At 47.3% G+C, this 135,511-nt stretch overlaps 23 protein-coding genes; 15 read left to right on the plus strand and 8 right to left on the minus strand.

Annotated features, from left to right (window-relative positions):
* Positions 1–1,520: 1,520 nt before the first annotated feature.
* On the plus strand, positions 1,521–2,679 carry GSTUM_00003768001 (uncharacterized protein). XM_002837525.2 has 3 exons: positions 1,521–2,154; positions 2,211–2,342; positions 2,397–2,679. Exons 1-3 carry the CDS (start codon positions 1,630–1,632, stop codon positions 2,523–2,525), a joined length of 786 nt encoding a protein of 261 aa, XP_002837571.1. The 5' UTR covers positions 1,521–1,629; the 3' UTR covers positions 2,526–2,679.
* A 1,140-nt stretch (positions 2,680–3,819) lies between these two features.
* GSTUM_00003770001 (uncharacterized protein) lies at positions 3,820–5,182 on the plus strand (the record flags this gene model as incomplete). XM_002837526.2 has 7 exons in its annotated part: positions 3,820–3,907; positions 3,957–4,081; positions 4,137–4,337; positions 4,399–4,491; positions 4,545–4,719; positions 4,778–4,837; positions 4,887–5,182. 7 exons carry the CDS (start codon positions 3,820–3,822, stop codon positions 4,985–4,987), a joined length of 843 nt encoding a protein of 280 aa, XP_002837572.1. The 3' UTR covers positions 4,988–5,182.
* A 4,887-nt stretch (positions 5,183–10,069) lies between these two features.
* Positions 10,070–12,928, plus strand: GSTUM_00003772001 (uncharacterized protein; the record flags this gene model as incomplete). XM_002837527.2 has 3 exons in its annotated part: positions 10,070–10,319; positions 10,385–10,506; positions 10,558–12,928. 3 exons carry the CDS (start codon positions 10,070–10,072, stop codon positions 12,031–12,033), a joined length of 1,848 nt encoding a protein of 615 aa, XP_002837573.1. The 3' UTR covers positions 12,034–12,928.
* Positions 12,929–24,932: 12,004 nt separating this feature from the next.
* GSTUM_00003773001 (uncharacterized protein) lies at positions 24,933–25,828 on the plus strand (the record flags this gene model as incomplete). The annotated part of the gene is made up of 2 exons (XM_002837528.1): positions 24,933–25,423; positions 25,498–25,828. 2 exons carry the CDS (start codon positions 24,933–24,935, stop codon positions 25,826–25,828), a joined length of 822 nt encoding a protein of 273 aa, XP_002837574.1.
* A 652-nt stretch (positions 25,829–26,480) lies between these two features.
* Positions 26,481–30,148, minus strand: GSTUM_00003774001 (uncharacterized protein). XM_002837529.2 has 12 exons: positions 29,768–30,148; positions 28,937–29,711; positions 28,848–28,874; positions 28,727–28,796; positions 28,578–28,677; positions 28,463–28,525; positions 28,384–28,407; positions 28,106–28,328; positions 27,514–28,049; positions 27,008–27,451; positions 26,870–26,951; positions 26,481–26,819 (listed from the first exon to the last, which is right to left on the minus strand). The coding sequence occupies exons 2-12, from the start codon at positions 29,002–29,004 to the stop codon at positions 26,801–26,803; spliced, it is 1,656 nt and encodes a 551-aa protein (XP_002837575.1). The 5' UTR covers positions 29,005–29,711; positions 29,768–30,148; the 3' UTR covers positions 26,481–26,800.
* A 6,675-nt stretch (positions 30,149–36,823) lies between these two features.
* Positions 36,824–41,158, plus strand: GSTUM_00003775001 (uncharacterized protein). XM_002837530.2 has 10 exons: positions 36,824–37,229; positions 37,593–37,824; positions 38,091–38,919; positions 38,974–39,093; positions 39,155–39,274; positions 39,328–39,430; positions 39,482–39,690; positions 39,747–40,242; positions 40,300–40,946; positions 41,013–41,158. Exons 2-10 carry the CDS (start codon positions 37,739–37,741, stop codon positions 41,022–41,024), a joined length of 2,622 nt encoding a protein of 873 aa, XP_002837576.1. The 5' UTR covers positions 36,824–37,229; positions 37,593–37,738; the 3' UTR covers positions 41,025–41,158.
* On the plus strand, positions 41,158–41,701 carry GSTUM_00003776001 (uncharacterized protein; the record flags this gene model as incomplete). XM_002837531.2 has 1 exon in its annotated part: positions 41,158–41,701. One exon carries the CDS (start codon positions 41,158–41,160, stop codon positions 41,659–41,661), a length of 504 nt encoding a protein of 167 aa, XP_002837577.1. The 3' UTR covers positions 41,662–41,701.
* A 45-nt stretch (positions 41,702–41,746) lies between these two features.
* Positions 41,747–45,555, minus strand: GSTUM_00003777001 (uncharacterized protein). XM_002837532.2 has 4 exons: positions 44,661–45,555; positions 43,920–44,525; positions 43,052–43,861; positions 41,747–42,999 (listed from the first exon to the last, which is right to left on the minus strand). The coding sequence occupies exons 1-4, from the start codon at positions 44,928–44,930 to the stop codon at positions 42,142–42,144; spliced, it is 2,544 nt and encodes an 847-aa protein (XP_002837578.1). The 5' UTR covers positions 44,931–45,555; the 3' UTR covers positions 41,747–42,141.
* Positions 45,556–46,510: 955 nt separating this feature from the next.
* Positions 46,511–48,026, plus strand: GSTUM_00003778001 (uncharacterized protein). XM_002837533.2 has 3 exons: positions 46,511–47,437; positions 47,490–47,665; positions 47,739–48,026. The coding sequence occupies exons 1-3, from the start codon at positions 47,249–47,251 to the stop codon at positions 47,878–47,880; spliced, it is 507 nt and encodes a 168-aa protein (XP_002837579.1). The 5' UTR covers positions 46,511–47,248; the 3' UTR covers positions 47,881–48,026.
* Positions 48,027–55,001: 6,975 nt separating this feature from the next.
* GSTUM_00003779001 (uncharacterized protein) lies at positions 55,002–58,071 on the plus strand. XM_002837534.2 has 3 exons: positions 55,002–56,025; positions 56,115–56,520; positions 56,608–58,071. The coding sequence occupies exons 1-3, from the start codon at positions 55,955–55,957 to the stop codon at positions 57,184–57,186; spliced, it is 1,056 nt and encodes a 351-aa protein (XP_002837580.1). The 5' UTR covers positions 55,002–55,954; the 3' UTR covers positions 57,187–58,071.
* Positions 58,072–58,468: 397 nt separating this feature from the next.
* On the minus strand, positions 58,469–59,558 carry GSTUM_00003780001 (uncharacterized protein; the record flags this gene model as incomplete). Its single annotated transcript, XM_002837535.1, has 2 exons — positions 58,469–58,630; positions 58,689–59,558. The coding sequence occupies 2 exons, from the start codon at positions 59,556–59,558 to the stop codon at positions 58,469–58,471; spliced, it is 1,032 nt and encodes a 343-aa protein (XP_002837581.1).
* Positions 59,559–63,094: 3,536 nt separating this feature from the next.
* Positions 63,095–64,638, minus strand: GSTUM_00003781001 (uncharacterized protein). XM_002837536.2 has 1 exon: positions 63,095–64,638. Exon 1 carries the CDS (start codon positions 64,280–64,282, stop codon positions 63,665–63,667), a length of 618 nt encoding a protein of 205 aa, XP_002837582.1. The 5' UTR covers positions 64,283–64,638; the 3' UTR covers positions 63,095–63,664.
* Positions 64,639–66,611: 1,973 nt separating this feature from the next.
* GSTUM_00003782001 (uncharacterized protein) lies at positions 66,612–72,027 on the plus strand. XM_002837537.2 has 11 exons: positions 66,612–66,923; positions 67,030–67,371; positions 67,451–68,294; positions 68,361–68,544; positions 68,604–68,680; positions 68,732–68,959; positions 69,015–69,499; positions 69,581–69,829; positions 69,885–70,244; positions 70,301–71,443; positions 71,492–72,027. The coding sequence occupies exons 1-11, from the start codon at positions 66,781–66,783 to the stop codon at positions 71,949–71,951; spliced, it is 4,515 nt and encodes a 1,504-aa protein (XP_002837583.1). The 5' UTR covers positions 66,612–66,780; the 3' UTR covers positions 71,952–72,027.
* A 2,175-nt stretch (positions 72,028–74,202) lies between these two features.
* On the minus strand, positions 74,203–75,555 carry GSTUM_00003783001 (uncharacterized protein). XM_002837538.2 has 6 exons: positions 75,153–75,555; positions 75,067–75,094; positions 74,788–74,995; positions 74,702–74,731; positions 74,570–74,648; positions 74,203–74,517 (listed from the first exon to the last, which is right to left on the minus strand). The coding sequence occupies exons 1-6, from the start codon at positions 75,452–75,454 to the stop codon at positions 74,466–74,468; spliced, it is 699 nt and encodes a 232-aa protein (XP_002837584.1). The 5' UTR covers positions 75,455–75,555; the 3' UTR covers positions 74,203–74,465.
* Positions 75,556–76,006: 451 nt separating this feature from the next.
* Positions 76,007–77,133, plus strand: GSTUM_00003784001 (uncharacterized protein). XM_002837539.2 has 6 exons: positions 76,007–76,282; positions 76,344–76,361; positions 76,420–76,500; positions 76,549–76,597; positions 76,651–76,689; positions 76,749–77,133. Exons 1-6 carry the CDS (start codon positions 76,055–76,057, stop codon positions 76,754–76,756), a joined length of 423 nt encoding a protein of 140 aa, XP_002837585.1. The 5' UTR covers positions 76,007–76,054; the 3' UTR covers positions 76,757–77,133.
* Positions 77,134–77,768: 635 nt separating this feature from the next.
* On the plus strand, positions 77,769–79,709 carry GSTUM_00003785001 (uncharacterized protein). XM_002837540.2 has 5 exons: positions 77,769–78,303; positions 78,386–78,486; positions 78,584–78,830; positions 78,895–79,385; positions 79,439–79,709. Exons 1-5 carry the CDS (start codon positions 78,141–78,143, stop codon positions 79,487–79,489), a joined length of 1,053 nt encoding a protein of 350 aa, XP_002837586.1. The 5' UTR covers positions 77,769–78,140; the 3' UTR covers positions 79,490–79,709.
* A 2,719-nt stretch (positions 79,710–82,428) lies between these two features.
* On the plus strand, positions 82,429–85,592 carry GSTUM_00003786001 (uncharacterized protein; the record flags this gene model as incomplete). The annotated part of the gene is made up of 5 exons (XM_002837541.1): positions 82,429–83,554; positions 83,614–83,702; positions 83,808–84,158; positions 84,231–85,060; positions 85,181–85,592. 5 exons carry the CDS (start codon positions 82,429–82,431, stop codon positions 85,590–85,592), a joined length of 2,808 nt encoding a protein of 935 aa, XP_002837587.1.
* Positions 85,593–88,845: 3,253 nt separating this feature from the next.
* Positions 88,846–88,973, minus strand: GSTUM_00003789001 (uncharacterized protein; the record flags this gene model as incomplete). Its single annotated transcript, XM_002837542.1, has 2 exons — positions 88,846–88,869; positions 88,899–88,973. The coding sequence occupies 2 exons, from the start codon at positions 88,971–88,973 to the stop codon at positions 88,846–88,848; spliced, it is 99 nt and encodes a 32-aa protein (XP_002837588.1).
* Positions 88,974–102,805: 13,832 nt separating this feature from the next.
* On the plus strand, positions 102,806–104,667 carry GSTUM_00003793001 (uncharacterized protein; the record flags this gene model as incomplete). XM_002837543.2 has 5 exons in its annotated part: positions 102,806–103,418; positions 103,610–103,676; positions 103,738–104,065; positions 104,117–104,310; positions 104,436–104,667. The coding sequence occupies exons 1-5, from the start codon at positions 102,908–102,910 to the stop codon at positions 104,665–104,667; spliced, it is 1,332 nt and encodes a 443-aa protein (XP_002837589.1). The 5' UTR covers positions 102,806–102,907.
* A 3,997-nt stretch (positions 104,668–108,664) lies between these two features.
* Positions 108,665–111,155, minus strand: GSTUM_00003795001 (uncharacterized protein). XM_002837544.2 has 5 exons: positions 110,782–111,155; positions 110,671–110,710; positions 110,290–110,473; positions 110,067–110,234; positions 108,665–109,993 (listed from the first exon to the last, which is right to left on the minus strand). The coding sequence occupies exons 1-5, from the start codon at positions 110,897–110,899 to the stop codon at positions 108,893–108,895; spliced, it is 1,611 nt and encodes a 536-aa protein (XP_002837590.1). The 5' UTR covers positions 110,900–111,155; the 3' UTR covers positions 108,665–108,892.
* Positions 111,156–111,414: 259 nt separating this feature from the next.
* Positions 111,415–112,584, plus strand: GSTUM_00003796001 (uncharacterized protein; the record flags this gene model as incomplete). XM_002837545.2 has 3 exons in its annotated part: positions 111,415–111,645; positions 111,728–111,969; positions 112,024–112,584. The coding sequence occupies exons 1-3, from the start codon at positions 111,477–111,479 to the stop codon at positions 112,582–112,584; spliced, it is 972 nt and encodes a 323-aa protein (XP_002837591.1). The 5' UTR covers positions 111,415–111,476.
* Positions 112,585–112,733: 149 nt separating this feature from the next.
* Positions 112,734–114,048, minus strand: GSTUM_00003797001 (uncharacterized protein; the record flags this gene model as incomplete). XM_002837546.2 has 6 exons in its annotated part: positions 112,734–112,850; positions 112,911–113,199; positions 113,254–113,503; positions 113,564–113,622; positions 113,679–113,791; positions 113,862–114,048. The coding sequence occupies 6 exons, from the start codon at positions 114,046–114,048 to the stop codon at positions 112,825–112,827; spliced, it is 924 nt and encodes a 307-aa protein (XP_002837592.1). The 3' UTR covers positions 112,734–112,824.
* Positions 114,049–115,104: 1,056 nt separating this feature from the next.
* Positions 115,105–117,227, plus strand: GSTUM_00003798001 (uncharacterized protein). XM_002837547.2 has 5 exons: positions 115,105–115,505; positions 115,595–115,923; positions 115,978–116,133; positions 116,187–116,510; positions 116,566–117,227. Exons 2-5 carry the CDS (start codon positions 115,676–115,678, stop codon positions 116,615–116,617), a joined length of 780 nt encoding a protein of 259 aa, XP_002837593.1. The 5' UTR covers positions 115,105–115,505; positions 115,595–115,675; the 3' UTR covers positions 116,618–117,227.
* Positions 117,228–135,511: the final 18,284 nt, after the last annotated feature.

The following is a 135,511-nucleotide window of genomic DNA, read 5'->3' on the forward strand; positions in this document are numbered from 1 at the left end:
TCGAGCCGTCCCATGTTCAACGTATAGAATAGTTCATGATGCTATACAAGTACCCGTAGTTATCACTGTATTACCTCGCCACTTATTTCGTTCTTTTCAAAGAATATTTTTCCACCCGTTTCACTCTCCCGGATGTTTCGTCGTCCAGTATGGTCCACTCAGGGCTTCGACTCAGGGCTTCGACCACCCGGGACAACTGGGTGCGGCTATATGATGCTATCGGTTCTTGTCACAAAATTGAAAGTATGAGTGATTTTGGGCGGAATCGACAAGAACACCAGAACCTGCATCATCCAAGCAAACTCTTACGAGCACGAGTACGAGCGCGAGTACGAGTGCGAGTACGTCCCGCTAACCCACCTCACTGGGAGACAGGGGATGCGGTGGCACCGGTATCATATATCAGGAAGTTAGGTAGAGACAGAAGACTGGAGACTTCACCAAACGGTTTTTCATCTCCAGAACTGCTTACCACGTCGACAGTTAACCATACTTCCCCCCCCCCATACAGTGAAATCCCAACAAACTGTGATACCACGCACCCCCACATAACGCGCGGCTGGTAGCCCACCAGCGCCCATTTCCAAAAACCCACAATGATTCATATATCTCAACTATAGTACACCCCAGCTACTCGAGTAATCTGGACCGATTTGTTATAAGTTTATGCGCACGAGGCCCTGTGGTGATTGAAAACCCAGTTTTCGGCTCGGTTTGTTGGGATCCTGACTTCCGCCAATAGAATGCGAGTGCGACATCGTGATGCTAGGTCAGCAGTCAAATTGGCGTTGATCATGACTTGAGGCACGTGATTCCAGAATGCTGCCGCCTAACCTCCCCTAGACTAACCCCCGAACCCAGCCTCTCCCGCCGCAAATCCTCGAACCAGACACAAATTCCCTCCTGGGACGAAATTGTCAACTGGCGGCTCTTTTTAGCCCGCCACTCTCATCAACCATGTGTGCCGTGACGGGGCCCACCGGGCATTGCATGGGAACGCTCCATTCCCCCGCAAAACGCGGGGATAAGGCTACGGTTTCGAGGGTTTTAGCCCAAGGAAAACTTCAACCTGATACAATAGGGGAATGTTCAAGGAGGCGGCAGAGACGGGAGATGAATGGCTTCCCTCGCACTACCAGAAAGCGGGGACCAATCTAGATGCTCTGGCCTGCAATGGCCTGGGGCCTCCAGCTACTCGAGTAGATACGGGCGTCTTGGGACGGTGGTATTGTTGGTGGATTGTTCCGGGGTCGGCATCGGTGCGGAGCATCGGAAGCAAAGGATGATATCATACTCAACCAACACCATACCAAAAAGCGAATAACTTAGCGTTTAAGTTCTTAGCCGTCGATTGGCATGTTGTCTAAGAAGCACCAAGGCTTAGTAGCGGTAGTGAACTACCGGTACTGTAGAATAGAGAAGACCAAAGTGCAAAACACGAGTGATAAAACGTGAATTGAATTATGTAACCCTACACATAGCCTAGAGAGACCTAGACATCAGGACTGAACCAGCTGCGTAACACTCGTCTGCCATCCGATTCCATCACCACCGCAACCATCATCAAACTCTATCCACAATAATCTCCACCCTTCAAATTCCGTCTCAAAGTCGAATCAGAGAATAGCCATGGCCGACAAAGAGCTAAAAGCCCTCCATCAGGGCCTTATTAACACCGTCAACAAAGGTGACTACGCTTCTGCCTCCAGAGGCCTATCGAGCCTCAAGATTGCTCTCCTCCAACGCAACGCTCTAATTCCATCCCCAACAACACCACTGGCAACTCTCCTGCACGCCCGCGATATCCTGGAAATTGGTGCGCTCACAAGCATACATCAAACCGACGACGCGGCGTTCAGTAGATACTACTCGCAGCTCCAACCCTTCTACGAGGATCCCCGACTATCTACTCCAAAGACAGCCAGCATGAACCGCAGCAAGATTACCGGCCTCCATCTCCTCCTTTTATTAAGCCGCAACGATATCGCGGATTTCCACACTACACTGGAAAACTTAGAGGCTCCGGAGGATGATCCATTTATCAAGCACCCGATCATGTTGGAGAGATGGTTGATGGAGGGCAGCTATGATAAGGTTTGGAATGCGACCAAGAGTTCTCAGGTCCCGTCGGAGGAGTACGCACATTTTTCACAGGTAGGATCTGTTTTGATGGATAGAGGGCGGACAGGGTGCATTGCTGATAGGTGTAGGTCCTTGTTGGTACAATCCGGAATGAAATTGCGAGTTGTTGGGAGAAGGCTTATGCTTCGCTACCAATATCCAATGCAAAGAATTTAATCTTCCTTGATTCTGAGGGAGCTGTTATTCAGTTTGCAAAGGAGGTAGGATTGTCGCTCATTCTCGGCGATTGGGGCCGGAGCTAATAGCTGTTGCAGAAACGTTGGGAGGTTAAGGATGGACGGGTCTACTTTCCCGTAGAAGAGACCGAAAAGGAGGCGCTCGCGAGCGGGACTATCATCGAGAACTCTATCGGGTACGCTCACGAGCTTGAAACAATTGTGTAACGGCATCTTTACCTTGGAGTTGCGTTGTGTAATTCTATTCATAAACGACATCAGGGAGGTGGTAAAAATGAGCATTACGATACCTCCTATAGAGACCAGATACATAGTCGTTTGTCATAAAAGCTACATGAGATAATTGTGTTTGGCCTCGTCCCGTGCACATGGCTCCCGTAATTCATGCTTTCGTGCTCCTCAAACTTCCCAACAATGCTCGGCTTGCTCTCGTCTCGCACAGAGACAGCTCTGGCGCCAGCATGCATACAACTTGCTAACACGGAGTCCTCACTGCGCATTTGGAGCCTCCAGACCCCGCCACTCAAATTAGTATCACTTTTAACCCTCCTCGTCCTTGCATCGAAGATCCTGAACCGTTCATCGTACGAACCGGTCAAGAAAGTCCCGTCGCCTCTATCCAGTATGGCTGTGACACCAGCCTGATGTGTTTTCCTATCCCTCCATAACTGCGTCCCAGTCTCCAAGTTATACAAACATATTGCTGAATCATCCCCACCGGAATACAACCCCTCCCCATCAGTTGTGAATTCGCACGTCCATGCCTCGAGTTCGTGCGGTGAGAATTGGTATGTGATTTCTTTGGATTCAAGTGAAAAGATGCCCACTTCACCATTAGATAAAGTAAAAGCTAGGCACTGTGCTGTAGGAGAAAAGTTAACGGATAGGAGTAGAATGGATGCATCGAAGAGGATGTGATGAGCAGATAGGGTTATGGTGCCGTTGGAGATGTAGTAGAATGACAGTGTTCCATTAGATTGAGCGACAGCTAGAACTTCTGGTGAATGCGGCGAGAATTTTATGTCTAGAATTGCATGTGTTTGTTGAGATGCCACAAGGTTTCTAGGCTACTTTATCAGTAGGAAGGAAAGTGAGGAGATAGGGGTAAGCATTACAGTTGTCCATCCTGATCCATTCGATAGAGCAACAAACTCCCGGTTTTCTTTGCCTCAATTGACCCAGCATCTTCATTAAGGAGATAGGTCCCAACGACAACACACCTCTCATCCTGGGGGACAAACAACACACACGAAGGGGGCAGAGAAGTAAAGGTTGTGAATAAACTCTTGATTGACGACATCAGGGAAGTTTCAATTGGCGGGGGGTGGGGCTTGGCGGTGAGTGAGTGGGGGAAAGAAAGGGGATCGCCTTGAGGCTCAAGGATTAAGTGAAGCGAGCCAAAAACTGGCAAACAAGTTAACTCGCATTTACGAGTACCCGTGATTGTATCACGCCCCAACCATTCGCCCGCTTCCCTTCTCGTTTTGTCCATCAATCAGTCATGAATTTCATAGCCCCCTTAACGAACGTGTTCCGCTACACCGCGCCCCGCATAGCTATTCCCCGAGGCGTGGGAAAGCTGAGTACAAGTACATTACCTTGGACCCCCACTGTCCTGAATATTGCTGACAGGTTCAGAGGGACCAGGGTGCGCTGGCTCGTTTTCCACCAGCTCCCGAGCCTGGTCCGAGAAGGTTGCAACTGAGGGTGAGACAGAGAGGCTTGCCGATGAGGTTGAGGGCGAGAATTTGATTTGTTGGCAGGTATCACTCTCTTCAGAACCCCCTTTTGGGAACAACTGCAACTTATATTTCGCAGGATGGTGAAGACGTGGAGGATTTCTTGACCAGGTGTGCGCCGTCGAGAATGAACGGCAAGTCGCGGATAGCTATCAAAAATCCTTGGGACATTGAGCGCTCTGAAGGGAATGTCGAGTCTGCTCTCAAGATGCTTGAAACGCCGCTCCTGGAGGCTATCAGTGACTGGAATACCATTGTGGCTGATGACACCCTTAACAAGGTGATATTTACCGTTACCTTTCCTCTTGTTGACCGACTAATCCGATGCTTCCTGGCGGTAGTCGGCCAAATCTCTCAAAAAAATCGAACATCGTGAAAATTTGAAGGATTTGATACTCACGACAGCAGCTCAAAACGAGGTTGTCAGTGGGAAGGTTCGTTCTTCTATCCTGTTGATGGTTCTGAAAGCTTTCTAATTGGTTGGCAGTGGATCATACATGCAGGGTCAAATACAGTCGATTTTCAATGGTCTAGAATTGCTACCGGGACTTACGACGGGTTGTTGGGCACCAAAGCAGAGGTTTTGGGAAACAATGGAATGGGGATCCAAGTTATATTTGTTTTCACCCCAGACTTTAGGGATCTGAAAGATGTAAAAAGAGGTGAGTTTGTGGGCTTTTTTGTTGGATAACTCAGTGCCTGTGTGACTAACGTGAAAAGTTCTTGATGGGGTTCAGAAAGCTCTCCAATGGAAGCCTAGGTCTATTGCCTATAAGCCATGTGAGAAGCTCCCTGAGTGATCAACTTTAAGTTGCTAATTCGGAATTAGTGATATACTCTCTTCTAAAAATAACTACTGAGAACCCCTACCATCTAAGGCCGGCGATATTCACTTCAAGGGAACTTGAGGAAACAGAGACCGAGGAATAGAGGCATAAAATAGTGGCGGTAGTAGAGATTCGCTGGGTGAATTGATCAATAATCGGGGTGCTTATGTGTACTTTTAACGTTACTCTGAGTTCAGCGGGATATCAGATAGCTTGAAGGCCTCGTCAGCTCTTAAGTTTGATATGTACTGAATTTGTGTTGAGCTCTCATTCAAGAGACATGTTCTCAGCCATCTCATCTTCCACCCTCGCGTCACGCTCATATTGAATTTATTTCCGCTCATTGCCGGCACAGCCTTCATCTACCGATATGCCTCCAAAGAAAGAAAAGAAAGAGCAGGTCACTGGCGATCAAGGTCATCTTCTCCCTTCCCCGTAACCACGTCAAAGAGGAACCAATCACCCCATTGTTACACTACTGACAGTAGACGTTGTGGCAGCCAGCAGCCTCGTGCTCGAATATCTTCGCCAACAAAACCGGCCCTATTCCGCTATTGGTGGGTGCTGTATTAGTTAAGAGTTGCATTTACATAAAGAAGACTGATCATTTGTCTCTCTAGAAATCAGTGCGAACCTTCATAATGCTGTTACCAAACGTTCGTTGCCACCCCCCCCCCTCTCTTAAGATGGGGCAAAGCAGACATGTGCATACGGATTCTCAGAGCTAATTCGATTTACCGATTAATAGCCGCTGCTACAAAGATTCTCAAGGAGCTGGATGAGAGGGGAGAGATTGAGGGGAGAGCTTCAGGGAAGCAAGTTGTCTATCATATCATTCAGGTCCGCCCACCAGTCCCGAACCTGGAGATCACTGACGATCTAACGATTATCGGCTTGAAGGATCCGAAGGACCTTGCAAGCCCTGAAGAGCTCAAGGTCATGGACATGGAAACTGAGGGTATGAAATATTTAATTTTACCTGTTTGAGTATTTTGGTTGGCTAATGTGCGAGCCACGCCAGCTGTCAAACAAGAAATCGGGGGTCTGAAGGCTGAGCTTAGAGCTCTCCAGTCCACCCTGAATACACTCAAAGCTGCTCCGACCACTGCTTCTCTACTTGAGACTGTTGCCTTGCTTGAGGCCGAAATCCGAAACTCTCAAGTCCGGTTGGAACCACTTCGCTCAAGTGCTGTTAAGCCCGTTTCCGCGGAGGAGAAGGCTACTATTTCCGCCGAACACACCAGGCTTCAGAAGATACTCAAAGAGAGGAAGAAGCAGTTCAAGGAGTTCTGGGACGCCATCTGTGATGGCTGCGTCGACATCAATCCTAGTGACCTATGGGTAAGTGATCACGCTGCCCCTCTTTTCTTTTGGGCAGGCTTGTTATCCCCCTTGTTGAACTTGTTCTTCTCGGCCTCTAAATGCTGTAAGGCATCATATCCATCTGGCCTCTCTCTCCCTCTCCCTCTCTTTTTTTTTTCGTCAAAATATCTTGATATTTTTGGACCTGTCGATATTGTTCGGAGCTGCAGACAGGAGGTGACCTTGTGTGAGTCATTGGTCTGCAGTTGATGAGAGTGTGTATGCCATGAATTCTTTTTTTTTTTTGCTACTCAGTCTCCCAGAAGAATGTTCCACCTTCCCTAGACATGTCATGTTCATCCTACTCAATTGGGAAGATTCAGTTTGAACTTGGGATGATTCTTTCCTTGTCGCACGGCTATGATCTTCTGTTGCGGGAGCACTTCAGTACGAGTACCTGCACGCTTGCACATACAGAGACTAATCCTGGGCTTTTTTTTTACTAAAAGGAGCGCTTGGGGTTGGAAGAAGATCCTTGAAGATGTATAAAACGCCATGAACAAAATCGCGGAGGCTTAAACCGACTATAGAAAGGTTCGGTTCGATTCGTATGATATGTAATACAGTATTGTTGGAATCTTATTTCGTCAACGACTGCTTGTGTCATGACAAGAACGGTATGGGCAAATTAAATGTCTTTGGGCAAGAAGGAAAAGAATATAAAAAAAGTGGTAGACCTAGGTAGGGTAGGGTGCGGTAGATGCGAAGGGATTCAAAAGTGGTACTTTTTGTGGCACGGGGAGGAAGCATCCGAAACATGGGGAAGTTGGTGGTCGCGGGGGTTGGTGGTCCAATGGCTCGCGGGTGGTACTAGTACTCAAGCGGAAGTGATGGGTGAGGACCGCATTTGCTTTTTCCCTCTGCTGCATCTGGCGGGTTACCGTAGCGATGTTCCATTATCAAGCCCCGTTTATGTCCGCTCCCGCACATGGAACATTGATTACAGAGAGGGGTCAGCTGAACACGAGGTGCGAGGACATATATGCATATCGATGTCCGCGTAGCTGTGGGCCGCGAAGAGGGGGACTTCAGATGACAAGGGATTTTTTGTTCGTGCTAAGACTCCCATAAAAGTAGTCTAAGTTGATAATCATCATAGCAACGAAGCAGTGGACTACCGGTATGGAACCTGTTCTTCTCACCTTCTCGCACCGTATCCGCCGGTAATAACAGTAGTGTACTGTACTCGTACTTGTAACGTTGTTTTCTTTCTTCAGAATATGAGACCACGGTTATACGATAGTGGTAATGCAGGCAGCTGTACGAGTAGAGTACTAGTACTTTTTCCCCACCCTGATAGTACTTGTAGTGATACTGTAATGGGACTAAGTTTCAGACGACCAAATATGGACCTGCCGTCTTCTCTATCTGGCATCATCTCCAGAACTGGAGCTCAATATTTGGGGGGTTGGCGCGGCAATATACAAAGGTACCGGTACAAGGGGTAATATTTGGGTTCCATAATAATAATAATAATAATAATAATAATTTTATTATACTGTACTTGTAATAATTAAGTTTGGTTTAAAACAGTGTGGATTCAGATTCATGCTCACCATATTCGAATGCTCGCCAAACGCACTGGAACATGAGTAGAGAAATATACACTTTACTTGCACAGTACTAGTACATACAGTGCCTGATAGGGATGTGTGATTGGGAAGGGGAAGTTTCGCCGGTCCCTATGACCCCGCAATATAAGTACTTGTAGGATTGGAAGACACGCTAGCAACGCGTTCAACACCCTTAGCGACGAATAATCATCTGCTGCACTTTTCATGTCGTCTGGGTGAGGTGGGGAGGTGAGAGGTGGGAGGGGGCTTGGTTGGCAGACAGACTAATGCGGCATGCCATGGTCATCTCGGCCTTTCGACGGAATGGTCATCTGTATGATCCCGATGTGCGGTACTCGTATGTGCTCTTTGGGGAGATGGAGAAAAAAGAAAAGGGGAGGACAGAAAAGAAAAGAAAAGAAAAAAGAATAAAAAATTAAATGAGATGAGATGAAGTTCAGACGAAAGCTGTATCCCCACGTTCAGAAGGTTTGTTCCGGAAATTCCATCCCTGAGACGGCGGTATGGAACTTTCTGCCAACCCATTAGGTTTTTTGTCCCATTTTCTTTCTGCTTGTTCACTCCTCTATGAAGCACCGTAGCTCTCTCTATTGTGCTGTGGGGGACCTTTATTTTTTCTATCTATCGTGAGCTTGTGATGTTTGACATCCTTGCTGCGCTGGCACTTTGGTAAAACTTGCCGGGTCCCGTATCTGCGGGTTTTGTGAAATCCAAGTTATGGTCGATCTATGGTTCCTTGGAGCCAGAAACCTGTGCTTCCGTGACGGGTTTGTCCTATGATGTCGAAGATCTAAGAAGCATCTAGCGTTTGACATGTTTCCATATTGACCGTCACCGTGGAGTTGGACGTCCCTGCTGGCGCCCTTGTTAAGCAGAAGAACAGCTGTTTACTTTTCCAAATGGAGTATGATGCTCGAGTGAACCAGCCTCTTGGTCCGACCTATTGGAGTGTCAGCCGACGAAACGAACTGCAGTATTCATTGGGAACTTCTACTGAGGGGATCTTGGCCGTTTGGTCGTAATTCTCCTACTGGTGCTTTGGTCCCAGGATGGATATTTGGCGAACCTCTTTTCCTCTCTTCTCTTCTCTTCCTCCTTCTTTCTCATTCTTGTCCTCTTCTCCCCAATAACTATTGATTTTACCCCCCCCTCCCCCTTTTCTGACGAGTTCAACTAAGCCACCGCCAGAAAGAGACGCCTTGCGAAAGCTGTCTGGTGCTCGTGAGGTGTTTGTGAGTGTGTCTAAGACCTATCATCTCTTAAGTTAGTCCTCTTGGTCATCCGCACAATAAAACCTCGCTCTACTACCTACCAGCTCTTTCTTGAACTTTCTCTTTCTTGATCCCTCTGTCATTCCGCATAGTAATTTTATTGGGGTTCTGTACTTCCATCCTTTTTTATTTTACTTCGTGACTTTCTCTAGCTCCAGACCCCCTCACAGAAAATTTCCCATCACATACAACAGCCATTTATCCAACCTCGCCAGGTTGATGAGGGAATAGCTCGTAAGAGTGTTTCTTCGAGATTTGGGGTTTTTTTTCTCTCTTCCGGTTTGGTCTGGTTGGGGTCGGGAGTTGTCACGATCTGTGCGGCAAGATTTCGGATTGGTTGGTGGTTTCTTACATTACAGTTTTCCCGAGAGAGCCCTGCGCTGTTCCTATTCTGGGGTTTCACCCCTCATCGGATTTCCCCCTCCTCGAACGTTCAGGCTTGGACAGGCCCCTGCCCCACCAATCCTCCGTGCCCTACAGAGAAGACAATTGACTGGTTGTCCATCCGCCCGCCTGTCAGTAGTCAGTTCTGTTCCTGAGCACACATCCTGAGCCCTTCCTACTCGTCCATCGGCTAGCCTTAGTTTTCTCTTGTGCTTCCAGCCAACTGACAAATAGGGAAGAGAAGGGGAGGAAAAAAAAAAAAACCTTTCTCTCTCTTTCTTTCCATCTTTTTTTCCGTGACCCCAAAACCTTAAATCTACCATCTGGAGGTTAAATACGGAAAGATAAAATACACAGTCATAACAGGGAGACATTCTCTTTGACCGATCGTCGAGGGCTATTACAGCCTCCCTCTCTCTCGAATAGAACCGGAACCACCATACCTCACAGCCGGGAACTACACCGCCGATTTGATCCAATCGTAATCCAATGGCTGCGACTCCCTTCGTCCCCCAGGAGCAGCAACCTCAACCCCAACAACAGCCTCTTCTTCCACATCCGAAACCGATGAGTACCCCTCCAGAACAACCCAACATGTACAACTCGGGTAGCAGCAATCCATCCGGATCCAATTCCCAGGGTCATTCTCGTCCTGGTAGTGGTCGGCGAAGTATCTCGGCCTCGCAGCCCCTCTCTGGACAACTACCTCCGACTCAAAATGGTAATGCCGTTGCGGGTACCGCATCGACACCGGTCCCGCAGTCGCACGCTCAGCCTCCTGGCATCCCAATAGGTCCTAACATGCCGACTTTTGACGCTTCAAGAAGCCCTCCTAGCAGCAAAAGTACTGTCCCTGAGTGTTGTCGGTCGTTACAATAAGGTTTCATCATGGCTGACCTTGTGAAATAGACCTGAACCACGTGCCTTGCAAATTTTTCAGGCAAGGGACCTGTCAGGCTGGAAAAGCTTGTCCGTTTTCCCATAGTATGGATCCAACGTCAGATCAAGCGCCCTGCAAATATTTCTCAAAGGTACCGGCCTTTTTTCTTGCCACGAGAGGGGTCACTAATTGGTTTTGACAGGGCAACTGCAAGTTTGGAGTCAAATGTGCACTCGCTCATATCCTTCCGGACGGCCGTCGTATAAATCGCCCAACGTACAGCAGTAGTAGCCATCTCCAGTTCGGGCGCGTAGACACTGGTCTTACAAACCAGAGGTCCGCTCTGCATAATTCTTTACTCCAAGCCAATATGTTGCCTCCCAATGCCCCGAACCATTCATTTAGCAGTCAAGACGACTTCCCCGGTCTTACTAGTCACCCTGGCGGTCCTGACCCAAATCTCACTACGTCAATTTTGGATTCTAGATATGGATCTCCGCGAGATGATGGCACTTTACCGATGTCACCCCTTGCCTCGTCCCAGCGAACTCTTGGACCTCTGGATGCAACACTTCCGGCTTCCTTTGATAGGCATGAGTATTCGAAGTTCGCTAGATTTGGTCCTTATGCATCTTCTGTTCCAAGTAAGTTTGGCATGGAGTCTCCTCCGCCATCATTACCTGGTAATACACGCCCGGCAGCGCTTCAGTCTCTCTACGCGTCTGCATATGGAGGAAATGCAGAGGAGGATAATAATCCAGGCGCGGATTTGTCTCATTCCCCCCGCGCTAATACAGAGGATTCACTGGGTCCTAGAGCAATGCATTCCTCGCGCTCCCTTAGCCGCATGAAAAGTTTATCATCTAGCTACGCCAGATCGGAAAATATGGAGAGGATGTTGGGTGAATTTACCCGTGAGCGGTCGCCGATAGACCCAACCGTTGACGGGAATTTTGCATTTGAGGAGGATTTTGTTCCGAGCAGCCTCCAGGAGCTTCTTACCCCGGCTGAGCGTAACAGGAGGCTTTCCAGGACGGATGAGGAAGGTGTTTCAAACTTCCGTCATAGCCTCACGGCCCCCGGCACACCCGGGGACTCTATGAACGTGATTGGGTCTCCACCTCGCCCTTCCTCTGGATGGGGACCTATTGTGACGAGAAATAAGCGCGATGAGGACCATGCTCCGACATCCGGTGTCGGGCATGTTGGTTCCCCTCTCAGAAACTCCTATCAGCAAGGGGGCGAACCGAGTCCGACTTTTCGCCCGCTCGGCAGGCCGGTTTCCGGGGATGTATCTCCATTCCCTGGATCTCCTAACCGCACAAGCTCCGGTATCTCGGCGCTCACCCAAACACTTCAGCGTGCCCGCCTCTCTTCTGGGAGTGGCCCTTATGGCCCCGGAGAAGCGCCAACCCTATCGAAGGCTCTCGGCTCTAACGGTAAACAAATGGAGCGCGTAATTTCTAACCCCCAGTCTAACAACGGCAAAACTGTTGCTTCCATTGACGAGGAGTCTGACACTCAATTCCCAATGGAAGAAGAGGAATACTCAACCTCTCCTCGCTTAGCCATTAGCTTCGGCAGCCTTGGCGCCATTGGGCGCGGGTCAGGTTTGGGCCTCCGCGTTAGTGAGCAGCAATGGGAGAGCTTTGGCACGGGTACGAAAAAATTTCATTGAACTAATATGACGTAGGTTCGGTGTTTATGAACATTTTCTATTTTTGTGTTTCTTTCCTGTTTTATGGATGTCATTCCTATTTCCCAAAACAAAAAGTAACATTGATTTTTTACATCGTTTATTTTATTCTCTCCTCTACTCCCTCCCTTTCTCGTTCCTTCCTTGTGAGACAGAATTCGAATACCCTGGCATATTTTTCAAAATCCTGGTGAAATGATATATTCCGTGAATGGGGATTATGGTGTCTATTTCAGCCGAGTCGTTTTGCGCGGGAGATTAAGGTCTTTCTCATTTGCTATTACAGAAAAATCGGGGCATTTAAAAATTTTGTGTTTTTCTGGTTGGAGTTATTGCTTGTTTGAATTTTTATGTTTTCTCTATTTCAGCCTGGAACATGTAATTCAGTCTCTTTTGTGCTGATACAACGAGCACTGCCTGCACGATGGATGGTTTAGTAGGGTGGAAGGTAGTGTACTGTACATGCGAGATAGAGAAAAGATTGGGAAATATAAGGGTGCGGGATGGGAAAGCGGAAACAAAGGGAATGGATGGCAGGGGGGGGGGTTACGCTGTTCACGTCTAACCACATTTATATCCTCTTTGTTCACTATATTTCACTTTATATTTTCACCGGTTGGTTAATGCAAGGGTTAGAAAATATTTCCTTTTCTCGGAGTTCCTTATTATGTTCTGTGTAGGGCGCCGGGCGATGGATAGCGGTATAGTGCTGCACTTTATTGTGCGGCAGTGTACTAATACTGCTATTGGCATATTACACAGCAAAATATTGATGTTCATAACGTACGAAGGGTAAAACAGAAAGCGGAAAAAGGAAAAGAGAAAGGAGCGTGCACCCAAAGGAGTAACACAAACAATCTAGCAACATTGAACTGTATGAGGAAAAAGTAAAAGGTCTTTTTTTCTTCTAAATTGCGGCCGAAGGAGAGTGATAGAGGAACTGGGGTATCATTACCCACCCGAGTGATACTATATGAACATCCGTTTCGACAAGTTTATCCGCCAACAGCCTCCTCAACCGGAACCCCAAAACCGGTGGAATCTACGAGTAATTCTGCCAACTAGGCTCCTTCCTGCACTTCATATTTTCCCCGACAAAGGCCGGTTCCAGCAAGCCGTCCATGGTGAGCTCGTTCTTGTAGAAGACACTTAGGATTTCGTGTAGTGGGCGATGGAAGTATTACTGTTATCGAAAAATAATATAACATTATATATATGTTATTGCCTTCTATGAGAATGGGGGGGGGGATTACTTGAGTTTTCGGTTGGCCGGGAAGGGCTTCGCCTTTTGTGGGCGGAATGGATAGGTACCTATTCGCGTTTATACAGGGATCCGATACGCCCGATTGCGGGGTCCTCGGCTACCGAGATGTGTCTGTGTGTGCCGGAGGAGTTGAACGCTGGGTGCATTATCGTTATCATGCTGCGGCGCTGCGGGTTTGTATCTGTGAGTTAGCTAGCGAGTCGGGAGGTGGGGAGGTGGAGGGCGAGGGGAGAGATGCCGGCCGTTGCGCTTGAGTAGGCGGGGGAGATCGACAACGAGATGATGGCGAACGACAAGATAAGAATATTGTACCAACCTAGAACTGTGCTGAGGATTCTCAAAAGGTACTTGGCTGGCCTTGTTGTGAAGGTAGACTAAGGTTTCAAAAGGCAAGATAATTGGATTGACACCTACTTGAAATGTTTGCGACCACTATCTGTTTCATTTGTGATAGATCACCTAATTGTACTCCCCCGGCTCACCTGCCAGACTGTGGTCAAGTCCAGTGATTCCAAGGGTCTCAGAATCGCTGTAGAAACATACTGGACTCTAGTGTCAGGTTGCTCCGAGCATGTATCTCCAGCTGTAGGACAAGAGCATCCATCCTTTGGGAAAGACTACCATCTAAGAGGCTGACGACAGGTCTCTGTAGTCCTCTACAGATTGGTAACTCCCAGACGGTACCTGCAGTGCCTACCTGCTACATGTGGGTCCCGGGGTGGGGTCCGTGAAGCATTAACCTAGGTTGGTCACAAAACATCATTGAGTATGATATACCGAATTGGTGTCAGCATTGTTTGAAGATTTAGGATTAGGACCATGCTGAGTCGCTTTACCATTCTTTCCGATAATTATCCTTGTATTCATGTGTTTTCCAGCTCATCAAACAATCCCACTCCTGTATAGAGGTGAATATACCGACATTCAGACATTGGCCTTGTACACTTTGCAACTAGCAACTTCCCCCTCGAGACCTCGAGGGGAGAGAAAAGTCAAAATAAAAATTGTCTGAGGGGCCCACCGGATTGAAGTTCGCGGTATCATGCCCGGCTGGCTGGCTATATCCTACTATACCCTGTCCTCAATGTGAAACATCGGCAAGCTTATGATATGATACCATACGACAACTTACTCGCCCTCATCCCTCGTACTGTATCATACAGGACAACCCCATGCAACTTACCCCCTCCCCCTCCCGACTCCTTCTCCCCACGCACAGAAAATGACGCCAAAATCACTAAACCCTCTCAAGATTCGGTAACCTCGGAAACCAATTCCGTTTCAGCATTTGTTATGCCTCAATATTTTTCCCCCAACCCTGCCCAGTACCTGTACAGGGGTTGACAAGAAGTCGGGAAGTTCCGGACGAGTGAGGGGTTATGCATTTGTGGTCTTGGAGCTGCTGATATTGTCGGAGGGGAGTTATTGGTGCAGGTGAGATTGAAGGTTGCCCTATGAGTTGATGGTGGTATGATAGATTTAATTGTGGGTTTCGGATCAGGTCAGTACGGGAGGGGAGACTTGAAGTTTTGTTGAAGGGGATAAGGGATTTACATTTCGGGCAGGGTGAAGGGTTGCCACGACTAAGCTTTCCTCTCTCTTTCCCCCACCGCGAACCTCTCAATATGACCTGTCGCCGTCATCATGTATCACTCGTGAAGGCCTTCCAGTGGCACGATGACGATATGTCGGGGTCATCTCGGGCTCAGCAAAATTGGAACGGGGTAAAGATAGCCTTGCATCGGCACGGCACAGTACAATGGTGGGTTTTGGGAAAATAAGGAGTCGACGCTTGACAATTGTATCTATTTTACTCCGGAGGGGGGGGAGTAGGTATGATATATATGCAGCCGCATCCTCGGAAACACTTTGCTAACTTTCTTATCACTCAGTATGGCTAAACAAATTCCGACAGGCTCACAACACCCCTCGAGGGATATCCGAAAAGTTACTGGTAGTCTATCTAAAATGCTCCTGCTGTGTTGGTAGGTGCATGATACAAGGAAGGGTATGAGGAATATACAACGCAGCTGTACCCGTATCTAAACTCGCTTCCTTTCATTATCCGATGCAATAAAATCTCGCAAATATATACCAAACACATCTAGCCTACTCTCCCGTATGTATAAATGACGCCCATACCAGGGGATACCTCCAATCTGCTCCTCTGCATAATACATCGCATAGTTAGCCCTTATTAGGGACACCCTTCTCAAGGGCACCCTTCTCCCCGCTAGAAAGTGCCTCGAGGCAAACCCCAAGAAGCGAGCGCGCAAACTTGACTCTTCGATGGCCAGAGCGTGCACCAGGCCCACTAACTGAATCTCCTCGCGGTGTGTATGGCTTCGCCAGCGTGCGTCTCACTGGATCATGCACCGTCGAGCTAACGGATAAATAGGAAATCTATACGCTCTGGATACAGAGAGCTTGTTCCTTTTGTAGTTCTCACTGAAGAGATCTGAATGGCTGTCCGCGAGGTCTGGAGGGTTGGAAAATCCTGAAATTTCGGCAGGGCTGAGAGGACCTTTTGAGTGCTGGGTCGGTCCATGTGTGTCACTTCGGGGCCCTTCGCGGCTCCCACAATTTCCCTGGCTTCGTCGTAGGTTTTTGGCATTGAACTGTTTCCTGGAGCTCCCTTCATGACTGCGACTGCTATGGGATGTGAGGGGAGATGCCTTGGAGACCGTTCTCCTTGATTTGGATGTAGAATGGAATTGCCCGGCTGATTGATAATGTTATGTGTCCGGTTGGGTGGAGGTGGAGGAATGCCATGCCCGGTGGACCTACTTCTAGCCGCCATACATGTGGTACGTATATCTTTGTGTAACCACATCGGATGTTTGGAGAGCTGCCCGGGCGATTTATAACTGGCTCGGCAGCTGCGTTCCATTACTAGTCGAGATACGGCGGTGTCAAACTAAGGCATGTCCTTTCTCATCCTGGGGCCGCTGGATGTCGGTGGAATCCTTGCTCAGTCGTACCGAACCCCGCAATACAGTATTTGGATAAGATTCCGAGGAACACCATACCCCCCTCGATCCCCCTACCGAGGGGTCTCTGGATACCCTAATTGATTAATCTTCCCTTTCACGGCGCTAGAAATACTGGCAATGATTCTCCTGCGATATGTACGTACTCCGGTAACAATCAAGCCGACTTTAGCCGGGTGTGCCTTCCCCAGCGGTGGCATAGTACCGGTACTCGGGTAACGATGTACAAGATGAGAAGGCGCAATATCGCGGACCCCGCGCAGCGATTATCCGACAAGCCTTGCAAAAGTTCCGGTTGTTCTTCAGTCAATGATATTGCTCGCTCAAGGCCACACGATTCCCCTTCCAACTGGCAGAGAAATAGCAGCTTCTATGAAACTTCGATCAAAGTGAATAGTCGACGGTGGATGTTTTCGGCCGAAATCTCTAACACGGAGGATTCCCCCCCACATATCGATTGCATGGTGAAGGCCCTCCGGGATTTCCTTGAGCATCATTCTGCTAAAGCGGCTGCTTATGGATCCGGGTCCTGTGACTATTGACGCCATGTCCTCGTGGACCCTTTCACAAAGTTTTCGGGTGCCCCTGGTTCTAGTTTCTTGCTTCAGTTCGTTGAAGTATATGCATGGTATTATTGCAGGGTCTCTTGGTACCCCGCTAGGCGGTAGGCCCAGAGGTGTTCGCGAAGAAGATCCACACTGATCTGAGTTGTTCCTTCGCTGGTGCCTATGAGCGAAAAACAAACAGGGAGGGGCTGGGAAGGCTGGCGAACACCCAAATGGAAGTTATGATACGTACTTATTGCATGAAATGAAGACATTTGTAATGAAGTGGGGGGTGCTAAAATATCCCAGTTGAGCTCGGGCCGCCATCACTGGTCATCACTCGTGAAGGGGCTTAGGGCTTGGACTAATCCACTCTTGAAGACTCGTTTTGTGTCAACTATGATACCGGTAGTTGAACGAAAGCCCCCTCCCCTTGGGGTAGCCTTAGATACTGCGGCGTGCTTTCTTTCTTTCCTGTGTTTTTATTGATGGGTCTTAATGATATGACCACTAGTCTAACCCCTCAAGAAAAATTGAAGCGACTTTACCCACCAGAAGAAGCGCGCAGTGCTGAACATGCTACGCCCTTCTACGGCACTAGCTCGCCTCATGGGCCAGAATATGCACCGCCTAGTATGCAAGGGATACATAATTCTCCCCCCCCCTTCGAAATCAATGTTTCCGGATCTTTAGGCTACCTTTTTCAGTTCCCTCTTTGGCGTTGTAAAGATGGCTGTAAGGTTTAAAACCCACTCTATCTCTACAACTTTGCCTCAGGATAATATTGTTATGAGCGCCTTGATTTCATGAAACCCTTGCTCCTAGAGGGCAGTGATGTCTATCTTGGAAGCCATATACTGTAAATGTACTATTATTATTTCTTTATGAGGACGTTTCATATTATTTAGCTTGGGTTCGAATTTGTTCAAGTTATGATACCGTCATCGTTTGTACTTATATGATACGTATGTGGATACTGGCGTCATGTCCGTCATCACCCATCGTAACAAGCCTTCCCTCCATCCTCGAGAAGAAGACAAAATATATATTCGATTTCTGTCCTTTCTCTAATTCCAGGGAACACCCAACCCATTCTATTCCTGCCGGGTTTACTATTTTTGAACAGCCATAGTATAGTATTCAAGAAATCTCTTTCGCCCACATCAGACAGCTATTTATCTAGTCTTGCGCCCACAGCTTGTCGTCAAATTTGCACACCCCCACCACCAAACTCCCGAAAAACGAACATTCACCTTGACTCCAACCACAATCACCAATCATCAACTCCATAAGCGAGAACCACGACTAACAAACATATCGAAATGCCCGCTGAAACCGAAACTCCCAGCACTGTCGTTAAAATGCTAGTCACAATGCTCTTCAGTATAATGTTATTCATGACTAACATAATTCCCACATCCATGATCGGATACCTCACAGCCCTCCTTCATCAAGGGGTATTCCCAGAAATGCTCATCCCATACCGCATTAATATCCTCCTCTGGTTTAGTATCATCATCACCTGTTCCAGTTACGTGAAACCTTATTACGCTATGCTCACCAAGCTCTTCATGTCTGTGGGCGCAAGTTTTGCTACGCGGGAACCTACCTACGAATCATTAGCGCTTAGTGAGCAAGAAATGTCAAGAATAGGGAGCTTGCCTGGCCCTTTTACTCCCACGGAATCGGAGCCAGAAACCCCAGGTACCTCAGCAAGGGATACTAATAGCTCCCCACTGGCTAGAATAACAGCTTCACATACCACGCCACCGAACAAGTCATGCGCCCCTGGCCTCACTATGAAGGAAGCTCCGACTTCATCTGGAGAGCCTCCACCCTCCTCCCCGGGCACACTCTCGGAAGCAACTAAGACAAAATATCACTCTTCCGACTCTAAAGAGAGATTACCCGGAGGTAAATCTCCACGGGGTGGGAGGAGTGTAGATAGGGATTCTCCGTATGCTGAAGCCCCACCAGCACCAGTACCAACATTTCGTCGCTCCCTCAGGTGGCATTCCGGAGGAAAGTATCTAGACGGGACACCCATCCCTCCAAGGCTCAAACTGAACACATATACAGTGGAACCACCAACTACTCCCAAGAAAGCTACTGCCCCTTCCCAAGAAGAAGAAACAAATACCACGTCTCCAGAGAAGAAGGAAAGAGTCCAGAGAGAAGAACTAGATATCAGTGGCCAGCTCTCTCTCGAAAGTAACCTATCACTTCCCTTCACACCATCGCAGGATACTCTCGGCAAGAAAATTGCCCTAAGAGAAACGGGTCCTCACTTACAAGAGCCTCTCACACCACCACCCTCACCATCACCCCGACCAGCCCGCCGCCAGCTACCACACCAATGTTCGGAACAACTCACCTTCCCGCAGAACCAGAACAACGTAAGCAGTCCTGCTTCGACCTCCAATACTGACAAAGGTACGCCCCTCGAAGATGAAGATACAATCATGCAAGAGGCTTCCTCGTTAGGCTCTAGATACATTTCTAACGCTATGGATAGCTGGGGCACCACACGAGAGCCTGCCAACAAGGAAGGAATGGTGATTGCGGTAAGCACAAGTTGGAGTAATGACCGGAAAGCAAGCCTTTACGGCGGAGATGATTTGGACGGGGTATCGGAGGAGGATGTCATCCGAATTACGAACTTGTTGGCCACTGCACTGTCGGAGGTCTGCGAGAGGAAGTTGGCTCTAGTAGCACTTTAGACAGAAGTCGGTTTAGACAGCAGCGTGGGTTTTACAGTTATGGTGGTGGGTCCCTATGACGCTAGACCTCTCCTTTGTATTACCAAGTGTTTGGCTAACCCCCCGTATCGTATCCGAAGGCGTGAAACTCAGTGGGGAGGTGGACACGTGACGGCCCTAACCCACCAATTCGCTATCTCGTATAGACTAATACTGTTGCACTCTAAGGATGCATCTTCCTACAGAGAGCCACTATTACAAGTTATACTGAAATAGATGTACAATAGCTTATATAATATTATAAATATTTTTAAGTATAGGGTTGGCCTTCTTTCACAGTGTACAAGTAGCATAGTATTCTATTTGTTTATGTTACCATTTATTCAAAATTTTAATAACTTTAAATTCTATGTTAATTATTACTCATATATTACATTATTGTGACAAAAGTAACCATCACTTGCTCTTTTTAGACACCAAAAGTGGTCGTTCTTACAACAATATAACAATGCCATGTCAACATCAATTAATTCTATATTAATTTCACTGGCAGGTACCAGACCCTGGAATAGACTTCACAATACCCCAATTTCAGTGAAATCAGATGTGTCTTGCATTATTAGTTAGGGGCTCCCTGAGCCTCTCTTGCTTGTGGAATGGCCATTTCACAACTAATTGCAGTTATAAAGACATGGATTAAATCCCTAGGTTACCGGCTACTCAGAGCCATATTTTGGTAATAATTGGTATTGAGGTTCTCAAATCGGTGAGAATTTAGTTGGGGGTTAAATTTCTCTAATTTCAGTGTTTTCAGTGGTACAGTACTTGACCTGACCGATGACAACTTATGTCCAAAAACCATACAAGTGCTCGAGCATTCGAGTTTTTACGGCACTTAATTGAATCACATGCCGCATAAACCTACCGCATTACCACTCATGTTGAATATTATCTTTTGCTGCCAAACTCCTCCTTCATCTCTTACACATAGCCCCCATATATCATTTTCTCATAACCAGTCACTCAGCAGAAGTGTTTGTAAAACTGGTCTCAGATGACTAAGCTGCCTCGCCAAAATGCTACCTTTCAATGAAGTGTTAAGCTGATCGTGACCGTTCACTCCATCGCGACCATGACCATTCACAAATCTACAACCACTGAAGCCTCCTTTACCTAATTAATTAATTTATTAATTTCCTCTACCTTTTTTACCAATGGTTAAGTGTTCTGGAAATACGAAGTATGCCGCAAAAAAAAGACCCCCACCTAAAACCACCCAGAGAGAAATGAGCCTTGCAGAGAAGGATATGATAATCACCTTTTTCTGCTGCCTCCGGAACATTGCCTTGGTGGCTTAAATTATTAGACGCCCATGGACAACAGTTAAGAGCTTTCTTGTCTGGGCATGTGAACGCCAATCTCTTGAAAATCTCTCTTGCCCCAGTCACACCCCCATTTTGAGTAGTCAACAGCATCACACAATTATACAAGCAACCAAGTCCAATCGGAAAATGACCAGATGTACTTTCAGAGATCGCTATATACCCGGTTTTTCTCTTGATACTGGTAACTCTTTATGCTATCCAGAGTGACTAGATATGATTGCCTACTAAATTTGCCTGCATAGTGGACTGAGTACTCAGAGAAGCAAACATTAAAAAATGGATAGCCAAGCCAAGGCCTAGGCTAAAGCCTGATCATATGGCTAAGAGATTGAGATGGGCTACAGCTCATAGGGACTGGACAGCTGAGGATTTTGAAAGAGTGATTTGGAGTGATGAGTACAGTATGGAGAAATCCAAGGATCCAAAGCAACAATGGATATTCAGAGAACCTGCAGAGAAGTGGTTAGCTGATTGTGTACACCCAAAAGAGAAGGATAAGGGAATCCCGCTTATAGTTTAGGGGTGCTTTTGAGGTAAAAGAAAAGGTCTATTAGTTTCTATTACTCAAACTATTCATAAGACCAGGTATGTTAGACTTTTGAGAAGATATCTTTTTCCTGTTATTCATCAAATGATTTCCTTTGATATACAACTTGAAGATGTTCTTTTTTAGCAAGATAATGCTCCTGTTCACAAGGCATATAGTGTTATAGATTGGTTGGAGAGAAATAGTATTGAGGTTGTGGACCACCCCTCTTATTCCCCTGATTTAAATCCTATTGAACATGTATGGGTTGAGCTTAAAAAGCGATTGCACCAGCAGTATCCAAGGATTGCAGATACTCCAGGAGGAAAAGAGGCTGTTAAGAGAAGACTTGCACATGTATTACCATTGGTTTGGGAGACAATTCCGGAGGAGTTTTTTGAGAAGTTGTGGAAATCAATGCCTGATAGTGTGGCTGCAGTTTTAGAAGCAAGGGGAGGTTATACAAAATATTAGCTAGTTTAATGTATGACAGGTCAATTGACCGTTGAACGTTAAGAGATGCCAGTGGTTGTTGATCGTGAACTTGAACTCGCGCACGTACATGCCCATTGACAACCCCACTGGCACTGCCCTACTATATGGCGCAATGTCACAAATATGACTTAGCATGGAAAAGGTTTTCACGTGACACATGGTTATGAGTCACAGGTATGTTATTGTTTTGTGCATATAACTCATTCGGGTTATATGATTTGTTATGTGTGGGATTTGTGATGCTTTCGCACATGGCTCAAATATGAGTCATGGGACATGCGCCTGACGAGTATGCCTTGCGGGTGTGCCTTGCGGGTAAGCCTTGCGCATATGATTAATGTTTTGCACATGACCTCATTATGAGGTCATGGGTTTCATGCATATGACTCAGTCGAGTCATATGACTTGTTTATTGTTTTATGATTGGTTTATGAGTTTTGCACATGACCTCGCTATAAGGTCATGGGTTTTGAGCATGTGATCACTTTGGTCACATGACTAGTTTGTTATGATTTGGTTTTGCGCATGTGACCACTTTAGGTCACATGATTAAAGGCGGGAAGAACACTATATAAGGAGGCCGATGCGGCCGAGGAAGATAGGTTCTTCACGCTTTGTTCTAAGTACTTTTCCTACTTATTACTTTAACGAATATAAAACACCTTTACGATCTTTATCTTTATTGCAATATTATCGTTACGCTAGGAAGCGCTCGTCATGAAGACGAGTTAGAGAAAGCTTACGATAGGCGTTTCCGGTAGAAGACAAAGGTCTTGTACTATCGGTAACGTCGGCAGAGACCTAAAGCTATCGTGAGACAAAGAAAGAAAAAGACAGAAACGATAAGTATCGTTCCCCGTCGCCAAGAACTAATTATCTAGAAAGGGATCGTTACACGTAACTGCAATTAAACATTGTCTCAAATCACGAACACTTCTGCTGAGTGACTGTAGAGCTTCATTCCTTTTCCTAATATGGCAGTTTTCATTTGGTCTTGACCACTGGAGCGGCTAAATCATATAATATGATAGGTTGAGTATCTTAATATGATGCACGCTCCGTCGCTCCTATTTTCCTCCCACATAGTTTGGCAACACCACGTCAACTATCGTGGGCCCCCCCTGACTCCCCTCTGCCCCCTCGATGGTTCCTGCCTAGGGGCACAGTTAACTCTTCTATTCTCTCCCGCTTTGGCCTTGCTTGTCTCTTGTCTGCTTGATGGAGGAGTTATCTGGGCTTGCCCAGTAGTCCTGTCCTGCTAATAGGGGCTCACTTAGCTTTGGCACGGTCAGCTTCCTCTCTTCGCTTCTGGATGGCGCTGGCAGTGGTGGACGTCCTTCTCCCCACTTGCATGATCTCCATTGGGGAACGTCTCGGCTAGTAACTTCGGAGTCTGTCTCGCGGTGAGATTTGACCATACCCTCCTAGTCGCTTGGTCCAAGTTTGGTTGCCTTCCTCACCTCACCCTTCCACCTTCCTACTGCCGGTGGGATCCCTTCCACTAAGTGACGCTATCTCTCGGAGAACAAGGGACTACATGAGAGACACGGTAATACGTCAGTTCGGTCTACGGTTGGGTTTGCACTGGAGCCTTTGGCCCTACCTCCACTTTCCACTTTGGTCGTGTCGGCTCGCACCCTACTGCCTTCCCTCCTTGGCTGGTACCCTACTACCTCCCCCCTCTGCCGCGTGGTGTTCCGGGGTTTCGGCCTGCTGCCTGCCCATAGTCGATCTTTGGCTGGCATCCTACTGCTGGGCGGCATCCCCTCTGCCAAACATCCATTCCTTGGACCTGGCACCGTGGCCTCTGTTCTCGATTGGCAGGCCATGGTATTGCACTACTTCTGTGGCTTAGCTGGTTGGGGGCGCTCGGCCTTAGGGCTCGTCGCCAGCCGCCCACTTCGGGGGCGGTTCTTTAGAAACGGCAAATTTGGTGGTACGTTGAGCAGTTGTTATTTTCCTTTGTGGCCCTTATGGGTCTAGTAGTTTACGGGATAGAGTTTTTCCTTATGCTTTCCTGCCTAGCTTGTTTGATTTCCTTCCTGGTGGCTACGTGTAGTTAGTGGGTGGGGTTTTCTTTTGGGCGAGGAATCTTCTTGGGCTTTTGGTTGGCTTCTAGGCGAGACCCTTTCACGTTCAAGTCGTGAGGCCTGCTGGCTGGGCACCTGAGTTGATCGCCCTTGGAGTGTGTGCAGTTGGGCCCATACCAGAGTGTCTTGGAGGTACGGGTTTTCTCTTGGTCCGGGGTGGAGGGGTTTTCTTAACGCCATAGCTAGCGCTGCATGCGATATTCTTGTACCTTAAACAAGTAACTAAATGATTATAAAAAAATAAAAATAAAAAATATCTTAATATGATGATACTCTCTGGAATTGAGGAGTATTCCAGTGTGGGTGCAATGATGCGTTGAGAGCAGAAGACGAAAAACAGGTTTCATCATCATATAATGGATGAGATCGCTGCTATTCTCTATACGTTCGCGTATTAGGCCTTTCCCTTTTGTTCCCCTCTCCAAGAGTTATTCAAGTTCATACGATACCAAAATACTGTGCTGTACGGTACTAGGTTTCTCTTCCAGTATGATATATATATATATATATCTGCGCTTATTATACAACAGCTCAAATCCTAATCTCAGCCCGAGTGACCCACTGTGACAATGACCCGATCAACTGTGATATCGTAAAAAAGTTAGTACGACCCGACATCTAACATCTTCAAATCCAACCAGATGCGCTGTCAACGCGCACCGACCCGTCAAATGAGATGCAGCTCCCCCTCATTCTCCCATCTACGAGTAAAATTACGATACCGACCCCGAGTACTCCACTCACAATGCCGACTGCTCGTAAAATGATCCACACCCTTGCAGCTAAGCTATACAAATACTTGTACCAGCCCAGCCCACCTCCCACTCCGTCCATCTCCCTTCCCCACCCTCCTAGTCTTCAAAGTCCGAAGAAAAAGGGGCAGGGGAATGGCAGACTTCTACGCGGGCTACATCTCTGGCGCCATCGGAATCCTCCTCGGCTCGCCTCTAGACATCCTAAAAGTCCACCTACAATCCCGCTCCACTACTACCACCACCACCTCCTCCTCCTCCCCCTCGCTATTCCCAACAGCGACAAGTTATGTCCGCGGTACCGCCGCTCCGCTTCTCGGCTACGGCTGCCTAAACGCGATCCTATTCCACACCTACAACCGCACCCTCTCCCTCCTTTCAACTCCGCAACAACAGCAACAGCAGCAATCATCGCTAGCGATGATATGGACCGCCGGCGCCGTCAGCGGTGCCGTATCGTTCGTGCTTAGCGCGCCGGTGGAATTGGTCAAGGTCCGGGCGCAAACGCGCCCTGGCGAGAACAGCTATGAAGTCGCGCGTGGGGTTGTCAAGAGGGAGGGGGTTAGGGGGTTGTATTTGGGAGGGGGGGTTACGGGGGTCAGGGATTCGGCAGGTTATGGATTTTAGTGTGTTATTCTCTCTCTCTGTGTGTGTGGTCGCTGCCCGGGTATATGGCTAAATGGCTGATATGGGGGTGCAGTTTCTGGGCGTATGAGTATATGAAGCGCCTGCTGCGATATGAGGAAGCAGCTGGAGGAGGGGGTGGGGAGGGCCAGCGGGCGGCCAGTATGAAGACACTGCTTGCGGGCGGTGTGGCGGGGTGTGTCAGTTGGCTGTCAGTGTACCCGCTCGATGTCATCAAGACCCGGGTGCAGGCGCAGGGCGAGCGCGAGGGGTTATTGGGCAACAGGAGGCTCGGCACTTGGGAGTGCGCGAAGAGCGCTTATGCTGGGGGTGGGGGGAGGGTGTTTTTCAACGGGCTGGGTGTTTGTATGGCTAGGGCTTTTTTGGTGCGTCCCCTATTGGTATGATGGCGGTGATGGGTTTCGATGAGTGAGGGCTAATGATTGCTTTGTTTTGCTGCTGGTAGGTTAGCGCTGTTCAGGTATGTGATTTGATTCGATTTTGTCCGAATATGATATCAATATCATGATACGCGCCGCCTTCCCGAGGATTAAAATGGATGAACTAACAATGGTATTCGTAGTGGGCTGTTTATGAATGGGTCTCTGAGAGGTTGAAATAGCCATTAGAGTCTGTGCTGCTAGACGATAGAAGTAGAATGGTTAATGCATAACCCTCCCGCATTGCCAGGATGCTACTCGTAAAGTTCTCATGAAATCCATCATCTCCATCGGCCCTGGGGGGATTGGCGTTTTCCTGACACAGGGCAAGATCAGGCCTCAGGACGTGTTGGATTTCATTAACCGGTATGATATTCGCAACTCCACTAACTTGTCAAACCCAAAACCCATCCTGGGCTGACGGGTTGATTCCCGCGGATAATCTGGTAACGGTAGTGGGTTTCACCAGATTTTACGGTAGGTTATGATAAAACTCAGAACCGTTTCACAAAAGACCGGTAGGCAGCATGTCCTAAACTATCCCTTTGATCACACCACACGCAAAACCACGAGCCCAACACCTTTTATTAGTAACTAGGAAATCATAATCAAACACATCTTACAGGATTAGAAGAGTATTATCATATAATACAGAAAAACAACATACTGGAATATGAATACCATTTGGTAGACGCAGCCTAAAGCACAGCTATCCCTCCGCTCCAACGCAAGAGAGCAACGTTCAACTCCCCTTGGCCCGTTCCATCCAAAGCAAAATAGGAGCAATATATATATGTAATAGGATATCATTGAATGGAAAAATCGAAAAACCCAATCATCTACGGGGTAAAACCTACCCCACACTCCCCAAGGACCAAAACACCGAAATCCAGTGCGACTAGAACTGTTGATAGCACAACACGACCCCCCTTTCTTCCATTAAAAATTCTCCTTGCCCCTATAAATTGATTAGTCAGGTTCACGGAGAGTAGAGGGGGAATGCCGCACCAAACAAATGAAAACCCTGGCTCGGAATACTGATTGCACTTTACGTGCAATGTAGACCCAAGTGGTTTGGGTCCACAGAAGACTAAAAACGGCAGTTAGCACGTATAACTTAAAGGAATTAGAATGGAGGAAACATACAAACTCCGACTTCTGCGGGCTTGTGGATCGCTCGGATGCTCTTGAATACAGTATCCCAGTTAGGTCTTCCAAAGTTTGTAGGCGCTCGAAGGCCTGTGATAGCATCCTTCTCAGCGTTCGCATCGTTAATCATAATATTGGTGGCGTCATCAGGCTTAATCTTGGCCGTAAGGTAGGTGTGAATTTCGATTAGGTGACCAATATCCTGGGCCTCGATAGCCAGAAGCAAAGACCGGAACCATTCGAAGGAGCCGAAATCACGGCAAATCCAGAAGAAGTACACTTTATGGAGTCTCGTCTTCTTTTGAGGATAGTTACTCCTGTACCAGATACTCTTCAAGATAGAAGCGAAAGGCGTGACACCAATACCAGCACCAACGAGCACAGAGACTTCGTATTTGAAAACATCCTCAGACGCCGATCCAAATGGTCCATCAATGTAAACTACAGGTAATGTATTAGTAATGTTCTTCCATGCTCCTCTCTAAGGTTTCCAAGAATCGTACCCCTGGGCAAGACTCTACGAATAGCAGGGTCGACATCTTCCTTGGTATTCTTGTCCACACCAATAACCCTAGACTCTCTCCTTTTAGACTTTTCGGCCCTGCCACCCTTCTTATCGATATCACATCCCAACGTCTTTCCCAATGCCTTGGTGAAGTTTCCAACCATGCGGACATGAACAGATATGTAGTCCTCCTCGGGAGCACTGGTGAGTGTGAAAGGGTGATATTGCCAGATGGAAACCTCGGGGCAGCAAAGGAAGATGTATTGCCCAGCCTTGGCCTTTGTGTGTTCCTTCTTGATCTGAATCTCTACCACGTTGCTCGGATGCTCAATAACTTTGCTGATATAGGTCTTATGTTTTCCACGAATCTCCCTCTTAATCCTTTCACCGAGGTACAAGAGACCCCCAAACACCCAAAACTTCCAGAAAACGCCGATACCGTCACAGAATGGTGGGCGATCCGGCTTGATCATACAGAAGGCACCATGGAACGACCAGAACAAGAAGAAAACGAGGAACAAATGGTGAGAATACCTATCAGCTGATCAGCAAAATCATGTCCTATAGTTCCTCATCCGTATTCGACGTACCAAAAGCGCTCAAAGTTTGCCCTGCGAGGTTTGTCCATAGCAGTAACAGCCATAATCATCAAGCAGATCAGCATAATATACCCAGTCCAACCCGGGCCAGAAACAAAGTTAGCTCGTAGCCACCCAACGAAACCGAGCTTCTCTTTAATGGCAAGCTGCGCGAAGTTGTTCCAATGGGCAATTGTGTGTAGCCAAGAGAAGAAAACGATGGACCACGCAGTCACTATTGTAAATGTCAGTAAATCACCCCCAACAATAATCTCTATCGATGAACTCACTCTTATGGAAAGTTATATTTTTGTCTACGAACAAGTCAGCCAGTGCCCGATATTCGAATTAAACTCATGAAAAGCGTACCGAATTGGATGATCCCATTGAGCGCAGTCTGGCGAGCCATAGAAATTAAGTTACGGCACACAGCTATCCCTCCAATCAGTATCCATTTCCAACACATTCACCGCAAGGTACATACGTAGCAGGATAAGAGCGACATCGACATGAAGCACGAGAGCTGCAGACCTCGCTATTGGCAGGGTAACACCAAAAACAGCCCTGGGACCGACGAGATTGTCCTACAAATATTTAGCGCCACATCCTTTTGCCCCCTAGCAGAACTCAGACCTTCAACGTGTAATGCAAGAAGCCAAAGCCAAATACAAGCAAATGTAATAGCACGAAGATAGCGACAAAACTAGAAAGCTGTTAGCATTGTCGTAAGAGAAGAAACGAGATAAAAGCGGACATTCGCCGGTATCCTTCGTTCACCATCCTAGACCCGAAGTTAGCTCCTAAACACCTCCAACAAACACCACCAGGGTCCGAAGCACATACCACCGGTCAATCTTCTGTTTCATAGTAAACCGCTTGTTCTCGTTGCGGGTAACATCTGGAGAGCTCATCTTGGCTGCAAGAGCCGGCCACCGAGACCGCTCCGACTGCGTCCCCGAACGCTGAAAGTTATTCATGGCTATCGCCTCTTCCCGCAGTTTGGGTGGAATTTTGGCGATGGTGCGATCAACGCGCAGGTGTCGGTCTAGAAATCGTTCGTATTCTGGTTATACCTGTCGTGTTCAGGGCCAGCCGAACCGTGAAATAGGATCCAGCAAGTCGAGAGGAAGTTTTCCGCAAGGACCGAGTATTGTTTGCCCGAAACGCTCTGCGTAAATCTGGGGAGATGACGAGCTTGCGTAAGATTTAGTGGTATATGCTGCGAGTACCTGAAGTGGAAAGTGCGGTAGTAGATCCAGCACCACTATTGCAAATGAGAGAATGTAAAAAAAAAAAAAATGTTAATTATGTGCAACAGGACAGTTGCCTATGCGGAAGGAAATGGGCGAGAAGGAGTGAAAGGAAAAGTGGGACAAAGAGGATGGAGAAGAAAGGGAGGGGAGGGGGCGATACTAAGGGGGTAAGACAAAAGAAGGGAGCTGAAAGAGTCGATGGGAGGGCTCGGGAAGACAGGGCAGCGGGTGAGTACTCGAGTATACTAGTACTCTCGGCTGGGTATGCACAGCAAACAGCAGCAGAAGCGTGATATTCCCAAAGAAAAGTTATTTCCCTTACAGTACCGCTCTCTCTCTCTCTCTCTTTCTCTCTTTCTCCGTGTCTTCCGCTTAGTATTCTTCTCGATTCAACCAATCTTGGTGCAGACCTGGAGCCGACGGGGACCATCGTCCAACTTTTCTATCATTCCATCTTACGAAAGGGTAAAAATCGCCTGATCATCGCTCGTAATCATCAGTCAGGAGTCCTGGCCACATTTGAAGCTCAGCGGCATCAACCCATCCCTGGTGATGCTAAGCTTCCTCTCTCTCGCCCCAGCTTCCCCTAATGCACCACTTCCCCCAGCGGTACCGTATCTTGTTCCCCAACAGCGCCTGGGAAGAACACCGTGCTGGTACTCATCGAATGAAATGTCTTTTCACGGGTAAGTTCCCTGTTCAAAGTCATCCTTCCTCCTACAGAATCAGAGACTGAACAATTGGATCCAGGATAATCGAATCAATTGAGACTGGCTTGGGTCAGCTGCGACTATGATGGCGGTTAAGGGGCATTTGGGAAAACCTACACTTGTGCCTATCGGAGTTTCACAGGGGTTGCTACGAAACGCCAACTTCCAAGGTTCCAAACCCTTTTTCCCATCATACCAAGCTGCTACCGGTAAGTCACAGTTTGATACTCGAGTAAATAGCCCTACCACAGATAACGGGATTCTGCACAATCCCACACCCAATGCTGCAGTCGCATCTCGAACCCATCTCAAACGGCCGAACGCTTAATCAATTCACCACGAAAGAAGACAACATCAAACCCGCAAAATCGTCCGGGGAGCCCCATAAATTAACCCCGTCGCACGAGTAGAAATAAAATCTCCCTCCTTCTCTCTCCCTCCCCAGAATTATTTAACCGCAATGCTACTTACTACCCAAGTTCTGCACTGCACACTACAAACTACGAGTACTCGAGTACGCCCTCTACGGCAACTTTCGGTACGAGTACCTACTTAGGGTGCTAGAGGATAAGAAGGGTACATGTAGGTTTGTCACCCTTGATCGTAACATGAGCAACTCGCCAATTATAGTAAAAGCCAAGAGCTTAGTTATCTTAGAAGCCACAGGACATATAGAAATTACTGGTAACATAATAATAATATTATTATTATGGGGGTTTATAATAGTTGTGGCTTGCGTGTGGGAATGAAATCCAGGCCCCATTGGACGCGCCATCGTTTGAAGAAACCGCACTTTTTCCCATAAATACCGGTAATAATATTATTAAATTCGCGTTTGCCACGCGCTCTTTCCCTTTCCCCTCTTTGCCAAACAAGGCCTCAATGATAGTGTGAACAGGGGCGACGAAGCCACCCTTCTCACCTTCTCGCACCACACAGTCCACACTCGAGTACGAGTACAGTACCTGCCGTATTATTCAAGCTGGCGATTGTCGTTTTTTCTTGCACTTTCCCCCCATCATAATAATTTACGGGCCACCGTAGTTCTTACCAAGGCTTTCGGCACTCTCACGACGAAAACCCTTGTGTAACTTTCCCATCTCGAAACCCTGAGTCGATCAATCCAGGCACAAGCAGTGTGCATGCTTGCACCCGGCTGGCACCGCACTCGCACCAGTACTGGAGCACTGACTTCCGCCCATCATTACACGCGTTCGAGTAACCCCCATGCGAACCGTGGCAAGCCCCAAAACATCAGGAGCTTCAGCGCTGTTACGAGCATCCCCTAGGCCACCTCTATCGTAGCGCGGGAAAAATGTTCGAGTACGGTACAAGTACCGACACGGTATACATGCACTAGTATGTGCGTCTCAAAAGGGATCGTTTCCAGATGCGGGTATACGTACAAGTACCGACATACAGTACCAGCGACTATCGAGAGCACAATAGCACAATCAAAGGGTAAAAAAATGGATTGTGTTCACTCCTCGCGAAACTTGCTTCTCCCGTGTGCGCTGTGCTGAGCTTCAGTCGGAGGGCCTCGTGCCGCCCTTCCGAAGGCAAACCGGGCTCCCAGGGCCTGCCGCGCCGGCACGGTACCCGTACAAGTACGATACTTGACCACAGCATTGACATGGCAAGCTCCTCTTCCGCTATTTTCCTGACCCCGCTCTTCACCTTCCTGTTTTGAAAGGTGGTGGTGGTTGTCAATACCACACACTACCACCTCACAATCCCCTCTCCGGGCTGAACTTTGAAAGCTTCATAAGCCTGGATATCAAACCTCATCATGGGGCTAAACGAGATTTTCACCCCCTCTGTTGTTAGACTTTGGTCCCTCTGCCAGATTGTGGTTCCTGTCCTCCCCCTCCCTCCATGATGGCCATCTCGGCTAAGCTGTGTGAGGTTGCAAATACTCTTCCACCCCTCTGGGTTCTTTTACTCGGTCAGGTTTGCTTCTTTACCAATGTCTGGGTTACTCAGCAATGTGTGGTTGGTATTGCACTGCTTCCGGTCATGCATCTGTCTGACTAGCCATAAACGATCACTCCACAGGAGGCCAGCATGTCCAGGTCAGTTGCCTTCATCACACGAAAAGAATGCATTATTGTTCTCCCCTATATTCCTAACTGCTAGTCATGGCTGGACCGGTTGAAAAATGGGGAATGTGGTTTATCAAGGTAGTTTCCTTTATTGAGTTTCCTTTGTGTTTCCTTTCTCAAGAGAATACGGTATGGGTTTTCTTGTTGGCTCCTGCCGGTCCTGTTTTGTGCTTTTTTTGTTTTATGCAGAAGGAGCTTTCATGGGGGTGGATGTGCGGTTGGCCCCATACCAGAGGGACTTGGGCTGGTTTGTTTTCCCCTAGGCCTGTGAATGAGGTTTTTGACCAGCATGTCTAAGGATGAAATCGGGGGTGTGGGGCAGTTATTGCAGAGGTGCCCTTATATCTAGGATCCATGCTTTAGCCAGGCTGTGCTCTTATAGTGGAGGTTTGCACCTTTAAGCAAATAGATTCTAGGATTTAACAAAAAAAAAAAAAAACCACAGCATTGACATGGGACATACCGGTATTGAGTGTTCCCCGTGCGTTCTTGTGGTGTTTTGGCGTCATTCACATGAAGCTTTACCCGTGTGATCCCGTTCATGGACCAATGCTTCAGTACTGAACTGGTGCTTAAAAATGTCAATTGGCTACGCTCTGCCCTCGAGACGAAGAACCCAGTATTGGTGCCGTTTCCCACACACCGTCAACCATCACTACAAGTAGCCCTCCCAGGTTGGGCATCCCACGTGCCCGTCCAACTTCCTCCCCATCCCGTCCCCCACCCCCACCCGCCAGCCCGGTCCCGAGGAGAAGAAACGAAATTAGAGGTAATTCCACACTCTAACGTCCCCGCTAGGAGCTCGGAAATCGGCACCGAAGGCTGATGCATATAGTAAATTAGTACACAAAACCCGTAGGGCATGACAGGGGAAAGCGAGAGGATTGGCAAAAATCTGATAAGCTCTAAGTTAGCAGTATGGGAATTTCTAGCGATACGTCTCGGGGCCCCAATTATTCCTACCGTTCTAGGCTCCCGGACACCACCGCTATGTAGTGAAACGGCATTTCGGTTTTATCATAATGATATTATTACTATCACACGATACCACATTAAACAAGGACGGGCGGCGGGCTTGAAACCTAGCTTGTAGGGTGGGCATAGCTTATCACTCGGAAACATCAAATCAGATTGTTGAAAACAGAGAAGAAGAGATATCGACGAGCAAGAGAGGAATTGGGATAGAGGTTCACTACGGAGGTACAGCGCCTAAGTTTTGTTGTATGTTTGTTACACTCGAGACTCATACAATACCCACAGCTAGTGTAACATACAAAAATTAGGCGCTGTATCTCCGTATTTGACTATATAGCACTCAGAGTGTGTTACTATATACCCAAGTACGGTACCGGTAGCCCCTATATGTGTTGTCTGTATTGGGACCCCCACAGACCTCTCTCTACTAGTCCGCTAGCCCAGCCACATATTCCAGACACTCTGATACTATCCCGATTATAGTATCATATCCCCATATTTCAACACAGATGAATGAAGCTACAAGTGGAATCTTCATGAACGTTGCCTGGGCGGCGAAATCTCGAAGCTAGACCGAGTAGGACGCTTTAACCCACATCACACTTTCGACAGTGGCGTGCGAGCACTCGTACATATCACGATATAAGTGTTTCGTAATGTTGGCGGTGTGAATAGCTGCTCAAAACCTCCTCCAACAACATATCCTCTAGCGGACGTTGATCAGGAGTACCGTAGGCCTCTAGGAGGCTAGGTACGTAAGATTATTGCAACCGATAGAGTCCTCGCATCAGGATGTAATCCCAGAATATAGATGACCGGCTGTCCCGCACACAATAACTCTTTTGCTTCTTGGGGTATGTCCTAGGTTCGAATTCTTCGAAAAATGTTCAAGCGCAGTTCCACTCCACAGTGACCGTTCAGCGAACCATATGCAGACCTAGAGATGTTAGGAGGTAGTATCATATTTCGGTTGATAGTACCACTTGGTAGCTATACCCTCGCATTCCTTCCGCCAAACCCGGTAGCTCCGACATGTTACCAGACTACGCACTTCTGGAGTTCTTATATAACCCCCCCCCCTCTTCGGGATACCCGTGAGACCTCTAACCTCTGTTGAGGGGAGGGAATAGGGATGTAAACCAGAAATAGAGCTTTGCTCTTGTAGCCAGATACCATCGAGTGTGACAAGGCATACTGGTATATGCTGAATCTTCTAGTCGGACGCACTTGCAATAGCGAGTCTATGCACAGCCAGGGAATGGTTTGTGATAATTGCTAGTGTGTCCGCTGGGTTTTGTCAACTCAAGCTTTTGCACCCGGGTTTTATGTCCGGATGGGGAAGAGTAAAGTCTGCTGTTTGATACCTCTAACTGACTGTACGAGTACCCCCCCCTGCCCTTGATTACTACTCCTGGTGGCCACGTGCTGCATATTTTCAAAAAAAAAAAAGGTGAATTTCAGTACTTGATTGAGTGATGGGTGATTTTGGCGTTATGGTGCTAATGCACACCGGTACATATACCGGCATAGTGCTCGAGTATATTCACTCTGGCTCGCTTGAATGTTCGGCCATACAACAATTTTTGCCCTAACAGTTAAGTATGATACCTGTTATCCCCCCCTCGATGTCGGCGACCGGGAAACTTCTACCCTGTCGAGAACCGGTATCATACTCCGCCACGACGGCCCGCCAAGAGAGTATTCAGGGTGGCAGTGTCGTAAGTCTTGAGAGGTACGATACTAGTACAGTACTATCAGGGAGCGGAGTGGTTTGGGAACGGGTATCGTACCCAGACTCGGCACTTCTACCGGTACACCGATATCTGGAGGAGCGAGGAAAGGCGCCGCACATTGAGCACTACCGCACTGTGTTCGAGCACTGTATCGTGCCTGAGCTCCAGAGGAGAGAGATACCAGCAGATATATTTAACAGAGCACCACCCTGATGGTGAGCTTGGCGAACAAGTCCAACCCCTCACGGTCGCGGTACCAAATCCCGGTCGCACGGTCCACGAACTGCAGGCAGGGAAAACGGTAAGAAAAACGTTACCGGTGCAAACCCCTGGCTATCCAGCTGCGGAGCTGTATGATACAGTACCGGTACGGTACTCGACATGCAACTTGTAAATTATATGATACTACCCCGGACAAGCTGGGGAATCAGATTTCCCTCGAGCCGGGCTTGTGACAAAGCGAAAGCGGCATCTAGAAACCCTAACCCACAAATAATAAGGTTATTATCTCATCGCTCGACGCCCCTATCTACTGTCTGCGTTCTTTCCCCGATTTCTCGTTCCATGGCTCCTAACTGCTGACTGGCTGACCACTGAGTGAGCTAGGGCACGTATGATAGCTCACTTGCTTCGAGCAAGAAAAATCCATGGAGGGGAACGCTTCCGGCGGATCGTGAATGTAATCCACCAAACACATGAGATAATAATATTTTCCTTTTCTTTTTAGGAGACAATCACCTGGTACCGGAACCGGTCAGCAGCACATGTGCTCGAGTTAGACTAAGTTACTGGTTACTGTACTCGTGATTGAACGACTTTTTCGAACACGGCCACTGCTCGAGTACGGTATTGCGTGATACTGAGATTTAAGCAATTTTGGCGGTATGCAGTACAGTACGAGTACTAGCAGCCGGTGGCAGCTGGGGGCGTTCGATTGCGGGTACCGCACAGCAGCAACAGCAGCGGTATCTTCCTGCCGACAAAACCCTCGGAGCGGTTCAATCGCTGGGACTAAGGGGAAAAAAAACTTCTTCTAGAAGGAGACATGGGATGACAGGAAGGCGAGATTACAAGTACTCGTACAAATACTACAAGTAGTACCGTACTCGAGTACACCCCCTTTTTTTCATGTCACAATATCACGGTATTTGGAATCGGAGCATACAGTATGCAGTACCGGTGCCCGTGCTCGAGTAGATGTGCTTTTGTGATCAGGAGGAAAAGTGGTCCATTTGTTTTATTTTGCTTTTTTCCCGGGCCGGTTTATGATACTTGCGGGGACTTTCTCCTGCGGGAAAGCACCAATTGCTTTCACTTGCGCAAGCACTCGGTACTGTACTCGAGTACCGGTATGTGCATTGGTATTTTAATAGGAGCACTGCCATGATTCGACTCGTGGTCGCTGGAAATTTGATGCCTCTAAGGGTAACCGCGTCCTTAAGTTAAGATGCTTCGTATTGAGGGCCCTCTCCTCTCTTCACCCTGCCTCTCTGCCTCTCTACCTGTGCTACCAGAAATCAGTGGGGTTAGTGTTCGAGGAGGAAGACGGTAAACGCTTTGTTGTATCATACTATACCCGAGTGCACCAGGAATTCCCAGTTAAGTTGCATAAATTTATCACATCGCACTCGAGTCTCGGCATGCCCCACCAGCAGCTATCATAATTGTCTATGGATAGTGATGGAAAATCTCAATACAGGGCAAAGTTTGGTCTGGCGTGCTGACGAAAGCATTTTTTTCACCCTTTTTTCTATTCCGAAATTTATCATGTTATGGTGGCCGAGTGTCCTCTGGTGGTTAGTGAGTGGCAGAGTTCGTATGCGTGAAGGGCGCAGTTTGGACTGAGCCTGCTTCCCGTTGCTCAGCCTCCACCCTTGTCAGACATAGAAGAGTGGGTTAGTAGTTCCTATGTGTCGGCATGGCGGGGGAGAATGGTTGAAAACATCCAGATGCCCCTCCTTGAACAGCCATCCATTTACCTGCAACACAAACTTACCCTGATTTTTACCTCCAGACATTATCATACAAAGCTTTCTGCCACCCTCTGACAATCTCGCCCCGGGCGGACGTTTTTATTTGAGCAAAACTCTCACCACGGTCACCTATCTTGTTCCCTTTTTTTGTTCCCAAATCTGGTTCCAGGACTTAACCCGATATTTGTTTGGTCTATCCTTAAGCAAGAGGAAGGGGGAACGAGAGAGGGAGCTTTCGATAGACACGCCATTCCGGATCAGTATAGCTGATTGATTTCTACTGCGGTTCGGAAAGGGTCCTCCGGGTCTACGATATCTTTTCTCTGCTGTGTTTGTTGGGTGATTGCTCTGGCTGCTTGCAGCATTATCTTTTTCCGTTCTTAGGGTTTGGTAAGTTTTCTTATCCAATCGATCGAGCACTCCTTTCCCCTTCTACTGTACCGTATGTTCTGCAAATCCCATTTCCTCCGGACGGCGGGTGCTGGTACGAAAGCTGTGCAATCTCTCCGCTCTCACCCCACGCAAAATATTTTGGGATGGATGGGGGGAGATGGGTGAACGGGAGAACGGGCACGCGGAAAGGAGAAAACGAAGAAGGGAGAGAAAGAGGGGGGAAGAAGGGTGCCGGGCTGCGCTTCGATGCCGTAGTGCCTACTTTTCGCTCAGTTCTCTACCGCGGGTTTCTCACGATCTCTTTCAAGTTTTTTTTTTTCCTACCTGAAAACGGTTGCTGATTTGAGGCCATTCTATTAGTAAATACAATCCTCCGGTACACCGCTCTCACAAACGGAGATTTATTTTGTTTTACACGTTATTCTCATCCTAATTCCAATTTCCTCAACCATTTACCGGCTCATTAATAGATCTGACGGAGTCTCCGTGCAGCTTCTAAGGCAAACATGTCTGGCATGGGGGCAACATTTTATCCTGGAAAGGACGATTACATGATGCCAGATGTCGCCATCGTCTCTCCATCTCCTCAGAGGTTCGTACTAGCACTTTCACTACTATTTTGATCCCATTGTCTGAACTTCTTTTTCGTGTTCTTTTTTTTTTTTTTTTTTTTTTCCCATTAAATTTTCATCGTTTTTCTTTTTCCCATATCTCTCTAGCTTGACTGCGTTGTCCGGGTGTCCCTGCCACCTTTTTTTTTTTTTTCTCTCTTTTCTTCACTTTTCCTTCCTTCAGCTTCTATTGAGTCTCGGGAGTGGCCACGTTCAGTAGAAAGCTAATGCCTTTCACCGCAACCAGGGTTATGCCAGAAGTTCCCGTTCAGATTGCCGACAGCTTAGAGAATCTAGAATTACAATCTCAGAACGGAAGAGCTCCTGCGGGAAACGATGGTTATATGAGTAACAACAACTATCAGGACGATCGAAACCATCTTAGTAGCCAACAGTCCCGGAATAACTATTCGGATTCCTACGCGACCCCCCCACCTTCCTCCCAAGGTCACGGATCTCGTTCGATGAGTGAAGAGCGCGACAGTCGATCGAGTTATGGAGCTTCGTCGTACCATTCCTCGATAGCCGAAGACTATCCAGGGGGGTTCCAGGCAATCGACGAGCCTTCATTTTCGCCGTTTCCAAAGCTCGTCAACCCTGGTCCAAATATTCCACCAACAGATGAAGAGAAGGGTGACCAGATTGAGGGAGCCCGCTTGGCGGTGCTATCCTCAAATGATCCGGAAATGCAGTTGGTATGGGCACAGGACGCATTGAGTTATGTTGAAGTTTGCATGAACTATCTTACTCGGATCGCAGAACCTCCTGGAACTCGACCGCAAACACCCACAGTTGAGCACCAAATCAAAGCAGACGCTTTGAGTGTCGTGACATTTTTGGCTGACCAACACCATCCACGGGCAGAATTTATGCGGGGGAATTGGTTGGAGTTTGGAAAGTTTGGCTATAGGAGTGATAAGAAGGAAGCTTTCAGATGTTATGCTCGATCAGCGGAAAAGGGATTTGCTCGTGCGGAGTACAGGATGGGGATGCAGTACGAAAACTCTAACGAACCCATGAAAGCGATTAAGCACTACAATCATGGAGCTGCAATGGGTGATTCAGCTTCAAATTATGTCGGTCAAGCTCACACGTACATGGGTTGAGCTATTACTAACCCTATTCTATAGAGACTTGGAATGATGACCTTATTGGGACAGCACAGCCAAAAGCAAGATTACGCTAGGGGTGTTCATCTTATCCGACTTGCAGCTCAAACAGCTGATGAAAATGCTCCCCAAGGGGCTTACGTAAGTGAACATATAAACCCCTTTCAGTAAGGTCATGTTTCTGGCAATTGACATACCCTAGGTTTATGGTATGTTGCTGGCTCGGGAATTACCAGGGATTGAGATTCCAGATCTATTTTTGCCCCTTGATATTCGGCAAGCGAAGGAAATGATTGAGAAGGCAGCATTCCTTGGATTTGCAGTATGTAACTCATTATCCCGAATTATGCATCGCACTGCCACTGATAGTTTCAGCGTGCTCAACTCAAAATGGGAACGGCATATGAACTGTGTCAACTTGGTTGTGATTTTAATCCGGCATTGTCTCTTCACTACAATGCATTGGCCGCCAGGCAAGGTAGGGCATTTAATTCTTGCTGGTACTCGAGCCACCCACTAACGTTGGCAGGTGAGCCTGAGGCGGATATGGCCATTAGTAAATGGTTTCTTTGCGGTCACGAAGGCGTTTTCGAGAAGAACGAAGAGTTGGCATTTCAATACGCCCAGAGAGCGGCATCGGCTGGACTCGCCACAGCCGAATTCGCACTCGGATACTTTTATGAAATTGGAATGCATGTTCCGGCCGACCTCAAGGAAGCTCAGCTATGGTATGGAAAGGTAAGAGAATACCTAGGAGGTGCCGGATTAGATCCAGTTTTTTGACTTGGAATCAGGCTGCCGCGCATGGAAACAAGGACGCTAGTGGGCGTATAGAGGGTATCTCACGATCAAAGACCCTGTCTCGAAAGGATCACGAGAGTGTTGCTATATCAAAGATAAGAGCTCGACATGCTTCTCAGAGGCGAGTGGTTAATCCACTTACTCAAAGGCGCCAGTCAGTAGTTCCACCTATTATAAGTCCTATTGAGGAAGCTGTAGACATGCCTGATCCTACTATTCCTCCCGGTGGCAACTACAACTATCCACCAGGGCCTCCACCAATGCAAGAGCCTCCTCGGCCATTGGTAAGGCAGGGTACCATGCCTAATGTTAATACCAGCTTTATTGCCCCAGATTTAGGCCAGAGTTATTTGAATCCCGGCAATGGGCCATTTTCTGCTGTTCAGCCTCCTGTGAGGCCTGGAACTGCAGTTCCATATCCGGTCCGACCAGGCTCTGCGGGATCTGGAGCTCTACCCCATACTCGACCAATGTCTGCGGTTGGCTACGGTTAGCAGTCCCGCATGTTCCCAAGAGTTCAACTTGCTGACAGACGTCCATTCTTAGCTATTGGAGGCCCAGGTGCGATTCTTCCTGCAGGGACTTACCCTGGAGGCCCGCCACGACCTTTCACTGCCATGGATAATCAAGGGCGAAGGCCTCCTCCTGGAGGGAGACAACAGCAACCTTATCCAACTGTTGACGAATATCCCTCACCTCAGGGTCGCCAGGGCTCGGGCTATCCAGGGGGATTTAATGGAGAGCCAGTTCCTCATATTAATACGCCTAAGCCATCCCAGATGCACGGAAACCAAGGAATTAAACCACCCGGAACCCCCATTGATATCGGATTTGAAGCTCCTGCCCCTAGACCAAAACCAGCGAAATCCCCTGCTCCAAGCACTATGGGAGGGCCGAACAGGAGGAACTCTGGCGCTGCCGGGGATAGGAGGCCTGGGAGCTCGCTTGGTCCTCATGGTCAACACCGGCCACCGAACCAACAGGGCCCTCCAAACAAGGCGCACGGAAGCCCACAACTTGGCCCCACCCCGGGCCCCCCATCCCCCCCAATCAACCCTTCACTAACACCAAGGCCACCTCCGTCCAGTGCTACTCCAAAACCACAGTCTGCACCACTCCCGAAGCCACCAGGCAAAGGACCCAAGACGTTTGAAGAAATGGGTGTTCCCCAACAGACCAAGGAACAGGATTGTGTAAGTATTCCTCAGATCTAGCGGCACGCTCTTTTCCACCCGACTGATAGATTTTCGTGCATGCAGGTTATCATGTGAGGTGGTAATATGGACTATGTATACCCTTTTTTGCCTTTGCATGATAATTACTTTCCGATTACTTGACCTGCTCCAACTATAATAGGTGACTCGGTTGCGTTTATATGTACATTTTAAGAGAAAAACAGTCTGGATGTTGAGAGAAGGCCAAGACAGGCGGAATAAGGTGACAGCGGGCGTTTTTACTTTTTTTCTATTCTTCCGCCTTACCGTACTCGCATACCATCCTAATATTATATCCCCCCCCTTTTTTTCTCCATCACCATTTCCTTCTTATTCAATACCTAGTTTATGCATTTCCATTTATTTTTCCTGCAACTTGATACTTGATGGTCAATATATATCTCTTTTTCTTTCCTTTTCCTTCCCCCTCCTTTTTTTTCGTAGTCAACCTGGTGCTTTTTCCACTTTTCCTTCTCTTTTTCCACTATACCTTATTCCATTGGTTACATCTGATCGTTCCACCTACCTCTGCACCCAACTCACTCCCGTGCTACTCCGGGAAAGGGAAAGAGAGAGATCACGAAAGCATTGTTGTACCGCGCCTACTGCAACTTGGGACCACAGTCAATCAATCCCAATCAAGCAATCAATCGCAACCTTTGCCCCTTTTTCTTGTGCTATGTGGCGAGAATGAAAGCAGATAGAAAGGAATAGGAAAAAACAAATTATAGGTATGCCGTCACTGCTACTGCCACTCCTAGACTAGGGGAATACTGTAATAATAATAATGGCCAACCAATTTGGGAACGACGTTTTATGGTACATGAATTTGAGGAAGGGGAAGTGCGGTGCAGCGCGGTGCGATAGTAGTAGAGTACTATAATAGGATACAAGTGTGTAGGACAAATGAAATTAGGTAAGATGAATGGGCGGACGGCCGGATGGTTGGATGTGATAGCCAGACAGACAAACGGTAAATTGGCAACGCAACGTAACTTAGAGCAAATCAAGAAGAAAATTGAATTTGACCCATTTAAGTTGAGAGGGAAGAAAGGAGAGGAAAGGAAGAGGTAGAAAAGAAAAAGGAAAAGAAAAGAAAAGAAAAGACTAAACTCCGCTTTTCCACCATCGACCGACCAAGCAACTATACCCATTTGACTGGAATATCAGTAGACTACCCATCCATATCCAAATCAATAGCATCGGGGTTAACCTCTGCGCTCGCAGTCGCAGCCACGTTCCTAATAGATCCTTTAATCCCCCCGCCATCCTTCGCCGCGACAAATCCTGCGGGCGCCCTGACCTCCCGCTCCAACGCCGCCATCGCATCCCCCCTTTCGCTCCCCACCTCCTCATCACTCCCGCTCCCCGCGCCGCCACCGCCGCCACCGCCGCCAGCCTTCGCTTGTCCGCGTGCGAGAGCTTGACTAGCGATGAAGTTGACGTCGGTGTTGTACTGCGCCTGCACACTCCTCTTGATCCTGAGCATTTCCTTGAAGGTGTCTTCGTTCCCGTGCTGGATTTCAAATGCTTCCCACTTGGTCCAGAACTGCGGCGAAATTCTTGGATCGCAGAACTGCGAGGCGTGGCCGTAGATCGCCCTCGCTCTGTCGATTTCTCCGAGACGTCGTTCCATCTCGGCAAACTTGAGGCACATCTCTTTCGCCTCGCTGTCTGGTAGTGCTTCTATTGCGCGCTCGTAGATGGGTCGGGTGGAGGTTAGACCAAAGTTTGAGGCGGACTTTGTGATGTAGAAGTCGAACATTTCGAAGCGGTCTTCGTCTGCTACTGCGCGGGTTGCGCGCTCGTAGATGCGCATTGCGTGCCGGGCTAAGCCGCGTTCTTCTTCGAGGTTGCCATACATTAGATAGAGGACTTGTGCGAACTTGGGGGGGCAGTTTTCGACGGCCTGCTCAAAGAGGTCACGGAGTCGTTCGATGTCGATTTGGCGATTCACAGCTTTGGTCAGGTAGAGATTCCAGAGCTCAAAGGCTACGGGGTAGGTGAAGAGGTCGAGGCCGCGCTCGTAGACCTAGTTTTTTGTAAGTTTAATTGATATCGATGGATAATGGAAGGAAGAGTACCTTGAAGCTCTCTTCAAAATACTTGTTCTCCTCAAGAAGAGTAGCATAATTTACAACTGTTTGCGGAGTAGCAATCCGAAGCTCGAAGATCCTCTCGTAAACCTTCTTTGTCTCCTCAAGCGTACTTACGCTCTCCACGAGATCGACGTAGAAACTCCACAGCTTCCAGCTCTTGTGCACCCTTTGCTGCGGTGTCAGCGTTTCGTCAAAATAATCCACCGTGCTCCTCTTGGGCGATTGAGTGGCCTTCGCCATGATCTTGACCGCCTCGTCGAAGTTGTCGTTACGCAACTCCAACTCTGCCCATTCAACCCACATCTCCGCGAGCTCTTGGACAGACTTGAACGGGACCCGAACAGCCTTTTCCATAATCATACGTGCCTGTCTGATATCCCCATGCTTCTCATAAAACTTGGCATATCCGGCCCACAGGGAGTGGAATTGACCAACAGCTTTCTTCGGGTTCACCGCGGCTACCGCATCAGTGTACGTTTGAACAATCTGTTGCTTGTTATCGCCCCAGAGCGCAACCCTTTTCTCCCATTCAATGACGTTATTCGGATTCTGCCTTAGGAGAACGTCGTTAACCAGGAAAGGTCGTCGATCCATCAATTGCTCGAACCGCATCAATCGGATATCCAGATCGAAATCGGCGTCCTCGCTAACAATGCCCTTCTCCTGCCGCGCAGCAGCCGCTTCCATCAAGGTCCCGATAACAGATTCCTCGAATTCAGTGTACGAGTCGAAGATCTGGGTAAAGTCTCGGACAGTCATAACGGTGGTGACGCCCTCCTCGAAAGCGTCTCTTGCCTACACAAAAGAATCAACAATCAATCCCTCAACAATTCCAATCATCCGATCCACATACCCTCTCGAAGTCGCCCTTAGTGATCCAATAGGTGCCCAAACTAGTCCACAATTTCCCCCGCTGATCACTGAACTTTCCGATCCCACTCCGCACAATCTTCTCCACGTCAATGCCCTTGATCTCACGAGCGTGGCTGACCAACAAGTCGCACAGCTCACTCCACATCTGAAAGTGGCTCTTCCCAGCCTTTGACCGAAACTTAGGATTATCCAGTACCTCGATCCACTTTTGCGCCGCCTCCTCGTATTTCCCCATCTCAGTGAGAAGCTCAATGAATTCCTCCGCATCCTCAGGGTGAACCTGCATGTACCGTTTCCAAATTCTGACAGCCGTCTCCCCAGAAGCGGAATTGGCGAACGGTAGGTAGAGTGCCCAGATACGACTATGCTGGGTGAGCGGTAAAGCCCGCAGGGCACGATCGAAGGTTCGGCGGGTCTTGGTGACGATGCATTGTTTGAGCAAGAATGACAGGTAGTCCGTCCAGATCCTAGGCATCTTGTTGAGAAGGATGAGAGACCGTTCAAAGCAATCATTGACCTTGTTGTACTCGGCCTGGAACCGTGCCGGATTGAGGGAGGACACGTGCTTGACCCTTAAATCCAGATACTAAAAACCTTCCAATGAGAATCTCCATTACATTACGACCAAAAAACTCGCACCACCGCCACACAACAAACATCCAGACAGAAATAAAAATAAACACTGTAGATAAAGCCAACTGAAGGGTCAAGAAACACATACCATTTTCCAAAGTTTGTATGACCTAGGCAACGCTTTGCAAGCCCTCTCGAAAACAAACACCTGTTCGTGAATACCCCCAGTCTTGGCCTTATATTCCAAATACCTCAACCAGGGCTTCAAGCTCGAGTACGGATCTCTCAAAATCTCCTGCTCATAATGGGCATCCTCCTCCGAGATAAGGTACAAATCGATAGTCGTAGCAACACCGGTAGTAGTAGAAGTAGAACCCTTGAGGACGCTGTCGGGATGGGATCGTTTGCTAACAAGCATGGTTGTAGTTGTCGAAGCAGAGGGCGATGAATCGACTTCCATTGGCGCAAGAAGCCCCCCGGGCATCAAATGGTTATTTTTCTTTTGGTTGTTGTGCGTTTTTCGTAGAAGACGAAGAAAAGCTGCCTCCCCCCGAAGAGTCTATCCTGTGCCCCCCCCAAACTCGACTCGCCCGCCTCGCGAAAAGAGCGCGGAGGATTGATTCCTTTTTTCCTCCTCCTCCTCCTCCTCCTCCGTCAATCACGCTGTTCGATATGAAGGAAAGGAGGGAGAACGAAAGAAGGGGAAAAAAAGGTCGCCAGATCCGTCTACAGACCGCGTCCCATGGAAATTGACGAATATCGATTTTAAAAAGGTTTTTAGCTTCTGTCGATCTTTCCGCCTCCCGCCCAACAACTCCAATATCCCTTCCTCCTCTCTTGTTTCTTCTCTCCCGTCCTTCCTGTGCTTCCGTAGCGGGAAGTTTAGAAGGGGAGGGGGGGGGAAGGAACAATAATATCGAAGGTGAAGGGCTTTGAAAAAGCTGCAAGGAGGGAGAAGAAAGGTGAGAGAAACCTATGCTCGGAATAATGGAACGGGGGAGCGTTGTTAAAAGTTTGGTGGATGGGAGGTGGTGGGGGAGAGGAGGTGGGGGGGGGGGAAAGAGAAGGAATACCGGTATGATACTGTGCAAAAATAATTATGAGGGATGGATAGTATGATATGATACAAGTACAGTAGGAGTGCCGTACTGGTAGACTATGATGCCCAGATGAAGATGTGAAACGCAACGAACGAATTCAACGAAACGAAGCAAACCCAGGTTTTGAAATCCTACTCTAACGTCCAGTGCTAAGTACGGGCATTACCATAATACTATTATCATATCAGCCGAGCAAAATTCACGGTTGAATAGATTACAAGCACAATACCAGTAAGTACGAGTATGATACCCGAGCGCCACAAATTTGATCCGTCATAAGAATCCGGACACCAGAATGCCAAGGCACACCAAAGGCACTGAACCCCGGGGCCAAAGTGTCTGGATATCTTTTGGGTTGGGGAGCGCTCGGGTGCCCTCTGCCCTGGCTTACCGGCAACACAGCGCTCAGGTCACGGGACTTGGGACATCATAATACCGTAAAAACCCTTGTCAGATTATCAGCAGAAATCAGCCAGTCGGCCCACGATGGGTTTAGTTTGACACGTTTACAGAATTTCAAATACCAGTTAACAAGATCCAGCACGCCCGATGAGCAGATCTTATACCGTGTCAGGAAGTCGCTAATCCTTCTCAAGGAGCTTTTAACTCAGAATCCGGAGATGACAGGGCGGCCGGAGATAGTGGATTCCAAGGGTTTTTTTTTTGCTCGAGTATCATACGGTATCGTCATACAGTAAGCCGGTATGAGAGTTGCTCTTTCTGGTAATAGTAATTAGCACCGGTGCGGTAAGATACCGTTACAGGACGGTAGCTGCGCGGAGGAATGTGCCTTGGCTTTGGAGGAGCAGGTGTCGTGACAACAACGCAACGATTAGTCTAATAAAAGAGCTGCCACAAGCATCTCCAAGCGCCCAATTGAACTCACACACCATCTCCTCCTCAATCGAATGTGAATCACACGATAAGTTAACCCAATTCTCCCCCCCCCTCCCCCCAATCGAGGTGTTGCCCATTCTTCGAATACGCCAAACGGACAAATGGATGAGGAGAATTGAACCAGAGCCGGTGTCACTTAAGTAATGAGATAGGAATATTACTCTACACTACTGCGTCCGGGTACAAGTGCATCCATACCGCCCCAGACGGACCGGAAAAGCCCAAGTTTGAAAGGCTCCATCCGCCCACCCATCCAGCACAGCACGGCACGGCGGCCAATAAAAGGCACAGCACAGCAATTCTATGCTTTTCACAGCTTAGTTAGGCCTAACACAAAAAAACCTTTCCGGATATATAAACCCGGTGTCAGCCAAACCATCCTACGAGTACCTGCCGTTACCTGCCCATCACTCGTCGACAATTTCGACACAACACAAAACAGGTTCCACCCACCAAATCACAAAACGAAGATCCCCGCCGCCGCCCGTCCGCCGCCCCCGCCCCATCAAACAAACCCAACCAAAGCACTACCAAACCCTCCAAGATGTCAACCATCTCCTCAGCAATAACCTGGACCCTCCAACGCCTCTCCAACAGCTCCCCACCACCACCCCCAAGCGGACCACCGCTCTCCGAGAAACCCCCAACACGGACCCCAACGCCCCTCCTCCCCCTCCAACCTCCGCCACTCTCGCCGATAACGCTAACCGGCTACTCCCCGAGCACAACCACACGACTAATGAGCCTAGACTTGGCGGAGGAAATCCGCATACTACTACCGCCACGCCTGCAACTGCACGAGACCTGGTCGCTAGGGTACTCGCTAGAGCAGCACGGGGTTAGTCTCTCCACCCTATACGACAGGACGGGCACGGGCGCAGCGACCGGAGGGGGGTACGTGCTCGCGGTCCGGGATTCCGCCGGCGGGGTAAGTTCTCCCGTCCGTGGAACGAACGGGTTGCTAACGCGCTGTGGAACAGATCTTCGGTGCCTTCCTGAACGAACCGCCCAAGCCAACCGGTCGCTACATTGGCACGGGGGAGTGCTTCCTGTGGAAGTCCTCGCAAGCGCCGCTCAGGTTCCGGGCGTTTCCGTATAGCGGAATTAATGATTACTTGATTCTTGCGGACGGGAATTACTTGTCTGTTGGTGGCGGGTATGTTCATTGTTCTCCCCCGCTGCGCTGAAGGGGAAGACGACTGATTTGTTGTTGTCCGCGGACGGAGCAGGGACGGTAAATACGGCCTCTGGCTAAACGATACCTTCGATAAGGGTCTTAGTCAAGCGTGCGAGACGTTCGGAAACGAACTACTTAGTGAGGAAGGCGAGAAGTTTGAGGTTATTGGGGTGGAGGTTTGGAAGGTCGGGTGATGCTATGTTTCCGGGTTATCTGATGTGGAAATGGCGTTAGGGTTCTTTTTTCTTCTTCCTTTTCTATTGCTATCGCCTCGTCTTGTCCATCTTGTCCATCCATCCTTAACAGGTACGGAGAAACACCATATTATAAGAAAGCAAGGCAAAAAAAAAAAAAAAAAAAAAAAAAAGATAGACAACAATCTACTCAATCCTCTTCCCTCCACTCAACTCATCTCAATCCAGAAACCCCACCCCCGGAGACCCCCAGTGATACCATACTCGAGTATGATACAGCACATGCTACTACTACAGTACCCCCTCATACCTCCACCGCATACCCCTCTCCTAGCACCCAAAAGCCATAACCAAACCTCGCAGATGCTGTGAATTCAAAACTCTCTTTTATCAAAACTAGACCTCCTGTTGTCCCGGATCGCTGGCTGTACCGGACGGGCGGATTCTCTCTTGGGCTCTGGTCATCCAGAATAGAGAGGTGCGGCCGGTACTCGAAGCGCTTATGGATCATGATCTTTGCTACTCGTACTACGGTGCATTTACACCGGAATTTGCTTTTCCCGCGGGCTCATGCGTGAGGGTATGATAGAGCGTGGACGGCTGTTAGGAGGCTGGTTTCGGGAGTAGGTTTGGTCGAGGCGCACCGATGGCCCAGCGCTGTATGGTACAGGCCGCGGTGGTCATGATAAGAGAATCGTGTTGTCGTCGCAATTAGCCGGTGTTCACAGATCATCACTCGAGTTCTGGGCCGTAGGCCGCTACTCGCTGTCCGCTGCCTTGCTTTTCCCCTCCCCTTTCTCTTCTACAATCTTTGCGGATGGGATTAGTGACACATTGCACTTGCATGATGGTTTTGGGCCACTGCGGTGGCCTAATAGTTTGTGAAGATTTCATGTGCTATCATTAGAGTCGTGGTAAGCTACGCAGGTTATCATAAAGTTATCTGCTACCGTAGCTCCTAGCGTGTACAGTACAAGATGTAATAGAGATGTGCAAATACCAAGAGCACCAGCAACGGGCCCACACCGACCACTACTGTGATTACTGCCGGTGGGTTCCAACCCCCCCCCCGGACAGGGAAAGTTCACAACAGACTATTCTGAGATCAGCTTTTAGAAAAAGAGAACGCGACCCAACCCAACAAACAAACAAGTTCCCATTTACCAGTGACCAGCATTAGAGTCAGAGCTTCTCCCGTGACGGGCCCCTTCATCGATGGGCGGGGAGCTTGTCCTCCCTAGAAGAATTGGATCCGGTAGGCCGCCCTTGTCCCCCTCACGGCCGGTCCAATCCAAACGCTTGAGCTCTTTGGGGAGATACTCTACGGCAACCTGAACCGGGGGAAACGCGCACCAATTCCGGACTCCTCCAAGTCTAGCCCTAAATACGTCGAGATCCGAGAAACCGCTATAGGTAGTCTCGAATCCCTCCACCAATCTTTCGGGGGGCCAAGCATCCCCCCCCTCGTCTAGTTGCTTTCCAGGCTGATTGGATCGTCTACCACCACCCTTTGAGGCCGGAACGGCAAAAGGTGGGGCACGAGGATCGAAGGTACCTTCCGGTAGATCCATCCAATCAGTTCCTTGCCCCGAGTACCTTGTACTCGTATCGGGACTCTCCACACAAACCTCTCTCCTGCCACTTTCGTTGAAGATTGAGATTTGTTCACCTGAAGAAAACACACTAGGATAAAGGAGCATTACCTCCTCCGCTTGTGCGAAATGGGTTGGGTTAGAATGCTGGAGCGCAATGAAGCTATCTTCTAGAACACTAATCCCAACACCCCCAGTATAGATACTTCGGTCCTTGGAGATTTCGTTTCCGCCAACGCGTTTGGTCGCAGAATTTTCATTTAAGGATTTAGCTGTAAGTGGTTCGTCGGTTCCGGCCACCAGTTCGTCATCATCAGGTTCATCGCATGCTCCAGATTTCAACATGGCGTGAGTGGTTGATTGACTAGAAGGTCTATTCGGGACTTTTAGTATTTTTTTCATAGAGATGCCAAGAGAGTGATGTACTTGCCTGCTGTTGAGATCGCTATTGTCGGTATTTGAATGGTGGAGGGATGCAAGAGAATTGATCCCATAGAATGAAATATTCTCCTTACTTGCAGAGCCCATCCCCAGAAGAAGGGGAATAGCTTCCTCCCTCGGGGAATCAAACCCATCTTCGGAGCCAAACCCATTCATACACATCAAACGATCAATGAACAAATCAGCCTGGTAACACCCGGGACTTATGGTCACCAACCCTGGCTTATCGAGTCCAATAACATCATCCAGAGGTTCTCCCAAGCTGGTAAAGGTAAGTCCGGCAACGATAGGGTCGCCTGGAGCCAGCCTCTCAACTTTCCCATCGTCGTGGCACAAGTACACGACAGAACCCTTCGCCATAGTCCCCCAATCAAACTGGTAAGTTATAGGTTCCGCTTGGTGGCGGAAGACCAAACAAGACTTAGGAATATAGCAGGTAGCAGGAAGACTGCTCCAATAAAGGTACCTCTCAGCAGGGACGTTGCTGAGAAAGTACCACCTGAAGCCCAGGCTGTGCTCGTTACCAACATCTGCTTCGCGGCTGTCGACCCGATCATGCAGGCAGGGGTCCGTTTCCTCCTTTGAGTTGGCACACGGTTCGCCGCTCGTTGATCCAGAAGATGGGTTTTCCAAGGAGTTGATCTCAAGATTTGCTACGTCGGCTCCTGCAATACGAATGGGGAAATCAGAGGCCGATATTCTTATATTTTCGGGCCCAGTGACGATAATATAGTGGATGATGTCGGCCCTCGATCCGTCGGAAAGGTACCTTGCCAGGCCCGTGGATGCGTAGTCGAAAGTAGGCATTGTGTAAGGATGAAGTCTAACGCCAAATAAAGAATCTCTTTTGGGAAAATGGGGCAGGTGGGAAAGCAGGGAAGCGGGAAGAGAGTATTGACTAGGGTGTTCTGTGCTGCCAGGCGAGAGATGTAACAAGGTGGGAATCCCCCAAAATTGCAATTTGGAGGGGCAACAATATTGGGAACTCTCGACCGGCAGATTCGATTTGAAAGTCGATGCAGGAAGGCAGGGCAGGGTGTTCGGGAGGAAACGGTGATGTTTGTGGAAGGCCACGACGCCAGCCCTTCCACCGCCATGCAAGCCCCCCACGAAGCACTTTTGTGGCAGAAACAGGTCTTAGGTTAGAATATTGACATATCCGAATACTTTCCACATGATTTGGGAGACGTTGCCTCCAACATTTTGTACTCAGCTATACATCACGAACCTGCCACCCCAAACGGTTGTGGTGTTTTAGCAAAACCTGTCAGCGCTATCCTTTCCTCAGACGGCTCGGCGTATCAAACTGTGGTGGCCCATTTGAGAATATACACAGAAACCCGACACACAATTTCACCCAGCACAAGATTGGTGGGGAAAGCCAAGACGGATAACGCTGCTTCCACATTGTCTACTGGAGCAGATAATTCAGCAGGATAGTACGGTGAAATCCTGTATTGTGGAAACCTGTACAAGTACAGCACTATATCATCCTGCGCGGTACTGCAAGCCACGTACCGTACAGCGCATTTGTGATATGGTTAACCCTACAGTCGCCGAGATCCACAGTATCATAGTAGATCAACGGTGTCGATGCATCATAAATCTAAACGACGCCCCGATCCGCATTTAGCACTGTATGATACCTACTATACTTCTTTGACAATAACATTATGATATTATATACACATAATACTGAAGATTCATACCGACATTCTACCACACGCTGATGATGTGAAACCAACCAACCTTTTACTCGCACCCGATCGCCTCAGCCATACATAAACTCCAGTCAACCCACCAGAGACTATCATAAAGTATATAATGATATTATTATTATATCTAAGAAAAAGCTTAACTGCAAGCAGATACAGCCTCGCTCTACGGCTGAGGCATCAGAACCCAACAGCGCCGATTTTGACCCAAGGAGAAATCGTCTCCCCCCCGGACCCGCAGTCCAGGAAACCTGAACGAAGCTACCGTACATGGTGGCTACGATACTCGTATAGTGCCATAGTAGCGAAGACAGTCATACCCTAGCGTCCCGGATCTTAGAACTCGGATACCTCGTTGTCTCTATGAAACTCTGTGAGTCCCAAATCTCTTCATACCAAAAACCTGACCTTGTTGTCCCGGACCAATCGCTATACTCGAGTACCAGAGTAGCGGAGTGTGAATGTAGGGGGGGGGAACACGGCAGTACCGGTAAGGGAAGGAGGAACTACTCAAGACTACAGGTTACAGAGAAAGCAGCCACCTTTGCGGGCTTATCCCCCGATTATAGAATACGGTACTCGAACAACCAAATTAGTAACACCCTCATGCGATTCCGAGGAAGAATGGAAGAGAAAAGGGAAGGGGGGGAGGGGAAAGAGGAAAGAGGGGGGGAGAAACCAACGGAAAAAAGGGAAAAAACGAAGAGGGAAAATCTCCCGTTGGTCTGTGCTCTCTCGCGTCTCTCTCTCTCTTTTTCAGCTTCGAACGTTTGTGCTTTTCCCTCCTGCCTGTTTGTCTGGTTGGCCTGCGATTCTCCGCAGCCCATTGTGTACGGTATTTTTGCGTAAACCTTCTGTGCTCTACAGGTATTATGCTGTAGTCATCGTACCGTGCTGAAAGTTCTTTGCGGCCGTAACCATTATAAAGGTCCAGTCGCTCCCCTGCCATCCCAGACGGCCGAACTCCAAAGAATCCATCCGCTGCAGCGGGTGATCCGTGGCGACAGGTCAGGCTCTGGCATGAAGAAATTTAGAATTCACAGAGGTTCGTACGGGACAGCGAGGTATCTGGATTATCGAGATCCGGGTTGTACAGTGCAACATAAGCAAGCGAATCGTGCTACGGACATCGTAACGATAATCAGACCTTTCAGGAAGACTACGGCTGCGTGCCGGACCGTAAGAAGCTGTGCACTGTATATGACATTTTATGGGAGATAACAAAAACCTTTCCCCTGAGTTCCCTCTCTCTCTCTTCCCCCCTCCCACTCTTTTTCCCGCTATTCCTTCCCAATCCCCTTTTTGTGACCCTGCAGTACCGTAGAGTACTCGTACAGATGCGATGAGGTAAGGAGGTCCATTCTGCCTACAGTAGGCGAGGAGCGTATTTATTGCTTCGGCACCCTGCTTTATGTATGCTCCATACTGCACGAGGACCGGCACTCCACAGCAATACCAACGCTCGGATTGGTCAAGTCCAAGGTGGGTACGGGTACTTGTAGAGTGTTGTTGTAGGTAATACTGTATGATATATACCAGCACCGCTGATAGGGTATCAACCTATCGATAGAGGTGCGGTTGGATGTGTGATAACTAGCCAATTCTCCCAGCTTGCTTGACCCTCGCTGCGTGTCTAAGGGGTTCCCCGCGGAGGGGATAAGGGGTCCTCTCCCTTTAAAAAAGGACTCGACCGAGACCGGAGCCAAAGCTACGGTACGGGTATTCTTTGGAAACTGTAGTCAGCATCGCAGTCCAGGAATGCCCCCAATTGTCGATTTCTGGCAAGTCCGTCTGAGGGGGCTCGGGTTCCATGGTTGTTTTCTAAGAAAATGCGGCTACTGCACGCGTCGGCTTTTTATTTTCTTCCCCTTCTCGCTCCTCTGCTTCCCAGTGCCGTTTTTCACCAGGCTGGGGGAGGGATACCCATGCACTCGAGTACTCGTACGAGTACAATACTCGAGTACTAGTACAGTAACCGTAACCTTAGGGGCCCAGCCGTGTCGTTTCCTTTCCTCGCTCTTTTTCTCCCCCCCTTCCTTGCTGGGCTACCGTATTAGATGATGGGGTCACTGCAGCTTGTCGGACCAGGGGGACAGGCCTAAAAAAAGGTATTCTAGTCCCGACAGAAAACGGTGGAAGGTTGAACTGGTCAAATTGATCAACTTGTCATATGGCAAACTTGTTGAGTCTGGTTGGGCTGAGATCTAGGGATAATTTACAATTTGGCACGGGGAATTTTCGTGGTAACCGCACTGCAGCGTTGGGAAACAACGTGATTGAAATATCATATATCTCGTAGCAATTATCACTATGCCATTTCCATTTTTTTTCTTTTTCTCTTCCCACATACGAGTACTCGTACAGTACTCGCACAGTGTGGAACATGGCGTTGGGGGAGTTATTTGATGGCTTGATGGTATGGTTGATCCATGATAAGCAGCGGGTGGGTGGGGATTTCAGGTTGCGAGAAGCTCCTCAATCCCCGATCCATCCTGGAATGGAGGGACGGGGACGGACGCTTCTACGCTGCATGGCTGCACGGTCGAGGTCACAGTTTTGGATCACTGGCTGCTTGGATGGGTTAGCTTTGTCTTGCCCTCCCTCACTTCCTTGCTCCCCAGTCTATGCACCGGTACCGTGCTCTCGCCTTACTCTCTCATCCTAGCACTACCAGTGCTTGGCAGGAGGGACAAAGTGTGAGAATACCGGTATACAGAGCGAGTATGAGTGCTGGTACGAGCCGTGAACCGTCCCTCTTTCGCTCTGTTTCTCCTTGTGTTCTTGTGTCCATATATATATACCGTGCCGGCTATCTGTTTCTTTCGAGGAATGCGTCTGCCGTGCTTGGACGGGGAATATGGTTCATGTTGAGGGATCAAGGGGGAGGGGGGTGGGATATATGTATTAGAATATAGTACTCGAGTACTTGAATACAGGATAGGGTAGGATTGGAGCAAGGTCTCTCCTGTCACGTACATTGGGCAACCACTGCACGAGTACAGTACAGTACTCGTACTGTGCGGCACTGTCGCCCCTCGCTGCTGCTGTGTTCCTGCGACTCTTTTGCACTACTTGATCTTCCGCTCCATGCTGCCCGCTGCTCGCACAACCGGGAATGAGAGTACGAGTGCTCGTATAGTAGTAGGTGCGGCGCATTACCATACCATAACATAGGAAAGGGAAGTCTATAGAAAGGAAGGAAGAGGTGGACAAGGCTAAGTGGAGGACATTTTGGGGATACTTGCACATTATAATCCATCTCACCAGACAATCAATCACCACCACCACCGTCATCCTCTCTCCCCTCAAACCTCCACTCTCTCTTCAACCTCATCTCCCTCCCTCTCCTCCTCCCTTCACTACCCCCCCCCCTGAGGAATACCGGTAACTCGTTCTCTACATCTCCCTCTCCAACTCGCATTTGACCAAACCCCTCCTTTCTTTCTTGCAAACCTTTTCTTTTCTTTTCGTTCCACACATACTTTTATTCTAGCTTAGTTCCCGCCCATCCACCGGTATCACTGTAAGGCTGTCCATTCCTGATTTTCGAAGCCTTTCCAGTCCCTCTCAACCTTCTCTTCATATTTTCTCCCTTCTCTGCTCTTTTCCTCGTCCTTTGTCTGCCATCTCTCTCTCTGCCCGTGTGTGTTTCGTCTCACTTTGCCCTTCCTCCCTTTGGCCGCCCCTCGACTCGGGAAGGGCCCTCCCAATCCCACGACCTAGTCTATAACCATCGGCGACGCAAGCACCGATAGAACGCCCTCACCCACTCAAAGAAAAAAAATCAAAAATCAATATCATACACAAGTAATAGACCAGCTGCTTACTATCTCTTACTTTCGCTCGGTCCCCTCACTCACACATTTACTCCCCCTGCCCACACTAATTCTTTCTCACCTCACTCAATTGATTCTCGCCACTTTCATACATAATCCTGCCGGCACTTACTCGATCCCTTCCTTCCTTCCTTCCCCAAGGGTTAATTCACCCTAAACCCATTCCCTTTAACATCGACCAACCATCCCACCTTGTAAAACTCTTCTTCCCGCTCCATCATCCATTACCACCACCCCATCACCTTATTCTCCAGAGCACCTATCATTCATATCCCCCACCCCCATCCTTTTACTTCTAAATCCACATTAAATTAAACTTTCTCATCATCATCATCACATTTTCCACTTCGCTTTTCTGCATTGTTAAATTATCCAAGGTGGCCAAAGAAAAAAAGATTAAGGATTCAATCGTGGGAGTTTCGTCATCCTGTCTCTTTCAGGGATTCGTACAGTAGGCACGGGAGCTTGAGAGAGAAAAAACAAAAAAAAGATGTCCTTCGGTCATGACTCAATATTAAGCGGTGGCAGTTCGGGGTCAAGAGAAGGTTTAGCGATGAATTGGTATGATTTCCCCTTGATCTGAGAATTAGCCTCATCCAATACTTTGCTCATTCTCGCAATGAGCAACGGGCTGATCTTCCATTTGATAGGGTGCTGGATCATGTACTCGCCTACCCTGCTACATACGACTTTGCTCTACCACTTAGAACCATTTACATACTCAACTCGACAACACCTCATACATCTCCTGCTGATTTTAAGTTACTACTTCTAGAACATATATCAAATCTTCCATCTCAACCTTGCACTCTTCCACCGTCATTTCTTTCTACTTTTGTCAGGAAATGTTTCCCGCGGGACCTGGAAAATGTCCAGTTTGATCAGGCATTCACGGCGTTGGATTATATCCGGGACCTGGAGGTCCGGAGGTCAAAGGAGCTGGAGAAGGCTGCCAGAGCTAGGGGTGAGGGTGACCGGAGAATAGTAAATCTCAGGGTCAAGTCTATTAGGACCGAACAATTTTATGCTAGAGCTATTGCCGGCATCAGACGCTGGGTGAGTTTATTGGCTCCGTGATTTTCCGTTTTCATGGATAATATCTTTTCCGAGGCGCTTAAGTTAATGTTCGCATTGCATAAAAAGACCTTGCTCCACGAACTTTCCATCACACCATTCAACAAGTTCAACTGCATTGCAATCCTCAACACACTCTATCCGATTGAAGAAGCCGACATCAACTCGTATTTACCCGCACCCACACTCGCCAGCCAACGTCATGCACTTTGGCGGTACATCACCGGAGTAGAGAAAAATGGACCGGGAATATTAGAATCTGTTCGAACCAGCAATGGCGGTTGGGCGGGGGTTAGTGAAGCCGTAAACGCATATCTCAGATTGTCCCTAGATATGATCCAGAAGGCGGACGAACTGGCGAGACCATCCAGCATCGGCAGTTTCCGGTCAGATGACAGTATGGACATGGGCGCAACATCAATCGCTCACACAGCACCCGAGAGGAAGCGGAAGAAGGGCGGGTTTCTGAGAAGAGACACGATTAGCAGCGAAACATCGGAAGAAGAGGATGGGAAGGCGAGCACCTTGGAACGCATTGTGAGAGGTCTAGCTAGACTGGGATCATCTCAGCAGCATCTGGGCTCGCCTAAAAAGCTATACGAGAGTGATGCCGGCAGTGAGGAGGACTTTCCCATGAGATATGATTGATCGATCGTTGCAAACGAACCGGGAAAAGGGGAAACGAGTGTTTGGTGGAGACGAAATGAAATGCTTTACCGATTTTGGCTGGCTGGGGCGGATGGAGTTGCTGTCCATCGGCAATTCACGAACCGGAATGACAATGAACCAAAAAGAAAAAAAAAACCCCGAACGAAGCATACACGACGGCGGTATACAAGGGGGCCTTTCTCTCTCTTTATATATCATATCTATCCATCTTTCGGACAGGCGCAGATACCACACACATATATTATGACATGACTTTGTGTTTTTGTCCTTTTTTCTTCTCTTTTTCTACCCTTTTCCCTTTCATTTTTATTTTTAAATGGCACAGCGGACGGAACTTTTCACGAAAAAGAAAAAATGAAGGACAAGAAGGTAGGGGCGACCCTGGAAATGCACTTATCGGTACGACATGACCTACGAACAAAGCGAAGACTTGCTCGCATTTTATTTATTAAATTTTATTCTTCTTCCGTGTTGGGGATTTTTTTATCTTTTTTGTCCCCCTCCTTTTTTCTCTCCCCCCCTTTTCTCCCCTATCCTGTTGAATAACTACGCACGATACCGCTGCACACTCTTCATGTGAGCACGGGTTCCTTGTCCTTTTTTTCTCCCTCCAATTCTTGGTCGATAGGAGAGGTTGTCCGTGTCAGTGTCACACCATATCACCCACCCCCACGGAAGTCTTCAACCAAATAAAATAAAATAAATTCGACGCATAACACAAGGGAATGGCGTATTGTTATTTTCATCATTTTCATTTCATTTATTTCATTACACGGGGGCCCTTTTTGTTTACTTGCTGGTTTGTTTGAGTCTCTAGGAGTTGATAATTGTGCATACATTTTATTATTTTATTCGCCCTTTCTATCTTTCATTGTACTGCATATGGATTGGCGGGATTTGGCATCATCACGGTATCGTCATGCTTGTGGAAGTGAAAGCGAAATGAAAACCAGAGATATCCATTGTATTGTACCATACCCATCCATCTATCCATTCACCCATTTATTAACATCCCAAGCTCGAAAAGGATAACCAATAGCAATGTAAAGAGCAGGAATAAAGTAAGAAACCCACACAGACTATAAACCTTAACCAAGCCGCCAAAAACTAGGTTTTTTTTTTCTTTTTCACCATAGTAACAATATGTAACTTATTTGTTCCACTGTACAATGCGCTGTATCCAACTAACCAACCAAGCACAGTCAAGAAGTGGAATGAGGAAAAAAGAAGGAAAGAAAGAAAGAGGGCAGCGGAGGGGGAATTATCGTTTCCTCGTAAGCACCATTTCCAAAACCTCCTCCAGCCCATCTTTAGCCTCGGACGGCGGGAACGAAGATATGGCCTGCCGCGCAGTGTCACAGAACGACCCGGCCAGTGCGAGCGTGCGGTCTATGCCGTTTGATTTGTGGACCAGCGCTCTTGCCTACCCTCCCTCTCCCCCATTAGCCACCACAACACAAGTGAAGGGAAAGAATGGGTACCTTCTCGGCATCGCCGTCGAGACAGAACCTCCTCTCAATCAGTTCCCCGAGTTCTCCAAACTCCTCGCACGCGTAGAAGACGGGCGCAGTGGCCAAGCCTAGTTCCAGGTCCGCGCCGGCCGGTTTTCCAATCTGATCGTTGGAGGAGGTGTAGTCGAGCACGTCATCCACGAGCTGGAAAGCGAGTCCGAGGTGGCGGCCGTAGGAGTACGCTTTCGCAGCGACGTCTTCGGTAGCGCCGCCAAGGACGGCGGTCGCGCGGCATGACTTGGATATCAGGCTAGCGCTCTTGAGGTATGTCTTCTCGAGGTAATACTCGAGTGAATCGCGCAGGTGGGCTTCACGCGAAGACTTGCTTGTGAAGTCGGCGGTGGTGCCGGTTGCTGTGTTCTGCAGCTGGAGGAGCTCGCCCTTGACCAGTTCGGCGATCACTTCCGCTAGCAGTTCTATAACCTCTGGGTTTCGTAGCCGCGCCAGATACACGCTCGCCCGGCCGAGCATGTAGTCGCCCGCCAGGATAGAGAGCTTGTTTCCTGAGAGAGAATTGGCGCTGGGATTTCCGCGCCGGGTCTCGGCCTGGTCGAGGACGTCGTCGTGCAGGAGTGTTGCTGTGTGGATCAATTCCACGATTTCCGCGAGACGGCGTTGGGTTCCCAAGACCTGTACCCTTTCCCCCGTCGTCCCCGCTGCGACTTCGCCCGGACCGAGAATGTCAGCGGGCATGAGCCGACTGCTGAGCAGCGCTAGATCCGGATTTGTATCCCGCAGGATCTCGGCCGGGGCTACGGTGTTGTTAAAGATCTTTTCCAATTCTGCGCTTGCGCGCCGCCAGCTCTGCCGCTTCGGGGCGACGGCGGTGGCCCGTGACATTAGGAACACCACCATGGGACGGAAAAGCTTGCCGTTCGCTTGGAGGTAGTATTTTGATGCCTTGTCAAGCCCCGGTAAGTTTGTGGAACACAGCAGAGAGATTTGCGATTTCAGGTGGGTGAGTTCTGGAGCGACAATTTCCTCTGGCTTTACCGGGCGGCGGAGGGGTGGGGGTGTGCTTCCAAGCGGTAATGTTGAAGGTGTGGGAGGAGTGGGTGGGAGTGTCAGGTCTTCCAGAGGTGAAGTTGCAGCGGAGGTGGAGCTATATCTTGCTGACCGCCGGAGTGGTGGCGGTATTCGAACATGTCTTGTGAATCCGTTGCTGTTGCCGCCGCTGCGGGCGAGGAGGAGTGGCCGGCGGAGAGAAGATGCCATTAAGGCGGGTGACCGACGCCAGACTAATCGGACGATTTGCTACCCGCAACCCAGCAGGTGAGATGGCAACTGAACAGCGAGGCTCAGATCAACTCGAGGAATTCCAATTGAGTGAGTATCCGAGAGAGTCTCCAACTCCGCCCAAATAACCCCTCTCCCGTTCTTCCTTCTTCCTTCTCCGTTCAAGCAGCCAGGCCTTCCACAATTCCGCCGAGATAAGCGAAAGTGAGTTTTTGGGAAGAAGGGAAGAAAGGAAGAGAAGGAAAAAGGGGTGGGATGAAAGCAGGGAATGAGGGTAAGGTAATGGAACAAGAAGAGAGATGTTTGATGGATGGCTGGTTGGTGGGGAGGGAGCAAGTACTGTACGAGTACTGTACCGTCTGCTGCGCTAGGGTACCGGTAATGGTATGCCAACTAGGCGACGAAAGAAGTTGACCCCCACTTGGGTTTTGCACACAAAATGCAGAAGTTTAGCCAACCACGGCAAAGGTGCACAGTAAATTCTCTTCTTTAAACAGGAATCGGATGAAAGAGGATCACAGAGAATTTGACGTATAAAATTACGATTTTTTTTTCCCTTCCCCCGAGCACCAGCAGCAAGTATCGGTACGAGTACTCGAGCAAATGAATTTCGCCGGCATGGTTGTCTTGCCGAAATCAAACAAAGCCCGCCCGTCTTGGCAATATTTTTGGTCTTGTCATCCAGAACCCGAATTTATGGAGTAAATGGCCTTCAATTATGTGAGCCCCGTGTCAAACTTTGTCTATCTTAGACACCCCCTAGGTTATGGTGGTAAGTAGGAGCCCGTTGGGAATGAACATTTTATATGGAAAACCTGGCAGGCGTCGGTTCCCCTAGTCGGCCGGCATGCAAGTACCGGTACCGTACTCATACTTCTACTTGTACCCTATCGTGATAATAATAATAATAATAAAACTTCCGGTTAGTTATCACCGAGCACCGAGGATTTTTTTTTTTTACCGCCAACAATTCCCCCTTAAGGTGGGGGTTAACCGGGGATGAGGGAGAAAAATAAGACTTGGCATGTATCAATATAATATATACCGGTACCGGTACTTGTGCAGACTGGCATTTCCGTGATATTATTAAATTATCTGATTAGATTTGGGATCTATCGGCAGCCGGCCCGGCAAAGGCGTGTTTTTTTGTGAGTGCATTTTTGCCGAGACGAGAGGCTGGAGAGTTTGCCCCGCCGCCATGATTGGGGGGGGGGGGTGAGTGGATCATGGCGAATCACGTCGGTGGTAGATTTTGGTTCCGAAATTCAGTTAATGTATGATACGAGTATCATACCGGTACTGTATCCATCTCGACTACCGGTACTCGAGTAAATTTACGATAGATCCTGATTTCTGTAAGATAGGGCGCCACGGGTGCCGACTAAGTTACCAAACGCTCCGCACGTTCTTGTACGGCACTGGCACTCCAAGTGTTCCTTCGCTAGAAGCTTAGGGGCCTCATAACCCCCTCCTAACGTCCTCCAACCCCGCCAGCCTTCACCACGGCAATCTTACTCCGGGAAAAATAAAATAAACGGGGAGAACAGCCTTCTCCGGTACTCTAGCCTCCCGCGCTCGCTCGGCGTCCTCTCCCGATTCGCTTGGGGGGGACGGCGTTTGGAATCTGCGCTTTTTTAATACTCGAGTGGTGATGGATCGGGTTCCGGGTTGTTGGGCGCGCTTCTTGGCGCTGGTGGGGGGGGGTGCTGTTTGATCGGGAGCTCCTGGTATTATTTAGTGCTCTGTATAGCGCTTTACTGGTGAGCGGCACTACAGCAATATTGTGAGGAAGAGGAAGGGTATTTACAGCACTCACTGGCGCACTATACCGGTGTCATATCATAAGAAACTCATTCCACACCCTTGCCCCTCCCCCGTTACCCCGACGACATCATGAAATGCTCACCCTCACACTCCCACCAGGTATGAGTTAGTCTATGATACCGTACCTGGCTCGAGTTAGACTACCCGCAGTCCAACTCCCAAACAGCGACCCTCTGGATACTCGTACAGGTACACATATCATACACATAGCTACAGGCTACAATAAGCGCAATTACGATACTCCACCCACAACCCGCGAGCATCACGCATAACATCCTCCGCGCGCACCGACAACACGGTAGACTACGGGTAAATAACTCGTTCCCTCGCAAAAAGGAATAATTGTCCGTGACGGCGGCCCAGTTGCGAACCTGGTTACTTTACTATGATAGTATAAAGTAGGAGAGAGAGATCTGCGGCACCAATACTGTACGAGTACTTGTGCCTGTAGTATAAATTTAGGGTATTCGCCGTTACACAGACCCGGTTGGCTGCAAGCGTGATAAGGTGAGTAGCAACAAGTACGGTAAGTACCGGTACCGCCAAGCTGCCAGATCGCAGGCGTTGTGGGGGGTTAGGGTTACCGTACAAGCACTGCACTATAACGGCTAATGTACCGGTACAGTACTGAGCACTGTACCGGTACTTGAGGCGGATTTTCAATGGTTCATGTACGAGTACAGTTATCATGCCAGGCAACCACAGTGGCCGGTGGGAAGGCGAGGATGCCGGTTGCTGTCTGTCTGTCTGTCTGTCTGTCTGTCTGTCGTCTAGTCTATATGATTGTTTCGTGGTATTTCCTGGAAGCGTGACTCCGACTGCTGTATGGTATGATGCCGCCGCTATGTACTCGTACGGTACGAGTGGACTGCCTGACAATGCTGCCATCGCCAATGAGGCCAGAGCGGAGGCAACGGAGCAGAGCCTCCAGTCACAACACTCGCACAACACCCACAAATCACTCGCTGTAAACGTCATCAAAATTGCAGCAAAATGCCTCATGACCGTCTGCGTTACCTACTCAGTACGAGTACAGTACTCGTACCCTACTGAACCGACAACAACAACGACACATCAACAGCCGCTGCCGCCGATACTACCCGTTAGGCTCCCTCGCTCACAATTAGAAAGTCTACTTAGTACCGGTAGATATCTTCAACATCGTCACAAAACGGGATGGAATTGAATCCATCATCTACCTTGCCAACGCTCTGCAAATGGTTCAAGACTTTTTTGAAAAAAAAAAAAAAAAAAAAAAAAAAAAAAACCATTTACTGTAGTTGCTATTGAAATTGGTTCATTCACCAGTCCATCCGTTTGTTTGCTTGTTCGTCATTCATTCATTCATTCATCCATCCATACCTTCCATAATACATAATACATATAATAAAACATGTCTCCGACAAAATGCATGGATAAAACCCCCCGCTAATTTATATATAAGGGAAAAAAAGAAAAGAAAAAAAAAGAAGACATAATAATAGTACATCTTTTGAAAAATGAAATAAAATAACATAAACTTCTGCAAAAAAAAAAAAAATTAATAGAGAGATAATGAAAATCCGAAATACAATCCTTTTATGCCATGCTCCAGATGCCACGCGCAGTACAATGGAAAAAGTGATGAATGAGAATGATGAAATATGGAAGGAAGTGGAGGAAAGAGGAAGAAGAAGAAAAGAAAAGAAAACATTATCAGAAAACCTGTATAAATGCCCGTGAAACCCTTATTGAAAGAACAGGATAAAAAGAAATAGAAAAAGAAAAAGAAACCCAGCCCCGTTTTAATACCCAAGGAAAGGAGATACAGAATGAAAAAGGAGAATCGTTCAGGCATTTACGATCGTGACATTAAGAAGCGAAAAGGTATAAGAAATTGGGGGAATTTATAATTCCATATCGACTTCGTAATCCGAAGTTTGCGATCCGGCGTATGAAGTTCCGACAGATACCGCCTCGACAGAGCCATCTCTCTGTCTGATAATCCTTCGTCGAATCCGTCGCTCGGAGCTTTGCGAATCGAACCCACTATCATAGTCCGAATCCGAACTCCCGACCGATTCCGTGTAGCTTCTCTTCGCTTTCCTTGGCTGAACCCCGAATTTGAAGTGTTGCTGAGCCATTGCTTTGGCAATTGGTGAGGGTCCCCGACCGGCCGAGAGCATTCCAAAACTATAAACGATCTCCCGCTGAGATTCGTCATCGGAATCGGAATCGTACATTTCCCTCCCGTAGTCTGGGGACGGCTCCTCGTATTCGCCAATTAGAAGCTCTACCCCGCTGTCTCCGTATTCGTCTTCGATCTCCTCGATCTCGAAATCGTCTGCATCATCGCAGTGGTCCGTGTAGTATGAGCATTGTGATGGGGCGGGTGACGGGCTCAATGACGGTGGGGTATGCGGCCGCGAGAGGTCGCGAGGAACGTGACCAAACCGGTTGCGACAGTCTTGTGGAGCAGCGTGTATCCGTAGTTTCTGCCATTCTGAGTGAACTGTTGAGTTCATTGGGGCGAGGCGAGGAGATGCGGACGGGATGGGTCTTGGTGAGGTAGACTGGGTGGTCCACGATGGGGGCGTGTGAGGCCTTCGGCTGTCCATTAAAGCTGGCTGCTGGCACTACGGAGGTATGTGTTGATGGGATTAGAGATTGATATGAAGCTTGGAAGCCGTGTGGTAGCAGTAATCTAACTTGGGATCTGCGCTGGAGGGGAAGGAGGAGGTGAAGTAAAGGATGATGATATTCGGAGCGAGCTGTCTGCTGCCTGACAGGGAAAAGAGCGGGTCTTATAGGGAATTGGGATGAGGCTCGCATATGGAGAGAAGGAGTGGGGTGGGGGGAATGGTGGGAAGCAAAAGCAAAATGAGGGGAGGGGTGATGAGAATGCGTGAGAGAGTTGTCGGAGGAGGGGTGGAACAGCACAACGGAGATGACTCTGATTGAGGTCTATTTTCGCCCGAGGCCGCCGTTACCATACCGGCAATAAACTCGTAGTTTTTTTTTCCTTCTTTTCCTTTCTTTTTTTCCTACCAGTGCGGTTTGCACATGTCGTCACACCAATCCCACACGGTAGCAAAAGCATCATTTTTGCAAAGAGAGAGGGGGAAAAAGGAAAAAAAATATGCTGTACTCGTACATGAAAAAAAAAAAACCCCCCCGGAGAGGGGTGAAAAGACGGTCACTTGTTTGCCTTCATGCATCTCTGTTATTTCGTTTTCGAACACTTGAGTCACAATGCAATTCCATGCTTCATGAGAACATGAGGAAGCCGGTTTGCAAAGGGAGAAATGGTCCTTGTTGTGCGCAGTGGGTGTGCAGATTGCATCAGTGTGCAGAAGCCACGAAGATTGGGGACGAATAGAGTGACAGGAAGTGACTCTCTTTGCGAAATTGCGGTGCGTTGGTGTCTTTTTTCCTCCTTCACACCAACGGTACCGGGACCCTACCACCGTACCTTCTTACCAGGGTCCAGGGAGGAAGAAGTTTGTGAACAATTGCCCGTGTTCCAGCCTTCGATTTCTGTCTTCTCGAGACCCGAATTCTTACATGCTTGTCACCTTGTTACCGGCACTGCTGGCATATGATACTTGTACCGCTCTCTGCCACCACTGCGCCTGTCTGAGGAGGAGACAGCTTGACAACGCTTCCATACAATCCTCCCATTCTTCCCCCCTCTCTCAAACAACACTCCCCCTCAGCCCCCTTCTCCTTCCCCCCATATCGGGAAGGACAAACGAGCTTGACACAGTATTGTAAAAACACGACAACAACTAAAACAATCGCTTTCCTCTATGTAACCGTAACCGTGCCTTTCTGAAAATCCGCACTTTGGCCTTCATTTGTCGCTCATCGACAGGTATAGGGACCATCGGGAACAAAGATATCTATCTAACTTCGGGGAGAAGAGATCCGGCACCACTTGTATAGACTAGTTGCACGATGCAAGTATAATCCCGTGCCATTTGTTCGGGGAGGAGTGGGATCCCCTCACACACCATACGGGTATGATACTCTTAACCTGCGACAAACATCTATCATATTACCATACCTTCCCACCTGCCACCCTTCTTCTTCTCTTTCTATAACTCCATTTCAAACTATTCGACCAGACGAGGGGATCTAATTTTATCCACCCGATGTTTTCCCACGCTTGCGAGTACAGTACCAGTGCCGGTGGTTGACGAGAGCACCATCTCTTTTCGGTCGTCTGAATACATAACTATCCATTGCTCCGCTTCTCCTACTTCCAGTAAGGGAAGAGCGATAGGGACGGCGAGGTTGGGGGTGCCAGCGAAGAGCATCAGGACAGGATAGATGAGCGATGACAGTGGGCATAGAAAGACCAGTAGATTGGCTGGATAAAGGATGTTGGTGTGGGAGACGGCAATGCTGTAGGTGCGGCCGTCGAGCAAGTAGTGAATATATTGAGTTTGGATTAGAACTACATTATCTCGACGGATGAGGGATCTGAAGAGGAGGCAGGAAGGGATGAAGGGGGTTGGGAAAAGAGGAAAGATCTCGATCGGATCCCCGATACGAACAAGCAGATAATCACCATCGGTCATTCGTTATTTTGCTCAGAAACGAGGAAAGGCGAAAGGGAAAAAAGGAAGAAAGAAAAGGAAAAAAAAAAAAAAGCTTAGCTAGGATCCGAGGTCCAAGGTGCTTCTATTCTGGCACTGCGAACGCCTGGAACAAAGATCATGGGGCGATTACTTGACTGCATCCGACTGTAACCAATTGCAAATTGAGCGTGGAGGCGAATGCGTGTCCTCAAGCCTCTTGGCATATTTTCAGCCGCCTAAACGCCAAAATACCGGTAATGCCAAACGAAAAAGCTCCCACGACACATTCCAAAAGTCTGCTGATAACACCTTGCTTTATTCGATACTACACCCTTTGGAACAACTATCCCATTCGAAGAGATTCTCGATCGTCGGACAACTTTGCATGGACTGACCCGGTATATTTGCTGTCCGATTACCTACATTGAAGCTTGGATAGGATGCGATTGCCCAATTTTGGGGGAAGGCTTTCTGTGGGCCTTCTCTTACTATCACCTTGCGTACGACTGGTTTCATGCGGTCCTGCTGTCGGTGTTGCACTTAAGGCTTCCTGGAATGGTGCGCCATTCTTATTAGAACTATTGTGAGTGCGAAGAGGAGAAAAAAAAGGGGGGGGGGAGTCCCATCATTAACACCATTGTATTCTTCATGAGGCTGTCGTAGGCTAACACCGGGCTGTCTAAAAATAGGGAAACCGCCGCTGAGGAGGTCGGGGCTTCCTATTTTCCTCTACTTGATCGGATAGCGGCAGGCGATTTTGCCAATATAGACTCCGACAAAGCTCTTTACCACGCTTTTCTACGGGTTGCACTGGAGGAGGGGTTCTTGGTGGACCAAGAGGAGCTTGCTTCCTTCAACTTTGCGTTGTCGATACATGCTGCTGCTCCGAGGATAGAAGCTCACTACCACTACTATGAGAACTCTTTGGAGCCCATAATGGGGAGGTTGTATGAGGCCACTTGTGAAGTTTGGCTTCAATGGAGTCAAAAACAGATTTGTGGCACTGATGGTGATTTTAAGGACATGTTAAAGTCTTGGGAGAGATATCGGAAGTACGACGTCTTGCCTTTGTGTGTTTTGTTTGTAGGAAGGTCCTAACGGCTTCCCTAGCAATCGACGGAAGCTTCAGTTTGACCGGGTGCTGGAGACACGAGAAGACAAACCAGCAGCCATCCTTTATGCCGATATTGAAGCCCCAAATTTCAAACGGTTTCACGAGGTACTCAAGGATTATGCCAAACAAGGAATACTTACCTATCGCGTGCGATACAAGCCCCGGACCAACAGGAAGGGACGACCTGTGATTCTCAGTGGGTACGGCGTGGAGTTAGCTCTCAAGAAAACAGACTATATTGTCATGGATGATCGTGATGTCTCTGATGAAGGCGGTGTTAAGAAGGGCAGGGACACACAAACTCCTATCGGAGAATTGGATGATCAAGAGATCCAGGACGTTGAGCCTCTCCACCCAAAGGATATGTCATTCCTTGGAATGAAGGCTGCTAGTTTTGTTATGGATAGCGGAGATCCCCTAGCCACACTTCTGAAACTTCTGCAAGACTTTCCGAAACACGCCTCCTCTGTGGCGGCAATCGAAATTAATCCGGATGTCGCGGATGCACTTCAGGGAAACTGGGACTCCTTTCTTGGCCCCGGTCAGAATGCTCTCTGGATTAACGGGGTCCAGCTTGAAAACTCCGATATTAATGCCTTCGCACTTGTTGAGCATCTGCGAAGGGAGAGGAGATTCGTGAATAGTTTCAAGACTCTTGGGGTTAACTCTTCCGAAGCTGTCCAACTACTGTCCCACCAGATACTCGCCAGTTCTAAGCAGGATGAGGTTCCGCAGAGGTTCGACTATCGTGATAATATCGAGGGCGGAAAGACCATCGTTTGGCTAAATGATTTAGAAAAAGACTTGCGATATCGAGAATGGTCTGCCGCAGTTGATACGGTATGCCGTTCTAGATAAATCTCTCCATTTTCCGTGCTATATCATGTAGCTAAATGCTTTTTATAGCTTCTTCGTCGTGTCTACCCCGGACAGTTGCATCCCCTCCGGCGCAATGTGCACCATCTTGTTGTTCCCGTAGACCTTGCCTCTAAGGACGATCTGGCTTTGATCACCGAGCAGTTGCGTTTGTTTGTCGATAGGAAGATTGCTCTCCGATTTGGAGTAGTGCCTTTGACCGGGACCCCTGAAGGTCTGCGCATCTCACTTTTTGGGGAACAATTGCAAGTGACTAACTCTGATCTAATCTAGCTGTTGCGCAGGCAAAGGTCTTCTATTACTTGAATGAGACTTATGGCCTTCCGGTTGCTTTGGGATATCTTGAATTGGTTAGTAGGCTTTGTGGCGCTACCTAGAGATCCTTGCTAACCGTAGTATAGGCGCTTGGATCCGGCCAATTCTCAAAGCCAAATGCTAAAGTCTTGGATCAAGTTATCAAAGAGGCTGAGCTCATTGAGGGTCGGATCGCACTGTCTTTGGAGGAGGTACTGTCCTCCGAGACTATCGAAGAGCGTATTAAAACGTCTAAATCATGGGCTGGTAGAATGGGCGCAAACACTCTCATCCCTCCGGTGTTCATTAATGGTCTTTCTCTAGCTAGAGACGAGGTATGCGAGCAATTCTCAGTTACGGGGGACTTAGCTGAGAGACGGGATATTATAGCAATGGATGCAAATGATGAGCGCTCGCCTTCAAGTTGATGTTCAATTGACCCAGAGAGCGGTGTATGAGGAAATCGCCAACGACGAGACCGACTTTGCCGTTCTACTTTTGGGTAATGCGGCCACACGTCGGAATTATTATATCTTCCCAGAGGGTGAGGAATCTATCAAAACTACAAATGTTGGGAAGCTTTTGCAAGAATATGCTCGCATCTTTGAGAAGTTACCAACTGTTGTCTCGGATAAGCCAGACAAACTTGCCGAATCCACTATCTGGGTCATTGGTGACTTTGACGAGAAGGATGGATATGAACTCCTCCAAGGTGCTAGCGAGCTTCAAAAGGTTGCATCAGGCGTAAACTTGGTTTTTATTAACAACCCCCAACTTGTGAGCGAGAGACCTGCACTCTCTACACTTCTTTATCAACTCCACCAAGTTGGATTCTTCAAAGGCCCCGAGCAACTTCAACAACTCTTGGAGGAAGTGTCACCATTGAAAGGGCGTGTCAGTATTCCAAAGGTTGAAGCTCTATTGCGAATGCAGATCCCAGATGCCAAATCTGCTAGCTGGCAGTTCCCCGACCATATCGAGTCCGGGAACTTCTGGAGAGAGAGCCAGAAGATGTTGGAGGTGGCCGGATTTAAACCTGGACAGAGGGGAGTGATCATCAACGGGCGTGTCGTGGGACCTGTTCCTATTGATGAGGAGTTTGGCGCAGAAGATTTCAGGCAGCTCTTGGAGTACGAGCATTCTAGAAGGATTTTGCCTGCGCTAAGGGCTGCTAATGAGATTGGCGTTTTGGAAAAGCTCAAAGGGTTTGTTATTCATCGTGTAGTGTTGCTCACAGTACTGATAACTGACCTCTTCGAGTTTTCAATCTTCTGCGTGCCTTACCAATCTAGTTGCTCTGAGCAACATTCCCGAAGTGCCTACGAGCATGTTCCAAGGCCCATCATTGGCCAGGACAGATGCCTTCAACAGACTTTGGAAGCGAGAACATGTTGCTATCAAGTTGGGAGATAAAGACAAAGCTATCTTCCAAGTTGTGGCTTCCATTGATCCGGCAAGCGAGCTCGCTCAGAAGTGGGTGCCAATTCTGAAGGTCTTGTCGGAGATGAGGGGCGTGTATATGGATATATACCTTAATCCCCAGAGAGTAATTACGGAGCTTCCGGTTAAACGATTCTACCGTCATGTTCTCAACTCTGCCCCGACCTTTGATGAAAATGGGTATTTATTTGCTCTCCACTTTGCGCTTCGTGGGCACTTTGGCTGACTCTATTTAGTAATCTCGCGGATCCCCAAGCTCGGTTTGAAAATATTCCAGAACTTCCTTTGCTTTCTTTGAGTATGGATGTCCCTCCATCTTGGTTAGTAACGCCCAAGGAGTCGCCGTATGATTTGGACAACTTGAAGATCCAGTCCCTGAAAGATCGCTTGAAGGGAAGTGATATCGAGGCGCTCTATGAGCTTAGGAGCATTCTTATTGAGGGACATTCTACCGATATTATTAATGGGGGGGCACCAAAAGGAGCGCAATTAGTTCTTGGTACTGAGAAGGAGCCTCATTTCGCAGATACTATTGTCATGGCGAACCTGGGTTATTTCCAGTTCAAGGCAAACCCTGGATACTACAAAATGGAATTGAAGGAAGGCCGCTCTAGGGAGATCTTCCACATCGACAGTACGGGGACTAAGGGCTTCCAACTGGGCAAACGTGAGATAACCGACGAGGATTCCGAAATCTCATTGTTGAGTTTCCAAGGAGCTACTTTGTTCCCCAGATTGTCAAGAAACCCGGGAATGGAAGTCGAGGATGTCCTTGAACAGTCTACTGGTGTGCCAGGGAATATTGGTGACTTTGCTGCCAAGTTTTTGAGGAAGGTGGAAGACGTACTTGTGAATATCGGATTCCTTGCACCGGCGGTGGATTTGAAACCTCAGGCTGATATCAATATTTTCTCCGTTGCCAGCGGCCACCTTTACGAAAGATTTTTGAACATCATGATGCTTAGCGTCATGAAGCACACCGACAAATCGGTCAAATTCTGGTTTATTGAGAACTTCTTATCTCCCTCGTTTAAAGATTTTATCCCGATAATGGCTAAGGAGTACGGCTTTGAGTATGAATTGGTCACATACAAATGGCCCCATTGGCTTCGTGGCCAAAAGGAAAAGCAGCGCGAGATTTGGGGATACAAGATTTTGTTCCTTGACGTTCTCTTCCCCCTCGATCTCGACAAAGTCATCTTTGTCGACGCTGATCAGATTGTCCGAACAGACATGAAAGAGCTCGTTGACCTGGATATCCAGGGCGCGCCATACGGCTTCACGCCAATGTGTGATTCTAGAGAGGAAATCGAGGGCTTTCGCTTCTGGAAGCAGGGCTACTGGAAGAGCTTCCTGAAGGGCCTTCCGTATCATATCAGGTGAGCCTGCTTGCCTTACTTTTAATTACCTCTAACCAACTCTCGCAGCGCCCTGTACGTCGTAGATCTCAAGCGCTTTCGCCAAATTGCCGCCGGCGACCGCCTCCGCCAGCAATACCACCAACTCTCTGCCGACCCGAACAGTCTCTCAAACTTAGACCAAGACCTACCAAACCACATGCAAAGTATGCTCCCCATCTACTCCCTGCCGCAAGAGTGGCTCTGGTGCGAGACCTGGTGCAGCGACGAGAGCCTTAAGACAGCAAAAACGATTGATTTATGCAATAACCCTATGACAAAGGAGCCGAAATTGGATCGCGCTAGAAGGCAGGTCCCGGAGTGGGCAGCGTACGATGAGGAGATTGGGGCGTTAGCAAGCAGGAGTTTGAAGAAGGGAGGGGAGCAGGAGGAGAGTGAGACGGCAAGGGAGGTAGAGAAGGAGGAGGAGACGATGGAGGTGCTAGGGGAGAGGGAGGGTGAGCGGCTTGCTATCAAGGAAGAGCTTTAGGTGGGCCGGGATAAGGGGGCGGGGGATCTGTATTTGTATTTAATGGAGAGTACTTTTATCGTAGTGGTTACCGGAACAGTGAACTCGGAGTCCGTGGCCTTTTTTCCTGAGGGTGATTGTGCATGTGCTGGGTGGTCGGACATATACATGGGGTGTCACTCGGCGTGGGAAGTTGTTGCTATTGTGACACTCTTGAGCAGCGGATGGATTTATGCCTGACGCTGGGCGGGGGCAGCGCTCTAGACCTTCGGGATGCAATATCACTCAGGGGGGTCGATCACGCCTCCTCTGAGGCTTTCTCCTGAGCCGGGACCTGGGGGTGGTGCACCTCGGGAAGCATTCCTGGCTAGATATTAAATAGACTTTAGGACATCCCTCAGAGGTCCCAGCGAACCGAGTGACAAGACGTGCCTCCGGCTAGAAGCGTGGTTTGAGAACGCACAACCATATGTAGCAGGGCCAACAGTGCTGCACTCCCGAAGGGTCAGGCTTGGGCGTGGCAAGGCCTCCGGGGAGGATGTTACAGATGGCAGAGCCTACTACTCGAGCTGAACAAAGAAATCTCAAACACTCGAGGATATTGGCATGAATTTCTTTGAAGATATGTAGGAGCTTGTTCCTACTGTTCCTTTGAGTTTGGGTTCTTAGTTGTGCCCGTGGTGGGTCTGTTGATGTGAAGGGGTCCCGGATGGATCGGTTCTTGAAACATGATCTATTCACTTGCTGGGACTGACTCGTTTTGAGCGGTTGGCGGAGGTAAACCCGCTGCGAAGGCTGTTCCTGGTCCCTTCCATGGTATGTTCCCGAAGACGTAGTTTCTGTGGGCTGGTAAGGGGAAGGTTATTGATTAAGATATTGCCAATCTGACTACCGCAGTATCTTTCTATATATGTCTTTGAACTCTCAGCTGTTCTCCCTGAATCGGACTGTTGCGTTGCTTGCATATAGCACATCTCGGTAAGTACCGGCTGGGTAAGCTAACTATTCCTCCTCCCCATGGGCAGGAGCCCGAATTGCAGTACTCAAATTGCAGTCCCTGAAGGCGGGAGCCTGAGCTGTAGTCCAATGTCTAACTCGCACGCACAAATACAGAGAAATTTAGTTGACAGCTGGGTATAAATACAGAGTGTTTCTTGCTTCTTTCTTTACTTATTCTCTTCTTTTAACTTCAACTATCAACATAATTTTTTTTTTTACAATCCTTCAATCATCTCTATGGTACCTGTCAACCACTTCTCTATCACCTCTTTGCTATTCCTCTCCCAACCAACATAAGGAGAGTACTCAAGACTGTTTCCGATTGTTGTATGGAAAATTTACTGCTGTGATTATTTCTTTCAACTTAAAGTTTCAAAGTTGTAAAGACAGATTTTTGACTATGTGTAGTTGAGAGTTATGATACAATGTTGATTTGAAGTAAATATAAACACTTTTAAACTTTTTATATTTACTATTATTATTATTATAGGTTTTTCTCTTAGTACTATGATACAAAGGCTAAATATTAAAGTAGATATTAAGGATTATGGTATCATAATCGCCCATGCGGCATTTGTATTTTCTCTAGAGTGGTTTTATAATAAAGCTTGCTTCTGATATCCCGTTTTGTGGGATCGGGAACCACTATTCTGGTGCAATGAAATTGCTGGATGAAAAATCGGGAGTGCGTGGTATGTGGGCGTTTGTGGAGCGGTACAGCGCGAGTCCATATATAGGCTTGTCTGGTCCGGGGTGGTGGCGGTCGTGGTCGACGGGCGGATAATGCCTTGTTTCCGTGAGTCTGGGAGCACGCTGTGGGGTCGTGGGCGCTATCTCCTCTACAGCTTGTATCATAGCCCCTGATTCGAGAACCTAGGTTTGTTGGGGGGGTATATGATACGTGAGAAGGGGTTACAGTACGGATTACAGAGCGTTCGCGTAGTCTAGTATTGTTAGCTCTTTAACACTTGATTGAGAACTACTACGTTGCTGAGAGTTCGCCCAGCAATTTCCATGGCACTGGCGCCACTGTATAAGGTTCCAGAAATATCGAGACGAGATATATGATATCATACCTAAATTGTTATTAGTGTTATTCATAATTTGTCACTCGGGAGCATTTTTCTCGGCGTGCGGTTCACCAGCTTTGGCTTCAACCCACCGACAAGCGAGTATCGCCTCGCATTTCACGCCCCATTGATTCCGGAGGCCTTTGCAGGGTTCGGATATCTGGGGGCTCTGCGTTCACCCACCGTAAGTATTTGTGAGAGAATACGAGGAAAATTTTGCGTTCATGCGTATGATACATATTACAGCTCCAGTACTCAGCCAGAAATTGTACCGGGACCTCTTTGTGGCTTACTTGCGACCACCCAGTCTGCCCCCAAAATGAAGTTTCTCAAAGTTTCCATTTTGCCGCCGCAAGATAAAGGATGCAGGAGAGATTCACATCCCCCAGTTCAACTATCTAAAACCCCCGGATCCAACCAAGCGGCAATGTAATAAAAACAAGCTTTTGCGGTAAAATAAATGTCGTTATCTGTATGGAGCATCCGCCCTGATAACTGCTGCAAGTTCGGGCTCCCACCTTTTTATATGTTAGAATAAACGCTTAAGATGCATGCAGAAGAGGGACGAACTTGTCTCCGTTTGAGAGAAGCTTTTCCTTGTTGTAGAGTAATTCCTCTCGTGTCTCGGTAGCGTATTCCGCATTGGGGGCTAAATGCCATCAGCGTTGTCATTTCATGAAACGGGGAAGGTTTGAGATGTACATTCTACGATAGCGTCCACCGGGCAGGATTCTAGAAATGTCAGCCGCCACCACGAGCACCATTTAGACACCTCGGCAAGAATATACCCTGACAGAACCCACAGTAGATACACTTTGTCATATCGATATCGTATCTAGTAGTCCTCCTACTCCCATCCTCTCGCTCCTCCGCTTCGATCGTGATCGCCAATGCGGGGCATATGGCCTCGCAAAGCTTACAGGCAATGCAGCGCTCCTCACCGGATGGATATCTCCGCAATGCGTGCTCGCCGCGGAAGCGTGGGGATATAGGTCCCTGAAACAAATTAATTGGCCGCCCTATCAACCCCAACCCCGCGCCGAGCAACACGTATGGCGTAAACATACCTTTTCGAACGGATACATGATAGTATACCTATCTCCCCATCAGCCTCTCCCTGTTTCCTCCCTCCAGGTATAAAATGGGAACATACGGAGCCCTAAAGAACTGTTCCAACACTACATACATCCCCCGCAACATTTCCGTCATGAGGAATATGCGTCCAGCTTTGTCGAGTGCTGACTCCCCCTCCTCCCAATTTGGCGTGCGGTTGGTACGAAGTCCCGATGGCAGAGGCCCTCTTGGAGTAGCATATCTCGCAATGTGGGAAGTGGAAAAGTGGTGGGTAGCTAGTATCGAAGAGGCGGGGAGAAGGAGTGTATGCGATTTTGATGATGCTAGGAGCGTGCGAGTGGGGCGGGCCGATATAAGTCCCAGGGAGCGGAGTGATGCCATGGTTGGGAAACGTAGTGAGTGTAGGGTCTTATGATGGAAGCAATTGCCTCGAGGGGGGAGGGATATTGACGATGATGGCGGATCTGTGGTGTAGGGGACGTTGGGGGTGGGGGTAGGGGTGTGGGTGGGATTTTGCTGAATGCGATTTTAGTTTTGGTGGCGGATGGATAGTACGTAGAAGCTTGACACTCTTCGGCAGGAAAATAGGCGCTTTCTGATTGGTTGGGAACGCGGAGTGCGCCGCTACCTTGATAGAGGAAACCGGTACTGGTGGGATATATCCAAGGTATTGTCGTAGGGGTTTCGGTTCGTGATTTTTTTTTTTTTTCATTTTGAAAAATTTCAGTCGGTAATTCATCTAGAATCCGTTTTATTATGACCTCCATAGAATAAGTAGGGACTATCCCCTCCCATGGGTGGAGCGAGAGAGAGGCGGTTATGTGGTTTGGCTTTGTTTTGCCGTTGCAACAGAACTTGCAGGCATCGTGAAAACCGTCACCAACCTTCTTCCGTCTCTCATCTCTCCCCATCAATCCTTTTCTCCCCCCAGCAACCAATCACCCCTCCAACAATCCGTCCCCCAGTGTACTCACCGTCACCATGTTTAGATTAATCTCCGTTCGTGCCTGTAGGGCACTCTCCACTGTTGCTGCTACTGCTCGTGTTTCCGCTCCCATTGTCGCTCGGCCAATTCTGGGACCGCGGTTTGTTCGTCCATCTATGGTTGACAGGGCCGTCGTCGGTGCGCGATACTACTCCGCCCCCGCCTCTTTGTCGAAGCAAGAAATCGAGTCTAGAATTATAGACTTATTGAAGGGTTTTGATAAGGTTTCTTCATTGTCTCTGCCTTTAAAATGTGCAATCTAATACTGATCGCCGGGTATCCTAGGTCACCGATCAGACCAAGGTATGTCTCACTTTATGGAAGGGGAGAGAAGGAAATCTTCAATTGATATGCGGTATAGCTTTCTGGCACTTCAAACTTTGCCAATGATTTGGGATTAGACAGTCTCGATACTGTCGAGGTCGTAATGGCTATTGAGGAGGTTTGTTCTAACATCGCTGTCCTTGGATAGCCACTGATAATATCGCAGGAATTCAGTATTGAGATTCCCGATAAGGCTGCAGATGCAATCCTGAGTGGTAAGTAGATGATGATTTGGGAACGAGAACTTATATGGTACTGACTCCAATAGTTGACCAGGCCGTGGACTACATCCTCGCTCAGCCTGACGGTTTGTGGACCCGCCCTTTTCTCTCCTAATCCGAGTCATCACTGATGGTAATATCATAGCTCACTAAAATACATGCAATGGCTCGTTTTGGCGGTAGAAAAAAACAGTCTCATCGATTCTTTCATGTTCCATCTTCTCTGTATATGCCTCGTTGCGCGGGATAGTGGGTGCTGTTGGGTGTTTAGAGGAAATGCGATTTCCAGCGTTCAATTAAGAAAACTCCCCTTGTTCAGGTGCAGCCCATTGGCCATTGCCAATTCAGACGAACATTGTCGCCAAAACATTTCTCGACCTCTACCCCGACCATTGTTCCTCCGGGATACCGGCACGGCTTGAGTTCAGTACTCGAGCACCTTTCCTTGAGATATGTTGTCTTGGAACGCGGGTTAAAGTGTCATGCGACCGTGTAGCCCTAATCATGAATAGCGATGCACTTATCACTGGCCCGACTCCAGAGTTCCTGATATATGGATACAGCGGTTCTCGACCCCGAGGGGGAGTATTTGTGTTCGTCTATGGATGCCGTGCTTGGATGATTGGTCGATAGATATCGTGTTATATTTATCGGAAAACTGACTAAAGAGTGCCGGATTCACAGCCATATACGGTTCAAGAGAAACAAGTTGAATAGAATAAAGACTGTGGGGATTTTGGAAGTCACAGCAAGATTGGAAAGGGGAGGAGATTGTTGGTAGTCATCACTCCCCTGCAGGCAATAGCAAGCCCCCCGAAGCAAAACATATATCAGAAGGGAAAAAAGTTGCAAGAAGACCATAAAATATTCGCTCATAGGTTACTTATGGTCCCATCAACTTGTTCTGCGCGGTATCATACTATCTGGGACAAAATAGGGATATAAAAGACATATTATAGACTCGATAGTGGAAGTTCCCAATTTCGTCTTGAGATGGGAGAGGGGTGCATAATTAATTTTTTTTTACCCATTGTGGGCTCTGGGGCCAGCCGCGCAACCAGAAGGAATAATAACCCTTGCCTTGTGGAAGCCCGCTAAGCCTTACCGGTGCTCTTGCCGCCAGTGCTGTACTCGTATGATACTCGAGTAGTCTATTCACGCAGCAGGCGTCGATACCTTCTTCCTCTCATGTCATGATCATCCTCCACCCGTGACGCCTCAAATACGAGTAATACTGCTCATTGAACTCGCAACCCTAACTCTCCTCCAACAACCCCCCTCCTCTCGTCCATGGTATCGTGCTACAGTAGTTGCACCCAGTCCTACAAGCACTTGACACAGCCAACCCGCGTCCCGTCATACCGCCGATAAACCCTTCCAGTATCATACCTCCTAAATCATCTCACTGTCGTCGCGTACCGCTTCTACCTCTCATCACTCGACAAACTACCGCAAACCTTCAGCAGCGTGAGGTGCCCCGTAGCACGGGTACAGCCGAGTTAATCGATCGAAAAAGCTATCATACAATCTACATATTATGGCGTCGAATACCGGTTTGACACGGAGGAGAGGTGGTGGTGGAGGTGGAGGCTCGGCTGGAGACGAAGTTGATCGCAGCAGTTCACCATCTACTTCTAGACCAGCGGAACCCCGAAGCGGGGAGACATCATTCACTACTGCTGAGAATGGACATAAGATTGGTGAGCTTTGTCCTTTTTTCTTCTTTCTCCCCAGCAAGACAGGCTCGGGGGTTGGGCTGACGAGGTCTTTTGCGGGAGGTAGCTTTTGATCCCAGAGACATCAGTGAGAATCAGGAGAGGAGTAAACAACCAAAGCTTACTCTAATGGAGGAGATATTGCTTCTAGGTTTGAAGGACAAGCAGGTACGCTTTATTGTCTCTTTTACGTGCCTTGGTTTTGGATTCCCCGAGATTTTTCTCCTCTTCTTTCCAGGTTTCTAACTTTGTGGGGCTTATACAGGGATACCTTTCTTTCTGGAACGACAACATATCTTATGCACTCCGTGGTTGCATCGTTTTGGAGCTTGCCTTTAGAGGCCGTGTTAGCATGCAGAAGGATTCTAACAGAAGGAGATTCCCGTTATCGGATAGGATAATCGAGGTGATTGATGATACTCTCACCGGAGAAGTGTTGCTTGACGAGGCTCTGAAAATGATGAAAGCAAGCGAAAAGATGAGCGTGAGCTCCTGGATCGACCTTATGAGTGGTAGGATTTCTAGTTTTATCACTGGGTTTTCTGGAGCGGTCGAGCTAATGTGTTTGTATGGTAGGCGAGACCTGGAACCTGATGAAAATAGGATACCAGTTGAAGCAGGTCCGCGAGCGCCTAGCCAAGGGTCTAGTAGATAAGGGAATCTTGCGCACAGAGAAGCGTAACTTTCTACTTTTTGATATGGCTACCCATCCGGTTGCAGATGGCGGAGCGAAGGATGAGATAAGACGCCGTGTCCGAAATGTTCTTACTTCTCGCACAGTTGTCTTGCCCGGAAATCCGTTCTTGCCAGAAGACTTGGAGTTCCGTTATCTACGGACAGTGGCCATGGTCTGTGCTGCGTATGCGGCAAACGTACTAGAGAACGCTTTGGCTACTCTTGGTCACGAAGCTAGGGAGAGGGCCTTTGCTCACGTAGACGAGCTATTGGCCGAGTTTTCACAATGGCCATTCGCCAAGAGAAACACTGCTGGTGGGGTTGGACAAAACTTGGGGACTGCCACTACGGAGGAATTGAATAAGAATAAAGATCGGGAGCTCCAGATAGAGGTATGATTTATCGGTGATGGTTGATCTTATTTTTTTGACTTATTTTTTTTTAGGTCGTCGCTGCTGTACTGAGCGTCTTTACAAGACTCGATTCACTACTCTGATGCAAAATCTTCTAAATTCATTCACCGAAAACTCCTTTTGAGTTCTGGTGTGATGGGCTATCTTGGCTATTTTCGCGGTCCTGATTTCCATCGCTCATTGCTTCTCCCGGCCTGTTTAATTCGGTGGGTGTAAAAAATGAGGGACGAAAAAATCTTTAGTGGGATGTTCGTCTTCCGCATTTTACGCAAAATGAAAAACCGAGGTTTATTGCTTTCCCTGTCCAGTTCTCTCTCTTGTTCTAGCTGTTGGTGCACGTTACTGTTCCTCCTATTTACTGTTTTTTCTCTCTGTGCTCGACTTTTCACCGTGGTTGCCTGGATGGAACGTTGCACTTCGCCCTTCCTCTCTCAGTCCCCTAAAAGTGTAAGGAGTCTCATATACATACCCTAATACCAAGAGTGAAAACGACCAGGTAAGGCGCCAATAGTCTGTTATCTAGAAAAAGGACAAAGACGGTAAGGAGGAAATTGTAATCAATCATGACCCACTGCTCGCTCTCTGTCTCTGAGGCGTAGTTCTTTCGCTCTTACCAAATATGGGGGTCTCGGCTCTCGATCGTGACTCCTGCATCCACCGCTTCTCCCGCTCCTGCACTAGTTGCTTGAAGTACTGTTCCGCCTGTTTCGTGTATGAGTACTCTTCTGGTATGAACCCCTGCCGATTCGGTTTATCAAAGGTGGCCCCACTCTCAAACAACGTCCGGATAACCTTTAAGTGGCCATATGCCGAGGCGTACTGTTCCCAATTAGCTCCCTTCTTCGACCCCCCCCACTGCCCCCTAGCACAAGTAAACCTACGTGCAAGCCTGTATTACCCAGCCCATCAACAGCATCAATATCCGAGCCTCCATCTAACAAAATCCTAACAATCCCGTCCTTGCCCGCCCTAGCCGCGAGTATCAGGGCCGTAGCGCCAGCTTTGTTTCTATAATCCAGTCTACCAAACATCTCCACGAGCACGCTGACAACTTCCTCATGCCCGCCCTCCGCCGCCAACATCAGGGGTGTATCCCCATTCGTGTTCCGCGATATCCCGCTATCCTCATGGGACGTGTAGGTTATGAGGTATTGGACGATGGGCAAGTGGCCGGATTGTGCCGCCAGGTGCAAAGAGGAGTTTGCCAAGGCGTCGGGATTCGGGAGGTATTTTGGATGGTTTTTCAGAAGTCGGGTCAATTGTAGGAGGTCATTGTGAAGGATCGAACGGCGGAGGCGGATGGAAACATCTAGCCTGGGAGGGGGGAGGAAAGAAGTCAGCTTAGTTAGTGCGCCCGAGTGGAAAGGGAATTATGTTCTGGTAGTACATTATTTATTTGTTTGTTTAATTATTTATTTATTGACTATTCCAAGCTTTATCTTTTGCGATTGGTGGTTGGAATAACGGTGCGAACGGGGGTGGGGGGAAGGTAAGATGATCCGAGGTGAAGGTAGTCTGAGCTTGAGGATTGCAATACTGATGGAGGTTGAATCGCCGTAGGATGCGACAAAATTTGGTAGCGGAGAGGTGAGAACAGGGTATCATATCTTGGAAGCAGCCAAGCGTTGAGCAGCATGGAAACAGGGGTGGGCAGAGGAGACACCAACCCTTTGACAGCTATGCTGGTTTCACGTGGGGAACGTCATGCCAACATTTCAATCTGGGGGAGCTTCGGGGAAACCATATCTATCTACACACAATAACCTGCGATATTTCTTGCAGAATTTCGCCTGACTAATACCAGCCGCGGCAAATGCCTCGCACTTCTCAACGAGGCCGGCGCAACCCGTTTCCAACTCCAATCAATGGTGATAGCAACCTCGAGTGACATCTTGTGACCCCCTCTCCACAAACCAATCATCCACCCCGGACCTAATCCGTGCCCACTATTCGCTCTGCCAAACCAACGCAACCAAAAAGTCCAAATCATCACTCCCACTGTACCCGTAACGAGACCAGCGAGCCGACACCAACCCCATTCGCCACGAACACGCCATGTAGATCCCAGCCGAAACATCATGTTAGCGCACCCTGTATCTTCCCCAGGTTTGGGAGGGTGTACCTGCATAAATTGGTGTTTCGCAAAGGAACGAGCTCTTTCGGGAAGATATAATAAAGGTGCAAAGAGAAAGAAGGGGGTAACGTGGCGAGCTGGGTGGGGGCATCCTGCGGAAACGGGGGCTTGTTTGGGGGCAGGTGTAGATGTGTGTTCATGGTGGGTTGGTTGGACGGAGGGGAGAGAGGATGGAATTGGAGGAAGTGCATTACAGGGGGTAAGACGGGAGATGTTTGTGATGTTTAGTTCGGAGGAGGAATTGAGTAGGAGGATGAAGGAGAACATGGAAGAAGGGAGGGGATGGACAGTTGAGTCTGAGCCAACTTGAGTCGAACAACACACGGCGAGGGAATATGGAAGAGAGTAGTATAGTATATGGATCAGGTTACCTACACGGAAGGTAAAGTCTATCTACTTGCCCTGGATTTCCCTTATCAAGATTAACCAAGGTAATAAGATAGAGCGAGAGAGGGAGAGAATTGAGCCCGGGCAGGTGAGAAAGAGGGAATTAAAGAGAGATAGTTTATATCTCCCTCAATTGCTACGATGAATCCGAATCCGAATTCGAACCCACTTCCGAACGGCAGGTCCATTCCGAACCCGGCAGGCTACCAGGTATCCGAAAGCGAGTACAGCGAGCGCGACCATCACCCCCTCCCCGCCCCCCCACCACGGCATTTCCGAGAATGGGATCGAAGAGTGCACATAGCGTCGAGCCACTACTCCGTGACCTCCGGCTTCACAAAGGTCTCCCTGGAAAATTCCTGCTGGGAAGACGTGACGCCGGAGGACCTGAAGGACCTTGAGAAGCGAAAGGCGGCGTCAGTCGCGGCGGCATCGGCGAACGGAAATACGAGGCGGTGGTCGCTCAATTCCATATCTAGAATGTTCAGCAGGACTCCCAGGATGGAGTCCACGGTTAGCGTTAATATAGCTAGGGGCCTTACACCGGGAACGCTGGCGGAGTGCGTGGATAGCTCCGGGGTGGCATTGTACGAGGCTGTTTTCTCCATCGGCGGCATGACGTGCGCTTCTTGCTCGAATCGCATCACCGAGGCCGTCGAGAGCCTGAAGTGGGTGCAAAGCGTGCGGGTGGATTTGCTGAGTAATAGCGCGACGGTGTTGTTCGATGGGATGGGGTGCGGGGGGCCAGAAGTTGGCGCTGAGGCGATACTACAACAGGTGGAAGATACTGGATTTGACTGCACACTCGAAGAGCTCGACGTAGCAGGGTCTAGGAAACGAAAATCCGAGCGGGGGACCGTCGGCGCCGAGCGAATAGTTTCATTGAAAGTGGACGGAATGTCGTGCACCGGCTGCGCGGACAAAGTCGTTGAGGTCATTGGGTTCTCGTTCCCTGATAATGTGCTAGAGATAGAGTCACCACCCATCACTCTCACATCGCCTGTCATACACGTTCGGTATAAACCACAACCCCCGGAATTCACTGTGCGACACATCGCATCCGTAATATCCTCAATCTCTCCGGACTTTGTAGTATCGGTGTACCGCCCGCCCACCATCGAAGACCGCTCGCGCCAGCTCCAGCAGATGGAGCAATGGCGACTGCTCCTGCGCTTACTCTTCTGTTTGGCAATCGCGATACCAACGTTCCTGATCGGGATCGTCTGGATGACATTCGTGCCTGAAAGCGACCCAGTACGGCAATCCCTCAGTCAACCAATGTGGACGGGCCGTTCTACGAAAATGGAATGGGCCCTCTTCTTCCTAGCTACCCCTGTCATGTTCTTCATCGCCGATGTATTTCACAAACGAGCAATTAGGGATATCAGAGCACTCTGGAGAAAGGGGAGCCCTACACCGGTATTGCGTAGGTTCTACAGGTTCGGGAGTATGAACTTGTTGATCTCCCTCGGGGTTTCAATATCATATTTTGCCAGCTTGGTGTTATTGGTGATTAATGCTGCAAGTAAGCCTGCTGTGCAGGCGAGGCACGGACTCCAAAAGAGGAGGACGAGCACCTATACATATTTCGATTCTACGGTGTTTTTAACGATGTTTTTGTTGATAGGTACGTTCTTTAGCCAACCCTATTGCTCCCAGAGTAACAGCTGATGACGGTGACTACAGGCCGCTTCCTAGAAGCATACAGTAAGCGCAAGACCGCCGAAGCCGTCAACATCCTTGGAAAACTTCGCCCCGCAGAAGCCCTTCTAGTGGTCCACACCAGCCAAACAACTAGAGGCGTCGACTTCTCAACTTTCAAGGCCGGAAAGACCCTCGAGCCCGTTGACCAGAACGATCCTAGTAATCACACATACGAGGACAATCGCCTCTGGAGAATCAAAGCGGTACCAACAGACCAGCTTGAAGTCGGCGATATTGTAAGCGTGGTCCGCGGCTCCTCGCCACCCGCTGATGGCACAATCATTTCTGGAGTCTCGCAATTCGACGAGAGACCTCTGACCGGTGAGGCCAGACTTGTGCCAAAGATTGAAGGAGATGTGCTCCTTTCTGGGGCCGTAAACCAAGGCCAGGCAGTCAACATGCGAGTGGAGAGCATTGGCAGCGACACGATGCTGTCGCGGATCGTCAATGTGCTTCGCGAGGGACAAACTCGGCGTGCACCGATTGAGCGACTGGCAGACTTGATTACTGGCTACTTCGTCCCGGTAGTGACGCTTTTGGCTTTCCTCACTTGGATAATCTGGCTATCGCTCGGCGTTACCGGCAGGTTGCCGGAAGAGTACCTGGACATCCGATACGGTGGATGGTCCGCTTGGTCCCTCAGCTTTGCCATTGCGGTCTTCGTGATCGCATGCCCGTGCGGTATCGGTCTTGCGGCGCCAACCGCGCTATATGTAGGTTCAGGGCTGGCAGCCAAGTTCGGTATCTTAGCAAAAGGTGGCGGAGAAGCGTTCCAGGAGGCCGCATGGCTGGACTGCATTGTATTCAGTAAAACCGGCACACTCACGCAAGGCAATGACCCAAAAGTGACGGACGAATTAATGCTCGTTGGCGCTGGCGAAGACCGAAGAATGGCTTATGCGGTCGCCCAGCAACTCGAAGAGAGCTCTTCACACCCACTGTCAAGGGCTATCATTGCGCACTGCGAGAGGAAGGACAAGGTCCCCATCACGATGTGGGACATCGAGGACATTCCGGGCCGAGGCCTCTGCGGGGTTTTCAAGATCGCGAACAATAAGACGGACGTATTCGAGGCGGTCCTCGGGAGTGAGCGCTTTATGGAAGAGAATGGAGTTCTGGACATGGCGTATCACGATCAGGTACTATCTTCTTGGAAGTCCTGTGGGAAGAGTGTTATACTTCTCGCCATTAGAAAACAGGCGGTCAGTGGTAAGGTCTATGATAGCCGCTTTAGACTTGTTGCGCTGTATGCTGCAGCCGACATCATTCGTTCCGAGGCACCTGAGGTAGTTAGAAAGTTGCAGGAGTCTGGGATAGGTGTGTGGATGATTTCTGGGGATAATACTACCACGGCGATATCTGTTGCTTCGATGGTTGGGATTCCGCGGGAACATGTTATTTCAGGCGTTCATCCGGCAGAAAAGGTACTGTCGCTTTTCCACCCCTCGCTAGTCCTTACTAACCCAGACATCTAGGCAGAGAAAATAACCTGGCTGCAAGCCACCGCTCCCCGCCGTACCCGCCCACCTTTCTTCCCCTCCCTTCCCAGAGTCCCCTTCCTCCGTTACCTGCCTTGCCTTCCGTCAATCCCGTTTTTTCAGTCATCCTCCCCAACTCGCTCCTCTCCCACAGCCGCTAAATCTCGAGCCACTATTGCACTAGTCGGCGACGGCATAAACGATGCTCCAGCACTCTCAATCTCATCCGTTGGTATATCGATGAATAGTGCGACAGACGTGAACATTACGTCCGCCAAGTTCATCCTCGTATCTTCGAATTTGAATAGTCTGATCACGCTCACGCAGCTGGCTAGCTTTGTCTTTCGCAGGGTTAAGGTGAATTTTATGTGGGCTTGTGTGTACAATGTTCTAGCTGTGCCGGTGGCTGCGGGGGCGCTGTATGCTGGTGCGGGCATAAGGGTGGGGCCGGTGTGGGCCGCGGGTATTATGGCCTTTAGGTGAGTTGTTTTCTGTTCGATTGGTAGCGCGGTGGCTGTTGATGGCTGACTTTGGTATCCTAGTTCTTTGAGTGTGGTATGCAGTTCGTTGTTGATGAAGACAGAGTGGTGGGGTGTCGGATTTCGAAGGGGGTAAGTGCTGTAGATATTACGTGTTTCCAGTGGGGAGGGGAAGGAGGGGGTATTAGCTGGGGTAATGGCGATTCATTACATGACTTATGACTTATGACTATGATTATGATGGCGGATTTTGTAAGCGTATAGTACAAGGAGGAGCTGGGCTGAGGGTGTATAGAGTTGAAATCATTATTTGCGATTGGCTTAGGTGTTTCTGTGTGGGTTCTAAATGTTTAACGGTTTAGCTAAATATTTTCTCGATAAACAAAATGAGTACGGCCAAACACTACTCTGTTGTGCTGCTTGGAGTGGGCACGAGGGGGCAATAGAGTGCTACTCGAGACATGGAATGAGAGTAAGCCAGCCCAGAGTGAAAGGAAACGATACGAGAAGGAAAGGAAGAACACGGAGGATTTCAGTGGGAGCGTTTCCCCAAATATATGCAGACATCGTTGGGGGCCTCTTGATGGGGGGGGGAAGCGGGGTGAAGAACTCCTTGGTGGGCCAACGAACTATGTATGCATAGAAGTGTCTAGGAAAACAAAAGAACGGATGAAAGACGATGCAAAAGAAGGAGCCGGGGGGACCTAAAACCATGAAATTGGGCGTGAATATCAGATGTATTTATTTAGGGAGTCCAGTGGGGCTACAGAAGCCCCCGACGGATAACTGAGGTTTTCATAAAGTGGATGGATTAGCGCGTGAATTAGGGGCGAGTGACGTTCTATGATTCAGACAGACGACAAGGACCATGTCAAATGCCAGGTACATTACCCGCTAGCGTAGCTTTATGCAAAAAAAGAGTCTACGAGTGGTAAAAGCGAAGGGGAGGCGGTTAGCTCTTGGTGCCTTCGGCGCACTCTTTTCTTTCACGGGAAAGTCCGCTCCTGATTGAGTTTTGGTCGAATAAAATAAAATTTAATAATATATCATACGGTATTATGCGGTATTGTACAAAATCGCATAAATTCGATCTCACACCCCAGTCCGACTGGACGATTGTGCGCAATGACTTTCGCTTGCCCTCGGCCGTTAGAAATACTCGGGGGATACTACAATTACCAAGTCTAAATAACATCCTGTATATCTGCTTTAACATCTATACAGTAATGAGCCCTATGATATACTCGAGTAACTTTCCTCTAGCTATTTCTCCCAGTCGTCGTGGGCGGTGAAAGTCTTGTTCTACCACCGGACATCCTGAGACTATTCTACCCTCTACGAATGATAAGACCGAATTCCCAATCCTTTGATAGATGCCACTTAGCTAGAGGAGCGGCGGCTCCAGCAGTGCCGACATGCTGGTGAGCAGTCAAGCCATTTCCTGGTGGTATGACCTCAGACCTGGCCCGGACCTTAGAAATGCGTAGGCTCTTGTGGTGAAGTTTGATAATTAGCTGTAAAAAACTGTGTTAGTGGGTAAGGTAAAAAAAACCAGGAATTTTCTTGTACCGTATTTTCAAGACCTCGCTATCCCATGGACGGATGAGACGTGCAGATTCTCCGCCTTCCTACTAGTAGTTAGGCTAATGCTGATAAAAGAAACATCTAGTACGAGTAGTAAGCCATTCTTATAACCTTGCCTATCCGATAACAGGTATTTGTAGTTTTAATTATAATAAACCAACGGTAACGTAGATTATCACTTTGCGGGCCACATCACTTTGCGGGCCACTTTTCTAGACCCTCCGACTTCTAACCCATGTAACCCGACAAAAAAAAACTCAATTAGACTCTACCAAGTTGGAATCTGATAAACTATCTACATCTGAAGCCTCTGGACTGGTTCTTATATTGTGGCCGGATTTGCGGCAAATGCCACAGAGCCTCGCACCAGTCTTGCGCCTCTTTGATGACCCCTCCCCCCCAACTTCATCGCGTTCTTCCTGGTCAACTACACCTTTTTCCACCAAAAGCTGGCTGGCTTTCTCACCGGTAAGGGGTCCCGAATCCTGCAGTCAGGTCCTTTTAGCCCTCCGGCGCTTTGAGAGGGCCTCATTGGCATTATGAAGTGCCGTGACCTCACCGGTTAGAAGTGTTAGCTGGTGGTCAATAGCCACTGTAGCCTTCGCCAATTGATTGACAGAGGCTAAAATTGGCATTGGGGAACTTGCTTGGTGTCTGACCACCTGATCCTTGATCAGAGTTGACTGCGAAATGGCCTCGGAAGTGGTCTGGAGTGTCTGAGAGACCCAAGGTTGAGGCAAGCCGTCAGAGGTCCCAGGGGGTGTTGGGGTCCGTAACTTTATATCTAGCTTCGAAATCACCGCTTCCGGGTCAAAAGGGACTAGGCCAGCCCCTCGGAAGCCACCCTTGATATTTTGTTTGGTAAAAGTGGCTTTGAAGGCAGCCCGGAACGCGGGGAAGAAGTCGTCCTTGGTAATGTGCGTAATGTTGGCCCGTGCAAGGAACGAGATCTGGGCGCCGTAGGCCTTCTTCAATGGGCTGAAAACACCGACGTTGAGCGGCTGGGTCAAGTGTGAGGAATGTGCCGGCAGACAGAATGGTACAATGTCATTTTCTTTGCAGTATTCGTTGAATTCGGCGTTGATGTGGCTCCCATAGCCGTTCAGCACAAGCATCCGGTATTGACCCTTTGATGGGCTCTCGTATGCTGATCAAAGTGCTGAAGCCATTCGAGACCCGTATTGTGGTCAGTCCAGCCGTTGGGAGTCGTTTTGACAACTCAGTAAGGGGGGATCTTGCCGTCGACATACCAGGCAGTGAGGTGAAATCAGCCTGCAACGCAGAGGAAAGGTGACACCACGTGGCCATCTGCTGCAATGCTGCAAATTGCCGTCGCCCATTCTCGATTGCCTAGCTAGATGGCCTTTGGTTTGCCAACCCAATCAGAGCGTGTAACTACCATCCTGGGCCGAATCGTGCCCATCATAAAGCCTGTCTCGTCAAAGTTGTAGAAGTCGCAGTCTTGGATGCCGTACTTTGCATGCATATTAGCAGCCAGATGGAACCATGTATTTAATGTGCTAGGATCTTCTTGCAAGGCTCTCTGGTAGTCGTAGGTGCGAGAAAAACATGTACATAGCTCTAGTCGTCACTTGATAAAGCGGTCAGTCCAGCACTTCCCGACATATCGTACGCCACGCTTAGCCATCAGTAGATTGGCCATATCTTCCATATCAGCCCTCCCGGGTGAAAACCCTCTCAAATCCAGCTGAGATATATATTGAACAATCGCTTCCTCTTCGCTACTGGTTAAGGTCGGTGAGCCGCTGGCTTTGTTGGCCTTAGGAGTTCTTCCAGTCATTCTGTACTGTAGCGTTGTGCGTGGGACATCGAACTGCTTTGCGAGCTTTCGAATACTCAATTGTGGTGTTGTTCGCTTCGCCTCGATCGCGAGGGGGATTCAGGCCTCAGGGGTATGGACTTGCATTATTAGTACGCGAGCAAATGTATCTTGAAGTTGGAGTAGTGATGGCGGCGAAAAGTGGCCTGCGAAGTGATAATATACGTTAAAAGTCTTTAATGCTACAACCTGAGTACGAATATATCTACAATACCACAACACCCAAAACTAGTTTAGTTCAGCTATCAGCTTATGTTTGTTTTCCCTCACACTTGACCAGCTATAACTCCAGACCATGAAAATACAGGGAAACTGTAATGTGTTTGCAAGGTGCTAATCACGTTATCGGTAAATGGTACAATAGTTGGCTGGTGGCCTGCTCTACCAGAGAGTAGGCTAGAGCTGAGAAATAAAGGAGGCTTTGAGGGTGTACTGGGAAACAAAGAGGTAACCGTTCAACCAAGTATATTGAAATACTGTCTGTCGAAGTCGGCCCTTTCTATCGTGGAAACAGGCGGTTTTTAAATACACAAATCTGTTCATGTCTAGCATGAATGAAACTAATCAAAGGTATCAAGTGATACACTTCAGTAAAACAAATCAAGTATCAAAATGATACTTAAAACAAAACATAATACATAACTAAATATTCAACGATACTTAAAACAAACCAAGTATCAAAGCGATACTTAAAATAAAACATAAAACAAAACTAAGTATCAAATGATACTTAAAACAAACCAAGTATTAAAGCGATACTTAAAACAAAATATAAAATAAAACCAATAACTGAGTACCCGTACCAGTTACAGAAACTAACCAGTAATTGTAGGTGCATAGAAAGTCGATTATTATAAAGCCAGTAGATGACCTATAAGAAAAGGAAAAGAAAAAACAACCAAGAACTAGATCAATTGTGAGGCCTTTTACAGGCTCGAGCATTATAGACTTCCTGACTACAGGTAGAACAGTGGTATAGAGCACAATTGGAAACAAGAGGGAGACCACTGGTGACATGTTGAATGTGAGTATAATTTCTAACATCCCTGGGCTGGGACCATTTATTTTTTGTTTTTGGTCGACTACCGTACTCCAGTGAGTTAGGGAAGTGTTAGGCAGAGACAATTTAATAGACTTCAAGGTTGTCTAGGCCAATTGAGATTCGTTTCTGTAGACGGAGATAGTCTAGGAAGGCTTGGACTTTACTCGTTTTGTTTATAACTACTAGGAGCGAAGTAAAATAGGTAAAGTAGGATAAAATCGTAAAAAAAATATTATATTATTAAGGTCTCTTCTCCGTTGCTTGATGATGTCTAAAGCTTGGGAGGCACTTCGATATTTATATTCTGCGTCTGAGTATTTGCGGACTACATCTATTTATCATACAACTATGTACTTCTTCAATCGTAATTTGCAACGTCAAGTTTTCTTCCAAGGTGCGAACCCCTGTGGACCCTGAAAACCATCACACCCTCTTCGGTAATTATGATATTTCTTCTTAGAAAACGTACTGTCCCCAATAGTAATATCCCAATTAGCAGGGTCTTTAAACTTATGGCCTAGTTCTTAAGTTGAACTGAGTTGGCTCCAATTGTCTTTGCCATTGATAAAATGATCAGTTTTATCCACGGCTAAATCTGCAAAGGTGGTCGTTATTACAACCATCGTAGGTCGTCTAACTCTGATCCTTTGTAACTCCATATTCAACTGATAGATTTTCTCTAGAAGACTTCCTATTAACTCGCAGGAAGCTATTTCACCAGATTGGTAATTAATCCCTCAGTTTGCAACTCTTGGTTGCTCTCTGGGTAGTAGGTTTCAGTAACCATTGTAGTATTGAGAATCACACCATGGTTACGACATGTTCCGAAACCCAGTTGCAACACTCCGTGAAGTTCGTTGGCTTCTTTGGTAGTGTCTTTATGGAGTTCTAGACTCTTCTGGTGGAGATAAATGTATTGGTCTCTAGTAGAGATCCTTTACCATTTGATACCATCTCTTTGTACGAAATCGTCCTGTTACCTATGGCTCATGCCCAAAATGTCATGTCTTTGAAGCCAAGTAAGTCTCTGAGTAGTTGACGGAATCACTCCGTTCTACTTCTCAGACCTAGCCGAAGGTCCCCTCTCATATATCCTGTGAACGAGATCCGGTCGGTCGGACGGCGATGACGTATATGGTGTTATTCTAACACCTTCAATTCTGTAGTAATATAGTCACAGGACACAACTGAGATTAATATATATGATTACGTGCGGGCCCTGTAAGGGAGCCGGAGGGTATTGTTGGAGACCATGGATTCCGATTCCGAGTGGGATTACTCTACTTAGCGTGGTTCCTAGGTATTGAGTTCTGGTATTCCTAACAGGAAGAGTATTATCAGAAATGAGATTAGAGATATCTATTAGGAGGGAGTTGGTACCATATGTTACCTACCAGGTTGTAGTAGATAGAAGAGGTAGACAAAAATCAAGTAGTAGTTGGCAAAGTAGTGAGATGCATGTAATTACATACTCACAGAGTATTTCATTTTACTGAAAGTGGTGACATCTACATAATTTTGTATCAAGATTGACAACATAGATATGACTATTGGGTTACTAGACTTGGCCAATGGTTGGAGAAGCAAGTTGAATATTGTTATCTCGTACCCATATATTCTGTAGTTCCAAATATAATAGGTAAATTTTGATAATGTGGGGTTTATATTTATTAGCTTTCTAAAGTCTCAAAAAGTGAGGTACCATTTATCTCTGTCAAATGCTATTTAATAGCTCAATAATTGATAGTTGCCGACTAATTTTTAAAGTTTTGTTAGCAGATTCAACTATGTTTTATGTGTCATGACTAAATCGTCTAGGTCTTTCAGGAAAAAATGCCGAAGTGCAAAGAACTGGACTAATCTTCTAAAGATATTCCTCTGAGTCTGCAGCAGGTTTTTTTGTTCTCAACTTTCTTATTTCTGTTTTATAGTTTGCCAGTAATGTTGTTTGTATAATTACTTAAAACAACCTCTCAGTTTCTTTTGTATATTTTCTAATAAAATTTTTCTTAAGATATTGACAACAATAGGCTCACAATACAGCTGATGACAAGATTTTAAAGGCCTTGTAACGATCCCTCTCTGGATAGTTAGTGCTTGGCGATGGGGAGCGATACTTCTCTTCCTGTCTTCTTCTTTCTTTGTCTTACGATAGATTTATGCCTCTGCCTACGTTACCGATAGTACAAGACCCTAGTCTTCTACCGGGAACGCCTATCGTAAACTTTCTCTAACTCTTCTTCGTAAGGCGCCTTCCTTGGCGTAACGATAACATTGCAATAAAGATAACGATCGTAAAGGTGTTTTATATTCGTTAAAGTAATAAGTAGGAAAAGTACTTAGAACAAAGCGTGAAGAACCTATCTTCCTCGGCCGCATTGGCCTCCTTATATAGTGTTCTTCCCACTTTTAGTCATGTGACCTAAAGTGGTCACATGTGCGAAACCAAATCATAACAACTAGTCATATGACCAAAATGATCACATGCTCAAAACCCATGACCTCATAGCGAGGTCATGTGCAAAACTCATAAACCAATCATAATACAATAAACAAGTCATATGACTTGACTGAGTCATATGCACGAAACCCATGACCTCATAATGAGGTCATGTGCGAAACATCAATCATATGCGCAAGGCTTACCTATAAGGCACACTCATAAGGCATACTCATCAGGCACATGTCTCATGACTCATACTTGAGCCATGTGCGAAAGCATCACAAATCCCACACATAACAAATCATATAACCCGAATAGGTCATATGTGTGAAACAATAACATACCTATGACTCATAACTATGCGTTACGTGAAAATCCTTTTCCTCACTAAGCCATGTTCGTGACATTAGCTCCCCTCCTCCTAAGCCTGAGTCCCATCAGGCTTTTTCTCCCAGTTTCAATAGTTCCCGTTCTGCCGAGCGCATGGTCCTTCTCAGCCTGTGGAACTTTTCGTCTGCCGTCCTCCATATGACCCTTACTGATTCCAGAGTCAGATTCGCCATCTCGATCGTGTGCCGCTGATTGTCGTTCAGCTGTCTAAGCTCCACGATCATTTTGTTATTTGCCGAAATTATGGCCTCGGCTTGGCCCAGTTGTTCTCGGAGTCCCCAGATCTGCCTGTTTAGGCTCCTGACATCCGGTTCCGTGTCTGCGGAGGAGTTTTAGGCCCCTCCCTTCCTGGACCACGTCCTCGCGGCCCATGCCTTTCTGGCATCTTCTCCTTCCAACTCTTTCCTGCTTCCATCTTTCTGCGGGTAGAATCCCGCAGATATTTTCTGTGCCCTGTGCATTCTGCACCCATTTCTGAAGCATTGTTGCCAATGCTTTATAACGTAGTCCGGGCTTGGGCCACGCTTTCAACATTCCCTCGGGAATCATCTCGAGCCTTCTTTGTCGCCAAAGTGTATTTGGCACCTGTCATCGTAGCATACCGTCCATGACATGGCATTATGTTGTGCTTGTTGTTCCCTTTCCTTAAGTTCCTCGTCGGTTGGCCCCATGAATGAGTATTCGGGGCTGGTGGGTGTGGTTTGGCGGGGGCTATCGCCCTAGCCCTCGTGTGGTTGCAATGGTACGGGAGCTTTTCCCTCGCCTTTGTCTTGATTGAACATGATCGTCACCTGGGCCAGGCTTGTCTGGGTATCGTTGGTGGAAGGTTGAGATGGCATCTTGTGCATTTTCGAAGTTGTGTGTGAAGTACCAAATTTTATCGTGTTCAGGAGAATATCCTGTCCACTTGGCTCGGTATTGGAGGTGACTGTGGAAGAAACGGGAATCGACTATTTCGTCGAGCTCGTATTCTGGTTCTCCGTCGAGTTCGATTGGAGGGGGAGGAATAAGTGTTTGTGAAGGAAACTTATTGTCGTTGTGTAATTCGAGGAGTGAGATGTGGAATGTATTGTGTATTCGGATTGAGGGGGGAAGGTTGAGTTTATAAGCTCGGCTGCCCACTTTTTCCAATATCCTGAAGGGTCCGATTTTCTTGTAGTCCAATTTCTTTGATGGTCGTGTCGTATGGATATTGCATGGTATTAGCCATACCATATCTCCTGGTTGTATGTTCGGATCTGGTCTCCAGTGCTTATCGTATTGTTCTTTTTACTGTTGTTGTGCTTGACTCATTTCGTATTTTAAGGTTTCGTGTAGTTTTCCCATGTCCGTTTTCTCTGGTATCACATCATTAATCATATGATATGTGGTCTGACTTTATAGATGTTGTCCGTAATTCGCGAAGAATAGTGTTGTACCGATCATTTCTTGCTTTCCATTATTGTATGCGAATTCGGCCATAAATAACAGCTTGTACCAATCACCTTGTTGATAATTGACGTAAGCCCTTAAATATTGTTCAAGTATCACATTTACCCGTTCCGTTTGTCCATCCATTTGTGGGTGGAACGCTGTGCTCATTCTGTTTTGTATTCCCATTTCTCCAGTTACCTTTTTCCATAGTCCCGATGTGAATAGTGTTCCCCGATCGGTGATGATATTCTTGGGAAGGCCATGAAGTCGGAAGACCTCTCTGAAGAAGGTTTGTATAAAATCCCTCGTGTTGATATCTTTTCTAACCGGAATGAAATGGCTCATTTTGGTCAGATGATCCACTACGATCAGGATGCTATCACAATTTTCCGATGCTGGTAGGTCAGTGATGAAATCCATAGTAATTGTTTCCCATGGTTGTTCGGGGACTTTGTTTGATTTTAATAATCCATATGGTGCGTGTTTAGCCGTTTTCGTTCTCTGGCATATCGTCGCAGTTTTTGACATATCGTTTGACATCTTCGCGCAGTCCTGGCCAATAGAATGACCTTGTGATGAATTCTGTGGTTTTAGCTGTTCCCCCGTGTCCTGCCGTTCGGATATCATGGTGTTGTCGTATGATGTCTGTCCTTATCTTCTCTTCTTCCGGGATCCATTGTTTTCCATCGTACCACATATTTCCGTTATTCCATTGGCATAACCCCAGTGCAATTCCTTTCATTTCCTTTTTTCCTTCTTCCTAGGCTTCTCTTATTGCCTGGATTGTTTTGTCTTTCTCGTTTGCGTTCTCGATTCCTCTTTCCCCCTTTGATGTGAATTGGATAACCTCCATTGCCTCGAAGTAGGTTTTTGGTAATAGGGTCTGTATTTTTTGTTTGATTCTTTTGTCTTCTTTCGTTTGTGGTTTGTCGCTTGCAATCCTTGTGAGAGCATCTGGCTTTCCACTTTCTTTGCCTGGTCGGTATTCGATTTTGAAGTTGTATTTGCTGAGGTGTTCCATCCATCTTATCTGGCGGTCGTTCAGTTCTTTTGTAGTCATGAACGGTACCAGGTTCTTGTGGTCGATTAGAACTCGGACTGGATGGTTGTTGTTCGAAATGTATCTTCTCCATTCTTTTAACGCTTGAACTATTGCTAATAGTTCTTTGTTTGCAACATCATAGTTGCACTCTGCGGGGGTCATTGTCTTGGATCGATAGGACACTGGCCTCCATTTTCCATCGTCGCATTGTTGCGATAGTATGACTGAGAATACATATTTTGAGGCGTCCGTCTCGATCATTGTCCTTCAGTTTGGGTTGAAATGTACCAATATGGATGCCGATGTTAGATGCGTTCGTATTGCATCATATGCTTTTCGTTCTGTTTCTCTCCATTCCCATTTCTTGTCTTTTTTCGTTAGGTTATAGAGTGGTTTTGCAAGCCTGCTAAACCCCTCTATGAACCTTCGATAAAAGTTGCAGAATCCCATAAAGCATTGAACATCTGTCTTGTTGTTTGGTTTGGCCCAATCCCATATGGCTGCTGTTTTAACAGGGTCGACCATGACCCCACTTCGATTGATGATAAATCCAAGGTATTCTGTTTCTTCTTTATGGAATTCGCATTTTGTTGGTTTGATCTTCATTCCTGATCCTTGTATTGCCGCCATGATATTGCTGATATCTTTTTGGTGTTGTTGTATGTTTTCCGAGTATATGAGTACATCGTCCAAGTATACGATGCAACATATGTCGAGGTACTTATTAAGTACCTTGTTGATCCATCTCTGGAATGAAGCCGGTGCATTGGTTAGCCCGAAGGGCATAACCAAGTATTCGAACATTCCGTATCTAGAGGCGAATGTAGTCTTCCATTCGTCTCCTGCCTTGATGCGTATATTGTGGTATACATCTTTGATGTCGAGTTTGGTGAAGTATTTTGCTAATTGTAGTCTGTCCAGTGCTTCCCCAATCAAGGGTAATGGATATCGGTCCTTCTTGGTAACCGAATTGAGGGCTCTGTAGTCCACGCAGAGTCTCATTTTTCCGTCTTTCTTGTTGACGAATAGTATTGGGGATCCTCCTGACGCGAAAGAGTCTCGGATCCATCCTCTCTTTAGGTTTCGCTCGATGTACTTCCTAAGTTCTTCGAGCTCTGCTTCCCCTAGGGTGTATAACTTCTTATAGGGAATCTCTTTTGCTTTTCCCTTTTTTTCGTCTTTGTCCAGCTGAATTTCGTGGTCGATTCCTGGTCTTCAAGGTGGTAGCTCTGTAGCTTCCTCTTTTTGAAATAGATTTGTGAATTGGTGATATTCTTTTGGAACCAATTCTTTCCATCCTTTTTTGCTTTGGTATTTCTTGTCCTGGATTGCTAGCCCTGTGCTGATGTTGATTTTTGCCAGAACCGCTTTTTTGTCTTCGTATGTCCATTTGAGAATTCCTGTTGTATCTCCTCTTCGATAATATCGTCCAAAGGCTTGTGCTATGATCTCTTTGATCTCAATTCTTTTTGTTGTATTGAGCTTGCTTTGGTCCGTACTTCCAAATCCCTTGTTTCCTCTTATGGTTTCTTCCAGTTGATCTACTTCATGCAGATCCTCTTTGTTGATTTTTTCGATTATCAACTCTGCGATCCAATCGCCTTTCTGGACTTGGTAGTCCTCTTGAGCTAGGTTGGCCAGGACCACTTTGATTTCACCGGTATAGTCAACGTCGATCACTCCTGCCATGGTCATGAGTCGGTGTTTGACTGCTAGACCACTGCGGGGTGCTATTCATCCATAGATGCCTTCTGGGAGTCCAATGGCTATTCCCGTCGCTATTTTTGCCTGCCCGTTGGCAGGTATCTTGATTCCTTCGTTGGCATATAGGTCGTGTCCTGCTGCCCCTTTGGAACCCTTGGTGGGCACTTTTGCCTCTTGGTCCAGTCTTTGTATCCGGACTCTCTTGTCTTACCGTATCTCGGCAAACTTTGCGTGCAAAGTTTCTTCTTCCGCTTCTCGTATCGGTATTGAGTAGACCACAGGTGAACTGTTGAGACATTGTGTCATACATAGTTCGCTTGTAAAGGTCATCTTGTTCTCGTTCCAATCGATCGTCGGATTCTGCTTCCGTAACCATGGCATCCCTAAGACTATCTCATGGTTCTTCAGATCTGCCACTTGAAAGGTTGCCGTTTCCCTATGGCTGTCAATGTCCATGGGTACTGTTGCCGTATGGGTTATCAGACCCATAGCGCTTGGTTTTCCATCCGCTAAGTAGACTTGTCTTGCTTTCTTCACTCGTTTGGTGTGAAGGCCGTATTTGTCGCATATTTCTTTGTCGATGAAGTCTTCGGTGGCCCCCGAGTCGAGCATTGCATATATTGTTGTTTCTTCGCTTTCTCTGTTGTATATCTTCGTTTTGATCATCACATGATCTCCATCTTCTTCTCCTCTTTGCGTGTGTAGTGCCGTGTAGTAGTTCACTAATTTGATGGGTTTTCCAGGTCCACATCTTGGGTCTCCCAGACCACCGTTTACTGGGGACCCTCGTTGTTTTCCGCCGGTGAATCCTCTGCTATCATTTCGCGGATATTGCTTCTTTTCTGATTTTGGAAACAATTATTTCCAGCAGCTCTGTTTCCCTGGTATCCGTTGTCTGGTCGGCTTCTGCATTCTCGTATCCGATACCCTACTTTTCTACACCTTAGGCATAGTTTCCCATTCATTCTTCTGGCGTATTCTTCCTTAGACAGATTGAGAGCAGGCCCTGCTCTTGATTTGTTTAATTCCATGGGTTCGCCTGGTGGTAATGGTCTACTTTCTCCTCCTGGTACTTGCGGTTTGAAGGTCCTGTCCACATTCCTGGATGATTGGACCACCCTATGTGCTATAGTATTTTCCGAGTTGCTCCGAACCATGTTAAATTTGCTTTCTTTGTCGATTGCCCATCTTGCAAATCATTCGGCTGTCGTATAGCGCAAGTCAGAGAATCCCCTTGCCTCTCGGAGTCTCTCACTGCAGTTTCTCGGGAGGATGATGTAGAGAGTCGCGTCATCAAACTCGGCCTGGTATTAAAATAGTCGACATTCGTTCCAGTATGCTGAGAACGTTTGTTTTCCTTGCTGGAGTTTTTCTAGCTTTCGTCTTGCTGTTTCTTTGACGCTGGGGTCTCCAAATTATTCAAAGCGTGTCGCCTTGAACTCTTCGTACGTACCCATTCACTCTGTTTCCTTCCATCTTGGAAGGGCATGATCCATTGTCCCGCGAGTCCTCTGAGTAGAGATTCCATGTATGGAATCTTAATTTCATCATGGCGATCTCCGTATCCCTTAACGGCAAAATATCCCTCGCATTGCGCTAAGAATATTCGTAGCTTATCTTCGGCTCCTTCGTATGTGCCAGGCTCCTTTGATTTTGGTCGTTGAACATTTCCTTGCCCTGTATTTCGCGTGGCTGCAAGAAATGGCTGAAACTGATTTTCAGTCGTTCCAAGTATGCTGGTTCCTGGTGCCGGAGCAGCTGGGGCCGGTGGCCCAGGTACTGCGGATCCCGACATTCTCTCGGGTCGTGGAGTTCCGGCAGGAGAGCTATCGACTGGTGATCCTTTCTATGGGGTTACTGGGCTTGCTGCTCTCGAGGGTTCTGCTGAGACGTGATCTAGGGCATCACTGAATCCTCCTAGATTAAGATTTTGATCGTCGATGTCAATATCTCCTTCCCTGTCTGGGTTGAAGGATGCCGTCTTGTATCGTTTGGCGTCATACTAGGTGACGCTTTGTAATGTAATGATCCCTCTCTGGATAGTTAGTGCTTGGTGACGGGGAACGATACTTCTCTTCCTGTCTTCTTCTTTCTTTGTCTTACGATAGCTTTAGGCCTCTGCCTACGTTACCGATAGTACAAGACCCTTATCTTCTACCGAGAACACCTATAGTAAGCTTTCTCTAACTCTTCTTCGTAAGGCGCCTTCCTTGGCATAATGATAACGTTGCAATAAAGATAACGATCGTAAAGGTGTTTTATATTCGTTAAAGTAATAAGTAGAAAAAGTACTTAGAACAAAGCGTGAAGAACCTATCTTCCTCGGCCGCATCGGCCTCCTTATATAGTGTTCTTCCCACTTTTAGTCATGTGACCTAAAGTGGTCACATGTGCGAAACCAAATCATAACAACTAGTCATATGACCAAAATGATCACATGCTCAAAACCCATGACCTCATAGCGAGGTCATGTGCAAAACTCATAAACCAATCATAATACAATAAACAAGTCATATGACTCGACTGAGTCATATGCACGAAACCCATGACCTCATAATGAGGTCATGTGCGAAACATCAATCATATGCACAAGGCTTACCCGTAAGGCACACTCGCAAGGCATACTCGTCAGGTGCATGTCTCATAACTCATACTTGAGCCATGTGCGAAAGCATCACAAATCCCACACATAACAAATCATATAACCCGAATAGGTCATATGTGCAAAACAATAACATACCTGTGACTCATAACTATGCGTCATGTGAAAACCCTTTTCCTCGCTAAGCCATGTTCGTGACAGGCCTTTACAAGGCCTTCATTACAATAGGTACTGAGAGTAGTTAGTTTAGTTTAGATAGCAGGAATTGCAAGCTGAAGTTGCTGGAAGAAATAAAGTGATTGCGTTCTTAGTAAGATTGCAGCAACAGCAAGATTCCTTACTAATAAACTGCTAATTGCTGGAAGAAAGTTGCCTCTAAAGGAAAGAATCTAGCTGAGGGTGCTATCTCACTGAGGTGTAACCTCTTTAGTTCTATGAGATTTCATTCTCTGATTCTACCACACTCCAGGCTAGTACAAGGTTTTGTCCAACTGGATTGACTGTGACAGCAAGCAAGAATGTTATTTGGAACTTTCCAGTAAGGATGCTTACTATCTATTGCAATAAAGTGTCCACAATGCTGAAAGAATCTTACTAACTCTTAAGGGTAAATGAAAATAAACTGGAACTGGGAATGGTTTTTGTCAATTGAAAGATGGAAATGTACAGTAGGATTTTGCTGTTTGAAGATCTTAAGATAGGATGATAATTTGGAAAAGCTTAGCTGGTAAGCTGGAAATCTACCACTTGACAAGGCCTGATTTACATGTAAGGTAACTTGGTAATTGATTATCTCCAAGAAATATGAACATAGACAATCCTGAATATCTTGTGAGCTAGTTGACAGGGTAATAACAAGATGCTGGGACAGAATTTCCTGAATCCACTAATGCTGGCCCAAAATTGACTGTATATTTTCTACCATCCGTTCAAGTATATACTGTCATGCAATTCCTCAAGGAACATAACCTCTAAATATGCTACCTCTATTCTATTTTCTCAGACTCTCTAGTGGTAGTTGGCAATCTTGTAGATATACTCATAGATCCACCGGTTTGAAACTTGCTCAGAAACATGGTAGCTGAACTTTTCATGAACAGACCAGTCATGCAAAACCTTTTCAAGCATATCAAAAGATGAATAATGTTTGCCTAAAGCAGGTGTTGGGTGGAGATCAGACAGGACAGATATCATGTATTGGGCTGATAATGATTTGACAAAGAAAGAGGATGAAGTAATGGATAGTAGTATTGAAGACTTTTACCGTTGATTGCATTAGTTTGTTGTGTATGATATTACCGTACACCTAGCACTCAACGTCGCGGGTGAGAAAGTTAGTATGGGAGCTAAGGCTCCGGATCTGTACCCCCAGGTTTTCCACTCAGAACGCCAACCCACAATACGCACGTATATAGCGCTAAAGGGCGAGAAAAATTCGTGAATTTTTTCGGCAGAGTTCAACCCAAGGATTCACCTAGTTAAATGTCAGGCGACAGAAAATTCTCTAAAACCTGGGTACGAGTACAGTACATTTCATCTGTTACCAAGCTTGTACAGTACTGCGCAACCAAATAACTGTTGACAAGTGAAATTCTAGTATACCTTTCAAATATTTACAAATGAACTGCTCCAACACAGTAGGTGTATAAATACTTGAACCCACCTAGTTTCTGTGATCAATTGTAAACGTATTCCAGAGTATCCCGGATAGGAGAATGACGCTCCGGAGGCTCAAACGATCTGTCCTGTATCTCGCCCGCGCATCCCTCCAGCTTATCCAACAACGCCATATCAACATCTGTTATAGTAGACTGCGCTCCTGGGCCCATGGCGCCACACTTCCTCTTCCTAATCTCGTCGATGATCGACCGAAGTATTTCCACCGTCTTCTGGCTACCCTCGATACCATTGATTTTCATCTCGTCCACCAATTCGACAATCTTGGAAACGTCCTTATACGCTTCCCACTTTGTCTGGAGCATCTCATTGTAAGCTCCAGTTGAGCATCCAACAACGTAAGACTCGGCTCCGAGCCTCTTTACCCGCTCAAAAACCGACATGGCACCCATGAGGTCGTTGAAGTCTCGCCGGAAAGTTATCATGCCCTCCACTAACAAGTCCGCGTATGTCGCAGACGGGATTTCGCTCCCGGCATCCTTACCAGATGCCATGCTGAAGACATACTGATCTAGCCACCTTAATAGCTCCCTGTCCGTCCGGCACTTTCGCATGGCACTAGTCAAGAGGGTAAGATGCCGAATTCTGATCCGCTCCGCCTCGACTTCTTTGGCTGTCTGTGGGCCCGCTCTCAGCCCTGCTGCCCTAGCAGCTGCAGTACGAACGGCAAGGGGATAGTCTTTATTATCGCTCGCTTTCGCAAGCCCAAATGTAGCAGAGGACGGATTGATAGTGCTCTTCGGTCCAAAAGAGATCTCGTTACCGTTCGCTAGTGGTCCAACGGCTGACTCGAAAAGCTGGGTAAGAGAGTTACTGGGAAAAGAGCGCTCGGATCCCCTTAGTTGTGGAACGAAGGAGGACTTTGCCGACAGAATTGATTCAAAAATTTTAGTGAAGATCTCCCTTTCTCTCTCGGTTATTGTGCTAGTTGTTTGCAATCGGTCTCGAGAATATGTTGGAGCAATGTAATGTGTTGTAGGTAGAGGTGCAGGAGGATGAGTGCGGTATAAGAACGCCCATGGGTCGTCACTGCTTGACTCGCGACCGAACGTGTAGCTATCACCAGAGAAGGGGAGATCTCTATCCGGATCCTCAAGGGTTTGTCTCTGATAACTTGCAACGGATCTCGAAGGGTAAAGGAAGGATAGAGGTAAAAAAGGGGCCCTGGTAATGTAGATAGAGGAATTGACAGCCAACGATGGCCTGGCTGTCAAAACTGAGAGTGTGAAGGGCTTGCATCGGCTCATAGTTGTCCAGAGAGGAGATGGGGGGAGGAATTGAAGGAATTTCTGAGGGCGATGGATTCTTTCTTTCTCTCCCTCTAGGATGAAGGGTCATGAACTGGGGCACTCTGCGCTGACTAAGCCATGACTTACCTCTAGATCGACCCTGCTGCTAAGCAGTAGGTGCACGCTACCACGCGTAAACTGGTTTTGATCCCACACGCTTCCTTGCTGCATTGCTCTCCACAACACGCACCCTGCCCTGATAAAGACCATCCTACCCGTTCCAAACACACTGCAAAGTCTCCCCCCCGAGCACCACCCACAACCCTATCACCCATATACACATACAGCCCACTATGGAGGACTCAAACGAATATGAGCGGCTCCGTCAAGAAAACATTCTGAAAAACAAAGAGCTACTCCTGCGACTCCGACTGGACGCCGCCTCTGTCGGTACCACCAAAAGAGCCGCAATATCGTCCAGCGGCAGCGCTAGCAAACCGAAGAACCGAAGCGTGAAGAAAGAGCTCCAAAGTCCTTTGCCGACAAGAAAGTCTTCTCGCCTTGCCGGTTTGCCAGCAGATTCTGAGGTCGCTAAAAGAAAGTACGAGGAGGGTGTTGCTGCTCTTCAGGAGGCAGAGAAGGCCAAGAGGGCGAGGGTCGCTGGAGATCTAAGCTTTGAAATTCGACAAGGTTTGATTGACGTTACCAAGAGCGCCAGGTTTGAGAGGACATTTACAGACGAAAATGTCAAGGAAACCACGGATAAGGATCTTAGAGCGATGAGGCAGGAAATGATGGGGTTGAGGCTTTACGACCAGCACCTTCCGAATGGCAAGTTAACCAAAGAAGCAAAAAATCTACAAAGTACCAATCAGAACGCGAGTTCAAGCTAATTGCTGCGGTTGATTAGATATCAAAATTTGTCCTGAGCGCATAGTAAGAACCCCCCCCTTGTTACCATGGGAATGATAATATCTTACTCTAGCCACCTAGTATCATATGGGATTCCACCCGACGACTGAAAAACAACTAATCTTTGCTGGCGACAAGGCAAGACCTTCAGACCCCACCACCGCAACGAATTCCTCCATTAACTATTTCTGATTTAGATGGGAACCCTCGGTATATTCGACGCCCAATCTCACAAAGAGGATGAAGATGGAAATCCGACACCCGACATTAGTCAATATAAAGTGCACTCTCGAACAATATCCACCTTTACTTTTGATCCTATCTCTGCCACAAGCCTTTACACATCTTCCTATGACGGGAGTGTACGAAAGTTCGATCTGGCCACTGGTGTGGCCTCTGAGGTTTTTGTCGCAGAAGACGGTGATGCCTTGAGTGGTGTTGAAGTTCACGATACCAACATTCTTTACTTTTCCACATTAGACGGTCTTTTCGGCAGACGGGATCTAAGGCAGAGGGAGACAGACATATGGACTTTGCATGAGAAGAAAATAGGAGGCTTTTCCACCCACCCACGTGCCCCTCACCTTGTCGCTACCGGTGTAAGTGATATGCCCCATACTCCAACTTCATACACTGACCTAAAGTGACAGTCTCTAGACCGCACCCTCAAAATCTGGGACCTTCGAAAAGTCGTCAAAACATCCGAATACCGAACTCTCGCGTTAGTAGCCGAACACCCCAGCAGACTAAGCGTCAGCTGTGCTCTTTGGTCTTCAACCGGAAGCCTAGCCACAACCTCCTACGATGATACTATTAAGATCTATAAATTCCCTGACGCCGTTAGGTGGGGTCCTGCCAGCAATTTTGGAACGGTTGAACCGGACGTGACTATTAGCCACAATAATCAGACTGGCAGGCATGTCCTTTCTTCCCCCTCTCCTTTTCAGTTAGTGCTAACGCATGCTATAGATGGGTTACCATCCTTCGTGCCCAATGGCAGCAAGCACCCCCCAACGGGCAGCAAAAGCTCGTCATAGCAAATATGAGCAGATTCCTAGACGTCTACTCCGAGAACGGCGAGCAACTAGCCCAACTATCACACGAGAGCGTTACGACTGTTCCTGCGGCAGCCCAATTCCACCCGACCCGGGATTGGATTGCTGGCGGAACTGCCAGCGGTAAGGTGGTCCTATTCGTTTAGTTTGTGTGGTCAGCGGAGAGAGAACACCAATATTATAATGATTCAAGGAGACCGGGAGGGCTATGGTGTTATCATTTACCTCAATAATGGGAAAGCGGGGGCTGGTTTGGTTTTATAGCTTCGGATTGATTTGTGCTTAGGTTTGGGGGTGGAAATGTGTTTTTTTCCTTCCCAAAAATGGTGGATTGTGAGTTGTGGGAAGGTCCCATGTATACTATAATAGCTAGTGGTTGCATTTGATTTCCTTGTGGGCCACCCGGCGTCCTTATACACGACTTTTTGAGACTGTTTTGCGGCCTTTCCCGGTATAGGATGCTTTCCACCTGGTCGACGTTAAGAACTAACAGCATCGTAAAGACAGTATTGTAGTCCCCATGCCAAAAAAAAAGTCCTATCCTTAGATGATGAGTGACCAGTCATGACATCAACCAACCCCAGCCTTCTCACAACCAGGTCAACAATTCCATTTCCATGACAAGCTGTAATTATTAAACTAGTTTCTAACTTCCATTCATCCACAGTCTTTACAATCCCTCCTCTCCATAGTTCAACACTGTCAGAACCGCATAAACACGGCTAAGCATCATCTTCCCCACAAGTTCGCAACATATAAAACACCTTCCGAGGAACAGTTATTCTCGTGCACGTGGGATTTTAGGTGTGGCGGTCCGCTGTTGTCTGGATCCGGACCGGGATCTAACCATCCCACGCTAGACTCGTGCGCCAGTATTCAAGAGTGGTGGACAGGAATGGTGAGCAATCTGTAGACTAGACACCAGGAGCCCTCGGCCGGGAGGGGGGGGGGTGATAATTGAATTAAACTACCGGTATCTGAGTTAATTCCAACCCCTCGCTTATATTCATAGTAGCCCACTGTATTGCAGTCTGGCTCATGTTCAGATTGGAAAATCGACCCCGAGTGATACCATGTGATTCCGACCCTCCTATGTACCCGGGTACTCGAGTAGAGAGGTTACCGGACATGGATTAACCTGGGCGTTCGCGGGACTAGTACTCGTAGACTAACAAGCGAAATATACAAGTACAACTTACCTTACGTTCGGAATAGTTCTAGTTTTGGACCGTTGTGTAGACTCCCCAGGAAGAATTAATGCGGAATTATACTTTTCGCTCCAGCATAGACACAACCTCTTAGCAGTTCTTTTGGTCCCCGATCGCACACGGATCCCGACACATAGATAACTCGCAGGGAATGAGTGCCCTGAGCGAAGTGAATGGCACTTATTACTTGGAAACTACGGCGGTATGGTACTCGCCGGTAGTAATAGTTGCGGGAGCGGTATTGTCCGAGGAGTAAGATCCCATGTGACATGGTTGGATATGTCGAGGGGGGTTAATCTTCGGAGTGAATTTTTTCATTCTACGATTCACTTGTCTATTCCGACATGCTGTAGTTTTAAAGTGATTGCCCACAGTACTTCCAGCGATCAAACTGACATACAAAATGCCCTAGCGCTCCTGGGCTATTGGCATCTCCATTTCCTCCGATTAGGGGAAGAAAAAAACTAGTCTAAGGGTGATTTTAAGCATGGTGAATACAATACTCGTTCCTAGGAGGTAACTACCGCTGATCGTTGAACAGGATTTCCGTATGTCTCGTTGTGAGGTAGATATTTAGATAGGAGTGGCGTAAAAGACATTTTCTACATACGGAGGTACAGCTCCTAAGTTTTGTATGTTACACCGGTTGCTAACACGATGCCCACTGCGAGTGTAACATACAAAACTTAGGTGCTGTACCTCCGTATGAATCCTTAACCTAGTGTTGGAAACCATGGAGGAATCGTTTCCATTAACACACATATTACCTCCTCGGAATGAAGCGCGAAATACGTGATTATCAGAGCTCGTGTTCCTTTGCTGGCTAAACCCTGACCCCGTTAGAATTTAAGTATTAGCTATTCGTATACACCGAGAAGAGTGATGCGAGTGCCAAAATATTTATCATTATTATACCTTGTGCTAGAATTTGTATCCGCGGGGGCGAGGGATTGTTGGAGGTCAATGTGCAAGGTGGGGAATCGAAGAGAAATGTTGTCACAACGTGAGTTTGCAGTTCAACATCACTTTGTGACTTACAATAGTTTTTAGCTTGCTCTTAGGAACATTGCAGCATAATATGGCATTTCGGGGCTACCGCATACGAACGATACGCCTGAAAGGCGTAGATAGACGAGACAAAAATCCAACTATTAATCTCTCTAGCAACGTATATTACTTAGCTTGGTACAGTACTCGGACAAGCAGACCGTGAGAGTGACTCTGTCGTAAGCCAAGATCCAAAGTTACCTACATTGAACCACAAATGTGATTTTGAACTGCAAATTCACGTTGAACTGTCGGCCACTCAGTTGAGTGCCCACGTTTGCGAGCAAAATCCGGGACATGTCACTGTGTCACAAGCTTGGCACGAGTATAGATCGGCGGTTGAGAGAATACCTCTGCATTCGATGTGTCCCAAGGCGTAGTACTTATACTCATGAGAGGGACATATACACAGTGATATCATCCAAATATTCCAAGCTGATCATACTTCCGTCACATTGAAGCAATATTTCCAGCAGCGACAGCGACAATCAAACGAGCGATTTCTTGTGATAGCAGATTATAGGCCCCTACAGCCCCAGGCCCCGGTCGACACTTGCTGTCGTAGTTAATATCATGTATCCCTATCGACAGATTTCGCAATGGCGGGGAAGAGTCCTAGCTGTCCTACCAAGAACTCCCCTCGCTCGGGGTCATAAGGGCGAGCCCCGTGGCATTGCACAAATGATAAAGCTCTCAAACGAGTTCTGGCAGAGGTTTGAGTGTTGCTGCTACCACTACTTTCTTGGGGGGTCCTTATACGTTTCGCCAGTCGTGACCGTAATTTTTTGACCAATACCCCACATTTCTGAGAAAGCACACGAGTAGTAGACTGACTCTAAGTATTCAAGGCGGCCGATGGTGGGGGGGCAGTTTGGTGGTGGGTGGCCGCCCTAGTGGGTCGGTTCGCTCATTTTCGAACCAGAGTCGGAGCTTCTAGTTTCCAAAATCAAAGGAGTCGAACCAATTTTTCTTCCATTTTATCATACCCTTGGATTATTTTTCTCTTGCTCTTTTGCTAAATTACCCAGCAAATCTCGCACTTTTCTCCTAGGCCTCCGATTCAGAGTTGGATTCTGCCACCTCACTGCAAGCCTGATCACAACCTTATGGAAGAATGTGAAGGGTCCCAGTTCCTAGTGCCCAGAGGGCAGAATTTTCAGTCTTATCCCATGTGATGGATCATTCAATAGCTCATTCTGAGGGGGAATTGAAACTCCTGGGCTCCTGCTACACACAGGTGTTGCCTGGTCCCTAAACATCTTAACCGCTGCATTAGCTAGGTATCTCATCCTAAAAGCATGGAACGGATACCTATCATCCTACTGCCAGTTGGACCTGGGTGTTTTCCGTCCGAGTTTAATGTCAACGGTTTATGTTCTTGAGAATGAAATGCGCCCCAGGAGCACATACATAGGAGCCCTTGGGAGAAGTGAAATTGCAAATACGGACAATAATTGTTGGCGGCAAGGCCCCTTCGTGTGCGGGGGGGCAATAGCAGTTGGGGTACCAGTGGTGGGGAAAGGAAGGTTTTGGCTGTGAGAAGGATGGGGGTTTGGAGGGGGCGCACTATACGGCTGGGGACTGTCGTTCCTATGTTCCTATGTCCGTAATAGAAGAGCACAGTACTATGACACCATATTCATGAAATAACCTCGTTCAAGACATTGCGTCAAACTTCTAGCTCGGGCACCACTGGTCATGCACTGCTAAGCAGTCCGACCGTAATAAATTAGCTTTTTACGATCAAGAGGACAAAATTTAATAGATTTAACTGAGCACACAATAACCATAATACTATTGAGCTTTCAAGTGTACACAGACCTCAATACATAAGGTGAGCTCGTGATGCCCAGCCCAGCACAGCCAGCCCTTGAAAACGGGTGGACACTTCCTGAATGGGATTGTGATTATATTTCTACGATTCAGCAGCACCAAATGATCAAATATTCTAGAGCATTTCACATAAAACCAACAGCTTGAACCTCCTAGCAAACCTCCCAACAAACCTCCCCTCCGCTAACTGATATTAGAAAAAGGAACGTTAACCGTAACACGCTGAATAAAAACAAAAAGGAAGATACTAAGAGAAAAAAACATGACCCGGGGAGAAAACTTTTCACCCCCAACACATATTGCGGCTAGGCGCGACCGTGGGTACCTGCCCAAGCACAAACGAACCCGCAGAAAACATAGCCTGCTCCTCGGGCGTGTATTCAATAACCGGATCATCCCACTTCTTAGTCTTTTGCTGCTCGCGAAGTTGGGGGTTCATCTCGTGTGTCCGCAAAGCGGAAGAAGAAGCTTGCCCCTGCTGGGCACCCTGGAAAGGGTTTTGTGTACTGAAGGGTGATGACTGCGGGGCTGGTGAGCCGAAGGAGTTTACGGGTTGGGTTGGTTGGCCGAACGGCGAGGTGGGAGCTTGGGCTGGTCCCTGGGTAGCTTGTGAGAAGGGAGTGCTTGTAGCTTGTTGCTGCTGCTGACTTTGTTGGAAGGGATTTGTGCTTGAGAATGGCGATGGACTGGCTTGGGCTGCCTGAGTTTGTTGGAATGGGTTCGCAGCGCCTTGTTGAGGTGGCGATCCGAATGGGTTCGCAGGAGAGGCAGTCTGAGATTGTGAGGATTGGCCGAATGACGATGTAGGGGGAACTTGAGTGAATGGAGTGGTGGATGATCCAGCAGCTTGAACAAATGGACTAGTTGCAGCAGCTGCAAAAGGCGACGACTGGGCTTGAGAGAAGGCAGACTTTCCAAACGCTGGTTGGCCAAATGCCGGTTTTGGCCCACTAGACACCCCGAATGCCGGCTGACCAAAAGCCGACGGCGGAGCCGGAGCAGCGTTTGAGGCTGCCGCGGCAAAGGGTGAAGGCTGCGATCCCAATGACGAGGACTGACCAAAAGCTGGTTGTCCAAAGGCTGGTTGCCCAAAAGCTGGTCTGCCAAATGCACTCTGAGGCTGCGATGGGGTCCCAAAAGCCGGCTGCCCAAATACCGGTGCCGCCGACGCCGACGCTGCCGGCTGTTGTGCGGTTTGCTGCGCTACCTGCTGCCCGAATGGGCTTTGGCCAAACGCTGGGGTGGGTCGGGCTCCAAAAGGAGTAGGCGTGGAAAATGCGGAGGTGAAGCCCGAAGCAGACCGAGGTTGCTGAACTTGACCAAAAGGTGATGATGATGGTGTCTGAGCTGAACTCGAGCTAGCACCAATACCCTGCTGTGAATTCTACTTCAATTAGTTCGGCCTGGAGAAAAGATAGCTCCACCCGAGCTCACAGAGTCGACGTTATGGTATTCACCTGATCACCAAATGGCGAAGTCTGCTGCTGGCTGGAAGCCCGAGCTGAGTTGTATCGAGATGGCGCGCCCTGGGCATTCTTGAGAAATTCAATAGCGCCTGGAATATTATCGAGTATATTTCTGATCTGTGACGACACTTCACTCGTCAATCTATTCCATTCCACCTCCTGGAGCTTTGTCAGCTCTAGTCACCGCACGATTCAGAAAATGACAGCCCCATACATATGCCTGAGGAATCCCCTCGGCTCGCAACCTGTATGCCATAACGCGCGCTTCTTCTGGGGAGATATCTTTCCCATCGATCAGCTGAGCTGGCGAATCCTTGCTGGGGGCATAGCTTGATAGGCACCAGGTAGGCCGTTCGCTCAGATCTAATCTAATCGTATCCGCGCTGGGGATAGTAAACCTAGAATTCTTGGTCAGCCCCATAGCTTAACCAGACTCCCATTCGACTGCAAGGATAGAAATCAATCCTTCTTTCGGTCTCTTCGTCTCGAACGATCTGTGATTCCTCTGAGGCATTGCGATAGTGCACGCGGTAAATCAAAGCAGAGGGGAGAAATAGTGTTGGTGGAAGAAAAGGGAGGGGAAAGAGGAACCCACCCGTCGGTCAGCTTTGTTTGAATGCCTCCACCACCGAAACCTATAGAATAGTAGTTAGCCCGGGAGAAAGGGGGGACAAGGATGGAAGAGACAGATAATTGGGGGGCGAACTATTGCGAGCTCCACCAAAAGCGTTAGGGGCCGAGGTAATGGCACCTGGGTGTAGGAAATTGCAGTTGGAACCAAATTTACAGTGGCCCCGCTGGTAGAATCTGCAGACTTGCGACATTTTGAATGCAACAATGCAGATAATGCGCCGTTAGGCGATGGAGGACAATCTTCTTGGCACGTGGAATCGGAATTATGAAGATGTCGTGGGGGTATGGTTTCCAAGGAGGAAGGTGTTGTAATTTTATCGAGTAAAGTAACGAGGGGGTTGAGAAGTTGAGGCTTTGCATGGGATACAAAGTCCCTTGACCCGTGACTAGCAGGACGAGCTACAGTATCATAGAGTCCCCACGAGTCCTTGGCAATTGACAAAGTATTTGGACGCCTTGGTGATGAGAAAGGTACTAATCAAGCAGTCCGGATACTTTGTAAATTTCGAGGTATCATATCATACGGTACTGGCACTCTGCTCGAGTGAGGAGGAGTTCGTCTAGCCGCGACTCCACGACTTGGCAACTTTTCAGCCTCCAAGCTGGAAAATCCTTGGCTTCCAGAAAGCTTGTTTTCACTTTGAAAGCTTACTCATCATTTTCATGAGAGTCCATTCCCATTCACACTTTGGTACTCCCTCCATCCCTCCTTTGTGAATTCATTGATCCCCACAGAATTCTCAACTCCCATAATCCAGAGGCTCTATCATGGATCTTGACCGAAGCTCCCTTGCTATTTACCGCTCCATCTTTCCCGACGATAGGAAATTCCCATATACCAGGGATCGTACTGGTCAAATTATGCGGCATCGGAGTTCGCTTGACGGGTGTCTGTTCTTTGATTATGTTCTCAGGGAGATAGCTCGTATCGAGGATGGTAATTATCCAGTCCTTAGTTTTCCATTTGGAGCCAATTCCTCAATCACTGCGATAATGATAATAACACGTTAACCCTTCAGTTGACCGACTTTACCCACCAAAGAACGTTGTCGCCTTACGAACACTTGTCACCGTCATCATGGAGAAGGAAGAATTAGATAAACTGAAGAGAGACTCTTTCATATACTACCTCAAAAAGGATTTCGATCACGCACACCCTGACAATGATGACGCTGGAAGCTACGCTCAGAAGGCTCTGGTTCAGCCAAACTTTTGTAGTCTGATGGATGGTCTCTGGGCTTTGGATAATTTCCGGTTCGAGGTATGCTCCTCCCCCACCCACCACAAATGTTTGGCTCTCACAATTGCTCTCTAGGAAGCTATTATGCGCTTGGCTGAGCCTGCCGTTACGCCCATCAATCCTCACAAGATACTTTCTGCCCTCATCCGTCATGCTGGGCCTACACTGGGTCCAAGGCTTGCTACCACTTTCGTTCAAGCGACGCAGACAAAACTGAACACAGACGACTCAATAAGGGATTACTTCACCGCTCTCAGCGCTACCTCTATTGAATCAGCCTTTCTCTACCAACGAACAGTTCCGGAATCTTTACAGCATGAGCTGTTCACTAGTCTTATCGATCATTGCCTCACAGTTCGCAAAGAGGCCAATTCTTTAAAACTAATCGGCTTGCCATTCACCCCCAGAGAGCAACAGATGTTTGAGGATCACATTCGCCACTCCAATCTCCCGGCTGCACAGGATACTTTGATAATTAAGCATTTGCATCAGGGGCAACTGGACGACGCTTTGGCGGCTGCGAAATCTGCTCGCTATCAGAATGAGCCGGAGCTTGGAGGCCTCAATTGGGCAAATCTGGCCAGAGGGCTTTCCTTAGGCATCGGTCCAAGAGTGACCAACGAAGAAACTGTTTAGGACCCTTCATTCCCTAGATACCCATTGTGCCCTTAGTATGGAGTTACCCTCATGTTAATCATCCCCGTTCAACAAACGATACTGGTCTGATCATATTTTTGCCACAAATTAAAGTATTCTGTTCTATTTTCCCGATCACGGGCACGGAGAGGAGTAACAAGTGAAACATTTTCTCATCACTTTGCAGTGGCTACTATACAATTAGGTTTGGAAAGCCAGGCGGGAACAAAAGGAAAACCCTTATTTCGAAACGAAATTGTGGACACCTACAGGGGCGTGTTAGTTCCCAGTCGTGTATAACATTTCCTGGAATAAACCAAACTTACTCTCCAGCCACTGAATATATTCCCTCTGCTCTTTGTAGTCAATGTAGTCGGGAACAAAGAGTGCCAAAGCGGTGTTGATTCCTCTCTCATCAAGATATCTCTCCAGCAGGACTTGCAGATCCTCATCCAAGTTACCAAACGGAGGTCCAGCATAGATACCCCTCCTCTCCCAATCGGCCTCAGCAGTTTGAGCCGTGGCAAGTTTTGCGGACTTGTGGTAAAATACATTGTCAATGACAATCATTCCATCCTGAGCAATGGCCTCAATTTGGAGTGCGCCCGAGTTTGGCTGTCAGAAAAGTTAGTAAGCGTAACCTAGCTCAAAAGAAATTGTGAGATTGACCTTCTCGATCGTAACATTTACTCGAGCGGGGAAACCTGGCTCGGGATCATCGTCGTATTCGTCGCTGTCCGTATCGTTGGCTGCTAGGGCTCTTCCTTCGCCTTGGGCAGCCTTGGATTGTACACCCCCGGATTGTGAAGACAAAGCGTTGTGGTCACCCTCTCCTGGCTGTCCGTCGTAGAGAATATCATTATTCAATCCTTCGTTCGCAAGAGCATTGAGATCCGAAATGGAGAATTCAACACGGATACTGATGCATATTCAATAAGGATCACTCCCCGAATATAAGGCGGAGGTGGGGAAAACTCACATCTCATCTCCGAACCTGCGGACAAGCTGGACTTCCTCCTGGCCTGGCTTATCGATAATCTGTGGGGGGGGTTGTTAGACTCAAAAGCTCATGCGGAATAGAGGGAAAAGGACACCTCAAATTGGCCAGTCTCCAAATATTCCTTTACACTCAATGGGTACTCCGCCTCATCTTTTGATTTTTCAAGGTCAATCTCGGTCAGGAGTTTTAGCGCCAATTCCTCGTCAACTGTGATTTGAGTAAGTGAGATAGTTCTGTCCAGGAAGTTACTGGACCCAAGCCCAATTGCAGTCCATACCTTGCCCCAATTTCTCGAAACGAGAATTAGTGGTAGAAAACCGACTGGCAAGACGAGGATGCTGTGCTACCGAAGCAGGTCGGAGGAAAGCCGAGGATTGAGACCTGGGGGTAGAAATTGAAAGCGAGAGGAAAACTCTAGCGGAAGGGGCCCGCCAGAGGCGAGAGACAGCTCTGGCATAGAACATTATATTTATTTTGATGGGGGTTCAGACGGTAGGATGGATAGTGGAGGAAAACTTTCGTGGGCCAAGGAAAAATGGGGAAATTGGACGACATGCATGGAGGGGTGTCTTGCTTATGTAAGTTAAAATCTGGTCGAGAATGAACAAACAAGCTTTCGCTCGGAATTTTTAGTTTTATTTTAATTAGACTACGATTGTGTTCTGCCGAAGGTGGATCAATCACTGCTCAGGTTCCTGTATCACCGAACCATGATTCCAGCGTTCGCAATGGGCATAGAGCTTCTAGAAGTCTTCTGCGATTGATGATTCGATCCCGATGCAGTGATCGCTATGGCTCCGACCCACGACCACTGCCCAGCGGTGTCTCACATTCCAAACTCATATAAACCACATCACCACAGCATCTTTTGTGATACGAGTGCTAGTATGGAAAACGTTATGGTACAGATATCGTCATTAGCCGCTCTCACCCAATACAGCGTCCGGAGCCAAAAGGACTGGCGACGCCAAATGATGCCGAGCTGACCCCTTTTTCTGAAGACAAGTGCTGCAGAATACGTGGTTTTTCTTTCAAATTTTGGCTATGCCATCACCCCACAACCCTGGGGAGCAGTAATCAAGTTGTAGGACAGCACCGCCTCCCCAGGAGTTATGCTAGACTTTGGCAAGAGAAAGAATTCTAAGACGGGGTACCCTGGGGTTCCTTGAATCTTCTCGAAATGTCCCTGCTCGTGTCGATATTGTTTTGCCCCAATTCATAGAGACTAAAATACCGGTACTTTGCAGCAAAGCCCAGTCCTTGGCACTCCCCGCAAGTGTACTGGTACTGTACGAGTACTCGAGTACCGTAGGCGAAATCTGGATAGGGGCAAGATAGATGATAGAGGCGCCCGGGAACCATGAAGATCAAGGGCGCTTTTTGGTGCTTTGCCGTCACTTTCCCTCTTGGGTGGCTGGTTTCCCTGTCCTCGAGGTGGCTGGTGTCAATTCTTGGGGAGTGACGTGGCCGGTTGATTGGCTGGGGCAGCGTCGCATTGCTGTAGCAACCATCGTGTTTATGGCTGATCCCCACCCTCCCGTTTTGCTGGATTCCCTAAATCGAACAGACCGTCCTATCACCCTCCAACCTCCTCTTTTCGTCACTTTCAACACCCTCCCAACTCTTCCACACCTCCCACTCAATCCATCTCGCAATCAGTCTCATACCACGCTCGAACCTACACATTTCTGGCAAGAGAAAATACAATCCTTGGTCTTTAACCATCTTGCACACAATTTGACGACACTTACCCTCTCACCCCCCCATCACTCGTCAAATTCCGGGGGCTGTCCTTTTCAACAATTCCAACAGTCTTTTGAGGAATTCCTTCGCCGTGCATTCCATCATTCTTGACGTCGGTGGGTAGTCGAAGAACATACGATGTTGGAACGGAGGATTAGATTTGTGTTTGGCTTTGAAAGTACGTTGCAACATATCCGAACGCCAATTACGCTTCTTCCCTGCAGGAATGACATTCCGCGGCTTGGAGTAAGTCTAACGACTGTCTAGGGCTTGTTCCTTTCCTCGCATACCACCATGTTCTAATGGTACTAATCTTGATTGCTATAATCCTGCTGTGTAAGTCGCAAAATGTCCGATAGCAGACACCTTTCGGAACTGGAATACAGTTCTTTGCAACGGAACTGCCGAGCTGACGTGCGTGCAGCATTGTTACTGGCAGGATGTTCTTCCTCGAGCCCATTAATCCCCTCGATATTCCTGATAAACCTGTGGTATGACAAGACGGCGCCCGAATTTGATCCAGCACAGGTTGATCCAGGTGCCACCCGCGCCATTGGGAACATTGTTGGCGACGCAGCGCTAGAGGCTCGAGTAGGGTGAATATCAAGCCTCTTTAGGAGTCTGCGACGGCGGCTAACATTTGGGATTAGATATTTCGGTATTTGCATTAATCCTGACGCTGGATCTTGGCTGTGCAGTGCAAATGCGTCTTCACTTGCCGCTCAGGTTTCAGTGGACCAAGATCCTTTGAATCTTATCTGGGTAGCCCAGACTTTCCGGGAAAGCATTGTCTTCCCCTACCTCTTGTGGGTGGCCCATCTACAGACAAAGGAGATGCATATGTACTGATCGGTTATAGGATCATCGCTATCATTCTCGCGGCTGTTACCTTACTCTTGCTAGCTACTTTCCCCGGTTACGAGGAAGAATTCGAGGGAGGCCCCGAAAGGAGACGTCTCCCCAGTCGTGCTGTCTCCCAGATTGCGCTCGCTGTTATCTTTGTTGCCGCCATCTTCGTCCTCGTATCAGTCTTGTGGCAGCACACGGCGAGTGTAGCTGCGGCGACGATAGCAGAAAATTTGGAAAACGGTTCGGTATCAACAGGAGTCGGAGTAACAGCAATGGTATTAGGTTGGTTTGGGTTCGCGCTACTAATCATCGTCACAATTGGTCTACTTGTTATGTCGGTCTTCCTATTGACCCTTTTGCTCCTAGCCCAAGCGCTAACCTTATTGCAGGATTCTGTCAATGCATCTTGTCGAGAAACTCACAGATGCTGATGAGTTTTGAACAACAATTTCTGGAACTGAGGAAGGTGGAGCTTATTCTCTGGGGCCCGAATAATAGGGTTTGTGCATTCAGTCATGAGCCCGGAGAAATGGTCGGGAGGTGAGAGCTCTGGGATCAGATATCAGAAATATATAAAAAAGAAAAAAATACAACATTGGCCAAGGCAGTGGAAAACGACATACGATTTTCACGAATATTGTTTTCAGCGAGCATATAATATCACTTTTGATTTTTTTTCTTGTTTCTCTATTCCTTGGCTCTTAAAAAGCCCATATTCGGGTTAACATGGGCGGCTTCCGTCAATTAAATATCTCTTCTGGGCCAGGCATGAGGAGAGTGAGATGATGTGATTGATTTTGTGTTTTGATTTTTTTTCGACCTCCCCTCTACTCTTCATGTAACGATACCCTAGCTTTTTTCCGTTGTCTTGGTTTTCCTTTGTTTCTTCCCCGGACACTTTTCATTACAATGGGTGAAATACTAGGCTCGCTTGGTCGGTTGGGGCAAATTATGATGTGTCTGGAAAGGTTTTCAGAACAGGTGCTGCCCTTATTTTATTTTTTCCTTACGTCACGGGTTAAACTTGGGAAATGGATTGGGATTATTTATTTCCACGAGTATGATATCTATCTATCTTTCTGATTATGTACTATATAAAGACTTCGTGTCCGATCGAATCAGATCATTATTCCATTATCATCACTGGTGACATGAAAGCTTGCGAACGGGAAACAAAAATCTTGCCAGCCATAGTCAAAGTGGTATTTTAAATGCAAGTATAGCATAAACAAAGGTGTAATAAAAAAAATAAAAAAAATAGAAATCAATAAAGAAACAGAGCTTTGATGATTAGTAAGAGAAATGCAAGGTACGGGGTACTGTAATAGAATATGTAGATGTAGTACTGTAACGGGGGTTTCATGTAGGAAGATGGATCCCAGGAGTGTGACTGTACTGAAAATATATTCTCAAGATAAAGATAGATAAAACTCTCAAAATTTCAGGAGTAGAGTTGAAGGAACAAAATAGTAAAAATTAATATTGTTAAGCTTATGGCTCTACTTAGTAAGTTCGTGATATGAAAGAGGTAGTTGATTGTAAGGGTAGAAGGGAATTTGAATATACTTTAGTAGATTTCATATACTACTAGTCGCTCCTCATTACTACTTATTGACTGTCTCCACTACACCTCCAGTGGTTGGAATTTATTTCCTATTTGGGAAGACATCAACACTACAAGTTTTATCATGACTTTTTGCATCTGGTTCCTCCCTTCGAGGAGGACTAGGCAATCACTTTCCATTCTCCTATCATATTAGGACATTGTTCTTGCCTTCTCTCTTGGGATCTACCATCTTGCAGCCTTCCTCCCCTTCTCCTAACTTCTCATGATGTTGATTTTTGTTTCTACCTTGCTTTTACTCTAGCCTCACTTAGCATCAGCATAGTTGGATTTTTGCTTTCTCCCTTGTTAGGTGGAGACAACCTGATAGACTTCAGAGTTGTCTAGGCCAACTAAGATTCGTTTCTGTAGACGAAGATTGTCTAAGAATGCTCGAATTACACTTGTTTCATTTATGACTACTAAGAGTGAAGTAAAGTAGGTGAAGTAGAGCAGAATCGTGAAGACAATATTATATTGTTAAGGTCTGTTCTCCGTTGCTTGATAATGTCTAAAAGCTTGGGAGGCACTTCAATATTTATATTTAACGTATGAGTGTTCATGGATCACATCTATTTATTATACAACTAGGTACCTCTGGTTATAACTAGCAACGTTGAGTGTACTTCAAAGGTGCAAATACTTGGAGACCCTGAAAATCATTACACCCTCTTCAATAATTACGATATTGCTAACTAGGAGCTATGGTATTCCCAGTAGTAATTATCTGATTATTAGAGTCTTTAGACTTATGGCCTAGTTTTCAAGTTGAACTGAGTTGGCACCAATTGTCTCTGTTATTGATGAAATAATTAGTTTCATCTGTGGGTTGTATCTGTGGAGATAGTCGTGATTGTAATCTTCTTAGGTTGCCTCACTTTAAACCTCCATAACTCTATATCCAACGCATGGATTTCTTCTGGAGTACTTCCTATTCTACCGGGTTAACAGATAATCCCTCAGTAGGCAACTCATGGTTACTCTGGGTAACAGGGTTTCAATTGCCATTCTAGTATTGAGAATCATTCCCACAACCTTAGTGTATTCCTGAACCCAGTGGTAACACTCCGTGAAGTCTATTGGCTTTGGTGGTAGTGCTTCTGGGAGTTCTAGACTCTTCTGGTTATCGTAGGGTTGGTACAAATGTATTAGTTTCTCATTGAGAACCTTTATCATTTGATACTATCTCCTGGTACGAAAACGTCCCATTACCTTCAGCCCATACCCAAGATATAACATCTTCGAAGTCTAGTAACTCTCTGAGTAGTTGATGGATTTACAATGTTCCACTTTGAAGACATAGCCGAAGATTCGCTTCCAGATATCCTGCAAACGGGATCTGGTCGGATGGATAGCAGCAACATATACAGTGCTATTCTTACACCTTTAATTTCGTCGTATTATAGCCACAGGACATAACTGAGATTGATATGTACAAAATACTAGATAGAAAGTCTTGGCACCTCCCCACAGTACAGACAATTCAATTCAAATGAAAGATTGTGAATGCAAAATCAGAAAGAAAATAAGATTTTAAGAGATATGTAAAATGAAAGAAGGAAAGCCAGTAATTCCATTATCACTTTGTATGTCCCCCATTTGTGTATAAAGTCTCCCTAATTTGCTCTGGTATTGAGTCAATTCAGCGATCAAGTAGACTCTGTGAGATTTGTTCCCACTTGTCCTGCATGGCTTGGCTGAGCTCCTCTTCAGTTTGGGGGTGAGAGTATTGTTGCCTGAATCGCTTCTATAGCCTTTACTCAAGCAGGAACCAGGCATTTTCAATGAGCTTGAGATCAGGTGATGAGGCTGGCCAAGATAATATCTGTATCCTACTTTGAGTAAGAAAGTGGGCAATTTTCTTTGCTCAGTGTGGTCCAGCACTATCTTGCATGAAGTGTAGCCCACGAGGCTTTTCCTGAAGCCTCTCCCAATATAGAATAAGATGTGGTATCGGAACCTCACTTCTATATTGAGTAGCATTAAAACTACCTCGATCTCTCTTTCATACTCCTCAGGCCTATGGCGATGAAAGAATATGAGTGGGGTACGACTTCTATAGGAATAAGTAGCCTAAAGGCATATACCAAATTGTCTGGAGTGAAATGTTAGCTGGATATAGTGGGGCCAAAGAGAAGTTCCATAACCGAGGCGTATATGTAATAGTCCTGATCTTAAACCAACTTCAATTCGAATCTTATCACACCAGATAATCTTCCTACAATCTTCTTTCTTCTATTTCCTCTTCTTTAAACACCATCTTCTCCTCTTCATTATAGCCTTCTTGCTTAACCAAAACTTCCTCTTTACCCAGAAAACTTCAAATTTTAACTTCCTTAATGTTCTCCTTATGGTGCTTTCTCTAGAGTCCAGTGTCACCTCTCCTGCCAGATTCTGGATTGTGGCTGCTAGGTCTTTGAGAACAGCTCGTTCTAAGAGTCTCAGGCTACAGTCCTCCAATCGTAATGATCCCTCCTTGGATAGTTAGTTCTTGGCGACGGGGAACAATACTCCTCTTTCTGTCTTCCTCTTCCTTCATTTTACGATAGCTCTAGGCCTCTGCCTACGTTCCCGATAGTACAAAACCTTTGTCTTCTATCAGGAACGCCTATCGTAAGCTTTCTCTAACTCTTCTTCATAAAGCGGTTTCCTTGGCGTAACAATAACGTTGCAATAAAGATAAAGGTCGTAAAGATGTTTTATATTCGTTAAAGTAATAAGTAGGAAAAGTACTTAGAACAAAGCGTGAAGAACCTATCCTCCTCGGCCTCCTCGGCCTCCTTATATAGTATTCTTCCCACCCGTAGTCATGTGACCTAAAGTGGTCACATGTGCGAAACCAAATCAGAACATAATAAACAAGTCATGTGACTCGACTGAGTCATATGCGCGAAACCCATGACCTCATAATGAGGTCATGAGCGAAACATAAATCATATGCGCAAGGCTTACCCGCAAGGCACACTTGCAAGGTATACTTATCAGGCGCACGTCCCATGACTCATATTTGAGCCAGGTGCGAAAGCATCACAAATCCCACACATAACAAATCATATGACCCGAATGAGTCATATGTGTAAAACAATAACATACCTGTGACTCATAACCATGCGTCACGTGAAAACCTCTTTCATGCCAAGCCACGTTCTGACATTAGCTTCCCTCCTAAGCCTGAGTCCCATCAGGCTTTTTCTCACAGTTTCAATAGTTCCCGTCCTGCCAAGCGCATGGTCCGTCTCTGCTTGTGGAACTTTTCTTCTGCCATCCTCTATCTGACACTTACCTATTCTAGGGTCACATTCACTATCTCGATCGTGTACTGCTGATTATCGTTCAGCTGTCTTAGCTCTGCTATCGTTTTGTTGTTTGCTGAAATTGTGGCCTCGGCTTGGCCAAGTTGTTCTTGGAGTCCCCAGATCTGCCTGTGTAGGCTCCTGATGTCCGGTTCCATGTCTGCGAAGGAGTTTTGGGCCCCTCCCTCCTTAGACCGTGTTCTCGCGGCCTATGCCTTTCTGGCATCTTCTCTTTCCAACTCTTTCCTGCTTTCATCCTTCTGCAAATAGAATCCCGCAGATATTTTCTGTGCCTGGTGCATCCTGTACCCATTTCTGAAGCATTGTTGCCAATGATTCAGGATGTGGTCCAGGTGTGGGCCCCACTTTCGACATTCCTTTGGGAACCATCTTGAGCCTTCCTTATCCCCGTAGTGTGTGGGACATCCATCGTTGTTGCATACCGTCCATGACATGGTGTTATGCTGTGTTTGTTTTTCCCTTTCCTTGAGTTCTTCATCGGCTGGTCCCATGAATGAGTATTCAGGGCTAGTGGGTGTGGTTTGGCAGGGGCTATCGCCCCAGCCCTCGTGTTGTTGCAACGGTGTGGGAGCCTTTCCTTCTCCTTTACCTTGGTTGAACGTGATCATCACCTGGGCCGGACTTGCCTGGGTATCGCTGGTGGAAGGTTGAGATGGTATCTTGTACGTGTTTGACTCATTTCATATTGTAATGTATCGTGTAGTTTTCCCATATCAGTTTTATCCGGTATCACATCATTAATCGTATGATATGTGGTTTGACTTCGTGGATGTTGTTCATAATTCACGAAGAATGGTGTCGTACCGATTGTTTCTTGTTTTCCATTGTTGTATGCGAATTCGGCCATAGATAACAGCTTGTACCAATCATCTTGTTGATAATTGACATAGGCCCTTCAATATTGTTCGAGTATCGCATTTACCCATTCCGTTTGTCCATCCATCTGTGGGTGGAATGCTGTGCTCATCCTGTTTTGTATCCCCATTTCTCCAGTTACTTTCTTCCATGGTCCCGATGTGAATAGTGTTCCTCGATCTGTAATGATATTTTTCGGGAGGCCGTGAAGTCGGAAGACCTCTTGCAAAAATATCTGTATAAAATCCCTCGTGTTGATATCTTTTCTGACCAGAATGAAATGACTCATTTTGGTCAGACGATCTACCACGACCAGGATGCTATCGCAATTTTCTGATACTGGTAGGTCTGTGATGAAGTCTATAGTAATTGTTTCCCATGGCTGTTCGGGGACTTCATTTGATTTCAGTAATCCATATGATGCGTGTTTAGCTGTTTTGGTGCATTGGCATATGTCGCAGTTTTTGATATATCATTTGACATCTTCGCGTAGTCCTGGCCAATAGAATGACCTTGTGATGAATTCCATGATTTTAGCTGTTCTGCCGTGTCCTGCCATTCAGATATCATGGTGTTGTCGTACGATGTCTGTCCTTATCTCTTCCTCTTTCGGGATCCATTGTTTTCCTTCGTACCATATACTTCCATCCTTCCATTGGTATAAACCCAGAGCAATTCCTTTCATCTCCTTTTTTTCTTCTTTCAATGCTTCTCTTATTGCCTGAATTGTTTTGTCTTTCTCGTTTATGTTCTCAATTTCCTTTTCCTCCGTTGATGTGAATTGGATAACCTCCATTGCCTCGAAGTAGGTTTTTGGTAATAATGTTCGTGTTTTTTGTTTGATTCTTTCATCTTCTTTTGTTTGTGGTTTGTCGCTCGCAATTCTTATGAGAGCATCTGGCTTTCCACTCTCTTTGCCTGGTCAGTATTCAATTTTGAAGTTGTATTTGCTGAGGTGTTCCATCCATCTTATCTGGCGGTCGTTCAGTTCTTTCGTAGTTATGAACGGGACCAAGTTCTTGTGGTCGGTTAGAACTCGGACGGGATGGTCGTTGTTTAAAACGTATCTCCTCCATTCCTTTAATGCTTGAACTATCGCTAATAGTTCTTTGTTTGCAACATTGTAGTTGCATTCTGCGGGGGTCATTGTCTTGGATCGGTAAGACACTGGCCTCTATTTTCCGTCGTCATATTGTTGCGATAGTATGCCTGAGTACACATATTTTAAGGCGTCCGTTTCGATCATTGTCCTTCGGTTTGGGTTGAAATGAACCAGTATGGGTGCTGATGTTAGATGCGTTCGTATCGCATCATATGATTTTTGTTCCGTCTCTCTCCATTCTCATTTCTTGTCTTTCTTTGTTAGGTTATAGAGTGGTTTTGCAAGCCTGCTAAATCCCTCTATGAACTGTTGATAAAAATTGCAGAATCCCATAAAGCATTGAACATCTGTTTTGTTGTTTAGTTTGGCCCAATCCCATATGGCTGCTGTTTTGACAGGGTCGACCTTGACCCCATTTCGATTGATGATAAATCTGAGGTATTCCGTTTCTTCCTAATGGAATTTGCACTTTGTTGGTTTGATCTTCATTCCTGATCCTTGTATTGCGGCCATGATATTGCTGATATCCTTTTGGTATTGTTGTATGTTTTCCGAGTATATGAGTACATTGTCCAAGTATATGACACAACATATGTCAAGGTACTTATTGAGTACCTTGTTGATCCATCTCTGGAATGAAGCCTGTGCATTGGTTAGCCGGAATGGCATAACCAAGTATTCGAACATTCCGTATCATGAGGCGAATGTAGTCTTCCATTCATCTCCTGCCTTGATGAGAATATTGTGGTATGCATCCTTGATGTCGAGTTTGGTGAAGTATTTTTCTAACTACAGTCTATCCAGTGCTTCTCCAATCAAGGGTAGTGGATATCGGTCTTTCTTGGTAATCGAATTGAGAGCTCTGTAGTCCACGCAGAGTCTCATTTTTCTGTCTTTCTTTTTAACGAATAGTATTGGGGATCCTCCTGACGTGAAAGAGTCCCTGATCCATCCTCGCTTTAAGTTTTGCTCAATGTACTTCCTAAGTTCTTCAAGCTCTGCTTCTCCTAGTGGGTATAACTTCTTGTAGGGAATCTCTTTTGTTTTTCCTGTTTTTTCATCTTTGTCCACCTGAATTCCGTGATCGATTCCTGGTTTTTGAGGTGGTAGCTCCGTGGCTTCCTCTTCTTGGAATAGGTTTGTGAATTGATGCTATTCCTTTGGAACCAATTCTTTCCATCCCTTTTTGCTTTGGTATTTCTTGTCCTGGATTGCTAGCTCCATGCTGATGTTGATTTTCACTAGAACTGCGTTTTCGTCTTCGTATGTCCATTTGAGAATTCCTGTTACATCTCTCCTTCGATAGTATCTTCCAAAGGCTTGTGCTGTGATCTCTTTGATCTCAATGCTTTTTGTTGTATTGGGCTGGTTTTGGTCCATGCTTCCAAATCCTTTATCTCCCCTTGTGGTTTCTTCCAGTTGATCTACTTCATGCAGGTCTTCTTTGTTGATTTTTTCGATTATCAACTGTGCGATCCGATTGCCTTTTTGGACTTGGTAGTCCTCTTGAGCCAGATTAGCCAGGACCACTTTAATTTCACCTCTATAGTTGACGTCGATCACTCCTGCCATGGTCATGAGTCGATGTTTGACTGCTAGATCACTGCAGGGTGCTATTCGTCCATAGGTGCCTTCTGGTAGTCCGATGGCAATTCCTGTTGCTATTGTTGCCTGCCCGTTGGCAGGTATCTTGATTCCTTCGTTGGCATACAGGTCATGTACTGCTGCCCCTTTGGAACCCTTGGTAGGCACTCTTGCCTCTTGGTCCAGTCTTTGTATCCGGACTCTCTTATCTTGCCGTATCTCGGCGAACTTTGCATGCAAAGTTTCTTCTTCTGCTTCTTGTATTGGTGTTGAGTAAACCACAGGTGAACTGTTGAGACATCGTGTCGCACATAGTTCGCTTGTAAAGGTCATCTTGTTCTCGTTCCAATCGATCGTCGGATTATGCTTTCATAACCATGGCATCCCTAGGACTATCTCATGGTTCTTAAGATCTGCTACCTGAAAGGTTGCCATTTTCCTATGGCTGTTAATATCCATAGGTACTGTCGCTGTATGGGTTTTAGGACCTATAGCGCTTGGCTTTCCATCTGCTAGGTAGACTTGTCTTGCTTTCTTCGCTTGTTTGATATGGAGGCCATATTTGTCACAGATTTCTTTGTCGATGAAGTCTTCGGTAGCCCTAGAGTCGAGCATGCATATATTGTTGTTTCTTCGTTTTCTTCGTTGTATATCTTCATTTTGATCATCACATGATCTCCATCTTCTTCTCCTCTTTGCGTGTATTGTGCTGTGTAGTAGTTCGCTAACTTGATGGGTTTCCCAGGTCCACATCTTGGGTCTCCCAGAGCACTGTTTACGGGGGACCCTTGTTGTTTTCCGCTGGTGAATCTTCTGCGATCATTTCGTGAATGTTGCTCCTTTTTTGATTTTGGAAATGATTATTCCCAGCAGCTCCAGTTCTTTGGTATCTGCTGTCGGGTTGGCTTCTTTACTCTCGTATCCGATGTCCTACTTTTCTGCACCTTAGGTAGAGTTTCCCGTTCCTTCTTCTGGCGTATTCTTCTTTAGACAGGTACAGAGCAGGTCCTGCTCTTGATTTGCCTAACTCCATTGGCTCGCCTAGTGGTAATGCTCGACTTTCTCCTCGAGTTGCTTGTGGTTTGAAGGTTCCGTCCATATTCCTGGACAAATGGACCACCCGGTGTGCTATAGTATTTTCCGAGTTGCTTCGAACCATGTTTAGTTTGCTTTCCTTGTTGGTCGCCCATTTTGCAAATCATTCTGCTGTTGTATAGCGCAGGTTGGATATTCCCCATGCCTCTCAGAGTCTCTTGCTGCAGTTTCTCAGGAGGATGATGTCGAGAGTAGCATCATCAAACTCAGCCTCGTATTCCAATAATCAGCATTTGTTCTAGTATGCTGAGAATATCTATTTCCTTTGTTGGAGTTTTTCTAGCTTTCGTCATGCTGTTTTTTTGGGGTTGAGATCTCCGAATTGTTCGAAGAGTGTCGCCTTGAACTCTTCGTATGTGACCCATTCCCTCTGCTTCCTTCCATCTTGGAAAGGCATGATCCATTGTCCTGCGAGTCCTCTGAGGAGAGATTCCACGTATGGAATCTTGATCTCGTCATAGTGATCTCCATATCCTTTAATGGCAAAATATCCTTCACATTGTGCTAAGAATATTCGTAGCTTGTCTTCGGCTCCTTCGGATGTGTTGGGCTCCTTTGCTTTCGGTCATTGGACATTTTCTTGTCCTGTGTTTCGTGTTGCTGTGAGAAATGCCTGAAACTGATTTTCACTCATTCCAAGTATGCTAGTTCCTGGTGCCGGAGCCGCTGGGGCCGGTGGCCTGGGCACTGCTGATCCCGACATTCTCTCAGGTCGTGGAGTTCCTGCAGGAGAGCTATCGACTGGTGATCCTTTCTCTGGTGTTACTGGACTTGCTGCTCTCCAGGGTTCTGCTGAGACGTAATCTAGGGCATCGCTGAATCCTCCTAGGTTAAGGTTTTGATCGTTGATGTCTATATCTCCTTCCCTGTCTGCATTGAAGGATGCCGTCTTGTATCGTTTAGCATTGCACTAGGTGACGCTTTCTAATATAACGATCCCTCCTTGGATAGTTAGTTCTTGGCGACGGGAAACGATACTTCTCTTTCTGCCTTCCTCTTCCTTCGTTTTACAATAGCTCTAGGCCTCTGCCTACGTTACCGATAGTACAAGACCTTTGTCTTCAATCGGGAATGCCGATCGTAAGCTTTCTCTAACTCTTCGTTATAAAGCGCTTTCTTTGGCATAATGATAACGTTGCAATAAAGATAAAGGTCGTAAAGATGTTTTATATTCGTTAAAGTAATAAGTAGGAAAAGTACTTAGAATTCAATCTAATTTTATTTAAACTAGTACCGCCAACACTGGCATACGATGAGCCCCCACCGGCACAGGGATACCGCTAACCAGTATACCACTAATCCTAAGCTAACTAAGTCTACGGTCCCACACCTGCCATCCCTGAGTCATGCTCGCATGAGAACTAATTTCAAGACTATCAAACAACCCAGCGCCCGCCCCGGTCCAAGTCCGTAGCCCCTCTGGTATGAAGCCAACCAGCACTTAGCGTAGCCGAAGCCGAGCAAAAGACCAACCCAACCAGGTTCCTCGTCTAACAAAATATAAAATCAGTACCGCCTGGTCTGAATACTGTCCCGCAAAACTTCCTCCATAGTAGAAAACCAACAAAACTACAAATATAAACTACAGGCGACACGATGGCAGAGAGGAGGTGACCAACATGTCCCCATCTCGCATCCGCATGCCAGGCCATCGACCCTATGAACCCACTTTGCCAAGTGCCTCCGAAGAGCATAATGGTGAGGATGACCTGTACTCGCTGCCTGTCCCCCAAAAAACAAAACCCATCAACAAAGGAAATACATAGAGGTGGTGACAGACCGAAATGGTCAGTGGGGCCTATCTCCCACCCGGGGTGCCTTGCCCCCGCCAGCCATGCCCATTGCCAAACAAAGGAAACCAAACAAACTTTCACAACACCCAGCATGCAGAACCCAAACAAGTCCAACCAGGTGGTCGCAACCCACTATCCGCACAGGTGGCCATCAGCCAACCGGTCCATCGGGGAGCCTTACAGCACTCAGCAGCTTCGTCCAACAGCCCAAGCTGGACTGGAAACACTTAATTAGACCTTGTCCAACCTGACGCAGGCCCGACCGGTGCTCGCAGGTGCCTCTCCCCCCCTCATCAGCCCCCTCCAAGCCCCACACACCAGACGCCACAGAGCCCATCCAGCCCCTCCAGCCCCTCAGACAGATCAACCATCTGATAGCCACAGGACAGCTTAAACCCAGCCCCGCCAGGGAGCCATTGGTCTTGGCCACATGAAGAGAGCCCCAACCTCCAGCACCATATAGCCGAGGGGAGCCTACCAGCCACAGCTGGGAGCCACAAAGGAGGCAGCACCAACACCCAAAGCCACCGGCACCAGCCACACCATCCAACCCAGGCGAACTGAAATCCAACCGAGTTGGGAAAGAGTAAGCAGAGCCAGCCAAAGCCAGCCCCACAGGTCCGGCAATAGGCACGGACTGAATAACGGGCAAGAGGCACCCCCAACTGACGCTACAAGAAGGGGAAGGGCGAATGAACAGAAGCAGACAAACAGAAGGTAGGCCCCACTTGCAATGGGTGAAGCCACCAACCACAGACCACAACCGAACCACCCAGACACACAGACAACATGAGTGCCTGGTAGCCAATTGTCCCACACCACCCCAGGCGGCAACAATAACCACACCAGGGGGTAAGAGTTTTCAGGGTCAAAGCCATCCCCACAGATGCGAGGAGGAGACACCTGACTGAATCACCGTAAATGCGGCAAGGACAAAAACTCCAAGGGGACGGCGATAAACAACATCGTAAGATTCTGACAGTAGAAATGAAAACGTAACGAAGAGGGGCTGGGCGGGTACCACCCTGCCACCTGAGTGATGATGCGGCCGGTACGACGAGTTGATACTTGGGAAGGTCATCAGTCTAACCCAAGGGCGTTTTGTATCGCGAGAACTAAGGACTCCGTTAAAACCCAATAAAAGACATGAGCTGGCCCAAAGAACATCACGGGTGATCCCCCTAAAACATAATGTTCAATCCCCCCAATCGAATGCAAAACCTGCAAGTAGACGATAGACAGGAAGCCGCAGACATTTTACCGAGAGAGGCTCGTATGCAACCATGATAAAGAGCTTGAAGTGACAGTATTGTGAGAAACTATCAGGTGACGAAACGAGAAGCAATTACGGAGTCCGCCACGCAACACCCAACAGACCTCAACACCAAAGACCCCAGGAACTACTGAGCGAACTCAGATATCTCTCCCAGAATCCAAGGCATCAAGGCCTATAATGAGGGTGAAAGAAACGCTCGGGGCGAAGCGACGGCAAGGATGAGGAAAAGTACTCAGGCTCTGTTTGGCGGGAACGGAACCGTTCAGGAACGGTCCATTTCAAAATGGTTGCAACAGGTGAAATGGAGCACTTCTGTTTCGAAACGGTTTCTCTTACCTTCAATTGAGAATTTTTTTTAACCCCTGGCAACACTCTATAGGGCAGAGTAATTTTGAATACCATACCCTAATAAATCTGCTTTTTTCTTTTTCTTGTAAACTAATGAAATAAATTCTATATTATGTGCAAATCTCTCAGTCTCCTGTACAAAAAAAACTATCTTATCTTAACATTCGTGAAAACTTCTCCCTTCTCTAAAGAGGTTTCAACTTATTCACAGATACCAAAATGGACGAGCATTCTCCTCAATACCAGTGTGTTACCACTTTCACCATACTTATCATAATTGTTTACTAATTTAAAATAGTAGTTCACCTTTGAATACACAAACCTTGAGCGATAAGACTCAATCAATACAGTTAGACTTGGATACTACTGCAAGTCAAAATACTGCATGTATACTACCAAGTGGGCATCAACCTGAGTGTTCTAACCACTCCTGCGAGATTGAAGGTAAGTTAAATATCACTATAGTTACTATGATAAGTTCTAACATTTTTTTCAGAAGATTTATCCGAAATTCGTGTTCTAGACCCCTGTGAAGTACCTTCCTCCTTTACGGGAAGCAAGCAGAAAACCCGCAAGCCTCGCCGGCGTCCAGTTGAATGGTCTCCTGAAATGACATCTGTGTTGTTGCGAGAACTAGTTCAAGCTATTAGGACTGGAAAACGATCTGATAATGGGCTAAAGATGGAAGTTTGGGATGAGATTGCTGAGACAGTTCTTCTGATTGCTGGACCTGGGGCTCCTGTAACAGGTGAGAGATGTCAAGGCAAATTGGAGACCTTGAAGAAAAAATGGAAGATGTGGACCAGGTTGAAAGATTTGAGTGGTTTTGGGGTTGATCTTAAGACTGGTGCGGTTACTGCACCAGATGAAGTATGGGAGGAAGAAATAAAAAAACAGCCTGGAATACGAGAGTTTCGTGACAAACCACTTGCAAATGCAATTGAGTTGGCGGAAATCATGGAGGGAGTTCAAGCAACAGGTGGTCATGCAATCTATTCTGGCCATACAAAATTACAACAAATCACGATTCCTTCGCCCCTTAGGTCAGATCTAGCAACTCAGGCTGATCCAGAGCAGACCAGCCCTGATACAAGTCCTCATCAACATAAGCGGAGAAGGCTAGCACCACTGGGACATATTCGACAACCTCCAAGGAGTGTTTCTGAATGGCTGATCACTGCTGTTGAAGGGATGGCCACTACACCAATTACTATTGCAGCATCCCAATCAGTTGTTCAGCAAGCTGTATCAAAGCTTCAACAAAAGTATAAAGGAAGACCAGGGTGGTCAACACAAGATATTGTTACTGGATATGAGCTTTTTGAGAACCCAGTTAAGGCAGAAGTGTTTTTAGCATTAGAGGAAGGTGAAGATCAGGAGCTTTGGTTAAGAGGTCAAATAGTACGTTACAAGGCCTAGGAATTCTACAGCAGTTAGTCTACTGTAACTGGTTTTGGTATTGTACATAATCAAGCCACATTTGTGTTGCACGTTTGTCTCGATCTTGTTTCATCTCTCCCATATCTTGTGCATCTCTAACATTTCCTTCATCCTCCTCCTCATAACTTGGATTTGATTCCTCAGAGTGATTGATGTTTTCCAAGGATGAATCAGCATCCTGGTAAAATTGATCCTCCTCTCCATTTGCCCGGTGTCGAATAAAGTTATGTAATGCACAAACTACCAATATAAGTTGAGCTTGTGTGGTAAGGTCAAACTCTGGAGCTGTATTGAGAATTTGAAACCTCTTCCGTAAAACGCTAAAGATAGGTTCAATAACATTTCGTAACTGAGCATGACGTAGGTTGAAAAGCTCTTCCTTAGTTCATGGACGTAAATGAGCTTGTGCTTGCTCCTGCAGATGATATCGTATGGTACGGTATGGTGTTAAAAACCCAGGACGAAGACCATATCCTGCATCTGCAAGATAAACTGTATTTTCATGTCTTGGAAATCCATGAATCACAGCATTTTCTAATACTCGAGCATCATTGGCTGAACCCTCCCAGCCAGAACATACATAGAAAAAGTACATATCCAAGCTGCATCCAGCAAGAACATTTTGCGAGAGGGTACCTTTCCGGTTACGATAGGGACCCTGCTGGTTTTGTGGGACATGGGCTAAAATGTGTGTCCCATCGATTGCTCCACGAACATCCTTAAAATTGAACATCTTTCCCCAACTTTTCCGTATTTTTACAGGAATATTGTTTGGTGGAAGATGTACAAATGCTTCATACAGAGGCAGGAGAGCCTTTAGAACTTGATGAAAATAGCTGTAAAATAATTAGAATAATAAACATTTCATATATAAATATTATAGTGCAATTAATACTAACCGTGAAATTGTTTCTCCACTATGCTGAAAGTGTTCCTGAGCTTCCCTATTTGTAGCTCCATGTCCAATAATCCATAAAAACAATACAAGTTGTTCTTCCACAGCTACTTGACGTGTAGACACCAGTAATCCCCTCTCAATTACCCAGTCTCGAAGGTCAAACAATGTTGTAATTGGCATACGAATAACCTCTAGAGCACGACGAGGATGTGCTTGCAGGATTTCAGCAGTATAAATCATTCCAGTTCGAATAGATGTATGAACAGGTTCTTTAGAGAGGAATAGATGAGAATAGAGAGCAGAGGTAATTGCGATATGAATCCGTCTTTGAATTATGGCTGTATGAATTGTGCTCATATTGGGGTGAGATGCCATCTTGGAGGTGTATGAGTTGTTTTCGGAGGTGCCAGTGGAAAATATGATGTATAGGGAATAATCTGGTTATTATTTTTAATTAAGATGTCTTTATACATTACAAAATTTTTTTAATACAAAACTAGCCTAAGTGGGGGACCAGCTACTGTTGCAAACCTGGTTGCCAAGATCCACTTTGGAACGGAACGGTTCTTGTTTTTCTACATTACCAAACACTGGATTTACTGCAACCGTTTTGAAACGGAAGAAAACGGTCGTTTGTATGGGGGAACGGACCAGTTCCATTCCCGCCAAACAGAGCCTTAGAACAAAGCGTGAAGAACCTATCCTCCTCGGCCTCATCGGCCTCCTTATATAGTATTCTTCCCACCCATAGTTATGTGACCTAAAGTGGTCACATGTGCGAAACCAAATCATAATACAATAAACAAGTCATGTGACTCAACTGAGTCATATGCGTGAAATCCGTGACCTCATAACAAGGTCATGAGCGAAACATAAATCATATGCGCAAGGCTTACCCGCAGGGCACACTTGCAAGGTATACTCATCAGGCGCACGTCCCATGACTCATATTGGAGCCATGTGCGAAAACATCACAAATTCCACAGATAAAAAGATCATATGACCCGAATGAGTCATATGTGTAAAACAATAACATACCTGTGACTCATAACCATGCATCACGTGAAAACCTCTTTCATGCCAAGCCATGTTCATGACACCAATATTCTTGTACAGCCGGGTTTGGGGAGGTCATGGTAGGTACCATGCTTGAGGAAGCAGGTCATGATGTTGAGAATGGTGCTTTTCTTTCTCCCTGTTTCACACACATTTCTTCCCAGGACTTCTGTTGTATCTGTAAACTAATAATACGGAACCTCTTGTCCAGACTAAGGTACTTTTTAAAAGGACATGATGGTAGCATAGTGGGTTATAGCCTCGGGTGTTATTGCCATTGTGATTAATTTTATCACAATTTACAAGGTGGTACCAAGACCTTCCACCCACTAGTGGTATGATGATATGTGGGCCCTCTAAGGAGGTTGGAGGGGGGTGTTGGAGACCTGATATTCTGATTCCAGGTGGGTTTACCCTATTTAGAGTGGTTTCTAGGTATTGGATCTTGCTATTCCTAATACTCTACAACAGATGGCTGGGAATAAAGTTTGTGGTATGTGATTTTGATGGATTTCTTCTGCTTCTCTCAGGAGTTACTTTGGTCTCCTTGGCAGGACTTGGTCAATTTTGCCATCTGCCTACTCTCTACTCTCTACAGGTGGTAGTATCCTGTCCACTAAGTGATACTATCTATTATGGAATTAGGGACTATATGAGAAATGCTGGAATACACCTAAGGGCATTGGGAACACAAGGAGACCACCTAGTTAAAATATGAAATGCTTCTGATAGTTGTTTTAGCACTTTGATGTGCCCCTCCTCTCTGCTCTCCTCAGCTTTAATTTGCTGGTATCCTACTACTCACTATTTTTTACCTCCAACTAGCACTTATTCAACTGCCAAATACTATCTTACTCTTTTGGCTGGCATCCTACTGCTGGCTAGGATCTTACTACCTGTCTTTTCTCTCTGCTAGGCCTTGAACCCTTCATCCTAGTCCTCCTTGAAAGATGGCCTAATTTCTATTATACTGCTATATACTTATTGCTTCATCCTGGAAAGAGTTTTCTCCTTACTTCTTGGTTTTCTCTCACCACTACTGTCAGAATATAATTCTATGAATATATTTATCTAACTTATTACTTGGAATTGGCAGTCACACATTGGATTGTAACAAGGCAGAGTGATGAGATGGAATAAGTATTTATATATTTTACATATGTTGTGCTATGTAAGGAGATATGAGTCATATATGTGACTTATTTATATTAGTTATGAGAGTTATGTATGTAGGGCAGACAGCACAGTTGACTGGTAGGAGTCAGCTGATGGATTTTACATGACTTATACTAGGGAGTTATAATAAGATGGTAATGTGGAGATATAAGCTACGTCAGGGTTAGGGTTCAAGATGTTATATATATATACTGGGTCTAGGATTCCAAGTAGTTAGCTCGGTATGTTGCTCCTTTTTCCTCCAACATAGTTTGACAATACTATGGTCAACTATTGTGGGCCATTTATCCTACCCTCTTCCTCTTTGATAATTCCTGCCTAGGGGTACAGTTTCACTACAACAGCCTCTCCTGCCTTTGCCTTGCTTGTTTTCTGTCTACTTGATAGGAGAGTAATCTGGGCCTTGCCTAGTAGACCTTTCTTGTTTGGAAGGCTTGCTCAGCTTTAACAAGGTTGGCTTTCTCTCTTTGTTTCTTGTCAGTGCTAGCAGTGGTGGAGGTCTTTCTCCCTACTTGTATGATCTCCATTGTGGAATGCCTGAGCTTGTAACTTCCAAGTCTGTCTCCTAGTGAGATTTGACCATACCCTCTTGGTTGCTTGGTTCAAGTTATGGTCACCTTTCTTCCCTGGCCCCTCTAAAACCTTATTGCCAGTAGGATCCCTTCTACTAAGTGACACTCTTTTTTAGAGAACAAGGGACTATACCAGAGATGCAGTAATCAGGCTACAGTTTAGCTTCTACAGTTGGATTTACTCTGAGGCCTCGGGTCCTCCCTCTACCTCCCTACTTTAATTGTGTCAGCTTGTGCCCTACTGCCTTCTCTTCTTTGGCCAGTATCCAACTACTGCCTCCTGTCACTATATGGTGTTCTAGAGTTTCAGCCTGCTACCTGCTTGCAGTCGATCTTTGGCTAGCATCCTACCTCTGAGTATTATCCTCTCTGCTAAATCATGTACTGCATGAGTCTGGCACTGTGATCCTATGTGTTGGCAAGTGTTTCTTGGTATTAAACTAGTTCCTGGACTCAGCAGGCTGGGAGCATTGACCTTTTCACCTTTTGCCAGCTGCTCACTTCAGAGGTAGTTTGATATATAGCTGTTTACCGATAGGAGACCATAGTTTACTTTCTTTTGTAGTTTTTTTTATAGTTTACAGGTAGAGATTCTCTATATGCTTTACTACCTAGCTGGTTTGGTTTTCTTTCTGTTAGCTATGTGTAGTTAGTAGGAGGCATTTCTTTTAGACAAAGAATCTTCTTGGGTATTGTGTTAGCTTCTGGGTGAGACACTATTATGTTCATGTCATGAGATATGAGAACTCTGCACCTGAGTTGTTCATTCTTAGAGTATATGTAGTGTGGCTTATACTAGAGGATCTCAAGGGTATAGGGTTCCTCTTGGTCTAGGGTGAATATGGTTTTGTTTTTATACTAGCCTGCACTGAATGTGGTTTTCTTGTACCTTAATAATGAATAATATGATAATAAAAAAAGGAAAAAAAAAAAATATTTCAAGTAGCTAGCACACTCTGTACCATCTATTTTCCTCCTCCTATATTTTACTTTTACACTTAACACTATTAGCATCAGGTGAAAACTTCTCACTCCTTACAATTCTCCTTATCTTAAGCTAAAAGAACGTTTCCTCCTTGCCTAAGCTATACACTGCACTGCCACATCTCATACTGGTGCCCCAGTTTCCTACCAGGGTATCTCCTCCCACCATCCCAGCTGTTCTTCCTTGGCAGCCCTGATCCTCTCTATCCAAGCCTATTTGTCCTCCCTGATCTCCAAGA

Source organism: Tuber melanosporum (assembly GCF_000151645.1).
Source record: "Tuber melanosporum whole genome shotgun sequence assembly, scaffold_190, strain Mel28".
Lineage (NCBI taxonomy): Eukaryota > Fungi > Ascomycota > Pezizomycetes > Pezizales > Tuberaceae > Tuber > Tuber melanosporum.

What these genes read in the sequence shown, in the direction of transcription:
- GSTUM_00003778001 (XM_002837533.2), top strand. Translation starts at nt 47,249, where the DNA reads ATGAGCCTAGACTTGGCGGAGGAAATCCGCATACTACTACCGCCACGC. An exon ending in TCCGGGATTCCGCCGGCGGG is followed by an intron (nt 47,438 to 47,489) that starts GTAAGTTCTCCC and finishes GCTGTGGAACAG; the next exon opens with ATCTTCGGTGCCTTCCTGAA. An exon ending in TACTTGTCTGTTGGTGGCGG is followed by an intron (nt 47,666 to 47,738) that starts GTATGTTCATTG and finishes CGGACGGAGCAG; the next exon opens with GGACGGTAAATACGGCCTCT.
- GSTUM_00003784001 (XM_002837539.2), top strand. Translation starts at nt 76,055, where the DNA reads ATGTTTAGATTAATCTCCGTTCGTGCCTGTAGGGCACTCTCCACTGTT. An exon ending in TCGTAATGGCTATTGAGGAG is followed by an intron (nt 76,501 to 76,548) that starts GTTTGTTCTAAC and finishes ATAATATCGCAG; the next exon opens with GAATTCAGTATTGAGATTCC. An exon ending in TGCAGATGCAATCCTGAGTG is followed by an intron (nt 76,598 to 76,650) that starts GTAAGTAGATGA and finishes TGACTCCAATAG; the next exon opens with TTGACCAGGCCGTGGACTAC.
- GSTUM_00003783001 (XM_002837538.2), bottom strand. Translation starts at nt 75,454, where the DNA reads ATGGCATCACTCCGCTCCCTGGGACTTATATCGGCCCGCCCCACTCGC. An exon ending in GAACAGTTCTTTAGGGCTCC is followed by an intron (nt 75,095 to 75,152) that starts GTATGTTCCCAT and finishes ATGGGGAGATAG; the next exon opens with GTATACTATCATGTATCCGT. An exon ending in TCATGTATCCGTTCGAAAAG is followed by an intron (nt 74,996 to 75,066) that starts GTATGTTTACGC and finishes AATTTGTTTCAG; the next exon opens with GGACCTATATCCCCACGCTT.
- GSTUM_00003795001 (XM_002837544.2), bottom strand. Translation starts at nt 110,899, where the DNA reads ATGTCGCAAGTCTGCAGATTCTACCAGCGGGGCCACTGTAAATTTGGT. An exon ending in TTTTGGTGGAGCTCGCAATA is followed by an intron (nt 110,711 to 110,781) that starts GTTCGCCCCCCA and finishes ACTATTCTATAG; the next exon opens with GTTTCGGTGGTGGAGGCATT. An exon ending in CAAACAAAGCTGACCGACGG is followed by an intron (nt 110,474 to 110,670) that starts GTGGGTTCCTCT and finishes CAAGAATTCTAG; the next exon opens with GTTTACTATCCCCAGCGCGG.
- GSTUM_00003779001 (XM_002837534.2), top strand. Translation starts at nt 55,955, where the DNA reads ATGTCCTTCGGTCATGACTCAATATTAAGCGGTGGCAGTTCGGGGTCA. An exon ending in GAAGGTTTAGCGATGAATTG is followed by an intron (nt 56,026 to 56,114) that starts GTATGATTTCCC and finishes TCCATTTGATAG; the next exon opens with GGTGCTGGATCATGTACTCG. An exon ending in TTGCCGGCATCAGACGCTGG is followed by an intron (nt 56,521 to 56,607) that starts GTGAGTTTATTG and finishes TTGCATAAAAAG; the next exon opens with ACCTTGCTCCACGAACTTTC.
- GSTUM_00003768001 (XM_002837525.2), top strand. Translation starts at nt 1,630, where the DNA reads ATGGCCGACAAAGAGCTAAAAGCCCTCCATCAGGGCCTTATTAACACC. An exon ending in AGTACGCACATTTTTCACAG is followed by an intron (nt 2,155 to 2,210) that starts GTAGGATCTGTT and finishes TGATAGGTGTAG; the next exon opens with GTCCTTGTTGGTACAATCCG. An exon ending in TTATTCAGTTTGCAAAGGAG is followed by an intron (nt 2,343 to 2,396) that starts GTAGGATTGTCG and finishes TAGCTGTTGCAG; the next exon opens with AAACGTTGGGAGGTTAAGGA.
- GSTUM_00003782001 (XM_002837537.2), top strand. Translation starts at nt 66,781, where the DNA reads ATGCGATTGCCCAATTTTGGGGGAAGGCTTTCTGTGGGCCTTCTCTTA. An exon ending in CCATTCTTATTAGAACTATT is followed by an intron (nt 66,924 to 67,029) that starts GTGAGTGCGAAG and finishes GTCTAAAAATAG; the next exon opens with GGAAACCGCCGCTGAGGAGG. An exon ending in CTTTGGGATATCTTGAATTG is followed by an intron (nt 68,681 to 68,731) that starts GTTAGTAGGCTT and finishes ACCGTAGTATAG; the next exon opens with GCGCTTGGATCCGGCCAATT.
- GSTUM_00003785001 (XM_002837540.2), top strand. Translation starts at nt 78,141, where the DNA reads ATGGCGTCGAATACCGGTTTGACACGGAGGAGAGGTGGTGGTGGAGGT. An exon ending in TGAGAATGGACATAAGATTG is followed by an intron (nt 78,304 to 78,385) that starts GTGAGCTTTGTC and finishes TGCGGGAGGTAG; the next exon opens with CTTTTGATCCCAGAGACATC. An exon ending in CTGGATCGACCTTATGAGTG is followed by an intron (nt 78,831 to 78,894) that starts GTAGGATTTCTA and finishes TTTGTATGGTAG; the next exon opens with GCGAGACCTGGAACCTGATG.
- GSTUM_00003777001 (XM_002837532.2), bottom strand. Translation starts at nt 44,930, where the DNA reads ATGCTTGTTAGCAAACGATCCCATCCCGACAGCGTCCTCAAGGGTTCT. An exon ending in CATACAAACTTTGGAAAATG is followed by an intron (nt 44,526 to 44,660) that starts GTATGTGTTTCT and finishes GAAGGTTTTTAG; the next exon opens with TATCTGGATTTAAGGGTCAA. An exon ending in CTAAGGGCGACTTCGAGAGG is followed by an intron (nt 43,862 to 43,919) that starts GTATGTGGATCG and finishes TCTTTTGTGTAG; the next exon opens with GCAAGAGACGCTTTCGAGGA.
- GSTUM_00003775001 (XM_002837530.2), top strand. Translation starts at nt 37,739, where the DNA reads ATGTCTGGCATGGGGGCAACATTTTATCCTGGAAAGGACGATTACATG. An exon ending in ATGCTCCCCAAGGGGCTTAC is followed by an intron (nt 39,094 to 39,154) that starts GTAAGTGAACAT and finishes GACATACCCTAG; the next exon opens with GTTTATGGTATGTTGCTGGC. An exon ending in AATGTCTGCGGTTGGCTACG is followed by an intron (nt 40,243 to 40,299) that starts GTTAGCAGTCCC and finishes GTCCATTCTTAG; the next exon opens with CTATTGGAGGCCCAGGTGCG.
- GSTUM_00003781001 (XM_002837536.2), bottom strand. Translation starts at nt 64,282, where the DNA reads ATGAACTCAACAGTTCACTCAGAATGGCAGAAACTACGGATACACGCT.
- GSTUM_00003798001 (XM_002837547.2), top strand. Translation starts at nt 115,676, where the DNA reads ATGTCCGATAGCAGACACCTTTCGGAACTGGAATACAGTTCTTTGCAA. An exon ending in GCGCTAGAGGCTCGAGTAGG is followed by an intron (nt 115,924 to 115,977) that starts GTGAATATCAAG and finishes ATTTGGGATTAG; the next exon opens with ATATTTCGGTATTTGCATTA. An exon ending in ATTGTCTTCCCCTACCTCTT is followed by an intron (nt 116,134 to 116,186) that starts GTGGGTGGCCCA and finishes GATCGGTTATAG; the next exon opens with GATCATCGCTATCATTCTCG.
- GSTUM_00003774001 (XM_002837529.2), bottom strand. Translation starts at nt 29,004, where the DNA reads ATGAGCTCTCCAGATGTTACCCGCAACGAGAACAAGCGGTTTACTATG. An exon ending in TCTTGCATTACACGTTGAAG is followed by an intron (nt 28,678 to 28,726) that starts GTCTGAGTTCTG and finishes AAATATTTGTAG; the next exon opens with GACAATCTCGTCGGTCCCAG. An exon ending in AAATATAACTTTCCATAAGA is followed by an intron (nt 28,329 to 28,383) that starts GTGAGTTCATCG and finishes CATTTACAATAG; the next exon opens with TGACTGCGTGGTCCATCGTT.